Below are 137,500 nucleotides of genomic sequence, written 5' to 3' on the forward strand. Positions count from 1 at the left end.
GGTCACACAGTGAGAGCGAGTCAGTGGGAGCCCGCACCCCAGCTCTGTGGCTCCCCTGTCTACTGCTGCCAGCCTCTGTGAGCACTCAGGTCCGGGCCTGGGGGGAAGGCGGTGGGTTGGGACTCCCGTGAGGACCTGAGCTGCAGAGGTGGCCCTGGCGGGCAGAGGGAGGGGCTGCAGATGCTCTGGGGGAGCTTCACTCGCAGGGGAGGCGGCTCTGGGCTGGCCAGAGAGCAGTCGTCCCTAGATGGCTGGTGGGAGGTGGGGGGTCCCAGCCGAACTTCTTTGCCTTCTGCAGGGGAAGGGGGAGTAGCTTTGCAGGGGAAGGGCGATCTGGGTCCCAGGAGAGGTCTGGAGGTGGCTTTGTGCCATGCCGTGGAGAATGGGGGTCCTTGGGGACACAGCAGACACCTTTCCTTCAGAGAACTCGGACCTGCTCAGGAAGCTGGAGCTCTCAGCCCTGCCCCAGGGGTCGCTGGAGCTCTCAGGCTGGAGGTGTGGCCTCTGCTTCGCTTGCCTCACTCCCCAGACCCTGGTCGGGCCCCTTCTCTGCCATCCCTCAGCTGGTCCTGGGACGTGGAGAGGGCGGAGCCGGTGGGCCGTTCAGCTGGTGGGGTAGATGTGAGCACCGAGGCCCCACATGTGTTGTGCACAGAGCTCTGACCGCCTGGGCCCCCGTGGGCTGGGGTCTGGCCAGCTGGGTCTGGGGGCTCCTGGGGCCTCCGTCTTCGTCTCCTTTCAGAGCCTTCCCGTGGAGGAGCAGTGGGCTTGAGGAAGGAAGCTGGCCTCCGCTGACCGTGGCCGTGTGCTGGCCCTTGGGGCCCAGGGCTGACCCTTGAGGACAGAGGTCCTGAGCACTGAGGCTCTGGGGAGAGGGCACCGCAGGTCTGACAGAGGAAGGAGGCAGAGGGCAGACAGGCGTTCCAGGGCCGAGCGCTCTGACCTGTGCAGGAAAGGGGTGCGGCGACTCAGAGACGGCGTCTGAAGGTGGAGGGCGTGGGGGCAGAGGAGGGCAGAGCAGGTGCCCAGGGGCCGCTTTCCTGAGACGCTTGCTTGCCTGGCTCAGACCTCGATGGAGGGGAGCCACGGTGGGCCCACGAGCAGGAGAGTGGCCTGGGTGAAGCCCGCGTCCAGGGATGAGTCTGGTGACCGGAGACAGCGCAGGCGGGCGATGGCAGGTGCCCCGTGGCGCGTGCAGGCCGGGGCCCACCCTTCCCTGCCTGTGGACCCGACTTCCCCTCCCGTGGGTGTATGCTTTTAAGAAAGTCATTAAAAATGCACGAAGAGCATTTTGTTGGTTGTGGCCGTAAGCACGATGGTGGGATTTTGCGTCTTCCCTCCGGCACGGTCATTTTAAGGTCAGGGGGATCTATCCCCCCGCAGAACGCTCTTCTAACGGCCTTGGGAGGATGTTCACGGGTGTCGTGACTTGGTCGGACGTGAGGTACAGAAAGTGTATTTTGTGCTTTGCTGTCGTCTGCGATGCCTTCCAGCCGCCAGCCCGGGGTCTGCTCAGAGGGTTCGGGGACAAGTGACAGGGCCCCGCCCGCTGCGCTGACGTGGTCGCAGCAGGCCCAGACGTCACGTGTGGAAAAGGGCCTGGAAGGACGGGCGCGAGAGCATCACCAGCTTTCTCTCCGCGACGGGATCATAAGATGATTTCTTCCTTCTCTATGTCTGAGTGTTTCCCACATTGTCAACGAGGAGTTTGTGGGACTCTCAAAACTGCAGAGAACGGCTTCTCCTGATGGGGGAGGCTGTCCACGGAGCTCGGCCGAGTCACGCACGTGGGGAGCCAGGTGTGGGACACCTGTGGACAACACAGACGTCCCTTCCGCTGTGGGGCCCAAGTCTCAGAGGCAGACCCCGCGGGGCTTAGGGATCGACTGTGTGGGGATGAGGGGGGCCGCAGGCTGGGGGCAAAGTGGTGCCTTGGCTGAGGCGGGGTTGGGGCGGGGGTGGTCCGGGGCATCCAGAGCTGACGCGGGGGAGGAGCTAGGAGAGGGCCCAGCGGGTGTCTGCACGCTGACTGTCCTCAGACAGAGAGGACAGCCTCACGTGAGCAGCTGCCCTGGGACGGCGGGAGGAGGGGAGGCCAGGCCCCGTGTGCCCTGGGTCCGTGCGTTGTGGTGCACGAAGCGGGGGAGACCTCTGCCCACCCCCAGCTCCGGGAGGGGGCCCACGGCAGCCCCCCACGGCCTCCCAGCGTCCACGGCAGTGATGGGGAGCCTGCTCACGTGTCTTCTCTTTCTCTGCAGGAGACGGGAACGCCCCGTGCACTTCCAGCGCCCTCCAGGAGAAGCAGCGTGAGTTAAGCCTGACCCCCAGCAGGCTTGTCTCCCCCCCACCCTGGGTGGGTCCAGCCTCCATGGGCCTGGGGCCCCTCCCTGCCCTGGGAGCTGAGCTTGGGGTCCCGAGTTCCCATCTGGGCCAGAGGCTGAGCCCGACAGAGTAGATGGGACCCCACAAAGCCTCGTGTGTGTGTGCCTGTGGGCAGAAAGGACGGGAATGGGGCGTAGATCCTTCGAGCCTTTGAGAAGTCCTTCAGGTGAAACGCTGACGTGGTGCTGGGGTCAGAGTCAAGGCTGTTCCCACTCATGACCCTTCCAGTCTGTGGCCCCCATCGGAGGCCACGAGTGCAGAGCCCACCCCCAAGTCCTCCTTGACTTTCACATCCGTCTGATGGGGCTTCTCCAGCTTTCCCGCAGGGCCCGAGCCAGGGACACTTGGCACAGATGTCCGCGGGTGACACTGTGATCTGAGGACATCCTCCCTGGACACTCGGGTGGACCCAGTGGGCCATGTCAGCCACATGTCCGCTGCTGACACTCTTGAGTTTCTCCGGAGGCTGGGGTCAGGGAGGGTCAAGGTGCAGATTGGGGCTCAGAACCCCTTCTTCTCTCCCCTGCTGTTTGGATCCATGGTTGTAACTTTGGGGGCTCAGCCCACGCTGCCCACCCGCCCCCCAGGCTGGCCCACCCCTCAGCTGCAGGAGGGTGTCTGTGTTCCCGCGTCCTGGGGCCGGTGGGGAGGAGGTGTTCTGCACCCAGGGGCAGGTGTGGAGGAGGCCCGTCAGGGGCCGGGAGGCCTGGGCTCCTCTGTCAGGGGCACCCCCAAAGCTCAGGCCGTGAGTGCGCGGGGCTCAGCATGAGCGGGACGGCGTCAGAACGTGCACCCAGCTTTCAGCCTAGAGAGGTGCTGAGTGATACCCAGAGAGATCGGTACCTTCACATCTCCCCAGAGGAAGGGCCCCAAGGAAGCACCAGGTTTGGAGCGCAGGGGGTGCACGCGCGGCCCGGAGTGGACAGACCGTGGGGGGTGCATGGCACGGACCCCAGCTAGTGTTTTCCACGAGAAAGGTGGCAGTGGGTTAGGAACAGCTACTCTGAGAAATGTGGGGGTGTCTGCAGTCCGTCCTGGGGGGATTCAGGGCAGGGGAGGGTTGGCCTGCGTGTGAAGGAGGTGGTTCAACCCCGAGATTGGGTGTTTGCGGGTGGAGGGCTCCTTCCCCTCTGAGAATTAGCCCCAGGAGGGGCGTCTCTCCCTGCCAGTCTGGCCCCCTGAGATGTCAGACCTCCGGTCCCTCGGGGGTGTGGCCACGTTCCTCAGCACAGGAGGGAGGACCCGCCTCAGGGGGAACCCCGCGGGCTGACTCCACGTCTGCCGCGGCTGGACCGAGCTGTAAAACCGTGTGTTTAAGTGGAGGCAAAGTCTCTGATTTGTTTTTAAACCGTGGTTGTCGATTTTATTCTGAGTTCTGCGCTGACGGCTGTCCTGCAAGTCTGCTCCTCCCGGATCTTCTTACTCAGAGAGGACGAGCGGGCACGTGGGCGCGGGGCCGGTGGGCTGAGTCTAGCGCCAGCTTTTGGACAGTGAGAATGACAGCATAGAGCGCCTTCGCGGGCGTGTGGCCGGTTGGCGGTGCTGCTGTTCACCCGCTGTGCCGTGCGGTCCACGGAGCTTGGCGTTCGGGCAGTCTTGCGGCAGTGGGGTGACGGTGGTCGTCCGTGGTGGTCTGTTCACGGTGATCCAGGATCGGCAGAGTGAGAGTCCGTGACTCTGTGACGTGCTTTACCGTCCGTGGGGTTCTTCCCGTCCACCGCCTTCTCGAGTGTTCCTACTCGGTTTTTGAAACCGCGCTGGAAACGAAGTGGGGGCTGGTATGAGTTGCCCCAGATCAGGACTCAGAACGTCCTGGGGCTGGTGCCGTGGCCTCTGAGCTGTGAGGGAGCTGGGCCTGGGTTTGAAGGCCTGTTCCTTCATTCCGTGCTGTGCCGCCCGGGCACGCTCCCTAACATCTCTGAGCCTCCGTTTACTCCGTTGTGGAGAGATGACCATAACGCCTACTTCCCAGAGTTGCTGAGGGGCCGAGGGGCTGCACCTCGCAGGCGGGACGTAGTCATGGTTCCTGCATGTGGTTGGCTTTCCCATGAGCCTGGCCACTGTCACACCTGGTGCAGGCGTGGGGATGAATCTCGGGACTGCACGCCGCTCTGTCTTTTTGGGGCTCTGCAGGCCCTGCGGCCGCTCAGCTGTCCCTGCACAGAGGTGTGTCCCCCTGGGCCGGCTCCCCGTGAAGGCGTGAGGTCGCAGGGTGGCTGATGTGGTGCCTTCCCTCCTCGGGGGCTGTGCCCACCGTCGTCCGCAGCTGCACAGATGGCCTGGCAGCCCACTGCCTCTGCCTGGGCCCGATCGTTCTGTTTGGGGAACCTAGGGAGCCCGGGGGCAGAGGACAGAGGGCCCGGGACGCGTGCGTGTGGAGCCCGCAGAGCCCCGTTAGCACAGACGCTGTAGCGCTCTCTGGTTTTCCGTCGCTGTCTGTGCACCCTGGTCTCCTCTGTCTGCCGTGTTCTCCTGCTCCAAATACCCATGGCTTCCGGGACGTCCCGCTTGACCTGGCGCTGGGCGCAGGGAACCCGCGACTCGTCTGCTCCCCCAGCCTCGCTCTGTTCCACCGTCCAAAGTGAACGGCACCATTTCCACAAACTCAAGCCAGAAACCAAATGTTGCTTGACTTCTGCCTCTCTCCCAGACCTGCGGGCCTCCATGCCGGCCTCCACGCTGGCCTCCCTGCCTCCCAGCCCCCCCATGGCACCCCTTCCTCCAGAGCCCCGGACCGAGGCAGACCTCCCGTCATCCTCTCCAGCGTGACCTCACAGCCACCCTTCCCACCGGCCCACCCCGTCCCTCCCACTCCCATTCCTGGAAGGAGCGCACAGGCGCTCCACGGCTTCCTCGGGAACTCGCTGGGAAATTGGAGCGTCCGTCCGTCCCTGTGGGGGGGGGTTGCAGGCGGCGCGGGGGGACCCTGAACTTTCTCGTCCCTGGACCAAGACCTGACCACAGTGCACGCTGAGTGCCAGTCCTCGTTCCATTCTGACCCACGGTCTCCGTCCCGATGTCCCCACTGAGCCTCTGCCCTGGCCTCCAGCAGAGCCCCGACTTGTCGCGGTCTGCGTCCTGACTGAGCCTGGCTCTGTGGTCTCATCACCTGTGGCACCTGTGTGGCCATCCGAAAGGGACAGAGAAGGTATGGCCACTCAGCACCACCTACCCCCACTGTGTGTGGGGCCTGACCTCACATCCCACTGCCTGTGGCTAGTGACCAGACGAGCCGCTCAGATGCCCGGGGGCCACCACCAAGGGCTTCCCCTCCGGTGTGCTTGCAGCCAGCCTCCCCTCAGCCTCCCAGAGTGGTGTCCAGAGACCCCTGCCCGCAGCTGGCCTCCCCCCAGCCCCCCCCAGGCGTGGTCCCTGGAGCCCCCTGCCCGCAGCCGCCCTCCCCCCAGCCCCCCAGAGCGGTGTCCAGAGCCCCCTGCCCGCAGCCGCCCTCCCCCCAGCCCCCACCCCCGACGCAGTCCCTGGAGCCCCCTGCCCGCAGCCGGCCTCCCCACTCCACCCGGTAACTGGTGTCTTTTCCTGGCCCGTGTGGGCAGCGTGCTGAGCACAGCTGCAGACGTGCTATATTTAGCCGGCTTTAATGAGCTTGGGTGGCAGACGGCCGCCTGGGGAGCATTCCTCTTGCGTGTGTGCGCGTCTGTGCTCGACGTGGCCTGTGTGCGTGCCGACGTGTGTGTGCATCAGTGTGCGTGTGAACGCACCGGTGCACGCCTTCACACGAGGATGCGTGTGTCCCCGTGAGCCCGTGTGCCGTCTGTGCCTTGCCGGGGACGTCCTCGGCTTCTGACAGTGAAGGGGTCTAAAGCGGGAACAAAATACTTGTTCGCTCGTTTTTTTGAAAAATATTTCACGGGCATCTTGTAGATGCCAGCACCTGGACGGCCTCCAGGGATACACGGAGCATAAACAAACCCAGACCCAGCCCTGAAGGACCTCACGGCCCCGGGGGATGGAGTTGTCAGGTCAAGTAAACACGGAGCCCGGAGTGTGAGGACTAGTCCTGGAGGAGAGCACGGTGCTGTTGGGAGGAGGAGAGCAAGGACGGGCGCCCCCGGGGACAGGACCGCTGAGGTTTCAGGAGGAAATATTTAGACACAGCAGCATGAAGAAGAGTTGGGGCTTGGGGGAGCAGAACGTGCAAAGGCCCTGTGGTGAGAGGGAGGTTTGAAAACCATCCTGCAGCCTAGTGCTTGAGCCCAGAGGGGAGGTGTGCGGAGGGGAGACCAGAGGACAGGCCAGTGAGGGACCAGGGCACAGGGTTTCTGTGAAGCAGATAGAATCTAGCGTGTGATTTCATCAGGGTTCCAGCGAGGGAGGGAGGTCTGTGCAGACGCGAGGCTGGAGGAGGGTCTGGTGAAAGGACTGCATTCTCAGGTTTGGAGCAACCTGGGGGCACGGACAGGCCTGGGCGCCTCCCAGCCCTGCAGGTAGCGGCCTGAGTGCTCCACTCCACGGTGCCAGCACATGGGGTCCCCAGCCCGGGGGTCCCGTGGGTCCCGCTCCGCGGCCCCAGCCCGGGGGTCCCCTGGGTCCCACTCCGCAGTCATAGCCCGGGGGTCCCATGGGTCCCGCTCCGCAGCCCCAGCCCGGCGGCCCAGGCCCTCTGGGCACCCCAGCAGTGAGGGCACCCGCATTGGTCTCAGCCTGGGGTGGGGGCCGGGGCCTCTTCAGCCCAAGAGACTGTTCACTCAAATCCTTTTCTCCTGGGAACAAAAGAGCTTCTGGAAACAAAACCCAGGAAGCGCTGCCACACTCCCCAGAGGCAAAGAAGCCCAGGCAGGGAGAAAATAGAATCTAGTATCTCTGAAAAGAAGTCTGCCTGCTACACGGGCATTGAGAAAATTCTCATTTTAATCTAACTTCTGAGTAGGCAGCGCCAGCCGATGGTCTGAATTCTGAAAGGACGGAGGTGACGCGCACGTCTCCTCCCGTCCCGCGCCTCCCCCCGCCCCCAGCCCCTCGCAAGAAGGGCCGGTGCTGACTGGAGACGTTCCCTGCACACACGAACGTCTCCATAAATACCCGCTTCTGTGTATTTTTGTGCACGCCGCACACAGATGGGAGCACACGGCACGTTCCCTTCTGCCCCTGCTCGTCGCGGGCGATCGTGTGTCAGGATTGTCCTAGCATCTCAATGCGTTTGGAGGCGTGTCGGCCTCGGAAAGGGTGTCGTGTCTCACTGTGGCCGTAATCAGCTAACTGGTCCCCCGCGGATGGGCACAGGTTGCTTTCTGTCTTTGTAGCATGACCGTGCGGCTGAGGCTAACGTCCTGTGTGCGCCTGTCTGCACGAGGGCTCCATCCCGGGGCGTCGAGGGCGTTTGGTGTGCCTGCCTTGGTCTCCTGCCGTGAAGGGGGAGGGGCTGCTTCCCCACACCCTGGGCGGCACGGTAATGCTAATCGGGGAGGTGAGAAAAAGGCCTTTTGGAGTCATTTCGATGGGCAGCCCCCGACCCCCGGTTTGGGGTTCGGAGGCTGGGCACCTGTTCCTGTGCATAAAAGCCATGCCCTGTCCTTTCTCTGGAAGTGGCGGGGTGAGCGTGTGGGCGTGCGCGGGTGGGAGCGAGCTGCTGTCTTCCTCCGTCTCGGTGCCCGTTTCCCAGCAGGGCCAATGGGCTCGATGCGGTTCCTCCCCCTTCCCTCCCCCAGGCTTGCTTTGCAGGGTGGGCTGTGGTGTGCAGGCATTGGGAAGAGTGGAGGCCTTGCCTTCGCAGGGAGAGGCTTCGGGTGGGTGAGTACACCCGGCCGGGACCTGGGTCCGTGTCCCAGCCCCTCACTCCCACACCTCCCAGTGCCCGCGTCCTTGGATGAACGTAGGGAAGCTTGAGAGGCTGGCGGAGGGCGGGAAGCTCAGGGCACATCTGATGGAGCGACCCCCACGCTCACCTGCGGTGGTCAGGCCTCCGTGGGGACAGCGCCTCTGTGGGGGGCTGACCAGCCCAGCGGCGCTTGGGCCTCCTTAGCAGGTAAATGCAGGCCGAGGGGTTGGGCCCTGACCTTGAAAGGGTTAAGTTGTCACGGCAGGGGACTCAGGGTCCATCTGGCCGCCTGCCGGGGGGTCCTGCCCAGTGTCCACCTGCTCAGGGTCCACTTACACAACATGCTCATACAGCCCCCCTCCAGGCCAGCATGGGTCCCTCCAGGACGGTTGTGAACCCTCCAGAAACCGTCCCATCTCGTGGGCCGGGCTCAGCCCTCTGTCCCGTGACCCAAATGCAGCTCCCCAGGATCTGCAGGCCCCGGCGTCCCCTCGAGCCTGCTTTTCCCTGGGCTGGGACCCCCTTCCCGTAGCTTTCCTGCCTGGTTACTGAGCTCCACCCGAGCCCCCAGAGCGGCCTGAGCTGTAGGAACGCGCCCTCCTCCATCTGCGCTGAAGGCCGCGGAGGCTGTGGAGCTGGCCCCCTGCCTGGCTGAGGCCCGTGTCATGTGACTCCGGGGCCCTTGAGGTCCTCGCGCTCCCGGACAAACGTTTGGGCCCCAGCCGGTGGAGCAGGAGGCCTCAGCAGTGTCCAGCGTCGTGTTTCACGGTTACTGTTTCCCCGGCAGGCCGTCCCCTCCTTACCACGGCCGCGGGTCCCCTGGCCAGACCGCCAGCTCTGATGTGTGTGTCCTGTGTGTGTTTGGTAAGGTAGGGGCTGCGGCTGGCTTCAAGTGTTCTTGCCGTAAGTGTGACACGTGCTCGCACTCATTGATAGCTTTACACTAAAGGAAATCTGGGCTTACTCACCGGAGAAAAATGGGAAAAGAGCGCAGAGTTCAGAAAATAATGCCCCATTGTCCCACTGTCCAAACAAAACCACGCTGACGGGGGCGCTCGTCCTCATCCCTGACTCTTCCCATGCCTGTCCCCCGCGTGTGTGTCTCTGCGCGTTCACTCGCGGGCTCAGGGCCGCAGAGCCTCCCGCTTGCCGGGGAACGTGGCTCTCGTTCCTCGCGGACACTCCCGGTCCACGTCCCGCGTCCCGCTCCAGCAGGTAGCAGAGCCACACGGGGCTCATCCCCAGATTTATGCCCATGCTTGTGCTAACGTGTGTGCACAGAGGATGGTGTCCCTCTCAGGGCGTTCCATGCGGTTGCAAGCCGGGCCCCGCGCAGGTGGGGGACTGTAGGGGCTGATGGGATGAAGTGTGTGTCCCCGCGGCTGGCGGCAGGAGAGACGGACACGGTGGACGTGTGACGGGTGACGCTTTGCCTGGCGTGCGAAGCGCGTGGGTGCTGACCTTGGCTTCTGTCTCAAGAGCAGTGTGGCACTTGGGTAATTAGAAGGGTGATCACAATTTGTGCCTTTCCAAGGTTGTGATTAAGCAAATATAGCCTCCCCTCTCCAGCTGGCAGGAGGAGCCATGGGGAGCTGGGTGGGCCAGCAGGGGTGCTGGGGGCGGATGCTGCGGTCACAAGACACGGTCACAGAAGCAGCCGTGGGCTCACCCCACCCCAAACCTGGGCACTGCAGGGACGCCGCCTGAATAGGGCCACGCCGGCAGAAACAAAGACGTAGGGAGGAACAGGCATCCCGCCCATGAGGTCCTGGGCTCTGCACCTCCCGGGACCCCGCCAGCCGCTCCTGTCACCAGAGGCTCTGGGGAAGCCTGTGGAAGGGGGGGATGGAGAAGGCCCAGGCCAGGCCCAGAACTCACCATGGTTCCCTGACCTGAGCGCCCCAGGGGACTTCTAGGAGAGGCACCTGCCAGTAGATGACGCTTCCCTGGACGGGATTTCTCCCAGGGCTGATGAGCACGGAGACGTCTCACAGGCTGCGTGTACCCTGGGATCTGTACCTGCAGTGAGTTTTCACAAAAACGCCAGGCTAGACCCTGGCCGCTGAGGCTCCCTGCTCTCGGGGGACCCCCAGTCTGATGCGGAAATGGACAGGTAACCTCGCAGCATGAGCCAGGCCCCGCTGAGCATGGTGTGAGATGACCCTCACTGCCTAAGTAGATCTGAGAGGGTTTCCCAGAGGCTGGGACAGTGGAGAAGGGTTTTGAGGTACAGATAGGAGTTTGCTGGTGGGCCCAGGGAGGAAAGCCTTACCGGCAGAGGGCCCCGCCTGAGCCGAGGCGGGGAGGAGTGAAGCTGCTGGGTCTGGTGGGCAAACCAGAGCCAATGTCCTCAGTTACCCTGGTGGAAATGTCTAGTTCTCAGAAGAGCAGAGCCCTGTTAGCCCGCCCTCGAGGGGCAGGATCTAGGTCGGCTGGAAGGCCTCCTCTCTCCTTCCCCCAGAGCCAAATCTCTCTGGCTTTTGTGCGCCGAAAGGAAGCCAGACTCTTCCCCTTGGCCGGGAAGGCGCGGGGGTGCTGAGGGCCCTGCCAGGCCCGTCCCCGCCGAGCCAGGAGCTGCCTCAGCACCGTCTGTGGCCAGGACGCGGCATCCGTTCGCGGCCCAGGGTGTGGCGTGGGCCCAAGGCAGCTGGCCGCCGGCCAATCAAGGACGCGGGTGCCTGCGGCCTGTGTGGTCAGCACGGGGCAGGATGCAGCCCCAGCTCGCCGAGGGCACGGTGCCTGGGAGACGGCGGGACCCTCACGTCTTCCCTGCGGCTTATTTATAGGCTTGCGGTGGTGACTGGTCGTGAGCGCGGCACTGAAGCCCGTAATCACACTGGAAGCGGGCACCCGGCCCAGCAAGGCTGCGGGGAGGCCGCCGGGGCTCGGGGCAGGACTCGGGGGCAGGGCTGCATGTGCAGAGGCAGCCACGTCCCTGCCAGTCTCAGGCCTCGGCTCAGGGCCCCCTGGGCCTCCCAGATTGTCCTCCTGATGCATGACCGACGCAGACAGAGACGTGGTGTGTTTTCGGCCCCACTGTGAGCGCCGTGTCCCCAGTGAGAACCCGAGCCCTGCTCACACAGCCGCTAGGAGCAGGACTTGGACTCGGGCACTCTGGCTCCAAATCGGGTCTGTCCCTGCCTTGAAGTCGTGTCTCCTGGTCCCCGCCGGCCCTGGAGCTGCCCACGAGGCCACAGGCACCACGGAGCGTGGCTGCTTTGCTGTAGGAGGAGGGCCGTGCTGGGCAGACTCCCCTTCGCGGTTTGCGTGCACATTCCCTCTCCTGAGGACGGGGACCGTGGTGTCGCCCCCCCGGGGAGCTGCGAGGCCCAGGGGGACGGTCCACCGCCGGGCATCGTCCTCTGGAGAGTGTGGGCTTGCGTGCAGGCTAACTTGCCTTCACTTGGGGTGGGGCCTGGGGCACATGACCCAGGAGGTGTGAGCCTCGGTTGTCTCATCTGCAAATGGGGCTAACGCCCAGAGAACCAACGCTACGGTTGTGGGGACAGGTGACAGCGCCTGGGACACACTAAGTACTCAGCAGAAACCAGGCCAGCTCCCCGTGGATCCCGAGGTCTGGGCCCAGGGTCCGCAGGACGTCCCGGAGAAGAGTCGAGCAGCTGGAAGGTGCTGGAGGAAGCGCGCGGGCCGAGCCAGGCCTCCCTCCCACCGGGGTCGTCCCCCTCCACCTCCAGGCCAACCATCTCCCTCCTGTGAGGGCGGCAGACCGGGGCCGCGTCCGTAGGGACTGAAGAGTTCAGAAATGCACTTGCCTGCCGAGGAAAGTTTCTTGTTTGGTGTTCTTGGCCGAGCACCGCGGGGCCAGGGGCGGCTGGGAGATCTGACCCAGACCCTCGGTCGGGCTCCCACCCTCCCCTGCTGCAGGCTCGCCCGCAGAGCCCCCAGAAGGATCCTCCCCACGGGACTTCTGGCAGGTGCGGCAGGTGCGGCAGGCTCTGGTGGGGGGGGGGTGCAAAGAAACAAAGGGCCGTCCCGGTGCCCAACTGGCTGCTCTAGGAGGTGAGTGAGTTCCCCATCATCGAGGGCACACAAGTGGTTCGTAGTCTAGCCGTGTGGTTCCGCTGTGGGGAGAAAGGAGAGGAAGCAAGGTCAGTGTGGCGGGCGGCACCGGGCGCGCGGTGAGGGGGCCTGTCTTCGCCCCAGGCTCCGGTGCAGTGACGATCGGGAATCGGATCACACAGACTTCTCCGTAAGGGCCGAGAGCAAACATTCTTGCTTTGCGGGCTGTGATGACTCTGTGGCAACGACGTGTCTCTGACTCTGACAGACTCCAGCTCTGTTCCAATAAAACTTTATTTACAAAAACAGCTGGTGGGCCAGATGTGGTCTGCGGCTGCTGCTTGCGGGTCCCTGCGGCAGTGGGATGAGGGCTCGGGCTGAAACCCCAGACGAGGAGGGGCAGCTGAGGGCGGCGAGGACAGCCTTTTTGTGGGGGCGGCCTCACCCCAGAGCTCCCCGGTGATGAGGAGTGTGGGCCCAGGTGCCGCCGTGCCTCTCAGGGGGTCCGCCTGCCCCGGGCCCCCCACTTCAAGGCCAACCTGTTGCCCCGAAGGCTTCAAGCACATGTTTTCAAACTACTTAAAACAGGGCTCCAGTTTCCGGACGGGTGCTCAGCCCACATTTGCCTCCATAGCTGGAAGCGGAAGTCAGCAGATGACATTTCTGCAGTTGCTCTTGTCTCTGGCGGAGAAAAGCAGGACAGTCTCCCCGGCCCCAGGGACAGCGCGTGCGGCGGCCTGCCCCTGCTGGCCTCCCTTCCCTGGGGAGGATGGAGGTTTCTGGTCCTGTTGATCCAGAGGCGGGGGCTGGACGCTGTCCCTCCAGCTGGAGCCCAGGGAATGGCCAGGGCCCCGATGAGGGAGGCCCGCAGGTGCTGAGTCCCCTGTTCCCCCACAGGAGAACTGTATCGGGTTTCCTTGAGAAGACAGAGGTTCCCAGCCCAGGGAAGCATCGAGATCCACGAGGACAGTGAGGTGGGCTGGGCTTCTGGGGGTGTCTGGGCCCACCTCTGGTCGGGATCTCTGGCAGAGCCCCAGGCTGGTAGGCCCTTGACTTCCTCATCCTTGGACTTGCTGTGGGACCCTGGGCAGGTGCTTGTCCTTCTCTGGGCTGCTGCTCCCATATGAACAAGAAGGCTCTCTTAGGACCCTTCCTGACAATGGGGGGCTTGGCCTCCTGGCAGCCTGTGTGCCTCTCTCCGAGTGCACAGGAGTCCCGCCACACTGGGAGCCGAGACGGGCCAGCCACGCTGTGTGTGCCGTGCTGGGTCTCTGCCTCCTGTCTCTATCCCGACTGATGTCTTTCTCAGGAAGGCTGCCCGCAGCGCTCCTGCAAGACGCACGTGCTCCTGCTGGTGCTGCATGGGGGGAACATCCTGGACACGGGCGTGGGGGACCCGTCCTGCAAGGCGGCCGACATCCACACCTTCAGCTCTGTGCTGGAGAAGGTCACGCGGGCCCACTTCCCGGCGGCCCTGGGCCACATCCTCATCAAGTTCGTGCCCTGCCCCGCCGTCTGCTCCGACGCCTTCTCGCTTGTCTCTAAGTGAGTCTCTGAGTCCCTTTCTGCCCTTTCGGGCTGGCGGGGGCGGGTGGGGATGACGTGGAGGGGCTGCCCTGCCTGGGGTACCTCCCTGGGACGTCAGTTCCTGACCGACCGTGAGCACAGTGCTGGGAAGCGGTCAGTGAGAGTCCGGAGCCGCGAGCACCCGTGCAGCACGTCCTCCTCTCCCCAGAGAGAGCGTCCCATGTGCTGGTGCCCCAGCCACAGCGAGGGGTTAGCTGTCCCTCACTTCATCCTCATGGGGGACGGCGCTCTCTTGTGGACGCGGGCTGGGGAGAGGATGTCCCGACTCCCGGCAGAGAACCCGGCTGGAGGGGAAGACGCAGCACGCTCACGGGGCCTTGGTTCTTCATCTAAACCTGCCCCTGGTCCCTCAGGGGAGAGCAGGGCATGCGGGGCTCACTCTCTTCCCTCTGAGACACAGGAAGGTCTCCTCTGCCTTCAGGACCCGGAGCAGACTCTTCTCTGACCGTCTGTGGTCACAGGACAGCCAGGGCAGGTCTCCAGCCAAGCGGGAAGGAGGGACGGGATGATTCAGTAGTTCCCCAACCTGACATGATTTTTGTTAAATGCGGGACTTCGGGGCTCACCCCTGGGGTCCCCGGTCGGGAGGGGAGGAGCCCTGGAATCTGCATCTGTCATGGCTGCCCTGGGCACCTGCTCGGTGGTGGGACTTGGGAAGCAGGCTCTCCCCTGCTCCAGCCGTCAGGAGTTACTATGCTCCTCTGTAATCAATCTCAGGACCCCAGCCCCCTCGCCCGCAAGACATCTGACCTCCAGAACTGGGTCAGCCAGCCCCGGCCCCGATCACCAGAAAGATGGATAGCCTGGCCACTCGACGGGCGGGTGGGGGACTGCATCTCTCCCCCGGGCAGCTCCTTGCCGGGCCATCCATCACGCCAGTCACTGCCGGGAGGGAGCTCTTGCTCGGCTAATTAAAATCTCTCCGGCTGCAATTGAGGCCTGTTTCCTCTAATTTGTGTTCTTTGGAGATGAGGAATGGCTGTGAGGCCAGCCTTGCACACCACGAGGGCTCTGCCACCTGCTCAGGAAACCCTGAGCCCTGTCGCCTGTCCTGGTTTCTGTCAGGTCCCCAGTGGAATCAGCACTGGGCCCTCGTCAGCCTGAGCTTGGAGCGTGGGCAGAGGGCTGGTCCCTCCCGGCCAGCAGGGCCTGATGCCCCAGGGGACAGAGGCAAGCCACGTGGGGGTGTGGGCTGGGGCAGGCGCTGCGAGCTGGTCCCAGAGGGGTGTGAGCCACCCACAGTGGGAGGGACTTGCTGGTGGGGAAGCAGGGAGATGAGGGGGCTGGACTGTCCCCGTGAAGATACTGTAGGGCAGGCTCTCTTAGTCCCTTCTGGGATCACACCTTTCCACAAAGCCCACGAAGGCTCTGACCCTCTCCCGAGAAGGACGGACACAAGGTCATGCGTGCTGCTGTGTGCCCTTCTCTAAGCGGTGGCTGACATGGGACCCCACGCCTGGAAGGCTCTTTCTCCTCCTTTCTTGCGTCCCTAAAGCCTTCCTTGAGACCTAGTCCAAACTCCGCCTCCTCCAGGAAGTCTGCTCTTGATATGTCCCCACCCTGAGCCACACCAGGTGGCTTCCTCCACGATCGGGGTGTCGCTTGGGGCCCAGCAGAAGAGGGCAGGGAAGGCAGCTGTCCCAGGAGACCCCAGGCCCACATCCCAGGCTGGCGTGGGCACAGACGCACAGGGAGTCAGCGGAGTGCCACCCCCCCCCCAAGCCCCCCGCCTGCACCCTGTTTCCTCTGGCTCTTGCCCGGCAACCCCTATGTAGAGCCCCGAGCAGGGGCCTAACTGCAGCCAGCTTGCGCCTGCGCTCTTTTCTGCCCGGCACACAGCCCCAGACCTGCCCCTGCCTGAGCCCGGTTGGGCTTCCCTTGACCCTGTCTGCAGCCTGAACCCCTACAGCCACGATGAGGGCTGCCTCGGCAACAGCCAGGACCACGTCCCTCTGGCCGCCCTACCGCTGCTGGCCATCTCCTCCCCGCGCTACCAGGATGCGGTGGCTACCGTCATCGAGAGGGCCAACCAGGTCTACGCGGAGTTCCTCAAGTCCCCTGATGGGATTGGCTTCAGTGGGCAGGTAGGAGGGCCTCCCCAACAGGCCCTGACCTGGCCTGACCCTGGCCTGACTGCTGTCTGTCCTCAGGCTGACCTGACCCCTGACCCTAGCCTGTTGTCCTTAGGCTAGTTCTGACACAAATCTGACCCCTGACACTCTAGCCTGAACTGCTGTCTGTCCTCAGGCTGACCCTGGCTCAGGTCTGACCCCTGACCCTAGCCTGACTGCTGTCTGTCCTCAGGCCGACCCTGACCCGAGTCTGACCCCTGACCCTAACCTGACTGCTCTGTCCTCAGGCCAACCCTGACCTGAGTCTGACCCCTGACCCCTGACCCTAGCCTGACTGCTCTGTCCTCAGGCTGACCCTGGCCCGAGTCTGACCCCTGACATCCTAGCCTGAGTGCTGTTGTCAGACCGGCCATGACCGCAGAGTGAACACCTGTCCCCCACTGGGGCTGTCTCCGTGTCTCACTGGGACGGGTTCCGTACTCTCCCGTGGACAGGCGCCTGATGCTCTGCTGGATATGGGGGTGCGGGGTCAGTGGTGGGCAGGCCTTCAGTCCCAGCTCTGTCTTCTCCAGGTGTGCCTCATTGGGGACTGTGTGGGGGGCCTCCTGGCCTTTGACGCCATCTGCTACAGTGCGGGGCCCTCGGGTGACAGCCCAGGCAGCAGCAGCCGGAAGGGGAGCATCAGCAGCACGCAGGTGCGGGCAGACGGTGGGGATAGGGGCGGGGATCTATCCCTGGGAGCCCCCCAGCCCCGGGGCAGCAGGGGCCTCTCCTGGGGGAGGTGACGCCAGCCCTTCACATTTATCCGTGGTAGCTAGCTTATGCAGTGTGGCTTCACGATCCTACAAGAGTGGGGCTCATTGAGGGCTGGGTCCTGGACGGCTGTCCCGAGTCCCAGGGGGTCGCCCGTGCCTGAAATCCCACCATCGCCGCCGTGTGGCTCCTGCGGAAGAATGCCGCCCTCACATCTCAGGAGAGGGGTTCACGGTGCCCCGGGGAGGAGGCGGGGCTCCGGAGTCTCCGGTGGCTGCAGTGCCCTCCTGTCCTCTGCGTGGCCCCAAAGGACACCCCCGTTGTGGTGGACGAGGCGTGCAGTCTGGCCGGCAGCAAGCGTCTGAGCAAAAGCAGCATTGACGTCTCCAGCGTGCCCGAGGATGACGAGCCCCAGAGGCCGTTGCCGCGGAAACAGAGCGACTCCTCTACCTACGACTGTGAGGCCATCACCCAGCACCACGCCTTCCTGTCGAGGTAAGCGCTCCTGCTAGCGCGGGGTCTGCTAGACCCTGGCTCAGAGTCTCCTGGGAGGCTGTGACCGGTTGTGGGTCCCAGGCCCTTCCAGGGGGCGCGTGGATGAGCACGGAAGTGCTGGGACCCCGGCCACTCTGCGTGGGCCCTGAGCCCTGTCCTTGATCTGCCCCGACTGGCAGAGACCAGGACAACCTGTCCCCCCTCCCCGGGCCTCGCTGCGCCTTCTTTCTGCCAAAGGGCCGTCGCTGCCTCTCTGCTTCGCCGATGGTTTTGAGAGCGTGGTCCAAGAGAGGATGTGGCTGTGTTTTGGGAGCTACCCCGGGAGTGTGTTATTAGTTCCCAGATGGGGCAGCAGAGGCCCCCGTAGGCCAGGAAGCTTCCTGGGGTTGTGCGGCCCCGCTGCCAAAGCGCTGGGGCCAGCGTCCCGGCCCCCAGGCCCCTGGCTGGTGCGTCCTGCCCGGAGTTCAGTGAGCCGCCTGCACGTTTGTTGAGGACACAGGCCGGTGTTACCCAGGAAGGGATGCCCCCGCCCTCTGTCCCCCCTTCCTGCTTCCTTTCTCACGCCGGTGACAAGTACCGTGAGCTCCTCACAAGCTCTGCAAAACAGATCCGCTCTGAGCACGTCCGAGTATTTCCTTTCTGTGTATCCCATTTTCAGGCTTCCCATATGGTTTTACTTAAAAAAAAAACCCTCATATTGTGATCTTTCCTGATTTTTTCCCTATGCGATAAATAGTTGGTGAATAGTCTCTACAAGGAATATTTTATTGAGTGAATGGCCACCTCACTTCATCCCAGGACTTGGATGCTTGGCTTTTCCCAGTTCTCTGAAGTTATGGATGGCGCGCGGGTGGACGTCTCTGTGCGTGAGCGGTTCGTGCACGCGGGCTGTTTCACTCCGGTGCGCTCCTGGAGGGAGTCCGCTAGGTCAGAGGCTCTGCATATTCAAATCTGAGGACCTAGAGCCGCTCTGACAGCTACCCGTCAAGTCAGGGCTGCAAGGTGAAAGTGGGACATTTCTGGCTCATCCTTGAACAATCCTTTATGAAGGCCCCAGATGTGGAGAATGAGGGAGGCTTTCGGGGGCCGGTTCGACACCGCCAGCTCTTCTCTGTGGCGTAGGGCCGATGGCTGTTCGTCTAGCAGTGGGGTAGCCGGTGTGTTAGGGACGGCGCTGGGTACCACCTGCAGGCCGCCCAGCGCCAGGCCGTCCTCACCGTTAGAGGCTTGCGGTGCGAGAGGCGGGAGCCCCGGCGTTCAGTCCCAGCTCCCGGATGCTCGCTCCGAGGGCGCCCCAGTCGCCCACACTATTCCCATTGTTAGTTCTTGAAATTCCCTTTGAAGTGCGCCCTGAGGATTCTGGATGAATTTGCATTCAGTTAATCGACTCATAGACCGGGGATCCCACTGGACAGTCTTAAATGCTGAGCTGTGCTTCAAGGTCGGCTGGGAGGTCGGGGAGGCCCCGGGTCTGCGGCCTGTCCTCGCAGCCGCTCTGGGTCCGTGACTGAACGTCAGCCTGGGCTCTGAGGAGCCGCGGCGCCTGGGGCTGAACTGCTTGGAATTCGGCCTTTTTTTCTCTGCCTCCTGTGCGTGCTGGAGGGGAGGAAGGCGTCTGCACCATGTCCGCAGGCGGGCCTGACCTCACTGGCGGGTGTGTGTCTGGGCCAGGCCTCTCCGGAGCCGTGCAGGAGCTCGCAGGGCGGCCCCACAGAGCCTGCACCGTGCGGGGGCCTCCCCGCGCGAGGGCTGCCTGGGTGCTCCTAGGTTCTCAGCCCCGCTGAGAAGATGCGGTTTTACTGGATGGCGGCCCTGCCTGTTTGTCCAAGAAACACCTGCTTGCCGGGGACAGCGGCAGAGCTGACTAGATGGGAGGGGGGCTGCATGGCCCCAACGTCTGAAACACTTACCATCTGCCCTTCAGAGGAAAAGCAGGCCCGCCGACCCCTGCCCTCGCCAAACGCCCTTGGTGGCCCGCACGGTGGCGGTCAGCGCTGAGCCCTATCGCGGCGACGGAGGGCTGGGCTGTCCCCGCTCAGCCTGCACGCTTCCCTGACGGCCCTCCCGGCTCTTTCTCCCTGGGGCAGCATCCACTCCAGTGTGCTGAAGGACGAGGCCGAGCCCCCTGCGGCCGGGGGGTCCCAGCCGCCCGAGGCCAGCCTGGGTCGCTTGGACTTCGACGTGTCCGACTTCTTCCTCTTCGGCTCGCCCCTGGGCCTGGTCCTGGCCATGCGGAGGACGGTGCTGCCCGGGCTGGACGGTGGGTGGCTTGGGCTGGGGCCTGAGAGGCCTTGTGTCTCTGGAGCCACGCGTCAGGCCCTCCAGCTGGGGGAGAGGGGTGGGGGGCAGGGAGAGGTGGGTGATGGGGTTGGGGGACATGGGGGGGCAGTTTCCCCAGATACGCCAGCGCTGGCGGATCTCACGTCCCCGTTCAGAGAAGCTGTGTCAGCCCTCCTGCCGCCCTCCTTCCCCAGCGCCCAGGCAGACAGGCCTGCTGCAGCCAGGTCCCCCGTACTGAGCCCGCATGTGCCCAGGCCCACCTCCGTGCCCCTCCACACAGTGCCCGCAGCCCTGGACGCCTGCCCCCACTGCTCCAAGCTACATGCCGCAGTGATCTGCCCCAGCCGGTGGTTCCGCAATGATTCTGAGGGTGCAAGGGGCTGGGGCACCTCAAGGGTCCACACGTCGGGGCCTCTCGAGCCCCGTTCGCACCAGCGCTGACCCACACGACGCGATGGGGCGGATAAGAAGGGAGGAGCTCTGCCCCAAGCAGGCTGGGGAGTGAGGCAGAATCCCATGGCTGCCCTCGGCATTGCCAAGGAAACGTGGGGCTCCCTGGACACCAGACCTGCCAGTCCCCTGAGCCAGGTGGACAGGGTGCCTCAGTGGAGACACCTGCTGGTCGGTGGGAGAAGTGTTCTGCCGGCTCTGGGCAGCCGGAGCCCCGTTACCGTCCAGCCTGGGGACTGGGCTGCTGGGGAAGGGGCGGCTGACCCAGCGTGATGGACCCCGAGTCCGCCTTGCAGGTCAGGTCAGCTGCGTGAAAGCTGGACGGATTTGCGGGAGTCTGACTAGGGGAGATAGCGGAGGGAGGGGCTGCGTGAGCAAGGGCACAGGGAGAGAGGGACACCGCAGGCCTGGGTGCGGAGCTGCGGGCGAGCGCCGGGCTGCAGTGCTGGGCGCCTGCGGTGCCGCTGCTGGGGTGAGGCGGGCGGGCTGGCAAGGCCTTGAATGCTGAACGCAATGTAACGGCTTTGCTGCTGTGGTGGCGGGGAGCCACGGCAGCTTTTTGAGCAGAGTGGTAGGCGGCCCACAGCTGCACTCGAGGGAGCAGGAACTAGAAAGGGCCCCCCTGCCCCCTCTCACCCCCAGGCTTCCAGGTGCGCCCCGCCTGCGGCCAGGTGTACAGCTTCTTCCACTGCGCGGACCCCTCGGCTTCACGGCTTGAGCCCCTGCTGGAGCCCACGTTCCACCTGGTGCCGCCCGTCAGCGTGCCCCGCTACCAGAGGTTCCCGCTGGGCGACGGACAGTCGCTCCTCCTGGGTAGGCTCTCGGGGGTGCGAGAGTGCGCTGCGCCCGACGCTGGGCCCCGCCAGGTTAGCTGAAGGAGGGGCTGGTCCCCGCGGAGCAGGGTCTGTGAGCTCTAGCCGAGAGGAGGCCAGGGAAGCAGCCGCCTCCCTGCCTTCCCAGCAGCCCACCTGCGTGCGCACCTGCTCTGCGGGAGGCGACTGGGGGCTCCGAGCTCTGCCCCCGGACGGTTCCTGTGGCCGGCCGTACGGTGCTCGAGCCGCCAGACCTGACTACGAGTCCAGGGGTCCACACTGGGTGCTGACGCTGGAGGGGCATGGCAGGGAGTGTCCCAACCCTGTGGGCATCATGGAAGGGGGGACCTTGGACCATGGCATTGGGACAGGTGGGGAAGAGCTGGAGGATGGGGGTCCGGGGGAACTTTGCAGGGGGAGCAAGGGCAGGGGGTTTGGGGGAGGGCAAGTGGCCTCCGGGGCTCGACTGGGGTGAGCCAGGCATGGACAGTCAGGGCTAGGAGACCAGAACCTCGGCTCCGTATCCCAGTCGAGGAAGTCTGGCCAGAGCCTGTTCAGAGCCCGGGCCAGATTGGTTGGAGGGGCCCGTGCCATGGTTTCTTCAGGATTAGAAACCAGCCCCGCCCCCCAATTTTTAACAGAAACTGAATTCCCAAAGCCCTACTTTGTCAGGAGCTTCCTCAGACAGAAATGGCTCTGAAACGTCACCCCACGCACCCCGAAGTGCATTGCCCTGCCCCGGGAGAGCACCTTAGCCCCCAGGCTGGAGTGCCATTCCTGTCCAGGCTCGGCCACAGTCTTCTGTGGCTCGGGGAGGAGTCTGTACGAGAGCACGTGGCTATGGGCCCCCCCGCGACCTCAGTCTCCCATCGATGCCCTTGGCAGCTGCCTGGTCCCTGCACAACCCGCCCCTTAGAGCGGGAACCCAGCCGGGCCCGGGGGTGCAGGAGGCCCGTCGGGGGCCCCCAGAGGGTGGGGGGGCAGGCTGGCACCCCCGAGGGCCTGGCCTCCCACCCCACATGGGGCGGGCACAGTGTGGGCAGCCCTGGGACACACAACCTCGCCCTGACTGTGACGTTCCCCTACAGCCCATGCTCTGCACACCCACAGCTCCCTCTTCCTGGAGGGCAGCTCGCAGGACAGCCCACCGCCTCCCGACGCCCCCGCCTCGTCCCCGCAGGCCCAGCACCCAGGACGGAGGGTGAGCCAGGACAGCTCCCACAGCGAGAGCTCGGGGTCCTCGGACAGCCTGGCACCCGTGGGCGCCTCCCACGGTGAGTGAGGGTCCTCGGGGCCCTGCCTGGTTGGGGGAGCGGGGCCTTCCCTGGGGTGGCTGCTGAGGGCCGGCGAGGAGCCCTGAAGGAAGTCCAGACTGAGCTCCGAGCTCTGGCCCTGGACAGGCCCTGTGGACCCAGCCATGACCTTGCCAGGCCTAGACCGACCTCAACCCCAGCCTGAGCCCTAACCCCACGTTCCGTCTTCCCACTGGGAATCCCTGCATCCCGGGGATGAGACTGGACATCTCCTTGGGGCTGGCCCCCACTCCTGGGGACCCGTGTGTGGCCCCCATCCTGGGGCAGGCAGGTGAGGGGGCTGCTGGCTGCAGGAAGCTGGGGGCTCCGTGCGAGCTGGGTGCTTAGCCCCACACGGCCCCGCTGTCTTCACCTCGCTGTCGGGCCCACAGTCACGGCCAGGTGGTGGGGCACCAAGCGCATCGACTACGCCCTGTACTGCCCAGACGTCCTCACGGCCTTCCCCACGGTGGCCCTGCCTCACCTCTTCCACGCCAGCTACTGGGAGTCCACGGATGTGGTGGCCTTCATCTTGAGACAGGTACGGCTCGCCTTCCTGGAGGGCCCGTCCTTGTGCATGGGGAGAGGCCCACCTTGCAGGCCACCCTCGGGGGGTGTCGCAAGGTCAGACGGTAGGTCTCATGAAGATCACTGGCTTCTGCTCAACGCTGTGGAACTTTCTAGAAGATGAAAGGGAAAGTACCTAGGAGAACGTCCCCATCTTCCAACCTGGAGCCAACTGATAAAAGCCTGTTCTCTGAGGGCCTCGGTGTCCTCAGAGAGGCCGGGGACTTGGGGGGGCCTGGGAGGAAGGAGGCTGGTGGGGTCAGAGGACGGATCACGTGCATCCTCGGGGGCCGAGGGCAGGAGATGGGTTCTGTTCTGTGTCCCCCGAGAAGCCACGGCAGGGTTCAGGCGAGGGAGGGCGGGCAGCTGACTGTATTTTTGGAAGCGAGTCCCGTGTTCCGTTGTGAGGCCAGCCTGGGAACCCACTTTGGGATGGCAGTTAGGTACTGGTGCGGGGCTCACCAACCAGAAAGTTCTCTGAGCCCAGTCCCGGGTTTTCATGGAGGCTTCATTACATAACATGACTCATCAGATCATTGGCTGCTGCTGATTGATTCAATCTCCAGCCGTCATCCGTCCCCAGAGGTCAGGGGGCGGGACTGACGGTTCTCCTGGCCTCCAGCCCCCCTTAGGTGGGGTCCAAATGCCACCTCATACACAAGAGGCCCCTTTAGGTCTCTCGGCGTTTAGGAAATTGCAAGGCTTTTTAGGAGCTCTGCGCGGGAAACGGACAAAGACCAGATCTGTAGTCATGCCCCCCAGATGCTGAGGGAGTGACTGTAGGCAGAGAACCTCTGGGGGGGAGCCAGGGACCCAGAGCATGGAGGACCAGACCCTGCAGGACGGACAGAAGCGGAAGAGGGAGTGAGCCTCTGAGCTGGGCAGGGCGCATCAGGGGCCTCGTGGAGAATGGCCGCTGGGGGGCCTGGGGCGAGGCTGCCAGGAGTGGGTGCAAGGGAGGAGGTGGGTGGGTGCGGAGCCTCGCGCGGGCTGTTTTGTGGGGCGTGGCTGTGGGGGACCATGGAGAGTGCCACGGTCTGAGGCACGGAGTCCATCCTCGGGACGGGTGCTGGAGCAGCGTATGTGAGTGCTAGAGGGCCCGCCCGGCGGGGAGGCACCAAGCAGGGGCGTGGGGTGGGGAGTGCGGTGGGGGCAATGCCCCGAGTGGGCAGGAGGGGCCGGCCTCGGGTGAGGACTGCCTGCCCTGACTGTGGGGCCGAGGAGGGGTACAGAGCAGGCACCGCGAGGTTCGGCACGGCGGGCGGAGACTGAGATCCGACAGCCCCCAGCTCTGGCCCCAGCTGCCGGGTCCTGGGCCTCCCGGCCCCCCCGAGGGTCCCAGGCTGGGGGGGGCGAGGCCTGGCCGGCCACAGGCTGGTGGGCCTGACAGCCTGGGCAGAGGCAGCGGGCGGCCAGGCTGACCTGGAGCCCTGCTCCGCTCTTCACCAGGTGATGCGTTACGAGAGCGTGACGGTCAAGGAGAGCGCGGGCCTGGATCCCGCGGCGCTGAGCCCTGCCAACCCCCGTGAGAAGTGGCTCCGTAAGAGGACCCAGGTCAAGCTGCGGGTGCGTGCTCCTGGCGCGGCGTACGGGTGTGGACGGTGGCCGCTGGGAGTGGGCTGCCGCGGGCACGGGGGCTGCGGCGGGGCTGGGGAAGCGGGGACCCGGGGACCTGGCTCCAGGGGAGCACCAGGGGTGGGCTTCAGGGCACTGGGGAGGCGGGGCACAGCCAGGCGTGGAGCAGCGCTGGAGGTCCGGCCTCTGTACATGTGGACGTGAGGCGGAGTCCTGCCACGACCGTGGGGCTCCCCGTCTGCTTTCCCACTGCGCGTGGCCTGCTGTGGAATTTGCCACGATGGAGTGAGAGGAGAAAGATGGAGGAAAGGACTCTCAGCGCAGGCCCGCGGGCTTCCCCGAACACGAGCCCCCTGCAAGGTGTTGCAGTATGAGTAGGAGTTTGGGAGGCATGAATGCATGTACTGACTCAGCCAACAAGTGTGGATGTGGCCCCTGTGCCCTCTGCTGGGGGGAGCGTGGGGCTCAGTGACGCAGCCCCTGCCCTGGCGGCCCCTCTAGTCTGGTGGGAACACCGGCCATGGACCCTGAGAACAGTCCGGGGCAGAGGCGATCACGCTCCATGAATCAGCTCTGTGTCTGCAAACACGTTTTGAGCTGTAACCACGTTTTACACCACGTGTAGACGTGCACGGCTCAGTGCATCTCAGCGTGGTCACCGATGTGTGCAAACGTCACTGCAGTCCATTCTCGAGCATGGTCATGGCCTCAGGAGGAGACCCCTCGCTCGTGCCCCTCATCCCACCGCCACCCCCAGCTCCGCTGTCTGTAGATTCGGCCGTCGGGGGCTGACCGTGGACGGGTCACACAGCGTGTTGTCTTCCACGTCTGGCTTCTCTCGCGGGGCGTCCCGTTTCCAGGGTGCACCCGTGTCTGCGCGGGTGGCCATACTTCCTTCCTGGTGGCCGGGCGGTCTCGCCTCGCAGGGACACACGCGTGTACCTGTTCACCAGCTGCCGGGCGTTCTGTGTGAACGATGCCACGGGCTTTTGTGTGCACACGTGTTCTCGCTGTCTGGGGTATAGACCCAGCAGGGGAAGGGCCGCTCGGAGCGGAAGCTCCGGTCTGTCTGTCCTCCAGCTGGAGGAGCTGGCCAGCTTCTCCAAGGCACCTACACTGTGCTACACCCCGCGGGGGGCAGGCAGTGGCGAGGGGTCCCGGCCGTGTTGGCTCTGTGTTGCCCCACGACGGACGGGGCGGGCATCTTCTCGTGCGTTTATTTGTATGAGTCAACTTCCCCCCCGAATGTTCCTGTAGGGGGGCCTGTGGTGCTCCCCGACCCTGTCCAGGTCAGGGTCCCTGCCTGCTTCCTCCCCGCGTGCCCAGCTCCCAGCTCAAGGACCCATGCCCATGAGGGGTCTGCAGCTGAATGCTGGAATTGCATGCAGACACCGGGGGAGTTGAGAGGAGTCCGCGGGGTGCTTTCTGGGCGAGGCTGGGCCCGCCCGCGGGGATGGTGGGCTGGCACGTGGGGGCACGCAGAGTCAGGGCGCCAGGGTGAGCCAAGGCCCAGAGGCAGCGCCACGGGCTGGACAGGGAGCAGCGGGACGCGTACTGGAAGGTCACGCGGGCTCGGCTCAGGATCCGATGTCATCCGCGGGTGCCACGAGTCCACGGTGCTTTCCATAGAGGAGGTGGCGGGGCTTGTGTTTGACACGGAGCCCCAGCAGGTGTGGGGAGAGCTCTGTGAGGGGAGGGTCACCGGCTTGAGGGATTCGGGTCTGGGAGCGAGGCTGGGGGAGGTGGGCGGTCGGGGAGGCCTCCCAGCTGCAGGATGAATGGAACCCAGAAGTGGAAGGACGGGGACATCAGGACAGTTACAGACGAAATGACCTGATGTCCAGACTGCTCTGGAGTGTGGGGGTGGGGGCCCGGAGCAGCTGTGCTGGGTGTGGGGCACACGCGGTCTCATTACGCAGCTCCCTCTGCTCCGGTACGTCCCCCTCTCCCAGTAAGAAGAGAGGGATGGTAAATGGCTGTGGGATGTGAGCCGGGATGGGGAAGGGAGCCCCGGAGGCGTCCGGCAGCGTCCAGCCAGGACACGGGAAGGAGGACAGTCAGGGGACCGGCCGCTCCCTCGGGGAGTGCAGGACGGTCAGGAGCAGAGCGTGCTTGTCTGTCCTTGGAGACAGTGTTGGGCTCCACCGGTCTGTGTTTCTCGCGGATCCCGTGGGAACGCGGCTCAGAAGGTCCACCTGAGAAGGCCCTGGGTCATGGCTCAGGATGTGGCAAGGACACGTCCCTCCGGCCGTCCTAAGGACGGTGTCAGGAAGAAGCAAGCTCGGGCTGAACCCATTTGTGTCCTTTCAGAACGTGACCGCGAACCACCGGGCCAACGATGTGATCGCGGCCGAAGACGGCCCCCAGGTCCTGGTGGGGCGCTTCATGTACGGGCCCCTCGACATGGTGGCCCTGACCGGGGAGAAGGTACGGGGTCCGCGCCGTCCCTCGCGGGCTGCACGTGGCAGGAGGGGCGAGGGCTGGGGGGGCAGGCCCAGCGGTGGGAGCCAAGAGCAGGTCACCGAGATGAGCGGGACGGGGGGGGGGGCGGGGAGGCGAGACCTCGGTGCGTCTAAGAGGCAGGCGGGGCGCCGGGCGGAGAGCTCCCTGGCCTGGCCCCTCAGCTGCACCGGCAGCCCCCCGCCTTCAGGGAGTCCCCCGCCCCCTGCCGCGTGCAGGTGGACATCCTGGTGATGGCAGAGCCGTCGTCGGGCCGCTGGGTGCACCTGGACACGGAGATCACCACCAGCAGCGGCCGGATCACGTACAGCGTGCCGCGGCCCCGGCGCCTGGGGGTTGGCGTCTACCCCGTAAAGATGGTTGTCAGGTGAGGCGCCGGCGCGTGCTCGCGGCCCGGCCAGCCGGGCTGTCCTCAAGGCGGGGCCCTCGGGTGCTTCCCCCGCCGGCCCGTCCCCGCCTGGCTGCAGGCTGACCTCCGGCCTGAGGCTAACCCTGACTGGGATGCACAGCTGACCGTAGGCAGGTGTCTTTTAGGGGCGACCAGACCTTCGCGATGAGTTACCTTACGGTGCTGCCCCGGGGCACGGAGTGCGTGGTCTTCAGCATCGATGGGTCCTTCGCCGCCAGCGTGTCCATCATGGGAAGTGACCCCAAGGTCCGGCCGGGGGCAGTGGACGTTGTCCGGTGAGTGCTTCCTCCCTGCGAGGGGGTGTCCTTCCTTCCTTTGGGGGCAGGAGCCCCCAGCCCAGGGAGATGGCCACGTGTTCTCTGCGCTGGGAGCCGGGACGTCCTGGTCTCGGTGACTCAGCGTCCCCAGGAAACGCCCTGCCTCTCCGTGGACCCCAGCTCCCTGCTCCCTCCCTGGGTCCACCGACTCTCTGCAGTGAATCGGGCCTGGTCTCCTGACCTCTGATCCCGGTCAGGATATAATCGGTGTATTTGGATTGCCTCTGACTGCGAGAAATCCCTCCACATTTAGCAGCCAAAAATAGTTTATCATTCTATATCTCGTGGTTCTGTGGGTTGCCCGGGCTCAGCTGGGATGTTGTCACGTGTCCCCGTGACTCGTAGCCCATGGCCATCTGGGCGGGGGGTCGTCTGCAGGCCCCCTGGGCTGGGGCTCGATGTGGCTTCTGTACTCACGTGAGCTCTTCTGTCCCCGTGGCTGCTCCCCGTGGCTAGTCTCCTGGACACCCGGGGGAAGCTGCAAGCCTTCTTATGACCCAGCCTTGGGCGTCGCAGTGACCTTTCCACTGCATTCATGGGTCGTAAGTAGTGGCGGGATCCGCCCTGACTCACAGGGAAAGGACCACGTGAAGGTGTGGTTGTGGGACACGTGGCTCACTGGGGGCCACCTTTTGAGACCAGCGAATGCACAGTGCTAAGTGGGAGATGGGGGCTCTTACAGCTGATTGGGGAAAGCAGGGCAGGCTTCCTGAGAGAGGTGGCGTTAGACATAGCCTCGAGGATGGATGGATGGTTGTTCTCAATCCACGCCGTTGCACAAAGATTCGCGAACGTAGAAAAGCAGGAAGAAGAAAATGCACACCTGATTCTGATCGGCCAGAAAGACGATGCCGGATGACGAGGACAGGGAAGACCAGACTCGGGTGGGGAGCAGGCAGGACGGGGTGAGGGCAGCTGCACTCTGGAGGTCAGGTTAGGACGGGGCAGGAGGTGTGGCTGCAAACAGCCTGCAGAGAGGTTTTACCCGTAGAGAAGCAAGAGAGGTGCCACTTTCTCCCCTCCCTGCCCCACTCCACCTCTGCCTCCCTCCCTCCCAGTCCTGTGGGGAAAACAGGTCACGGACATGAGAAACTGTAACCCAGAACTGCAAGCGAGCAGAACCCCGAGAGCAGGACGGAGCCCGGGCACTGCCTGCAGGCAATAGCAGCGGTCGCTGTGGGGAGAGCAGACCAGCCTGGGCCCAGCTGCCATCTTGCAGCCCGGGTGACGTCAACAGAGAACACTCTCCCACTGGGCTGATTCTGCTCGGGAAGCTGGGAAGGCTTTCTGGAGGAGGGGACCCTGAAAGACGGGGGCCATGGGCACGGGAGGACAGGACACGAGGCTGTCCAGGGGAGGGGTCCGCAGCACAAGGCTTGTGGGCAGCAGAGCTGCTGTGTGTGTGGCTGGGGGGATGGACAGTTCAGGGCAGAGCGTTGGGGCCACAGGTGCACAGGGGAGGGAGACCTCAGGACACAGGCAGCCAGGGTGGCTTCAGCCAACGGAGCAGCGGTGGGGTTAGATCTGTGATTTACAGAAGTCGCCGTGGAAACCGCACTGAGGGTAACAAGGGAACCGAGCCCTCTCGCCAGCACGGGCGCCAGGCGTGTCTGGGATCTGTGGCCGTCGGCTGTAGGACAGCCCTATGTGGCAGTTTGCCCCGTGCCCCCACTGTACAGACAGACGGGCACTGGAGGCCTGGGGGCTGCACGGGCTGGGTTGGAGTTGGGGGTGCTGTGAGCAAGGACAGAGAAGCTAGCTGAGAGGGTGGGTGGGTCAGATCCTGCCGGTGGGAGGAGGGGCGCTCCGGGCTGGGACAGGAAGGAGGGGGACACGGGGATGGCTGAGAGGCCCCTGGGAGAAGGGGACAGGAGCAGAGGGGGCAGCAGCGGGGTCAGTTTGGTCGTGGGCATGCGATGTCTGCAGACCATCTGGGACGTGTCCTGGGCTCCCGGGGCTCAGCCCAAGTGTGGTTGTGGAGTCCTTCCCCTTGGTTCTCCCGGGGGCTCCTCAGGAGGGCTGTGGGGGTGCTGGGGACTGCAGGCCACGGGGTGCGGGCTGGTGGGGGGCTGGCGGGAGGCTGGGGGCGGGGGGCCGGGGTCTGCGGGCTGGCGGCCGGGGGCCGGGGGAGGCTCATGGGGCAGGGGCGGGTGGGGAGCGCGGCGCAGCCCCGGTGCCGGACCCGGCCGTGCTGTGTGTTCGCAGGCACTGGCAGGACCTGGGCTACCTGATCCTGTACATCACGGGCCGGCCGGACATGCAGAAGCAGCGGGTGGTGTCCTGGCTGTCGCAGCACAACTTCCCGCAGGGCATGGTGTTCTTCTCGGACGGACTGGTGCACGACCCGCTGCGGCAGAAGGCCATCTTCCTCCGCAACCTCGTGCGGGAGGTGAGTCCCCGCAGCCGGGAAGGGGGGACATCAGCCCGCAGGCCCTGCCGCACGCTCCTCCCCTCTGCCCTCTGCCCGGAGCCCGCGGCTGGGCGCGGAGCGCGTCCGAGCGTCTCGCGGGGAGCCGCACGGCAGCGCGAGGTGGGTGCCGTCCGCAGGGACCCACGAGGACGGCAAGGCTCACTGAGGCCCCGTGACTCGCCCACCCATTTCCTCCTTTATCTCCTGCCCCCAAAGCCTGAGCTCTGTCTCTGCCTCTGGTCATTCATTCAGTGGACACCAAAGCGGCCACTCTGCTCCGTCCGGGTCCTGCTTCGGGACACCATGTGGTCCTCACCTCCAGGAGCGATGACCTGGGGCTGTCCTCGCAGTGGGTCCCAGGCCCCAGCACAGCGTCCCCTGGGGGCTCCCTAGACAGCTGGATCCTGCCTCCCCCTGCTGCATCAGATGTGGCGGACGGGGCCCCGCGATCTGTGTTCTGGGTTCTGTACTTTGAGAACCACTGATGCAGAGCGGGCCTAGGGGCTCAGGGCAGCCCACAGCCTTTTTGCGTATGACCCGGACCTAAGAGTGGTTTTTGTGGTTTTATATGGTTGGGGGACAATCAAAAGTAGGATAATGGTTCATGATGTGACGGAGGTAGAAAGCCCAGATTTTTGTGCCCGTAAACATCGTTACATTGGAACATGGCCACGTCATTTGCTTACGTGGCATTAACAGTGGGCGTAAGCATCAGAGCCTACAAGACCTATTATCTGGGTTTTCACGACAAAGTCTGCCAGTCCCTGATCCAGAGGAAGAAGACAGGTAAACTGGTAGCTTCCTGGTCCGTGACCAGTACAGGCCTCTGGGCAAGCACAGAAGGACGAATGTGGCTTTGCCCGGGGAGGGCAGAGAAGGCTTCTAGGAGGTGGCCCTTTCTGAGTGGAGCCCCGACGCGTCAGTGTGAGTTTGCCAAAGAAACAGCATGTGCAAAGGCACTGAGGTAGCCAAGAGCCTGGGCCGTTCTCAGAGTAGCAGGCGTCCCAGAGGCTTGTGTGTATAGGGTCAGGCCCTGGGCAAACAGGACCAGAGGCCTGGAGGTCAGCAGGGACCTGGAGGTCGGCAGGGGCCTGGAGGTCGGCAGGGGCCTGGAGGTCGGCAGGCCTTGAAAAGCTTGCAAACCAGGCCAACCATAAACTCCGCTGAGGGGAATGGGGAGCCGTGGAAAAGTCAGAAGCCTGGTTGTGGCAGTGACTGATGGGGGTTGGAGAAAGATCCCTGTGCCTCAGACAAATGAGGGGCGGGGAGGCCAAGCAAGGGTGAGGCAGACCAGAATCCAGGCGGCGGCCGTGGGGATGGAGAGAAAGGCAGGACAGTCAGGGGCTTGGGCGGTGGGGGCGTCAGTTCCCAGTGGTGGTTGGGTGGGGGTGCCCTTGCTGCCGGGGAAGTGGCGATGTGAGCACGGTGTGAGCAGGGGCGGGACAAGGAGGGGCGCCCCGCCCACTGCACTACAGGCCCTCAGGGGCTGAGGAAGCCCCTCGCTGGTTCACAGCTGGGCCGCAGTCATCCCCAGGGCCATGCGGCCGAGGGCGGGAGGTAGGACTTGGGCAGAGTTTTTCTGGGGGCAGCAGGAAGAAGATGCAGGACCAGAGCACCGCGGTCCTCTGGCCCCTAGAGGGAAGGTGGACCGCGGAGCAGTTCCTGGGGGCGGAGTGTGGAGAAGGACGAGGGGCCCTGAGGGCTGAAGCTGTGGGGATGGCGAGGGAAGGAGCAGGGGCAGCATGGGATTGTGGACCTTCTGAGTCCAGAGGGGCCGTTCTGGGTTCAGTCCTGGAGGCCACTGTCCTTGAAGAAGGCAGGGTGGAGGCCGAGGTGGTCGGTGGGCTGTCCCCAGCCGTGGAGGGACCAGCAGGGAGTCCCAGTGAGCAGCAGGAGTGGGAGTGTCTCGGGGGTGGCCATGTGAACACCACAGTCTGGGGTGTTGTGGACGGCACAGTGTTGGGGGTCGGGGCCAGACAGTCCCGTAGCGCCCTGCCCAGTGGGGTCAGCAAGTGCTAATGGTCCCCACTCCCCAGGCAGAGCCCGGGGGCGGGGGAAGCTGGCCTGGGGTGCAGGGCGGGGAGGGTCGGGAGGCTCCTGCAGGGGTGCTTCCTGATGCAGGGTGAGGCCGGCCGTCCCTCCACCCGCGGCCCTGTGTTTCAGTGTTTCATCAGAATCAGTGCGGCCTACGGCTCCACGAAGGACATCTCTGTGTACAGCGTGCTGGGGCTGCCGCCCTCCCAGATCTTCATCGTGGGCCGGCCCGCCAAGAAGTACCAAACCCACTGCCAGGTGGGCGGGGCTGGAGGCCCTGGGAGGGGGCGGGGGGGGGTGGCTGGGCAGGGGCTGGGGGCCGCGGGAGGGGGCTGGGCCCTTCATTCTTTGGTCCGCTGGGGCCTTCATTCCGCCAGCGCTAGTGGGTACGTGCCCCGAGCGGCCCCATGTGGGGCGCAGGGGAGGGCTCTAATGGACTCGGATGTCACGTCATTCAGTCTGGGCGGGGGGCGCAGAGAGGGAAACACAGAGGCCTGATGCATGGCAGGGAGCGTGGGGTCGTGGCCCCCCGGCGAGGAGCAGCTCAGATGGGGCAAGGTTGGTTTTCGGGAATTTGAAGGAATTGTCCAGGAAAGTCTTAAGGTTGAAGGAGCGTTGACGGCAGACGGCAGCAGAGGTCAGGGGGTGACAGAGCAGGAACCCCAGCTTGTCTGAGTGTGTGGGGCAGGGGGCCGGCAGCCACAGCGCCTGGCTCACGGCCTGTGTCCCCCACGTGGTGGGGGTGAGCTTGTGGTTCACAGTGGTCCCCAGGCTGCAGGTGGAAGGCCCATCTGGGGAAGGGGACGGTCAGGGCAGGCACAGAAGGCGAAGCAGCCGAGAGACACTTTGGAGGCGGGACGGCTTGGAGTCCCTAGTGAACAGGTCAGACGTGGGGGCTAAGGAGAGGGAGAGCCACAGATGGCGCCCGGTTTCTGGGGCACAGGTGACCCGGCAGGTGCTGCCGTCACAGGGACTGCGACCATGTTGGAGAAGGAGGGGACTGAAGGGAAGGTGATGAGCCTCCTGGAGTGTGGGGTATGACAGTGACCAGCAGGTGCAGGCCAGAGATGGGGCCCCCCCAGAATGGGACCCGGGCCAGAGACAGTGCCCCCTGCAGACTGTGAACCAGACCAGAGATGGTGCCCCCCAGAGTGGGACCCGGGCCAGAGATGGTGCCCCCTGCAGACTGTGAACCGGACCAGAGATGGGGCCCCCCCAGAGTGGGACCCGGGGCAGAGACGGTGTCCCCCCCCAGAGTGGGACCCAGGCCAGAGGCCATGTCCGCCCCCCAGAGTGGGACCCCGGGCCAGAGACGGTGTCCGCCCCTCAGAGTGGGACCCGGGGCAGAGATGGTGCCTCCCAGAGTGGGACCCGGGCCAGAGATGGTGTTCCCCCCCCAGAGTGGGACCCAGGCCAGAGGCCATGTCCGCCCCCCAGAGTGGGACCCCGGGCCAGAGACGGTGTCCGCCCCTCAGAGTGGGACCCGGGGCAGAGACGGTGCCTCCCAGAGTGGGACCCGGGCCAGAGATGGTGTTCCCCCCCCAGAGTGGGACCCGGGGCAGAGACGGTGTCCCGCCCCCAGAGTGGGACCCGAGCCAGAGGTAATGTCTGCCCCCCAGAGTGGGACCTGGGCCAGAGACAGTGTTCCCCGCCCTCCCAGAGTGGGACCCGAGCCAGAGATGGTGCCCCCCAGAGTGGGACCCGGGCCAGAGACAGTGTCTCCCCCCAGAGTGGGACCCGGGCCAGAGACGGTGCCCCCTACAGACTGTGAACCAGACCGGAGATGGTGCCCCCCAGAGTGGGACCAGGGCCAGAGACCCCAGATTATGAACCAGGTCAGAGACGGTGCCCCCCCCTCTCCCAGAGTGGGGCCCGGGCCAGGGCTTCTCAGGCTCTGATGCACACACTTGTCCTGGGGGCTCGCTCACACCCACAGGCCCGGCTGGGGCTGGAGCTTCTGCCGGTTCGGGTCCAGGTCCGGCAGCCGCTGCTGGTCCAGAGCCCACCCTGTGGGGAGCCGGGGTCTGAGGACCCAGCGGGGGGTGGGCAAGAAGGCCGCTGTGGGGCCAGGACCTGACGGAATTCCGTGGGTAGGGCTGGGTGATGGGACAGACTTGCGTCTGGGGGACGCAGCAGCGAGCTTCGAGGACGGGCCTGCCCCAGGTCAGGAATGCAGAGCTCTGGTGAGCCCGTGGTGCCGAGGGAGGGAGGCGCTCAGAGGCTCAAGGCGGGCGGTGAGCTCCCCGGTCCGCGAGGCCCTGCGAGGGCGGGGAGGGCGACGCTGACGTGGCAGCACGCGACCCTCCCCGCCGACGCCTGTCCCGCCCCCCGCAGTTCCTGAGCGAGGGCTACGCGGTGCACCTGGCGGCGCTGGAGGCCGGCCACCGCGCGCGCCCCAAGAAGAACAGCTCGCGCATGATCCTGCGCAAAGGCAGCTTCGGCCTGCACGCTCAGCCCGAGTTCCTGAGGAAGCGGAGCCACCTGCGCCGGACCATGTCGGTGCAGCAGCCCGACCCGCCCGCCAACCCCAAGCCCGAGCGGGCGCAGAGCCAGCCCGAGTCCGACAAGGACCACGAGCGGCCCCTGGCCGCGCTCAGCTGGGCGCGCGGGCCCCCCAAGTTCGAGTCGGTGCCCTGAGGGCTGGGCTGAGCGCAGAGCAGGGGGGCCCTGCCGGCTGCCTGCGGGCCGGGAGGGGCTGCATCGCCCCGAGACAGGCCTTTTCCTGCTTTTTCCCTCCCGTGTCTGTCCAGCAGTGTCCGACCAGAGCGGGGAGGGACCCCCGGGCCGCGAGGGGGGAGACCCAGGGTCTCGGTGCAGCCGCGGCTGCCTCCCTGTGCGGTGCCCGTGACCGCAAGCCCGGGTGTGGGCTGGTGTGTGTGTGATCCTGGGGAGCGGCCCTGCCCGGAGTCGACCATCCGGCTGGGTTCCCGAGGCTTCGGAGGGGCCGGGCAGGCCCGCAGGGGAGAAGCCCCCAGACCAGGGACCAGCGGCCGCTCGCAGGCACAGCTTCCTGGCTGCCTGCTGGAGGGGCGAGTGGCATTTGCACCGCCCTCCCTGCGGCATCCCGGGTCACCTCCTGGGTTTTCTGCAGCCAAGTGGCCACTTCCTGGGAGTGAGAGGTTATCCCCTGGGTCCTCCTGTGTTAGCAGTGTCTGTCTACGGCCCTGGGGTGGGGGCGGGGTCTGGTGCTGACGGTCTGTCCTCCTGCGGCTGTCCATTGTCCCCGTCTTGTCCTCGGTGTTGTCACCATTCTCCCGTGGCCCATGAGGACAGTCATTCCTCTCCCGGGGTCCTGCCTGGCACCCTCCCCTGTGAGGCTGAGGCCTTGGGTTCTGGCCCCGCTGGGCTGGCTGCGAGCCCTGGAGCCCAATGCTGGCCCTCTCTGGGCTTTGCCTTCCTTATGGGATTGGATGGGTCTCCCTGCTGAGATTGGTGCGGGTTTCTGACTCCTGGGCTGTCTTGCACTAGGACCCCCCAGAGAGCCCAGGTGCGCACCTTGCACCGGGCACCCCACCAGTTCACAGGAATCCCCTGTGGGGAGGGAGGGGGATGGGAAGGTGGGAAGGGGTCCCCGTTCCACGGGGCGGTTTGCTTTGCACTGATGCCCAAACCATGTGTCCCAGGAACAGGGACATCACCCCAAGGGGCACTGATCTGGCTCACCCTCCCCAGCTCTGCTCAGACTGATTCTCCCTCTTGGCTCCTGGAGGGCGCAGAGCTGAGATTTGGCATTCTGGGGGTTCATGTGATTTTGGCTCAAACTGTTGTATTCTCTTCCCTTCCGCCTGCCATTCCGCATGGTTTGGTGCCCTTACCCTCCTCCCGGCTCATCCCCTGAGGTTGAGGGGGCTTGGCTCCCGGGGCGGGGGGAGCTCAGAGCCTGCCCCAGCCCTCCTGCTGCGAGCCCCTGGTGGGGGGCCCGGGTCTCCTGCACCCCGCTGCTGTCTGGCCGGGCCCACTCCCATCCCCGTGGGCTGCCGTGGCCTGCTTCTGGGTCCCTTCTGGCCGTCCCCGAGGCTGGCTCCGCTCCTCCAGGCAGGGCTGTGTCCTGGCCGGGCTGCCCCGGAGCCCAGACATCTGTAGCCGCAGCAGGCACCTGCGTGGGCCCCGTGTCGCTTCCGCTCAGCGTCTACCTCTTGCCGCTCCCGCGTGGCCAGCGTTCTCCCCGACAGCGGCTGCTGGCGGGAGCAGCTGGCAGCGCCCTGCGAATTGCCTGGCAAAGTGGGCGCCCTGCCGGGGCTGGAGGGGTCCAGGCTCCCAGCCCCGACCCCGCGCTCTCCAGGACGCGAGTCTTCTCCCGCGTGGCTGGCTCGCGCGCCCCACCTCCAGGGCTGTCTGCACCTGAGCCAGAGCCTCGGGCAGGCCCGCTGGGCAGCTCCGTCTCTGACCCTGCCTCCCGTGGGCTCGCACGGGCCACCCCTCCTTCCACATTCCGTCCGTGGGGCACTCCGTGAGGCACCAGCGCGTGGGGCATAGCCGCTTCCACCCTTTGCAGAATCTGCCCTGGCCGGAGCGCGGGCAGATGGTCTGACTCTCTGACGCTGCACCGTGTCCCTTCTGCAGAAGCTACTGACAAAGGTGATAAAGTCCTTAGTGGGAGTTCCTTCTTCCCGAGTTAGGCTCCCTCTGCCCTGCGAACCCCAGGCTGGAAGCCAGAGAGACAGAGACAGAGACAGCGCCAGGACCCTGCCGGGGAACCTGTGACCCGTGAGCAGGGTTCCGTGGCCTGGGGTCTGCAGCTGGGATGGGGGGCCCAGCAGGAGGCCACCCCCCTTCCTGTCTGGCGCTGGGAGGACTCAGACCCGCGCTGCTGAAAGTGCATAGCGGGGCGCGGTGAGCGGGTCCTCGGGGAGCCCCACCGGGGTCTGCAGCAGGAGGCTCCTCGGCTTTCCCCGCGACTCTGCAAGCACCACGCGCTCCCTGTGCCAGCGGCGTGTTCCGTTGTGTCTGTCCACTCCAGTCCGAGAAGAAGCACCCAGAGGTGCTCTTCTCGGTGGGGGGGGGGGGCTGCCTCTCCCCCCGGGCAGTGCCGTGACCCCAGTCTGGCTGTTTTCTAGAGAATCCTTCCAGTTCCCGGTGTGCCTGCTCCCCGAGGGGCTGGGAACCCCTCGTCCTGCCTGACCAAAGCTCCTCGTCTCTTGTGTGGCATGTTTGTTCCAATCCAGGGCTGTCCTGGCCCGAGCGCTGCCTGCCGCCTTCCTCCGCACTCGCCCTGTTGCGGGCTGGGGTGCACCCCTGGCCGGCGCCCGCTCTCCTGGCATCATGGGTTTCCTTGGGAAGATCTCGCGCCTCCTCCTTTAGGCTCCACAAAACACATGTTTTAAAAAGTAGCGTCTTTTCTTGCGTGTGGCTGACAGGCCCTCCTGTCCGGGTGCTGGGCGCGGCCCAGACGTTGCTGGGGCGTGGGCCGTCTGAAGGACGGGAGGCTGGATCTCAGGGTCTTGAGACGGTCCTTTCACCGCCTTGGAGCCCAGAGTCTGTGCCCCCGAGTGTCCTGCAGGCAAAACGAGGTTCCAATTTTTAAAAGAAAGCCGGCACCAAGCTGGTGGTAGTGGGTCCGAGGGTGGCGCTGGTTCTGCTTGGGCGCCCCCACCCAGCCTCCAAGCCGCCCTGCCCGTGGGGAGGAGCCTCGCGGCTTGACCCCGCCTTAAATAACCAATTTCCCCCGAATCCCGGGGTTTGGGTGCCAAGTGCTCTGGAAACCTATTCTCTGGCTCAGCTGAAAGAAACCAACCCCTCTCCTTCCCCTCCGTCTGGGTCGGGGGAACTTTCTTAAAGGTCACAGCTAGGGGAACATCCCCCAGGAGCAGCGAGGCCTGGCCCAGCGACGGGAAACCACCAGGGTGGCCGGGAGGGACCGGAGTCCGAGCCCACCCTCGCTGGGACGAGGAGCGGCAGGTGACACCGAGGGGCAGGACGGGAGGCAGCCCGCGTACGGGGACCTCCACCCCGGGACCCCACCGTCCTTTCCTGTTCGTTGACTCCGTGGCGGCCGCTTGTCTGACTTGTCCGTGGTCTGGCTGTTCCTAAATGTGTGACTGAGTCTTACCCGTGGTGGTTGGTTCTGTGGTGAAGAAAGGTTTACCCCACTCCTCGTGGCTGCTTAGCACACGGTCCGTTAGAGAAGAAAATGTGAAATACCATGTTTCTAACACGACACGCACAGCATCGCGGAGTTAAAAGATTTTTACAACTGGTCTTGATTTTGATGTGAGCTGGTTTTTAACTCTCGAATGTTGTCACTTAAATAAAAACCTTCTTTGCCTTTGAAGGTGTTCTTGGTTCCAAGCTGAGGGAGCGTTCCTGTTTCTCGTGTTCCCCCGAGCCGGGAGCTGGCCGCTTGGCCCGGAGAGGACGAGGGGAGCCCAGCCCTGCTGCCCCGAGTGGGGCGTGTGTGTGTGTGTGTGTGTGTGTGTGTGTGTGTGTGTTGACACAGAGAACAGGTGTCACACTCAGAAGCAGAGTGTTTATTATGAAAAAGCAGTGTTCTCTCCAGGGAAGTCACATGCTGGTTTCTTTGTAATAAAATGACAAAGCGGGTTTCTTAAATAATTTACCGAGGGCAGAAATCGCCACGGAACCGTGCTACCCCTCCCCGCACACCCACGGCGCCCTGTGCTGAGGATAGATAGGGATCTGTGGGCCCAGGGTCTCGGGGCTCTGGGGGGGCTGCGGGGACAGGAGCTGGGGTCCCTGGAGCCTGGGCACTGGGCCGCCCAGGGGCTGCCTCCTCGCAGGTCCCCCTCCTGGGTGCATGGCCCAGAGCTCCCCAGTTCCTCTGCTCCCTGGGCTTCCCATTGTAGACGCAGCCACAAAGCTCAAGTGTAGGGTGAGTTCCCAAGCCCAAGAGGGGAGAGAGTGAACAGCTGCCCCAGCCTTTCTCCCCGAGGGACTGTTGGGCTGGGTGGGGTGGGGGCGGTCAAGGGCAGAATCAGCTGTGGCTGGAGCAGGAGCAGAGGCCCCCAGGCAGCGGGATGGCGCATCCCGGTGGGAGGGGCGTGGTGGTCAGACGTGGCTGGCTTCCTGCACCACAAGCTCCCTTCCTGCCCCTCACTGTGTTCAGAGCAGGGAAGTGGGGGCACCACGGTCTTCCCCCCAGAACCAGGAGCGGGAAGGTGGCCGGTATGCTCGGCTAGTGACGGGGTCGGTGAGGTCAGCGGCTCCCGCTTCGGCAGGTGGGAGGACTCGCACGCTCCTTGCTCTGCTGGGCCCGTCAGCTCTGCGGGTTTTTCCAGAAAAGACTCCATGCGAGGAGGAGGAGGAGGAGGAGGGGAGCCCAGGGAGATGCTTGGGAGGAAGGCATTACCTGGAGGCACCGTCCTCAGTCTCGGATGAGAGAAACGGTCATGTCGCTGCTAGAGGTGGGAGGGCGGGAGGGATAGATGCCGTTGGTGCTGTGGGCTCGGAGGGCCCTCCCGCCACGTACTCAGAGCTGGCCGGGCCCCACCCAGGAGCCCATCGTGGCCACTGTATGCATGGGGGACCGGCCCCAAGTTAGGGCAGCTGCAGACCCAAGGCTTGCCTCCAGGAGGGGTTCTGAGCAGACAGACCAGAAACTGTATAGCAGCCATGGAGCTCTTCCCAATTCCGAGGGCAGGCAGGTGTAGGGGAGCCATGGGGAGTGTTGGCGGAAGGGCAGGTCTTTCAGGAACCAGGTGTCTGGCCTGGGGGTGGGGGTGGGTCCCAGGTGATGGACAAATGTGGCACCTGGGACCTACGTGTTTTGTCCCCCTCATGTTGCAGATGAGCAGAGGGAGGCCCAGAGAGGGGCAGGGGCAGGCCAGGGTCACACAGCAGGTCAGAGCCAGAGTCAGAGGCCTGCCTGCAAAGCTGACCCCCAGAAACATCAGCTCACCTCTCCTCCACCACGATGGCGTCGTCTAGCTCTTGGGACGGCCGCTGGAGATGCTGAAGTCTTGCTCCCACCGGCTCTAGGTCACTGTCAGACTCACTGAAAGAAGGAACAGCCGCCCCCATGACTCGTGGAAACCTGTAACCAGCCCTTCCCAAGCAGCACTGGGCCGGGTGTACAGCTGGAAGATGCCCGGGGCCTGGGAACCCCTTGTCCCAGACTCTTCCCTCCTCCCAGCAAGTGACATCAGTGCAGCCTGGAGCACCTGGCAGAGATAGAAGCCTCAAGGCCCAGAAGGTCAAGGGCAGGTGACCTTGCAGGCGGGTCAGCCCCAATGTTGCCCCCTTGGAACCTGAGCCTTGGCTTCCAAACTTGCTTTGGATGCGGGAGGCTCACATCTTTGACAGATAGGGAAACTGAGGCCCTGGAGGACCTCCCAGGCCCCCACCAGCTGGGGCAGAGCTGAGCCAGAACACGGCTGCTGGCAGCTCAGGGTGCCCCTGGCAGCCATGGGCAGGGGAGGGGGGCAAGCTCACATTGGGGGTGCCAGGCTCTGCTCCTCTTACCTGGGGGAGCAGAGGGGCTCTGTCGAGGAGTAGGGGCTCCGGAGGGCAGCCTCCCTCCTGGACCGCCGCAGTGGGTGGGCGCGTGGGCCCATGTGGGCCGAGAGCCGGCGACCATCCCTCTCCCATGGGTCCAGGGCCGCGTAGGCAGGGGCAGTTGCAGACAGCCGGGCGCTCTTCTGGCTCAGGCCGCGAGGTGGGGGGCTACCGCCCTTCTGTGCCCCCCTCCTCCTCCTCCTGGCTTTCACCTGGGTTTCCACCAGCCACTTGGTGCCACTGTGGCAGGACTCCTGGATTCTCTGTGGCAGGTGCGGGGAGAGGTGAGCACGGACAAGGCCAAGTGGCCGCTACTCCCAAGCGTCCTGGCTGTGCCTCCCGCCCCTTGGCCCCCCAGCTGGCCTGTAGATACAGGCAGCTCCGGGTCTCGGGGGGAGCAGTGTGGATGAGTCCGTGGGAACCGGGTCCACTGCAGCCGCCAGCTCCGAACTGCCCAGGGAGCGAGTGCGCTGGTCAGAGTCCGCAGTCACCCAAGTCCAAACCCTCTTCCAGGACCTGTAACGACGCTGGCTCTCCCAGCAAGGCCCAGAGAGCAGGCCTGCCCCCGCGCCCTGGACCTGCCTCTGGTCTCACACACCAGTTTATCCTCCACGCTGGTGCGGAGTCTTCTCGAGGGCTGGTTCTCAGGACACTCAGGGGCTCGGAACGGAAGCCCTCTGGGGCTCCTCACTGCCTACGGGAGCAAGCCCCAGCCCTGGGGTCTCTCATACCCGCCTGGGGGCGGCTGTGAAGGCTCTTCTCAGCCAGAATGTCTGCCTGGCTGAGCCAGAGGCCAGAGGTCAGACTACGACCCGAGTGACACATGGTGCATGGTGTGGCCGTGGGCGGACCGTCTCTTTTCCCGTCTGAGCCCTGGGGAATAAAACTGTCCTGGGGCTCCTACAGCGGAGACTGCCTTTTGGCTCAGAGACCTCTCAGCCGGGGCGGGGGCGGGGGGGGGTCTGTGGATTCAGATCCGCAGTCAGACCCCAAGGAGGTACCCACCCCCATTCTCTCCTTGTGGGGGTCTGTCCGTCCTCGCGGCTTCTGCCCCTCCTGGGTGACGCCTTCCCTCATTGTCGGGTTTGAAGACCCGTTCACCCGAAGGCCCACAGGCACGTCACACCAACACCCCACACCTGTCACCTGACACAAGTCCCTGCAGACCTACCCGCGAAGCCTCTGTGAGGCCAGGCCCCCGGCCCCTTGGAGGGAGGTGCATCCGCGTATCCCCCCCGACCACCCAGCTGAGGACCAAGTACTAACAGGACCTGCTGAAATTCCTCCCCCGGGCTCCTGGGCGGTCCTGGGAGCGTCTCAACACCTCCAGGCCCGGGACCCCTGCCTTCCTGTCCTCACTCCCTGCCCTCTGGCCACACCCAGGCTTCTCTTCCGCGACTTGCCGCCCCCCAGCTCTGGACCTGGACTCACGCTATGTCGCTTGCCTTCCAGCCTCCTCCCACTGCCCCTCTCCTGGGTGGTTCCGTGGAGTCACCTCCTCTGGAAGCCCTCCTGTGTTTGGTGTCCCCCATCACGCCCTTGCTTGCCACCCTAGCACTACCAGCTCTGTCTTGTGTCGTGGGGTCTGGTTCCAGGTGACAGTGCAGCTGTCCTCATGGGGTCTGCCTCCTCATAGGGGCCCTTGGAGGCATTGGCTGTCTGGCATCACGGAAGCCCGAGCTAAGGAACCGTTGACATCGCCGGCCTTACCTGGGACACGGCACCCAGGGCGTTCTTAGCTGAGCGAGCTGCTGCCTGGAGGCCCTGCTGCCCAGGCTCGGGGCTTTCCAGGCGTTTCCAGGAGGGCCCTGTGCTTAGGTTGAGGCTGACCGCTCTCAGGGGCAGCCTTCTCTGGAACTGTTTGCACAGGGAACCCAGGGCCCCGCCGGACGTCTCAGGATGGCCCCCGGCAGGCTGCAGCACTTCGTCCTCCAGCCGTTCCTGGTCCTGGAGTGATGTCCGGCGCATGGAGGCCCCCACGCCTGGCCACTTGGAAGCCATCTGCCTGGTCAAGAGTCTGCTCAGCCCCCCAGATCCTGGAGAGGTCAACAAGCAGGTCAGCAAGGCATACCCCCTGCCCTCCACAGGCCCCAGACACACAGGCAGGCTGGGCTGGGCGTGAAGGCCCTTGGCAGGCGAGAGTGCGGGAAGGAGGGTGCTTCCTGGAAGAGGGGTCAGCGAGGCCCACAAAGGGCGGGGAATGGAGAGGCCGCTCCGCTGTCCTGCGGTCCCCGCTGCCAATGTCTACCACAGCTGTCTTTCCGTCCAGCCTCCTTTCGGCTCTCCGCCTCCAGCGGGGAAGCAGGCAGAGTCAGGACCGGCCCTCACCGAGCCCCACTAGGCCGGTGCCCCATCCGCGGCCCTTTGGCGAACTCGCCGGGACCCAGGGCGCTCCCGCCCCGCAGACCCCCGATCTGCGTCTTGCAATCCCCAGACGGCCCCGCATGCGCGCCCGTCCAGGTCCCGTGGGAACGCAAGGGCCACCGCGTCCCCGGGCTGCACTCACCCAACAGCCCCCAGCGCCGACCGCACGCCCCGCAAGGCCGCTCCGCGCCCACCCGGCCGGTTTGAAACTCCGCGCGGATCCGCCCCCTGGCCCATCCTCGCAGCTGATTGGCTGTGTCTCCGCAGTGCGGCCGCGCCCGGGAGCCGATTGGCCCCCGCCCCCGCGGCGGGAATGCTGCCCTCCGATTGGCTGGCCGGCCTCGTCCCTCGGGCCCGGCCGCGGGCTGGGCGCAGCGGGGTGCCGCCCCTTTGTCCCCGCGGTCCGGCGCCCCGCCGAGGGGGGTGTCTCCCCGGTGCGCTCGCGACGTGCCCGCTCCCCGCGTGGGTGTCTCTGCCTCCAGCCCTTGCTCTGTGTTCCCCAAACGCGCCACCCGCCCTCGGGACCCTGGAAGATCCTGGGCAGCCAGGGCGAGGTCTCCACCCCCCCAAAGCATCCGAACAAGCTCCAAAACCCGCCCTTTGGAAAGCCTCTCCCTCTTCCCCGCGACTCCAGGGCAGCCCGCCCGCGCTCCCCTCGGCTTCCTCGCTGCGGACCTCACCGGGCCCGTGCGCCCCATCTCCGGCGGGGTCTCCATCGGCGGGGTACCCCCCCCCCCCGTAGCTCTGCTCCGGGCCGCGACAGAGCTGGGTGACCCCAGTCCTCGGGCTCAGGATCCCCGCCGCGGGGGGATGCGCGCCCCAGGTGCTGGTGTGCCTGCGGAGCCCTTCTGTGATGACCTCGACGGACGCTCAGGGCAGCCTAGGAGAAGACCAGGAGACTGAAGTCCCGCGAGGTTAGGTGGGCCCCAGTGGCCCTCAGTTAGGGGACGGCAGGATTCCTCGTGTCCTGGACGAGGGTCCCTGCGCCCACTCTTCAGATCTAGCGTGCGGGGGAGAGACGGAGGTCAATGAACCAAAGAACCAATAATCAAAGAAAAAGAGGACACAACGAAGGCGGGCCCATCCCCATTTACAGCTCAGGCCTAGGGGAGGAGAGGGTGTGTTTGCCTGTTTGTGTGTGTGGGGGGGGGTCTCCTGGCACAAACGGGCCAGCACCCCCGGTCGGCACCCAGCTCACAGACGTGTGAGACAGAAGTTTCTGGAAATGATACTGGACTCGGAGCGGTGTGCTGTGATTTTTCTGCTTTGCTGTTTCATTGTCTGACCGCAGCTCCGCCTGTCCCGCCTTCCCCGCCCTGAGGCCCAGCTGTGGCCTGGTGGGGACAGGCCTGTGGGTTGTACTTAGGGGATTCGATTCCCGCCTTTCACCAGTGACACAGGAGCGCCCGTTATTCTCCGGAAAACAAACCCGCGGGCGTGGGAGGGACTCAGTGAAGGGGAAAGAGTCTCGGCTTGGACGGGCTGGTCCCGGCTGTGTCCGGGCATCACAGGACAGCCTGCATTTGTCCAGCCCTGACTGCGGGCCAAGTGCGTTTCCTGCCTGCCCAGCCCACGAAGGAGGAGCTATTTTTACCCCCATTTCAGATGACAACACAGTTTGAGAGGGTGAGGCGTCTCTCCCTACACGGCGCGCAGAGTCAGATCTGGAACCGAAACCCTTGGGTGTCCGGCTTTCCACCCCGAATGCTCACCCTTTGATCACGGGACCTCCTCAGGGTCAGGCTTGACCGGGGGGCCCTGCCCATGTGGGGCTTTGCACCCCCTCCCTCAGAATGTCCCTGGCAGCCCAGGTGAAGGGACGGCAGTGTCCATGGCAACAAGGGGAGGAGAAAGAAAGGTTTTCTTCTGAATGAGAGGCTCTCCCTTGCGGGGAGCAAGGCAGTGAGGCCAGGCGGGGGATGGAGAAGGGGGTGTGCTGAGAGGGGCAGTGTCCTAGTGGAGGGGCGGCAGGGGCTGGGTCCCCTGAGCCTCCTCTAAGGAGACAAAGCCAGTCCCAGGTGGAGGCTTTCTGGGGTCCAGCCCCACCTGTGCCTGTGTTGGGAGAGGAGGACGGAAGAGGAGGAGGGGCCCAAGCCCTGCCCTGTCCTAGGGGGGTCCCTCTCTAACAGGAGAACTCCTGCCAGTTCCCGTGACCTCCTGGAAGAAGCAGACACCACGCTGTGCAAAATGCCACGAGTGAGGTGTGTTCCGGGTGAGGAAGGGGTGGAAGGGGCGTGGGAACCCCACGCGAGCAGGGGGTAGGGCAGGTTCCCCCTCACACGCAGTGTTTTAGTGGGAGAGCTAGGGGACAAAATGCAGGGCCCCCTGCACTTCCAACAGAGGGGCCAGCCAAGGCCGGTGTAGGGGTCCGAGCATCACCCAGTTCCAGGACCCAGGAAGCACGGTGACTGACTGAGGGCCCGCCCCCCCGCGGCAGGCAGCCCAGGACAGGGGCTGCTCCGCTGCGGGGGCAGGAGCTTGGAGCTTATCCTGAGGGCAGCAGAGAGATGGGTTTTAAGAGGGGTGGGGTTATTAGGGTTGCCTCTTCCCGAAGTCCTTTAGGTTAGTCTGGGGGCCAACCAGTGGCTGGGGGCCCGTCTGGAGGCTGTGGCCTGAGCACCTCCTTCTTCTGGCATCCACTTCAACAAGCACCCCCGAAACCCATTCCCACCCCTGCCCACCGGGGGCCCAGATCTCTCCGATCTACCCCAGCAATCCCGCCCCCGCCCCCGTGCCTCTCGACCACCGTGGATTACATCAAGAAATCAATCCTCACTGGCAGGGAAGTCTAGCCTGATGAATACGTACAAAGCCAACAGCCACGCAACCATCCTGGGGGAGGGAGGGGACAGCGCTGCCAGGACCTCGGAAGCAGCCCCCCCCCCACCCCCTGGGTCCTCCCTCCGTCTCTCCCTCCTTGGACTTTCATGGTAATCACTCTTACTTCACTTTGTACTTTCAGCATCTAAGCATCCTTCTTGCTTCCTATGCGTCGGGACCCCTCTAGGGTTGCTGTGTGGCTAGAGAAGGGGGAGCAGAGGAGAAGGACCCCAGGACCCCTGCACCCTGCATCCTTACCCCTGTCCCCAGAGAGGGCTGGATCTGAGCCTTTGGGGGTCTGAGCACCCTGGGGGGGCCTGGAGGGGCCTGACCCAGCTGCCCCAGTGTGGGTTTGGGGGCTCAGGCTTGGCCTCTGTATGCCAATGGCTCCTCGTGGGAGACATGGGGGGGGTGCTGGGTTTGGGGTCCCACCTGCTGCTCCAGGGGAGGGAGGGAGGGGAGGTGGATCTTCCCGTTTCCGTGGGGAAGATGGAGTTAGGGAGGGGTCTGCCACAGGTCAGGAAATGAGAGGTGGGGTCCGCGGCTCTCTGCGGCCCCTGATAATCCGGTGTTGCGTCCCTCTGCGGCGCCCCCTGCCCCTTCCCGCTGTCAGTCTGGGATCACGGGGAGGAAGGACCCTGGGAGCCTGAGCGCCGCAGCTTCCACTGGCCACAAGGTGGCGCCAAACACCACACCTTCAGGTCACCTGTCCTTTAGAGGCCAGAAAGGGGATCCCAGGTGCAGGGACTGAGTTCTGCTGGGGCCCAGGGATGAGGGATGAGGGATGAGACCCTCCAACGGGGAAGAGAGAGCCCCGTTCCCCACAGCCAGAACCTGGAGTGGGGGCTGGAGCGGGGCTGGGGGACCTCCTTCACTTTCCCCAAACTTGCATCTTCTCTCACCCTGTTTTAGAGCCCCCCAGGCCAGAAACCTGCTCCCCCCCCCCCGTGTCATATCCTCTTCTGTGCAGAGTTTGGGGGGAGAGGAGGAAGAAATAGGGAACAGGGAAGGTAGGGACCATAGAGACCACAGGGCCTTGGCACGGACACCAGGGGGACAGAGGGGGCTTCAGGCTCCCCTCCTGTTCCCCTTGGCTGGCCTGAGGCCTCTCTCCTGCCACACCCTGTCCCCATCTTCTCTGAGAACGTTCCGGCAGCTTTCTTTTTTCTTGGGGTGGGTGTCAGGCGGGGGCCTCATGTCACCCTGAGGAGAAGGATGAGGTGCTGCCCGGCTTACTCCTGGCTCACACCCGCCCGGGGGGCAGGGCCAATCCCCAGGTCTGGGTGTCTTCCTCCCGGGGAGATTATCTCAGCCTGAGCCCCACACCGCCCTCCGCCGGAGCCATGGATGCCGCTCTGCTCCTGAACGTGGAAGGGGTCAAGAAAACCATTCTGCATGGAGGCACAGGGGAGCTCCCAGACTTCATCACAGGGTCCCGGGTGAGTGGGCCTGGTCTCCCGGTGCCAGACGCCCCCCCGCCCCCGCAGCCTTCTGCACCCCTGCTTGCTACATGGCACTTCACACCACTTTAGGCTTTGCCAAAACAGGGCCAGGAGGGCCCTTCCCGGAATTATCAACCCCTGAGCCTCTGGGAAGCTCGGAATTGGTGCCCATTCGCTGCACGTTTTTGATATTGGCAAATTAAACTCTGGGGTGCGCTGGGGGAAGGGCTTGGGAATTTTCTGGAGCCCCAAATGTTGAGTTGAAAGGAGAGGCCCTCAGGGGTCACGGTTTTGTCCACAAATCTCTGGTGGGCTTCCCTGGATGACAGAGGGGCAGGGTCTGTGGTCTCAGATCTAGGATTTCTCTAAGCAAGGCCCCCCGGACCCGCAGAGCTGCCAGGCAGTGGGACAGGGTCCTCTGGGCAGGGTGGGTTCCCAGCCCCGGGGCCAGTGCGGGCGGCATGGGGGTAGCTGTGGGGTCTGGGCATCTGGCTGGGGTTGGGCGAGCCCAGCCCCGAGGACAGCCCCGCGAGCGACAGTGGGAAGTGTGTCTAAGACCGGGGACCCCCTCTCGCTGACCAGGTGATCTTTCACTTCCGCACCACGAAATGCGACGAGGAGCGGACGGTGATAGATGACAGCAAGCGCGTGGGCCACCCCATGCACATTATCATCGGGAACATGTTCAAGCTGGAGGTCTGGGAAGTGCTGCTGACGTCCATGCATGTTGGCGAGGTGGCCGAGTTCTGGTGTGACTCCATCGTAAGTAGGCCCACCCGGCCACGCCGCCTTTGCCTCGCGCAGGGCCGACCCCCCGCTTTGTGGGGCTGCTGCCTTTCAGCAAAGTGGGGTGAAAACGAAACCCTGCGTCCACTTCCTCTGCCACCAAGAACGTGGAGTAGAGTCACGCAAAACCACAAGCCCCCAGAGTGACAGTCGGTGTCGCGGCTGGCTGTCCGGGGGGGGGGGCACCAGGCCGTGCCTGCACTCGATTACTGGATCCTGGGGACTTTTGGCCCCTGGTCACTTTCCTGCCCTCCTCCCCGCTCCCGTGAGCCATGTAAAACTGTTTTCAAATCTGTGGCTCTCTTGGGATCGCCTCCTCGTTCTGTGGCCCAGGTAGAAATGGACCACAGAACGTTTAAACAAACATTTCTTTTTTTTTAAAGATGTTTTAAAATTTATTTTTTCAAGAGAGCAAGTGAGCACAAGCAGAAGTGTGGGGGGAGGGGTAGAGGGACAAGCAGGTTCCCCCCGAGCAAGGAGCCTGATGTGGGACTCGACCCCGGGACCCTGGGCTCATGACCTGAGCCGAAGGCAGACGCTCAACCGACTGAGCCACCCAGACGCCCTAAACTAACATTTCTTATGGAAACTTTCAAACATATACAAAAGTCGACAGAAAGTACAGAGAGGTCCCCAACGCCCACCCCCCAGGCCAGCCACCGTGGACCCCGGGCAGGCTTGCTTCATCCACCCCTGTCCCCTCCTCTTCCTCATCCCACACGCTTAAGTTGCGCTCCAGACTCCCTGTCATTACATCTGCAAATACTAAAATTTGTATCTGTAAAAAGGATATTATCCATTGCCTCCATATCATTATTATGTCTTTTTAAAACCCCAGTAATTTCTTCATGCCAGTACTCTCTGGTACTGTTCAGATTCCTCCAGTCGTCCCCTCACTTACTCTTTGTGGTTGGTTTGTTCCAGTCTGGACCCAAACAAAGTCCATGCACAGGGCTTTATGGGTTTGTGTCTCGGGGCTCTGTTCTCTTCCCTGTCTTTCCCTTGACATGAATTTGTTGAAGGAATGGATCACTTGTCCTACAGAAGTCCCCATGTTCTGATTTTGCTGGTTGCTTTGCTGTGGGATTGTTGGAAGTGTCTACCATGTTTCTCTGTCCCCATAGTTTGTAGAAATTGTGCTGTGTGCTTCCCACCGGGCAGCCCGTCTGCTGGCCTCTCTCTCTGGGAGGCGTCTTCTTACCACCATTGGCCGACGGGTTCAGATGTCGCCCGCCCGATCCCGCCATTACAAAGTCCCCCTTGGCTTTCACCTAATGGACGCACCCATGGTTCCTGGAGACCCCTCACCTCATCGGGGGCTGCTGACTTTTCGAAGGAGCGATTTGGGGGAGAGGGAGATCTGAGTTTGAGCTCTGCTCTGTCGCTTGTCTGTGTGGCCCAGGGAAGTCCTTGCTCCCTCTGGCACTCTATTCATTCATCTCTAACTACAGAAACCCCACGCTAGGGGGCTGCTGGGGGGATTACAGGACGTGGTGGCTCCTGGGACAAGCCATAGGACCAGGCAACTGGAAAGGGCTAGCAGAATTTCGGACACGAACTCCCCTGTTTTGCTGACGAGGAAGCGCAAGGGGCAGAGAAGGAAAGTGACTTGCTCTGGGTCAAACAAGTTAAGGGACAGGGTCAGGGTGGGATCCCTGGTCCCCTCACCGCTCATTCTCCGCGGCTGCCATCATAGTGGAAAGTCAGGCTGCAGTGCCGTCCTCTACCGCTAGAGGCGCCCGCCCGCCTCGTCCCTGATTTCTTGGCTCACCGGGCAAATACCAGGGGAGCGACTTTTCTTCGCCAACCAGTGTCTGTGTTGTTCTTCGTCCTCGTGCTTAGAAAGACGTTAAAGATGTTCTATTTTTAGCAAGCCAAGTCTTCAGAAAATGGGCTTCTTTGCGGCGTCAGATAGTTTAAAAGAATACCTATTGGCTTTGCTTACAGTGAGGATGCCCTGCCCGTTTTAGACCGGCACACGCCTGTCATTCAGGCCGCAAGGTTGACAAGCCTTGGCCACCAGTGAGGGCCCTGCCTCCGTAGGACACATGCTCACTAATGTGGCAGAGCTGAGTGCATGGAGGGCTGCCAATAAATCCTGGATTGGCTGATTGCTTTGTTGTCTGTCGAGTTTCCCCTAACGTGGGCACAGCTCTGTCCGTGCTGTCTGCGTCCTCTTGGCCACAGTCACAGGAGGGCACTGCCCATCTCACTAAGCACCCACCCATTGTGCGTCTGTCTGTCTGCCTGTCTATCTGCAAACATTCATGGGGCACCAGGTTTGGACTCTGCTGTGTGTTAGGAATGAAACAGACCAAGTTCTGCCCCTCAAGGAACCTCGGTTCTTGGAGGAGGAGCAAACACTCGAGCAATTTCGATGCAGGGCAGCCAGTCCCATGACGAAAGTGAGGGCAGACTGCTTCGGGGCCACAGGAGATGGGCAACTAATGCTTTAGGGTCTGGGGGGAATGTCTCCAAGATGACATTGAACTGGGTATTGAAGGATGAATAGGAGTTCGCCAGGTCTACACGTAGGGAACGGGGTGGCATCCGGGCCAGGAAGTGTGAAAAGGTTTGGCATGCTTCATTTGGTTAGCCCCTTGCCCTCCGGGGGCGTCTCTCCGTTTAAGAATCTGAGTTGTGGAAAGATGCAGGAGTCAGTGGGATGATCATGTGTCTTCAACAAAGGAGTTAGGAGGGCTTGGCTTTCCCCCAGCAGCATTGCTTGTCCCTCCCTGCAGACCCCCCTCCTGGACACTGGATCAGTCTGAAGAGCAGGGGGCTTCCTCCCTCCCTCCCCTGCCCCCACGCCAGGGAAGCAGGGCCGGTCAGGGGCTGGGAGCTTCTGCCCCACTCCCACCCTAGACAGGATGCTGGTCTCTGGGTGGGATTTTTGTGCTGGTGCCCAGGATTGTGAGGCCAAGGGTCACACACTCACATTCCAAGAGGGGCCAGGAGCTCTGGCTGACCGCACATCATCTGCCTCGTCCAAATGGGGCAGCCAGGCCTCAGCTCCAACTGGACGGTTGCCTTGGGAAGGGGCAGGCCTGGCATGGCTGGCTACTCTGAGTTTTTAAGATGAGCCAGAAATCTTCATTAGCATGCGAGCTCCCTCCATATCTGAATGTTGGTTAACTAGTTGATAACATCTCCACCAGGTGAGCGCTAAGATAAGACCAGTTTGCGAGCCGAATATGGCCCGTGGCTCACCAGTTTGCAGCCTCCGGTACAGAGACAGCCCTGCAGACAGAAGGAGACTTGTGGCCCCCTGCCTCGGTCACAGGCTCGGTCTCAGTCCCCCGGGCTGCAGGCGAGCTCCACAGAGCCCCACGTGTGGCTCTGGCTGTTCTGTGGTCCCCAGGCAGGCAAGCTGGCCCCAAGATTGGCACACAGCTGGGACTCCTATCCTCCTGGCCCCCTCCTTCCGAGGAGGTGCTGACCTGCTGGGCACAGGACTTGAGACCCTCTTCTGGCCTTCCTCCTCCTTTCTGGATTTTTTCTGGCTCCTGGCGGCACCCCCAGCCCACCATGCTGCCTGAGGCTCTGCTGGGGCGAGGGTGTGGGTATCTCATGGGACAAAGGCTTTACCTGAGGTCCTGCCCAGGCAGCCACCTGGCCCTGGGGCTTGAATGCTCACTGCACTTGCTGGGACACAGGGCCTGGGAGCCGCCTGGAGGGCCAAAGTGGTCCTCCTTCAGCCAGCTGCTCCTGGGGCCTCTCCCTGCCTTAGGTCGGCCTTGATCCCACGGGATTAACTACCATCTGGCCTTCTTTCTCACAAAGGAGGCTCAGCAGGGCATTCTAGATTAATCCTGGATGGTGGGGCTGGGAGGGCTGAACTTCATCCCCGCTCTGGTGATTTGGAGGACAAGCTGAACTGTTTCTGCCCCTTCGGTTCCCTGAGCTGCCGTGAAGGCGCCTGAGATGGGCCATTTCTGCACCCCGTCCAAGCAGAGGGGGGTTCTCAGAGACAGCTCACAGATGGGGAAGCTGAGGCCCGAGGGGCTGGTTTCCCCCATAAGGGTGGCAAGCTCTGCGCCCAGTGCAGGGTAAGGCTGGGATGAGCTGGGCCTGTTCCCGCGCCGTCTCTAACCCACAACAGCGTCACTACCACAGGTGTGGCCGAGGGGACTGGAGTCCGGGGTCCCTGCTAACCAGCAGCACCACTGGGATGCCGATCTGGCCCTCTGGCCCCTGGAGCCTGCTCTTTCCCCTACTCTCCACACTTCCCTCCCTGCAGGTCACCAACCCATGGGTTCAGGTCTCCTTGGGAGAGAAGTAGGTCAGGGCTGATCACAAGGACCAGCCAGAGGCAGCACGGCCTTGTGGTGATGGCCTGTCCTCTGGAGTCAGGCGTGAATCCTGGCTCTGTCATTTCCCAGCTGTGTGACCTTAAGCAAGTTACTTAATGTCTCTGGGCTCCAGTCTCCCCACCTATGGAATGGGGATAGATGCCTCCCTGCTTGGGGCATTTTAAGGGTGGAAGGAGCTAACAGAAGGACCTAGTAGAGCAGTTTGCCTGGAACGCAGTGCACCACAGTTATTCGTGGGGGCGTGTTGGGGGCAATCAGCAGGAACAGCCACGGGGCAGTGTGGCTGTAGCAGGACTCAGGGTGGGGGCTCCGTGGGGCCCAGCTAGCTCTGAGCACACAGGCCAGACGCCATCTGCCGTCTTTCCGCCCAGCACACAGGGGTCTACCCCATCCTGTCCCGGAGCCTGCGGCAGGTGGCGGAGGGCAAGGACCCCACAGAGTGGCACGTGCACACGTGTGGGCTGGCCAACATGTTCGCCTATCACACGCTGGGCTACGAGGACCTGGACGAGCTGCAGAAGGAGCCGCAGCCTCTGATCTTCGTGATAGAGCTGCTGCAGGTGCGCCCCGGGGCCGGAAGGGGGCAGAGGGCTGTCCCAGCCACGGGGAGCCCCACCTCGCTGGTCGCTGTGCATCCAGAGCACGAGAGGGTTCATAAACCACAGCCATGCTTGTGGGGTGGTGGGGACTCAGCTTGTGGCCAAGGATGAGGTCCAACCTGAGGGCTACATGGGGGAACAAATAAAAGAATTGTGTCAACAAAAGGGCCTTTGTGGGCCTGCTAGGACAGTTGTGCGGTTTGTACACTGCACAAGGGTCTCACCTCTAGGGTGCTCATTGTAGACCTTGCAGATCTGAACTTTTATAATGACAGTTTTCCAGCAGATGGCAATAAAGTGTCTCGTTCTGGCCAGATGAGTAGGGAGACCGTCTTCTGAATACAGGAAGTCGAGTGTTGGCAAGGGGCTGTCTACTCCTAACTTGAAGTGCTGATTTAGGGCGGGGCGCAGTCCCCGTGGAAAATGCAGACGAGGCAGGGCCCCAGCTGTGGGGTGCAGGTGCCCGGGGTCCCCGCTCGCTCACCCGCCTGTGCTCTCGGGCCAGGTCGAGGCCCCGAGCGAGTACCAGAGGGAGACATGGAGCCTGAACAAGGAGGAGAAGATGCAGGCCGTGCCCGTCCTCCACGGAGAAGGGAACCGGCTCTTCAAGCTGGGCCGCTACGACGAAGCCTCTCGCAAGTACCAGGAGGCCATCATCTGCCTGAGGAACCTGCAGACCAAGGTGGGGGGCTGCCCGCGGGGCCGGCGCCGGGCGGGGGGGGGGCAGGCGGCCCGGCTCACGGCAGGCAGGCGTGCCCCCACCGCAGGAGAAGCCCTGGGAGGTGCAGTGGTTGAAGCTGGAGAAGATGCTCAACACCCTGATTCTGAACTACTGCCAGTGCCTGCTGAAGAAGGAGGAGTACTACGAGGTGCTGGAGCACACCAGCGACATCCTGCGGCTGCATCCAGGTGCGCAGGCGCGGGGCGGGGCCGGCAGGCGGGGGGCGGGGCCGGCAGGTGAGGGCGGGGCCGGCAGCCGGAGGCGGGGCCGGCAGGCGGGGGCGGCAGCGCAGGGCGGGGCCAGCAGGCGGGGGCGGCAGGCGCGGGGCGGGGCCGGCAGGCGGGGGGCGGGGCCGGAAGGCGGGGGAGGGGCCAGCAGGCGGGGGCGGGGCCCTGCCCGAGGCGCGGTGTTCGCGCGCAGCCGCCGGGACGCGCCCGCGGCACGCACGGAGGTGCACAGTGGCTCGCGCCTCGCCGGGAGCAGGTGTTTCCGGAAGGGAGGGGCAGTCGTGCACAGAGACGCGGAGTGACCGCGGATAGGGTCCGCGGACGGGGTCGGAGAGCCTGCTTCTACTGCGCGCCGGGCGCTGGGTTCCCTGCGCTCGTCCCCTCGTTCGGTGCTCGGAGTAACCGTGGGAGTGGGTGCGGGGAGGGGGCCTGGAGGCCGCGCAATGCGGGGAGCCTCCGTAACAGAATAGGGAGTTTCGGATTTAGAATTAGCTCTGGGGCCTTGGCAGGGTCCCCCGCAAGGGAGGGAGTAGGTCCCGCTGTTGCTGTTACCATCACCATTTACAGCCGAGGAGGCGGCTTGGGGCACAGAGAGGTGAAGGATCATGGTCAAGGTTAAGAGTTTTGTCAGCTGGTGAGGCCGGGCCTCCAAGGGGAGGCCTCTGACGCTGGGCAGCTGGTGCAGTCTGATCCTCCCCTCAGGGATCGCGAAGGCCTACTACGTGCGGGCCCGGGCTCACGCGGAGGTGTGGAATGAGGCGGAGGCCAGGGCCGACCTTCAGAAAGTGCTGGAGCTGGAGCCGTCCATGGGGAAGGCGGTGCGCAGGGAGCTGAGGCTTTTGGAAAACCGCCTGGAGGAGAAGAGGGAGGAAGAGCGGCTCCGCTGCCGGAACATGCTGGGCTAGGGTGCAGAGTGGGCCTTCCCAGCCTCCCCGGCCTGGCCTGGCCTCCCCTGCTTCCCTTGGCCTCCCCTGCCTCTCCTGGCCTCCCCTGGCCTCCCCTGGCCTGGCGTGGCCTCCCCTACTTCCCCTGGCCTCCCCTGCCTCTTCTGCCTTTCCTGGCCTCCCCTGCCTCTCCTGCGTTCTCTGCCTCTCCTGGCCTCCCCTGCCTCCCCTAGCCTCCCCTGCCTCCCCTACTTCTCTTGGTCTCCTTTGCCTTCCCTGCCTCTCCTGGCCTCCCCTGCCTCCCCTGGCCTCTCCTGCCTTCCCTGCCTCTCCTGGCCTCCACTGCCTCCCCTGCCTACCCTACTTCCCCTGGCCTCCCTTGGCCTCCCCTGCCTCTCCTGGCCTCCCCTGCTTCCCCTGGCCTCCCCTGGCCTGGCATGGCCTCCCCTACTTCCCCTGGCCTCCCCTGCCTCTTCTGCCTCTCCTGGCCTCCCCTGCCTCCCCTGGCCTCTCCTGCGTTCTCTGCCTCTCCTGGCCTCCCCTGCCTCCCCTAGCCTCCCCTGCCTCCCCTATTTCCCTTGGCCTTCTTTGCCTTCCCTGCCTCTCCTGGCCTCCCCTGCCTCCCCATGCCTCTTCTGCCTTCCCTGCCTCTCCTGGCCTCCCCTGCCTCCCCTGCCTCCCCTGCCTCCCCTACTTCCCTTGGCCTCCTTTGCCTTCCCTGCCTCTCCTGGCCTCCCCTGCCTCCCCATGCCTCCCCATGCCTCTCCTGCCTTCCCTGCCTCTCCTGGCCTCCCCTGCCTCCCCATGCCTCCCCATGCCTCTCCTGCCTTCCCTGCCTCTCCTGGCCTCCCCTGCCTCCCCTAGCCTCCCCTGCCTCCCCTACTTCCCTTGGCCTCCTTTGCCTTCCCTGCCTCTCCTGGCCTCCCCTGCCTCCCCATGCCTCTCCTGCCATCCCTGCCTCTCCTGGCCTCCCCTGCCTCTCCTGGCCTCCCCTAGCCTCCCCTGCCTCCCCTACTTCCCTTGGCCTCCTTTGCCTTCCCTGCCTCTCCTGGCCTCCCCTAGCCTCCCCTGCCTCCCCTACTTCCCTTGGCATTCTTTGCCTCCCCTGCCTCTCTTTGGTTATTTTTGTAGCTTTATACACTTCCTCTAGCACATCGTCCACTCCTTCTGTGCAGGGTGACCAAAATTAAGTCTTTTGTGCTTTGTCTGAGCGCTGACTCTAAAATGAAAAAACCAATAAACAGTGTAAGTTTCCCCGCAGGCCCTGCACGACACTGTGGTCACGTTCTTTTTCTGTGGTTCCAAATCCACGGCCCCAGGGCCACCAGAATGAGGCTGTTCCTGGTGGCGGGAGTGTCCACGCACGTTGTGATGTTTTCTTCTCTCTCCTTCCCCTTGTTCGGGGCACCAGGATGCTTGGGGTCTAAGTCCTCCCACCGCGGAGGAAAGAGGGTTGTTGTTTGGCGGGTTCTGCTTGTGGCTAAGGGCCGTCCGGAGGGATGGCCAGCAAGGCCTGAGGGAGGAGGTCAGAGCAAGGGGACGCTGTGAGCTGGGGAAGCTGGAGCGGGACGGTCACCCACCTCCCGACGGCCCCGGAAGGCTGGGCAAGCAGAGAAGGCTATGGCTCAGAGGCACATGCAAAACCCGTCTAAGGACCAGGAGCTACGGCCCCAGGACTCCTGGACCCCCTGGTCCTTGGTGTTTCCTGCATGCGCCTTCCCTCTGGCTGTCCTCTTTCCCGGGGTCCGCGAGGACCTCCCCCCATCTGTGGTCCCCCCAGCAGGACTGATGCCCGAATGTGTCCCACGACCCTGCCTGGTCCCTGGTGCGCGTCTCCCCTCCCGATGCCCCAGGACCTTTGCAAGCCAGAGAGAGAAGAGGGGCAGGGCCGGACGCTGAGGGCTATGGTAGCATTAGTGCTCCAGGCGGGGATGGACCTGGGCAGCCGAGACCCCTCCCCTTGTCACGGAGTCCACAGGGGTTCCTGCGGACATGCCGTCCGGCGGATCAAGATCAGCCACATTTCCGATCGTGTCTTTCTAGGTCCGAGCTCCCCCAGCCCCACCGGCCCCCAGCCCTTCCACCTGCCTCTCTCTTTTTGTGTGTGGTGGACACAAGGGTCCCGTGCCTGTGACAGCCTCAGGCGTACTCGGCCTCTCCCCCGGAGGCCCCGCTCTCTGAGCCTCTCTGCACTTCTCCCTGGTAATGTCTGCCCTGCCAGGCACACTTCTTACCCGTGTGTGCGTGTGCGTGTGTGTGTGTGCACGAGAGAGGGGGAGAGAGAGCGGGCTCACCTCATCCTATTGTTACTACAAAGGCCGAGGGCGGGACAACAGGACACTGTTGTCAGGAACCACGGCATCTCACACCCATCTGGCTAGTGCGGGGTGGGGGAGCTGACCTGGGGCCCTGTAGCGCGCGGCTGCGCCCCCAGGCCTCTGGCCCCTGCGCTGGCTTCCCCACCCTCAGCAGCTTCGGGATGTGGCCTGCACGCCGGGGCTGGAGGCCCCTGGGTTCAAGCCGACGCCTTCCGCCTCTGCGCCCCACAGACGGCCATCGGGTGCCCGGGCCTGTCTGCGCCCTCCGGCCTCCCCCCTGCCAGCACCCTTGTGAATGCGCTGGCCTGCTGGACCATCCAGCGCAGTGTCCCTGCTCAGTGCCCTTAGCTGGGTCACACGGCAGGTCCCTCTGCCTCGACGTGACCTGTTCACGGGTTCTGGGGATTAGGCCGCGGGCATCTCTGGGGAAAGACTGTCTTCAATCACACCTGCACCAGATGGTCCAAGCGCAGGGGGCGTTGTGAGCCCCTCCCCCGCGTGGTCTGGGGGTCCTGGCCTCTTTGCCTGACCCTGCCCCCTGCGGGCTCCTGTGGAAGGTCAGGCAAAGCCTCGTCTTCTTTTTTTTTTTTTTTTTTTAAAGATTTTATTATTTATTTGACAGAGAGAGAGACAGCCAGTGAGAGAGGGAGCACAAGCAGGGGGAGTGGGAGAGGGAGAGCAGGCTCCCAGCGGAGCAGGGATCCCGATGCGGGGCTCGATCCCAGAACGCCGGGATCACGCCCTGAGCCGAAGGCAGACGCTTAACAACTGCGCCACCCAGGCGCCCCACAGCCTCGTCTTCTTGATGGCCACTGTGCGTGTGCAGAGCTCCTGGCCTAATTACAGCTTCACATCCTCGTCAGCACGAGAACCTGATGCACAAAGACTCACCCTGCCTCTCGCCACCAGTAAGGACACCGTCGGACGACGCACGGGGGCATCGGTCTCCCCAGTGGCCTGGAGGCTGGAGGCCTCTGCGGACCACGCCCATCTCAGGCCAGTGGTGCTTTCTGCCTGTTTGGGTCGGTGCTGCGCCAGCCGTGAGGACAACGCCCGCCGTGGATGGGGGCTCGGGAACATCGGCTGAACCAGAGCATTTGTTCATGGAAACCATCTCCGTTCTCACACATGCAAGGACCCTCGGAAATGGTCAGCCCAAACCCTTGCTTTGTGGATGGAGAAACTGAGGCTCACAGATGGGGAGGGGCATATCCGAGGTCACCGTGGCAGTCGTGGACAGAACCAGGGACAGGGACACTTCTCCACACTGAGCAGGGTGCCGCGGGAGGGAGGGGAGGAGGGCCCCATGCCCCGGCACAGCTGAGGGGCTGGGGGAGAGATGCTGGGGACAGGTGTCAGGTGTCCAGAAGCCGGTGTCTCTGCAGCGGCTCACACAGGTGCAGTTGGGGGTACTCCCACCGTGTTCACCCTGGTGGCCTGGAATTGGGAGGGCAGGTGGGCCAGAAGCAGAGGGTGATGAGGTCCACGTGCAGAGAAAGGGGAGGAGGCAGGAAGAGGAAGGGGAGGAGGCAGGAGGGGAGGAAGATAAGAGGGAGAAGAGAAAGAGCGGTTTTAAGATCTGTTTCTCGGCTGGGACATGGTGTACCCTCCCCCCGAGCCGACCTCATGGCCCCCTCCCTCAGGGAAGAGGGGCAGGTGTCGCACAGCCCCCCCCACCCCGCCCGCCATGGTCTGATGCAGAGCGGCCTTGAGTCCACAACCGGGGCACTGTGTCCCGCAGGGGCGCAGGCGGGAAGGGGAGGGCAGCGTGCTCCAGGCCGCATCGAACACAAGCCACAGCAATGAGTTTAAGCTTCCTGGCAGCCACGTTAAAAAGGTAAGGAAGAAATAGGTGACGTTTATGTTAACCCAATACGTCAAATTATTACTGTTTTATCGTAAGTGAGATGCTTTGTGTTTTGTTTTTGACACGGTCTCTGGAGTCATCCTGACTCCGTCAGCGTGTGGCAGCTGCTGCTGTCCGACTGCGGTGGCCTGGAATGCATACATGCCCTATCCCGCTCCGGCCCCGCGCCCCGTCCTGCTCCGGCCCCGCACATTACAATTTAGTCTGACTCCTCCTCAAGCTTCGTGTGAACGCGGTCTGACCATGTGTTCTGTTCTGTGCTCTCTCGCAGTGTTAGTGCGTAAGCCTAGCGGGTTCAAGCAGAGGTGTGCTCCTGGGGGTCTTCGCTGGCAGGCGTGGATGGCAGGGCTCAGGGAGACAGACAACAAACCAAAAGGTGCCGCCTATCATCACCATCATTCCGGTAGTGATGGAACTCTGTGAAAGGCTACCGGGTGGCCACTTACCATTGTGCGCGTTGTGCACTGCACAATCGGGGGGAGGGGGTGCCCTGTTTACCTACTTGTCATCTTAGTGTAGTTACTGCAAGTTCCCAGCAGATGGCGGGAGAGTGTCTTGAGGAAGGCTCAGCTTTTCCTAATTTGCTCTTTTGCCATATTGGCTAGTGCTGGCCCTGGGTTTCTGCTCAGGTGGCCTGGAGAAGTCATTTTCTGGGGGCAGGGCTTGCGAATGTCCACATCTGACACCGGCTAGTACCCGCTGGCCAGAGCCAAGCCGGGAGCGATGGCTGGCAGGTGATGCCTGGAACCTGGGCCCTTCTCTTACCCAGTGGAACGGCCTGGCGGCTGGGCTGGGGTGGTGCGTAAGTCAGGGCGAGGGCGTGGTCACCCCTGCAGACTGGCCCGAGAACACTGCTGGAGCCTGGGGTCCTGTCCTGAGGGCAGGGCTGCTCCTTTCCCAGCCAGGCCCAGACACCTGCTCCTTCTGGGAACGCATGCGTGGCCCTGACTCCAGCGCAGGACGCACCCGGCGCCTCTGCGACTTTCCCGCTGCGACCTCCAACCTCCGTGCTCCCTTCAGGGTCCAGTAACCACGGCCCCCCATTGTTCTGGGGCTGGTGCCGGCCCCTGGCTGGTGCAATCTGGGGGACCGGCCCCCCTTGGGTTCACTGCGTCCTGCCCGCACCTCCATCAAGTCCCCTCGAAAAACTTCCCTCAAGGTCCCCACTTTGGCAGCACTTTGGGATCCCAGCCGGACCCCAGCTGCCGTTCTGTCCCGGTTAATTCAATCTTCCCGACACCCCGTGGAGTGGGTTTTTCACCCTGTCCCCATCCCTGCCTCCTGACAGTGTTTGCAGAACTGGAGCACAGGACAGGTTAAGGGACCTGCCTGCGGCTGCCCGGCCCGGTCCCCACAGAGCTGGGGTGGGGAGCAGAACTAAGTCTCTGACCTCAGCTCTGGCCCAGGGTTATCCCTTCGGGAGGCGTTTGCCCTCTGGATGGAGACCATCCGCCGCGGTCCTCCTGACTCTGACACCGCAACCATCGGTTTGGTTGTCGGAGGAAGGCCAAGCACGGCTGTCATACATTTGCCATGGTGCACACGTGGGGTTCCCAGAGGCCAGCTCGGTGACACCTGCCCTGTGTCTGCAGGGTGACATCCAATGTCGGCAGCGAACAGAGGGCAAGTGCTCTGCCGTCCGACAGGCTTGGATTCCTCACCCGGTCTGACCAGCTGTGTGATGTCGTGCAGGTTGCTTGACCTCTCTGAGCCGCAGGCCCTCGTTTGTACAGTGGGTTATGACGTTGCTCCGTTGCTGGGTGCTTGGGAGGAGTGAGTTAGTGAATGCACAGTGCTTGCAAGGGCTGACCAGGACACGCCACTGCTCATTACGACAACTGCCACGCGGGCTGTGGGCCCGGGGTCACCTCCTCGCACACCTGGGCTGCACCCCAGCCGCCCCGACCCTCATCGTGCCTCCTGGGAGCCCATGCTCAGGCGCCTCGGTATTCTGGCTCTCAGCCTGCTCGTGGTCCTGGCAGCTCCTGCCCACGTGGGAGGAGGGATCCGTGGCCTTGGGGAGCCTGCTGCATATTTTGCGCCAGTGTGAACGGTGCGACCTTTCGCGGACGTCCCCTTTCTGTAATAAATACTGCAAACGGCCAACCCCGAGTCTTTACCTCCTTCACATGGCTTTTCGGGAGCCCTGTGGGGGAATTCGGAGCAAGAAAAGTGACCCTGATCTGGAAACTTTGTATTCATTCTGCTGACAGTTTTGCTTTTGTCTCTTAGAAATGCCTTTTCTTTTCCTGGGACTTGGCATCTCCGCCGCCCCACGGGCCGCCCTGTCCGTTCCTAGGCCCAGCATCCCCAGGCCCCACCTCTGGGCTTGCAAACGCCCCAGAGTCCAGATCGGAGGAGGGAACATCGGTGGCCGGCCGGGGGGTGGTGGGGGAGATGGGGGGAGGCTTGCAGCAGGTGGAGGCGGCAAAGAGGCCCCCCTCTGATTCGGTGACGCCATCAGCCGTCTCTCCCAACCTCCTTCCCCTCCATGCCTCGTTCTGTCTAATTTAAGAACGGCTGCCTGCCGTGGGAACCAGTTTCTCGCGGTGTGCAGAAGCCGGCCTCCCAGGAAGGCTGCTGGAGGGGGAACGGCGGTTAGCTGGGAATTTAGGGACGGGCTCTCGTGGGGCGGGCCACTTGGGTGCCTTCTTCCCCTGGCGAGGAGGCGGCCCCACGGTGCAGAGAGCAGGCGGTCTGTGCGCCTCCCGGGGGGGGAGCGTGAACGCAGCTGGGGAACGGCCGCTGAGGTGGAGGGAATCCTGTGTCCTGTTAGACGGACCCCCGTGGGCCTGAGCCCGGCCAGTGCGTGGAGGGAGTTGGAGGTTCCGTGGGCCGTTCTGGGCATGGCCTGCCGCCTTCCTACCTGCCTGCTGATGATGCTGTGTGTGACGAGGGCGCAGTCCCGCACGGAGGGTCTCGGGCCCCAGGATACTCGCTGCTCAGGGCTGTACGTGAGTTGTTTGTGGGAAGAGGCCGGGGGGCAAACAGAGGGCCGGCCGTGGTGTCGGGGACTGGAGTGCAAGCAGAACGAGGTTGCTCGGGTGGCCGGACACCACACGATAACAACGCGCTTGCAGGCCGACCCGTGGGGTCCAGTGTTCCCGCGCACTCCACGACCAGGACTGCGGTCTGTAGGGTCAAAGTCGTGCTCGAGGACACTGCTTCCCCGGCGCGAGGTCAGGCTGCGATGACGCCGGAGAGCAGGAGTCCCGTCTGTGGTCAGACGTGCGGGCCCCTGTGTAATTCGGGTGAGACCAAGTGCAGCCCTAGCATGTGGAGGGAAAGAGTCGGAAGCCAGAACCTCGATACCCTCCTCCCACTTACAAGAATCCACTCGTGTGCTCATGGGAACCAGCTAGAGTATGTTTGGCTCCCTCCTTACCTGAGGCCAGGACGCTCTTCCTCCTTGGGGCTTGGGCTCTGGACCGCGGTGCAGACCCGGTGTGGCGCTTAGGACGCCTTTCTGGAGCCTTCTGTCAAAACCTGCTTTCCCATCGCTTGCTGGCGGCTGTGACCTGGCCGAGGAGGTCCGGGGTCGTGCCCGGTGAGCCCAGCCGCCCCTCCTAGCACTCAAGCTCCCACGGAAGCAGGTGTGAGGCCCTGTGGTCAGGGCCCCGCAGCAGGTCTGGGGCAGAGCGGGGACACATGTCATTGTCCCTGGCCCCATCGTGAGCGCCCATGTCCCCGCCTGCGTGAGTCATTCCCTGAAAGGACTCAGGGCCAACGGACTCAGAGCTGGCCGCCCGGTGGTCAGCGGGCTGTCCTCGCTGGAATCGGGGGGGAGGGGGCTCGTCAGCTGCTCCCTCCCCGTGGGGACGAGAGTGGAAGTTTTGCAGGCATGCCATGGAGGGCGACAATTGATTCATGGGCTCGTGACTAAAAGCCTACGTACTACGTTCCAGGCCTCGGGCCTGAGTGTAGGGAGGTGAGGCCGGAGGCACAGGGTTCCCGACCTCACTGGATGTCAGAGTCTGCCGAGAGGCTCGCTCAGGGTCCTGCCCCGCATGGGCTTACCTGGCAGAGAGGGCGGCCTTGTGCGGAATCAGAGAGGCAAGACCACCAGGCACCCCTGAGTGCTGAGCGGCTCCATTTCAGATGCACACATGGGAGGGGGTGCAGAGCAGCTCAGCCTCAGAGGGGGGAGGGGGCGCCGGCCAGAGCAAGGGGGGGTGGGGGTGCACATGCCCTGCCCGCATTTGCAGGCAGAGCTCGAGGAGCCAGGGAAGCGAAGCGGGAGGGGTGAGGCATGCACGCATGTGTGCACATGTGCATGCCCGTGCGTGTGTATGTGTGTGTGGGGATTATTATTACCCCAGTCTGCAGATGCGATGAGGAGGCCGAGGCTCTCATCGGTGAGGGCACCCATCAGTGACGAGGACGAACGCCGTCACCGGTGCAGAGGCGCGGAGCCCCGCAGCCCACGGTCTGCCGTGCTGGGATGGCCGGTCGTGACCTCCCGCACGTGGGTGTGGAGGTGAGAGGGGGTCGGAGCACACGTGAGTGTCAGGTTTGCCTTGACTGCGCAGAGGAAGGGTCAGGCTTTGGGGGGTTCCAACGCCCCCCGCGCCTTTGCTCTCTGTGCATATACCTTTCCAGATGCTGGTCCCCATCTTGCTTTTCTTTGCTGGGCTTCTGGATGAAGAGCTGGCCTGACAGCATCTCTGTGCCAGCGGAGGCTCGAGGACCGGCCGCCGGCAACCCTCCTCTCCAGCTCCAGTCTGGTTCTGCCGCTGCCTCGGGGGCCGGGACCCCACGGCTGAGGAGGAGTGGAATCAGCTGACCCCGACGTGGGGAGATGACCCTGGGGTGTCTGGTGGGTCGTCGGAAGCACCGGGGTCCTGAGGAGTGGAAGAGGCAGGAGGGGACCAGAGAGGGGCCAGCATGCGAGGGACTCCGCCAGACGCTGCTGGCTGTGAAGGTGGAGGAAGGGGCCGCGTGCCGGGGGACGTGGATGCTTCCCAGAAGGCAGACTCACCCCTAGAACCTCCTGGAAGGAACCCAGCCTGCCAACATCTTGATTTTAGCGCCGTGAGACCCACTTTGGACGTCTGAACCCCAAGACCATGAGATAGTCAGTGTTGTGTTGTGTTAAACCACTTCATTTGTGGACATTTGTTACCGTGCAGGGAGGTCAGCAGCAGGGGCGCGGCCCGGTCAGGGCGAGGGGATTGGCCTGAGCTTCTCCCTGGTGAGCCCCTCGCAGTTTCCACGTCCTCGTAGACCAGAGACCTGGGTCTCCAAGCCCACTCTTGTCTTTCCGTTGTGCAGTTTGCTCCCACAAAATATTTTACCCCTTCAGTACGAGAGTCCCGACGTTCAAACTATTCAGGTCTGATGCCCTCGGGGGAGCCGGGGAAGTCCTGCCCACGCTGCCGAGAACGGGGTCAACGACACCAGCGAGCTCCCAAGTCCAGGACCCATTCTTTTAGGATGAAGACAGACGGCGCCCCTGTGTTCGGGAGGTCACGGGAGGTCACAGGTGGTCTGCTAGTACAACTCTCCAGCTGCCATTCCTCAACATCATGAAGTCCCAGTTCCCGGTGGCTTCGGCACAAAGACACAGAACCCGTCTACTTAAGGTCTCCGCGAACCCCACGGCATTCCGGCCGTGAGAGTCCAAGGCGCCAGCCGGGAAGAGTGGCTTCGTGCCCGCGTCCCTAGCCTCCCATCCTGCGGGCCCCCCTCTCGCAGCCCCCCACGAGGAACATAAAATGCCGAAGCAGGAACCACATTCGTCAATAAGAATGTCTTCCCGCTAAGACTGGGATTGTGCTGTAACGGGGGGGGGGGCTCTAATTAGAATTACAATAATCTGCCAGACTTGCTTCCCCCGCCCCATTGCACCGTATGAGTCCAGCTAATTTTATTATTTTTTCAATTGCCAATTTGAAAATACATCCATTCAGAAGGTGCACAATGAGTAGCTCTGGATTTTCAATTTCAGCTTCAATCTTACTTTCATGCGACATCTTTTACCGGTGGGTTTTGTTTTTTTTCCCCCTGCAACCTTTAGCAACTGCGTTAAAATCTACACGGGACAGAACCACTCATCCTGGTTTTAAGTAAAGAAAAAGTAAAATGAGTGAGTAGAGCACAAATGATTGAAAAGGACACACGACACTGGAAAACAGAGCCGGGAGAAGCAACTTCTATCCATCGTGTGTTTTTATTGCGGTGAGATCACGGGGTCACAGGTGTGTGTCTTTAAGGGAGAAAAGTGGTTTAAAATAATAAACCTGAAATCAAGATCATCTTTCCAACATAACAAGGGTCCAATTTGTAGCAGCGTTTTCTATCAGACGGTCCGGAAGCTTTTTTCCTGTGGAGCTGTCCGCTAGCTGAAACGTTATTGCCTCGGAAAAGCATGAATTACAAGGAAAAATTAGTGCGTCTTTCAGGAATGCACTTCCTGGCACGCGGCGTGTGGAAGAAAGAGCGTGTGTCCACGTAACCCTTTCAACACATATTCAAACATTCGTTCCAGAGCAACGGTGGGAACCACGCGTGAGCAGGACTAGCGGGCTGCCCGGCAAGCCTGGTGGCCGACATGCCGCGTGGCGGTGCCGTGTGGGCTGAGCCAAGGCTGCACTCCTGCGCTTCCTCCCCGGCTCTGACCACACACGGTCTGCGCGGGGGTGGGGGTGGGGGTGTGGCGGCTGCGGGAAGGGGGGGCGGCTCTCTCGGGCGGCTTCCAGCGAGTCTGACCCAGGAGAACCCCGTGCCACCGCGTCTGACTTGACACGTTCCCACCTGGAAGCCGCGCGTCTCTGCTGGGTGCCTTCTGCCCGTCTCCGCTTGCGTGGCTGCCCGTGAGCTCTCCGCTTCCTGCGTCCAAGAATACACCAGCCCTCGTTTCTTTTTTTTTTTTTTTAAGATTTTTTATTTATTTATTCGACAGAGAGAGAGACAGCCAGCGAGAAAGGGATCACAAGCAGGGGGAGTGGGAGAGGAAGAAGCAGGCTCACAGCGGAGGAGCCTGATGTGGGGCTCGATCCCATAACGCCGGGATCACGCCCTGAGCCGAAGGCAGACGCCCAACCGCTGTGCCACCCAGGCGCCCCCCAGCCCTCGTTTCTGCTCACCTGCACCCCTCCAGCTCCTCACCGCCTCCTTCGGCCACCGCCGCCGCGGTCTGCACCGCCACGGGCTCCCACCCCATGTTCCTGACCCGCCCCATGCTGGGTCCCTGCGCGTCCACCGCTGTCCCTGTTTCAACAGGCAGGTGCAGTGACTCTGCTGGATGACGGTGAGCCCATGTTGCTCCTGGACTGTGAGCTCCTTCCCGGGTTCAGCTCCCTCCAGCACACAGGCTCACTGGCGTCCTGCCCGTGCGGGGGCATCTCCACGCTGACTCTGACTCGGTTTCCCCAGATGCCCGCAGACCTCCTCCCTCACCTCCTCCAGGCCCCTCTGGCTGGAGGGGAGCCCCCATCCTCGCCCACACCCCATTCCCGCTTTACTTCCAAAGGCTGCCCTATTTCCGTTTTGTCTGATTTCCAGAGGCAATTTGCCGTCCTTGCCACTGTGTTCCTGGTGCTGGGAATGGTGCCCGGCCCACGGAAGGCACTGAGACATAGTTGTCCAAGGATGGACTGGCTCAGTGTTCTCTGCATCTACCAGAAATTCCTTCCAAACATCCGTGGGTACCGTGCAATCCCTCTTGGTGTTGGTCCCCCTGTGATTAATCAGCTTTGGATTTTCCCCCCGGTGACCTTCCTTCCGTTCCTGCCACACAGCGTCACTCGGGGACACCGCTTTGCCTGTTGCACGTTCTCTTCCGCGCCTCCTGGAGCCCGCCGTCTTTCTCTTTTTCATTTGCTCCTTCGTTCCAGGGATGGAATGTCCTCCAGTGGGTTTCTGAGAAAAGGTGCGTGGGAGACGGACGCATGGCTGAGCGTGTGTTTAGTTTCCCTTCACACTTGGCTGGTCTTGCACTGGCTGGAGAATTCGAGGCTGGGGACCAGCGTGGGAGCTTTCCGCCACTCACGCTCTCAGCGTCTCTGGCTGCTATGATGTCAGTCTCCCTGGGCTGCCGTCGAAGTGCCACCGAACGGGGACCTCGCGTGAAGTCTTCTGTCTCCCACTTCTGGAGGCAGGAACTCCAAGACCACGGCGGCTCCTTTGGGGAGCTGGGGGCAAAGGCATTCCGCGCCCGTCTCCTTGCCCTGGAGGTTTCTGGTGCCCTTGGCCTTGCTGGCTGCCATCGCCCCGACCTCTGTCCTCAGTGTTACATGACATCTCCCTGTGCGTGGCTCCGTGTCCGGTTTTTATGGGGACATCCGTTGTATTGGACTCGGGGCCCGCTCTGCTACGCTGTGACCTCATCTTAACCAGAGACGTCAGCACTGACCCCACCCCAAATCACATCGCATTCGAGGTGCCGTGGTGAGGACTTGCCTCTATGGGTGTTGGGGGAATGCGGGTCAGCCCGGCGTGCAGAGAAGCCATTTTCATTTTGGGTATGACTGCACAGGACTTCTCTCGGAAGCTTTTCGGGCCCTTCCTCACTCCTGACACTGGGAAATTGCAGGGTGATGTGCCTTGGCGGGTCTGTGACTTCCGTTCCCACGGGCTGTCAGTAAGCCCTTCTGTCTACAACACTTGTCATTTGCTTTGTCCTGTTTCGTGCCCCATCGCTCCCCTTTCCATGGGGAACTCCTATCAGTTCCGTGTTGGGCCTCGTGCACTGATATTCCAGACCTCATACTCTTGATTTCCTATTGACTGTGCCTTTTCTTGTCTTATTTTTGGGGGATATTTCTTCAACTTTATTTGCAAAATCTTCCACTCCATTTTGTACTACTGCTGTCCTATTATTAATTTCTCAGAGCTCTTGCTTATGGTGGGGTCGCTTCTGTTTTATGGAATTCTGTTCCTGTTTCGTGGGGAACGGTAACTTCTTTTATCTCCCTGAGGGTATTGACGATAAGGTTTTTGAAACCTATTTTATCAGAATTCCCTGCTTGGTCTGCTCACATTGGGGGTCGTCCCCAAGGTCTAGAGACCCTTGCTGGCCCAGCGCATTTTTAAGGTGAGACAGTGGTTGTGTCTCCGCACCTGGCCCGGGCTGCTGGCGGGCGGGGGGGGGGGGTGCGGGGGGCTTCACTGCACGATGAGCGGGCAGAGGCCTGGCCGTTCCCAGGCTCCCAGCTTCAGTGGGCTGCCCAAGCCTCCTTTGGAGATCTGTGTCTGCTGGCAAACCCTGGGCATTCGGGATGCAGACGTTCACACTTGACCCTCTGCCTGCCTGCTGGCCCTGAATTGGGGAGAGGGGGGCTCCCCTCACAGGGGTTTGGTTTGCTCCCACGGTCCAGAGACCTCCTGGGGACACCGTGAGGCAAACCCACATGCCTGTGGCTGGAACGGTCATAATTGCAGACTCTGCTGTCCTCCCCCTGCTCCTTCTCTGTCCGGTGCGTCCGTGGGGCCTGGCAGGGAGCAGAGGTCGCTCCCCATGCCGGCCCCTGTGTTACCCGCTCACTCCTGGACTGCTGTCCCTTTGCCCCTGCAGGCGCATCTCTGCTCCTGTCTGGCCCTCTCTGTGCCTCTCCGGATGGGCCAGACCAAGAGGACTGAAAAGGCCCTCTCCTCCAAGAAGCCTTCCAGGGTCCCTCTCTCCCAGCCTCAGCCCACAGACCACATTACTCTCGTAACACTTACTGCTTTTTATTTGCTCTGTGGCAGTTTGCAGCCCTGCCTGCCTCTCCTCACGCCAACCTCCTTCTGTGTGGTCCAGGCCTCGTCCCTTCTGAATCTCCAGTGCCTCCCACAGTGCCCGGCACACAGTAGGTCCACAGTGACCAGATGGCTGAGTTTGGGACCGGAACTTGTTTACCTGTGGCTTAACACCAGGTGCCCTGGGGCAGTATATTTGTCATTTTCTTTGTGAATTCATTGTTTTGTTTCAGTGATGTTTTTCCAAAAATTTGCTCCTCCCTGGTGACGGCGTGCCTCTCTGCAGAGGGGTGTGGGGCTCAGAGATCAGGCTCGCACTGCAACCAGCATCTTCCAGCCCAGCTGTCTGAGCCCCACCTTCTCACCACTGCCTGCCTCCACCAGGCAACTGTCTCCAAATCCAGCTGAGTCTTCTCTCCAGGGCCAAGCTGGTGGCCAAGAGTGGGCCCTGGGGTCAGACGCTTGTGCTACCCCGGCCCTCACCTCCCCAGGCTGCCATCCGTCATCTGCAAAGTAGGAATAATAATGCTGCTGTTGCAGGCTGTGCGGGGACCAGAGGAAGGTGTGCATAGGGAGCGACCGGCACAGTGTGTGACATATGCAACTGTTCTATTCACTAGCTACCACACCTGGTCCTCTGCAGCCGGTCGAGGGTGGGGTGCTGAGAACCACGCTTCCATAAACGTTAGCTGTGAAGATGAACCGTTAGCCACTGTGGTCGGTTCGTTCTTGTTTCTGCAGCCTGATTCCATGCCTTCTTGGTTTCACCCCTGACGGCCTAGGGTCCCCCTTTATTGACCACCCTTAACAGCCAGTGGTGGAATGAGCTCTCCGTCGCAGGAGGTGTTCAAGAAGCTACCTGATGGGTTCAGGCCCTGGATGGGAGGAGGGAGGGCGGGGCGGTCAGCCTGGGAGCCCCCAGGTCACTTACCCAGGAGAGGTTCTCACTCCTTGAAGGATAAGCCGGGTGCGACATGTGCGAGCATGCTGCCTGGCGGTTAAAACCTACGGAGTTCAATCTGGAGAGAGTTCGCCTCCTTGTTTGCTCTTTTAAGCTCGCTTGTTGCCATGGGAACGGCAAGTGATTGCAATCACCAGTGTTTGTACTGGGAACGCACACCCATCAACGCGGCTTTCGAAAAATAAGAAATACAAATCTTGACTTTGGCCTGACGCTTATGACCTTTGAGAACAGACCCCGTGAAGTCCCGCCACCTCCTCCCCTGTGCAAGGGCTCCAGTTCTTCAGAAAGTCCCACCAGCCCAGCTTCCCGCCCCCTGCTTCCTCCCACCCTCAGCCCCTCCCTCTCCCAGGATGTGCAAGGACCTGGCCTCCCTCTTGTACCACCCCCCCACGCTCGTTCTTACCACAGTATCGTGACCGCTACTCGGGAGCACGGGGATCTGGGAGTCTGTGCACCTGCCGCGTTTCCGGGCTCTGGGTGCCTCGGGGACTTGGCGGCCCCCCACCCACGCTCCCCAGGGCCAGCTCTCTCTGCTGGGCCTCAATCCAGAGGCTGCCTGAGGGGCCTCGCCCAGCCTCCCCACGGGCCTGTGCCTCCCCTCCGGGGCTCAGGAGCCACTAAGGGAATGTGAAGATGTTGGCCTAATGCCTGGAGATAATCGACTGCCGCACTTTGCTTGAGTAGGAGAGACCCCAGGGAGCTTCTGAGCCCACACCCCCGGACGCCTGAGGGTGCAGGCCACTTGACAGAGGCCACGGAAGGGAGAGCAGCCCCCAGGCCCCCCCCCAGCACCCGTGGCTGGTTTCCCGTAAACCCCTCCCCTCTGTGCCGTGCCCAGGGCACTGCATTTATAAAGCTCACCACCTGACCCTTACTGAGTGTTTGCGGTACGCACAGGCCTTGGGTCCCTCTTCTTTAGAGAAGATGCACGTTGTTATAAAGCTTTTAAAAAATGAGCTTCGTTCTGGAGATGGGTACTTAGTGGTACTGTGTTCTCGGGGCCGGAGCCACAGGCTCGGGGAGGGGATGGGCCCCCACGGATTCCAGACTCAGCCCTGGCCTCCAGGCCCTGGGGTGGCGTGGGGGACCCGCCTCGCCTCTCAGGCCCTGGCTGTGGTCTCCTGTGGGCTGGAGGGAATGGAGCTGACCTCGTCCACCTGGTGTCACCTGTGAGGGTCCCCACGAGCTCGTGGGCGTGCCTGCCTTTCCTCAGGTGTGAAGAATCCTCGAGTTCCTGTTGCAGAGTCTTAGAATCAGGCCTCCTGGCTGCAGGCAAGGCTGGCGCTCCCGGGTTCCCAGTCCAACCCCAACGCCTGCTGGAGGGATCCAAGCGTTTACGCTCATTTTGGGATGCAAATGATTCCCCTTTGACTTTGCAGTAATCCGGGGGTCTCTGGCTTGGATTAAGGAACCCATGGAGGATGAGAAACCCCAGGGTCCAGCTCTGAGGAGGGGTTGGGGTGCATTCGCCCATCTGGCCAATCCTGGGGGCCGTCTGTGTGAGGGGCCCCGTGCTGAGCTCGGGGAGTCAGGAGAAATAAACAGAATGCTCCTGCCTCGTGAGGCCCCTGCTGATGTGTCTCTACCAGCAGCGTCCCCCGCAGGGCTGTGGTTCCTGCCTTTCGGGCACCTGTCTGAAAACCAAAAGCCTTGGAAAGGGACTCGTGTCGTCTCTTAGAAACAGCTGCATTGTCTGTGTAAACAGGACCCTGGTTCCTCCCCGGCTGGAGCAGAGTCCTATGCCCACCCGTCTCCCTGGATGGAGTGTGAGCCCGCCTCACAGTAGATGCTCGGTAAGTGCTGGCTGGACAGAACTCAGTAACTCAGGTCCCAGGGGCGGCTGGCTAGCCCATCACCAGGACCCGTGCTTCCCTTCCCCCACGTGGCGGTTGCCCAGCCTGGGATGAATTTTCACCTGGGCAGGGACACAGGAAGAGACATGCAAGGGATGTGGGGCCGTTCTGCCTGAAGGGACTTAAGAAGGAGCGTTCCTCGACCCTCTCCTTACCCCCTTGGCCAGTGGGGAGCAGGGGACAAAATATAGCCCACATGCCCAATCTGGTCCTGCTGTGTGTTTTTATAAATAAAGTTTTATTGGAACACAGCCATTGCCGGCTGCTTGTAGGTCAAGTTGACTGGACCGTGGCCACGCCCAGTGGTCTCAGGGTTGGTGTGTGCATGCTTTCCTGCTACGGTGGCAGAGCTGAGAAGTTGTGACAGAGGCATTCTGACCCACAGAACCTAAAATATTTGCAGAAGAAGTGGGCGAGGCCTGCCTCGGGGTGGGACAGGGGGTGGTGGGAACTGGGTCCCCGAGTCTGTATGTGGAGGAAATGCGTCGCCGCCAGGAACACGCACTCTGAGGGACTCTCACGTGGGTGAGAGGAGGTCTGTCAGGGTTGGGACCGTTCCTTTTGGGGGCTCACCCGGCGGCGAGGCCTCGATCAATGGCCGAGCTGCGCGGGGACGTGCCGGGGATCCTCTCAGGGGTGTTGGGTTGCTGACGGCTTGCACACCTCTTGCTGGGTCTGCTTCCGAATGTGTGCAGACCCGGCTCCCCGAGCTCGCTGACCCAGCCCCAGGAGTTGCGTGGCCGCGGCCTCGAAAGGTGCAGGCCCGGCGCTGCTGTTCCGCGGAGGGCAGCTCTCCAGAGGGTGGGGAGGCAGCCGTGTCCCCCGCTCTCGGCGCCTCGCCAATGTGCACGTGCCCAGGGGCTGGCGAGGCAATTTGTCGTCAAAATGACTGGGTTCACTTTGGGCACATTGGAGGAAAAAAGTGATATCCTAGGGTCTAAATCTCATTAAAAAAGCAATTTTGCAATCAATTACCATGCAATTTAGCCACTAACTGTTTAATTATAAAAAAAAAAAAGGAAGACGGGGAGCAAGCCACAGTGAGTTTGTGGTTCCTGTCCTTGTATTTTCGAGCCCGGCCGAAAGAGCCTGTCTTTGGGGGGCTCCCCGGAGCCGAATGAGTGGCCGGCTGCCCAGTTACACCGCAAGTTAAACTTGCGGGAAGATGGCGGTCTGTGAACCAGACGCCCTGACGGGCACCTCGAGCCTCCAGACCCATGAGAAGTAAATCGCGGGGTCAGATCTCATCAAAGCACAGGCGGACCTCGCGCGCGTCCCTTCCCCGTTCTGCGGGCTCTTCCGTTGACCCAGCTCATCTCCGGCGCTATCGCGGGAAAACCACACAAAGTGTCGATGCCGCCGGCTCGCCCTTCCGCGGCGCCTGCTGTGTGCCAGGCACTGTGTTTGCCTTTGCGGCTGTCGTCTCACGGAACCCTCGCAGACAATCCCGTCAGGCCGCGGTTCTCGTGTGTTGTTTCCACGGGGGCTGGTGCTGGCTGTGACCCAGCAAGACGCAGGCCTTGGCCTCTCTGACGTCACAGAGGGTGATTTTCACCCCTGACGATCCTCCCCAGAGGATTCTTCCCCGCAGGGAAGCCGGCAGGCGGGGTGCGGGGTGGCTGCACCACGTCCAGCCCTCTGCAGACCCACAGGGAGAAGCCAAGCAGCCGTCGCCCGCGGCTCTGCCTGTCCTGATGTGTCCTGGGACCCACGTGTCTGTGGGTGAGGCCCACAGGGTGGCCACGGCTTCAAGATCTCAGGCGGGACCTGGGCCTGGTTCGTCCCTGCCAGCCTGGGGAGTGTCTCCGACCTGCTGGTCCAGCCCTGACCGCTCGGCTTCTGCTCGATCTAATACCCAATCAGCCTGGCTCTGGGCCCCACTGCACAGACAGGACACACCATTATGTATTGATCTCCTTCCGAAGATGTGTGGCCTTCGGACAGTGCGGCCCATCTGTGGCCCGAGTAAACGCTGTCTGAGCAGGAAGGGGGCTCGATTCGGGGGAAGTCAGGGGAGCCTGGCTCCTGGGGGAGCAGGGGAGGGCGCCGGAGTGCCAGGGGGGTGCGGAGGGAACCCAGCACGGCCCCTGGGAGATTCACAGGCCAAGGGGACCCCAAAACGTGCATTCAGCCTTGACCGGTCAGTGAAGTGAGTCGGATTCTGCGTGTGGACTCGTCCACCTGCGTGTCCCTCCTCCGTCAATGCAATCTCTGGCAGACTCCCCCCGTGATTAAGTTTCACGGTGCTTTGCCAGATGGCATCTTCTCCCACTTTCCCTGCCCTCCAGGGACCGTCTGAAATACAGGCCAAGCACTCTTACCTCCGAATTATATTAAGGAGTTTAATTAACAGAAATGACTCCATAACCCATAGATCACAGTCTGAGTTGCGTGGCATGCAGACACACACGGACTCCGGCTGCCTCCCTTTGCCCCCGGGGACCCGGCCACGTCATCCACAGCCATCAAATCAAGCCGTGACCTTCCCTCATTTCTCAGGAAAAGCTCCGAGGTGGGGGGGGGCATAGACGTAAAAATTCAATCTTGAGGTGTGCACCTGCCCCAGCCCCCCAGCCCCCCAGCCCCGTCCCGAGGCCCTGAATTTGCCCGTCTCTCAAGCCCAGCAGAAGCTTGTTCTCAGGGTGAGCTCTGGATTTTGGAGCTGGGAGTTGGCCACTTTCATGTGCTCAGGACGGAGTCACGAGCCACACAGGTATGCTGGGAGGCCTGGACAGCCCCCTCCCAAAGACTTCCCCCATTGACGTGGGTGGGAAACACGGAGCCACCAGCTCAGTGATCCGCTGGGATCTGCACCTGCTTCTCTTATCACCCCCCCCCAGCACCTGTTCTGTTTTGCTTCCTTGGGTCTCCCTGGGGGTCCTCGCGGGTGGTGCTTTGTGGCTTCCCATGGCATGCATTTCGGGTCATGGCAGCCCCCGGTCTGAGGTCCCGATGGGCGGCCCCACTCCCGAGGGGGCCCCTCAAACTTCAGGGTGTGGTTTTCCTGTGCCGAAGATGCTGGGACGCCTCTTTGTCCTGCACAGTTCTCGACAAATGATCCCCTGTCCTGCTGGCCTTCGAACGTCCAGCCAGACATCCCTGCAGGGAACTCGTTCACGGTACGTGACCCTGGCACATCTGTCCTTGCTGGCTCAGTGCTTCCTCTACACAGAACAGTCCGGGAACGAAACCAGGGTACAGACTGTGGGAATTTTGTGTCTCCTTTGGTTCTGCACGTGACCAGCAGTCGTTCACCACGCTGGATGGAAACGGTGCTCGTCATATCGGCGTCACCGATGGAACACGCCTGTGGGATTCTGCAGCCACGCGCAAAGGGTTGACGGCTTCATGCCGTCGGCAGGCACAAGCGTGCCCGAGCGTTTCCACAGTGATTCCTGAAACACATGCTGTGTTACTAGGAGTCGCTTTTCCTCCATTCTTACCTTACGTTACGGTTACTGAGTGATTTTGAGGTTGGGTTGGGGCTGTTTTCTGTGCTTTTGTTTTAAGGGTCGTGAAGTCTGCGGGGGTTGGTTAGGGCCGCAAAGTCCCGCCAACGGTGTACATCCCTGTGGCACGTGGCTTGGCCACTCCTTGTGTTCGTGCCCTGGCGGAGTCCACTTCCGCTCGCCTCCTCGAGCATGGGCTGGCCTTACGACTATCTTCGATCCACAGAGGACGGCAGGACGGATGGTGTATGACGTCCGAGGCTGGCCTCCAGATGCCCTGGCTTCTGGTTTGACAACGCTCGTGGAATGCCACGCAGAGACCACCGGGCCGGGCAGCTGACAGCCAGACCAGCTGCCCACGCGTGTGAGCAGAGCCACGTTGGGTCCCCCGGTGCCGCCAATCCGCCAGCTCGCACGGGCTCGGGACGGAGTCGACCCACAGACTCAGAAGGAATGACAGAGAGCTGTGCATTCAGCCACTGTGTTCTGGGGCAGTTTGTGCTCTACCAGTAATTAACGGGTACAGGGGCCTTACAAAATATTTGATTTAAATTAGGGGTTTAGAACCGCTGGCTCATCGCGGGGGCTCCTGACGCACACTGGACAGAGCACCACGCGTCCCGTCTCCAAGGTGCAGATTGGCGGGTGGGGCTTATAAAGTCTGGGTCCAGCGAGGAGGACGGGGACCTACTGCCGACGGGACACTCAGGACGGACACGCAGGGTGGGGCGGGGCCGCCTTCAGTCTGAGCCGACTCAGGTCAGACGGGGCACCAGAGCCTGGCGGCCTGCAGTTGCGGAGGGAACGGCAAAGACCACCAAACTCCAGAAGAAGGGGAAGCAAGTCCAACAAAGCTTTGATTTTTCCTTATCGCTACCTTTGTTCTCTTTGAAAAGAAATAGAAAGAACATGGATCATAAAATACACATACTTTGGGGCAGTTTCCCAGTTCTGGCCGTGGCGGAATGGTTTATATCATTATATCAAACATACTTGCCTCCAGGTGCCAGGGGCGAACCCCGGACATCGTGGGTGGTAACGGCCGGAGACACTGCAGCGCTCTGCAGAACGCATAGATTAGTGGAGGGTGTCCGGCCCTCGGGAGAGATGCTCATGTCTACGGCTTTCCCCAGCGGCAAGCCCCAGGACCCCCGGATGACCTGGCTGGGACGGAGGCAGAGGTCCTCGCTCTCACTGGCCCAGCGTCCCGGGCTTCCGGAGTGCACAGAGGCTGGAGGGGAAGGTGCCAGAGAGGAGCCCCGCTGGCATACACTCCCCTCGAGGCTTGGCTGACGGTTGACGCACCTGTCAGGACACATCTGGGAGCCGCCCCCCCCAAAGAAACAGTGACAAGCCCAAAGGAGCTGAACACAGATTTTTAGGGCGACAGAGTTTGGGGTTGGAGTGCTATTAGGTTAGGAAGGCTTGGCGGACTCCGGGCCTTTCCACTGGAATCCCAGGCGGGTCGTGGCCCCGGGGACCGGAGCTCATGTCCCAGGATGAAATGGTGACCCGCTGTGGTTTCCCGAACCATCTCCTTGGCCACGGACACGAAGCATCCTTCGGCGTACTCCTGGGTCATCCGGGTATCTCCTTTTGGGATTGTTTAAGAACTTTTGGCCATTTAAACATTCGTGGTCGTGTTCTGATTGAGTTTGCAGAGTGCCCTTATATACTCTGGGTACAAGTCCTTCATCAGATAGTGGGACCACGGGTCGCGTATAGGGACCCCACGAATCTCTGTGCCCCTTGCCTTTTCGTTTTGTTAATGGTGCCTTTGGAAACAGAGAACGTTTTCATTTTGATGCAGACCAATTCATTGTGTGTGTTTTCTTTGATGGGTTGTTCTTTTTGTGTCTGCGGAAGGAATCTCTATCTGCCCCAAGGTCGCTGGGCCACAGCTTCAAACAGAGGAGATCTGTCCCTCCTCCCTCCCTCCCTCCCTCCCCCTCTTCCCCTGGCTGGCCGCAGGTCACCGCAGGTGTGGGATTTAAATCACTGCGTCAGGGAAGTCGCCAGCCAGGACCCCGATCTCAGACGGTGGGGCATGCGGCAGAAACGAATGCCTGTTGTGTTTGCGCCGTGAACGTCTCGAGGCTCCGTCCGTGACTCACCCTGCCCGGAACGCCCACGTTTCCAGCTGTGCAGACACTGCGCTGTGCTCGGGAATCCCGGAGCCCGTGCTTCCCTGGGGCCGCCAGCCAGCACTGCGTCCACCCCGCTCCCCAACGTCCCCGTTCACCTTCTCGCCGAACAGACCTGACGAGGAGCTTCGAGGAGGCTGTGCGGGTGGCTCCACGGAAGGGCGAAGGCGTGATGTGGGAACAGCGCCGAGCTGAGGGAGCTGGGGGGAATCAGGCGAGTGCCTGGGGCAGAGCGTGCGAGGTGTCCAGCCAGCCAGCCGCCTCCTCCGGCTCCTCCTCGCGCAGTGTTTAACGGCCAAGTAGGATGTTGTTAGCTCTGGGTATGTAATAGACACCTCTCTCAGAGTAAGGAAGCTCCTTCAGAGTTTAGTTTTCCTATAACCGTAGTAACGTTGCATTGCGTCCCACACTCTATCGAAATCATGTGATTTTTCTCCTTCCTACGACAAGCGTTGCAAATGACACCGATTTTTTTCTCCTCTATGTTAATTTAGAAAATTTCACTGACTTTTCCAGATTTTTTCAACTGGACTTTTTCAAACGTTTTCCCAATGTTAAATTAATGTTGCGTTCTCGTGATAAACGTCGTTCGGTCAGGATGCGTTATAACTTTACATACCACTGTTCACTTCGTTAATGGTTGGAAACACATTTTTATCTCTCTAATCGTAAGGGTTACTGGTTCGTAATTTTCTTTTTTTTTTTTTAAAGATTTTATTTATTTATTCAACAGAGATAGAGACAGCCAGCGAGAGAGGGAACACAAGCAGGGGGAGAGGGAGAGGAAGAAGCAGGCTCCCAGCGGAGGAGCCTGATGTGGGGCTCGATCACAGAACGCCGGGATCACGCCCTGAGCCGAAGGCAGACGCTTAACCGCTGTGCCACCCAGGCGCCCCTGGTTCGTAATTTTCTTTTCTTACAATATCTTTGTCAGCTTTTGGTACCAGAAGTACTCTGGCTTCACTCAAGGTTTTGGGAAATGATTCCTTCTCCTTGATTTTCTGAAAGACGTTAATACCGGTACTATTCCTTCTTTAAATGTTTGATAAAATTCATTGGTAAATCCATCTGGACTTGGAGTTTTTTTTGTGGGAAAGTTTTTGAGTTGTTTTAAAAACTATTTTATATATCGGGTTATTTAGATTTGTGCTTTCGCATTATGCTAGTTTTGGCGAGTTTATCGTTTTCGGAGTTTGTCTACTCACCTAGGTTGCCAACATCTTGCTGTCAGGTTGTTGATGATATTCTCTATTCTTCTTTAAATCTTTTATTTAAACTAGCCAATGTATACATCACTAGTGTCAGATGTGTTCAGTAATTTGTCAGCTGTGTGTAACGCCCAGTGCTCATCACATCACGTGCCCTCCTCGACGCCCGTCCCCAGTTACCCCATCCCCCCACCCGCCTCCCCTCCAGCAGCCCTCGGTTTGTTTTTATTTTTCTTTTAAGAGATCTAGAATTTGCAGTGAAATCCCCTCTTTAGTTTCTGATATTGGTAATGTGTGTTTTCTCTCCTTTTTTCTTGATTAATCTCCTCAGAGAGGCTATCAATTTTATTCTTTCCAAAGAGACAACTTTGACTCTGCAGATTTTCATTAGTTTGCCCAATTTTTATATCCTTGATTTTTCTCTCTTCTTGTTGTTTCCTGTCTCCTGCTTACACTGAGTTTTATTTGCTTTTCTTTTCTGCATCTATAGGTGGAAGCTGAGATCATTGATTTCGTGCCTTTTTTATTAATACAGGCATCTAAAGCTCCAGCTTTTCTTTTAGCCCCATGTGTTAGCTGTCGCCTACAATTTTTGACGTTTTGCTTTCATTATCAGTTTGAAATATTTCGCAATTTCCTTTGTTATTTTCTTCACTGATCTATGGGTTAAGTGTTTTGCTTAATTTCCTGATATTTGGCGATTTCCAAGATGGCTTACTGCTATTACTTTTAAACTTAATTCCATTATAATAGAGAATATAACTTGCATGATTTCCATCTTTTAAATGTTTTGAGACATGCTTTATGGCCATGCGTACGGCCTGACCTGGTGAACACTCCTTGTGCTCCTGAGAAGAATGTGAATTCTGCTGTTTGATGGGGTGACCTCTCGATGTTCGTCAGGTCAAGCTGGTGGATGGTATTGTTCAAATCTTCTATATTCTTGCAAATAGGAGGAGAGCGAGGATGCTGTAGGAGGACGCGCCCTGTGTTGCAGGGGGTGGGGCTGGCAATGAGGATTTACTTTGGGGGGATGAAGCTTTGGCGTAACCTTCTTAGTCGGGACCCACGTAGCTCACACACAGAGTCTGTCTAAGCCAGCAGATAAAGATCGCTAGATTTAAGTCAGCTCCTTGCTAAGGGCCTCTGATGTGTCTATGCTATCTCTGGGGAGCTTGAGGAGAGAGGGCAAGCTTTCATCAGGAGACAGGATATTGCCGGTGATTAAGTGTGCCTCGTGCCCCCTTTCGTGATAACTGCGCATGCCCAGTGAGACAGGGTCTGCTCTGGTGTCCTGGATGAGGCACCTGGCTGCCTTGGCACTGAAATGCTCAGTGGGCAGTTCCTGCAGACACCAAGCCGGCACGGTCCTTTTGAATGCTCAGCTCCAAGCCTCAGGGCTCCTGTCCTATATGACTGTGGGAGCCCAGCCGCGGTTAAACCACACGTGGCAGAATCTGGAGTTACCAAAACCAAGCATTCATTGTTCAGATGGGGAGCCGAAGCCCAGAAGGTGACAGGGGACTGACCAAGGTCACGCCATGAGTGGTGCCACGCAGGATGGAAGGGCCAGCTCTCCTGCCCCCTCTCCACGGCTCGGCGCTTTGGTCCCCAGGCTGGAACCCGAGACAGCCCACCACGCCTTATGCTCCCCGGTGTGCAAACCAGAGGGTCAAGATGAAGAGTTTCCTTCTGGCTTCTCCTTTCAGGAGACCTTGCTCCCCAGGATCCCTGTCAGGACAGGTGTGTGGGGAGAAGAGCACGGCCTTGGCCCGTCTTGCTCTCTCCTGGTGGCGCGGGAGCCTCCATGAAGTGTTTGCTCCCGGGACTGATCTGTTCAGTTTGTGACCAGGGCACAGGGACAGGCGGTCCAGGGATTAGCGGCTTCATAGCCCCAAGCCATTGGGCAGGTGAGGGGGAGGGGAAAGCCCCTGGTGGGAGCGGGTAATTGTTTGCACTTGTTGCAAAGTGTTTGCAAACCGTCAGGTGTCAGCGGTGAGCGTGCGTCGTGCGTGCTCCGGGGATTTATTTGGCGGATTTCTCCGTCTGTGGGGAGTGCTGTTGCTGTGAGGGCCTGATGGTTTGTTTTTTCTGCTTAAGCAAAACATAAATTATCTGGCCCATTAATATCCGGGCGCTTTAATCCATTATTAGAGGAGAAAAGTAAAAATCCTGCGCCAAGATGAATGTACGCTGTCACGGTGATTAATAACGTGCAGCCCCGGCGTCTCCATCACTCTGTTGTTGCCCCAGCCAGGAGAGGCAGGAGGGAGCAGGTGGGAATCGGCAGAGCTGCAACCCAGAGCCTCGTCCTCGGCCCCTTCCCCCGTCTCCCCACCTCCAGAGCCCTCACCAGCTCCCTAGCTCCGTATAAAAGCCAAGCTTCCGGCATTCGGTGAATTCCCTGCCAGCACACCTACTGTGTGCCAGGCCTTGTCCTGAGGGCGAGGCTGGAGCGGGGGGGGGGGCGGGGGGGTCTGTGCTCTCAGAGGATTTTCTGTGCTTTCGGGGAGAGGAGTCAGGCGTTGGACTGAGGGGCCAGACTGCAAGGACTGTCAGAGCAGAAGGGAGATGTGGACATGCTGGGAAGCCTTCCTGGAGAAGGCGGGCTGCCGCAGGTCCTTGGGACGTGAGATGCGTGGTAAGCACCATCAAAGATCTGATTCTCAAGCGCTACTCTGGCGGGCTCCATCTCACAGCCCTGGAGGTGGGTTTTGTGATCCCCCGTCGCAGACTGGAAAACTGGGCCCCAGTGGTGGAGCCCCGGCCGGCATCACACAGTGGGGGACTTGGGGTGGGGTCCCAACCCTGTGCTTCCTCCGCTGTTCCCAGGAGGAGGGGGTGGAGCCGAGGGGCAGAGAAGCTGGGCACGGGTGGGCTGTGGGCGTGTGGGCTGGGTGGTATGCTTGGCCGTGCTGGCCGGAGCCCTGAAACAGATGGCCTCCCACCCTGGACCTTAGCAGGCAACACTGTGTCCCCTGGTGCTGGGACCGTGTCCTCCGCGTAGGGGAAGAAAGTGCCCATTGGCTCCTCCCTCCACTGTCTGTAGTGGGATAACCGCTCCCACCCCCCTTTCTGCCCTGGCTCTGCCCTGTGCTGCTCTGCGTTTCTGATCTGAGAACTTCTGTTCATCCCTCCAGGCTCGCCCCAAAGATGCCTCCTTGGCAGGGGCTGCTGGGGGCAGAAGGGGTCACTGTCCCAGTCCAGGATGGGCTTCATCGTTCCAGGCCGCCCCGGACCCCATCTGTTCTTCCCAGCTTGTTGGTGGGGACATTGCCGCCAGTCCCAGGGGGCAGTGGGCCAGGATGGGAGCAGGCCTGACCCACACACGGGGGCAGCAGGGCGCGGTGGCACGGCAGACTGGTGGCTGTGGCTGGTCCCACCGGCGGCATTTTGTCCGACAGTCCGGCAGGGCCGTGCTGCGCTGTGTACCCATTTGGTGCCAGGCTCCAGGCGGGGCATTCAGGACCCAGGCGAGTGAGACAGACATGGCCCTGTGGTCCAGCACAGAGACAGATGTCAGCAGGGACAGGCTGCCCTGCCCGGGACTCCGTGGGAGCTGTGTCTGAGCAGGACAGCTGGGAGCAGGTGCTGGCCAGCCCAGGGTCCATCTTGAGCCCCCGTGATGCCCACAGAGATGAGACAGAGATGATGAGCACCTCAGGCAGGTGTCGGGGGAAAGGAGCCACCACCGGTCTCCCACGAGCCAGGCCCCTGATGCGTGGGAGGCCAGCCTGGGGAGCCGCTGCTGAGCCTGTCAGCGAGCTCAAGGCATTTCAGCCCCCATCTTCCTGTTGTGATGGAGCAGCACGGTTTCTGGGGGGCTGGTCCTGCCCGAGGCTGTGGGTGCCGCTCCCACCGGCCTCAGAGGCTCCCTGGTGGTCAGTTGCTCCAGGGGGAGGAGGTCTCAGGGACTCTGCTCGTGACCTGTCCGAGGGCCTTCTGCACAGAGAGGCCAACTCTGTTTATTACAGGTACTTTGCACATCACGTGTTTTTAAACTTTCCAGGTGAGCTCATGGTACATGCTGCTAAGATCTGCACGGACTGCGGCAAACACCTGGGACTCTCGCCTCTGGCAGGGCCAGTTTGGCGGGCTGGGAACGTGTTGGAACAGGGCCACGGCAAAGCCCCCCAGCCACATGTCAGGGCTGGTGACAAGACCCTGGCCTCTGGGATGGAGAGGAGTCGCTTCCCTGTGGGCAGGTAGAGGGGATCCTCGGAGGACTTCCAGCTGGGCCAAGGGGAAGGAGACACGTCAGAGACCCCGTAGCCAGGACTCTGCCCGGTGGCTGGGCTGAGCCCACGTGGGGGCTGAGGTGTCCAGGGCAGATCCCTGGGTGCGGGGTGCACAGAGAACCTCTGAGCTGTAGGTAGGCCCCATCTTAGGGACTTTGCTTGTAATCTAGGGGATTTGTGATTTTCCCCCAGTGTTTAAATTTCTACTTTTTCAATTATAGAAGGAGTACACGCCTATGACAGCAAATACTGACATTTCAGAAGCGTATAAAGAAGTGGAAACTGGGACCCGTTATTCTACAACTGTTAGAATTTCAGTGCTTCCTTCGCAATCCCCCCCTGCAGATATTTTTGCATTCGCGAGTGCAAGTCGCGTATACAATTTTATATCCCTGTTTTATGGCACCAGAACATCCCTTACCTCCCTCCACGTCACTGATGGTCTGAGCGACTTTCTCTGCAGTTGTGTGCACTCAGGACACACGCTCACGGCCCGACGTCCCCGCTCCGTGGCTCCGCGCTCTCAGACCAAGGGGTCTCATCCTTGCTGCGTGTCGCCATCACTGGGGAGGCTCTAAGAAATCCTGGGGTCCAGGCATTGCTGGCTTGGGAAGAAGGCAGAACGATTCGAGGATTTGAGGGTTTCCGGAGGCCAGGGGAAGAGGCTCCCTCCAGCGGTTCCCAGATCTCCTGGCACGTGGTGCCAGGGTTCCGATGGAGGGTGGCCTCATCCTCCCCTGGTCCTCTCTCCCCTTCCCGCCCTTCCTTCTGTCCTTGCCTCTCGGGATCAGAAAACACCCATTGGATTTTCATTTGCTTACACAGTAATGTTCATTTTCCTTTTATTTATAACAGGAAAACCTGAAAATTGTTGCAAGAGCACCAGGAGCTAGTCAGCGCGGACCCCCAACCCCATCTACTGTGAGTCGTGAGTATTATTTATACTTTGCTGTACCTATTTATATATTTGCCACATACACATGATATGTACGTAATGTAATGTATATTAAGAAATCTACATTTTATAGACTGCTTTTTTCCCACTTAGTGAATGATGCCGCCAGTCCCAGGGGGCAGTGGGCATTTTCATTGCTCCAAGAGTTCTCTGAAAAGATGATTTCTCATGGCTCATACGTTCCATTGTATAGATGGAATATTAGGTGTTCAATTGACTAATATGCATTTGGATAATTTTTTCCGATTTTTTAGTTTTAAAATAAGTCCTCGATGACCATACTCGAGCGTAAATTTTTCTGCGTATCTCTGGTTTTTTCCCTACGTACATATTGCTGTGAGTGGGATTTTTTTGAAGATTTTGATTATCATATGGAGCTGTTCTATGGCAATGTGATATATATGTACATATTCATATAAAATGCCAAAAAATATTGTGTTCCGTAAAATCATGCAGTAAAAATGACATAACTTACAGGAAAAAATATGTTTAAGGCAGATCCCTGAAAATTATGTTCTGTTGTAACCACACCACTAACAAAAGTAATCATCTTAATAAAAATGCTATTTAAAAATTAAATTTCTAACAAAGAGAGCAAGAACTGCTTGCTGGAAAGGGGCGTGGGGACGGCTGGAGATGAAGGGCTGATGGAGGGAGAGGATGTCGGAGTGCAGACAGTGCCTCCCGGGCAGAGGACAGCCAGACGCAGCCCAGGGGTGCTCCCGCTGGCAGGCCTCTCGGGGGTCCCCTGCTCAGCTGTGCTCCCCACCTTCAGGCTCAGCTGATGGCAGTGTGAACACGGCCCGGAAAGAAGAGCATGCGAACGGATGTGACCCCTGGGCTCCATCAACGTTTCTGCCACCACACACGCCCTCATTCCCGTCACAGAGCAGGACATACAGACTGCTTTGCAAACCTGCAGGCCAGCGCGTTGGCTCACGGATCCTTTGACTGTCCACACATTTGCATCCTTAACTGGCCTCTTCCCAACACAGAAAACTTTGCCAATTTGATAGATATGGGATCTCAGTTTTCAATATGCAGGGTTTTTTGTTTTTCTTTTCTTTTTTTTTCCCAGGGAAATGGCTATTTATTCATGTGTCCCTTAGCCAATTCTGTGTCCTGTGTGAACTGCTGGGGCCTGGGTGTTGCCCATTCTTCCACTGGGGCGTTCATGGTATTCTTTATATATGGAGGCTATTAATCCTTTCTCTGTCATAATGAGGTCAGATACTCTCTTAGCTTGTCATTTGCTTTTCGGTTTGGTCTAGGATTTTTTTTTTTAAAGATTTTTAAAAATTTATTTATTTGAGAGAGAGAAAGAGCATGAGTGGGGGAAGAGAGAGAAGCAGACTCCCCACTGAGCAGGGAGCCCAACTCAGGGCTCCATCCCAGGACCCGGGGATCATGACCTGAGCTGACGGCAGACGCTCAACCGACTGAGCCCCCCTGGTTTAGGATTCTTCTAAGGCACAGAAGTTTGAACGTTGTCATCGCGTCTGTACTATTTCCTCCACGGCTTTGTGCTTGGAAAATCCTCCCTGCCTGGCAGCAAATAGTGATATCCTTCTCCAGATTTTTAAGTTTCTTTTTTTTTTTACTTTTAATTTTAAAAATTAGTCTAGAACTTATTTTAACAAATATTGTGATGAGATGATCTAATAATTCATTTCCCCCCATACTGCAGGTCCCTCAATATTTAACACATTGTATGTATTCCTGCAAGCCGCTGCTACAAGAAAGAGTATTTCCTGTCATTATTATAAACCAGGCTTATTTAAGGGGGGGCGTGTCCTGTCTCATTGATCTGTTTGCTGGTATTTCTCCTGGTTTCTTTATACTGTGAGTTTATATACTTTACATACGTTAGTATCTTACGTACAAACCCCCGTTGCTCTTTCACCCAAAGCTTTCTTAGCCGAAACTTTGTCCTGTTTCTGCTTCTCCTAAGTTTATCCGTTGGGAATGTTCATTAGGGTTGTATTAACCCAAGAACCGGCAAGCTTTTTCTGTAATGGGTCGAATACTGAATATTCTAGGCGTTGTGGGACTCGGTGCTCTATATGCCCTCCTCCTCCTCTCTCTTTTCTTTTCCTCCCTCCGTCCCTCCCCTCCCTTCCCTCCTCTTCTTCCACAAACGTAACATATAAAAACCATTCTTAATTCAAGGCCTGTGGGAAAGCAGCCCGTGGGCTGGGTTTGGCCTGCAGGCTGTCATTCGCGTGCCCGTGTGGGTTTCCTGGGGCTGAAGCAAAGGCCCACACACGGACAGACAACACGTAGCAGTTTATCGTCCCACAGCTCTGGACGCTCAGGATCCAAAGTTAAGGTCTGGCAGGACTACCTCCCTCTCAAATCCGCAAAGGGAGCTCTTCCCTGTTTCTCCTGGCGTCTGGAGCTGCTGGCTGTGGCTGGTGTGTTTGGCGGCGGCGGCCGCGGCTCTCCAGTCTCTGCCCCGGCCGGGCTTCTCCCCGTGTCTCTGACTTCTTACAAGGACCCCAGGCTTACTGGATGACGGTCCCGCCTGACTTCAGTATGACCTCACCTTGATTAATTCCATCTGCAAGTCCCTATTTCCAAATAAGGTCCTGTTCTCAGGCACGGTGGGTGAGGGCTTCACCACATCGTTTTGGGTGGGATGCAATTCAACCCATGACACCGATGAATACGTTTGAGGAGAACACAAATCGAAGGGAACGGCAGAAGAAATCTTTACGCTATTTAACATTTCCACCCAACAGCATCGTATGTATTCTCTGTTAATTAATGTTGTAACATCAAACCATTCTTGCAAACCTGGTTAATCCATGTTCATTCGTCAGAGTAATTTTCTATTTGTCCTGCCACTGCCTCCATAGCCATTTGCATCTGCATTCCCCAACAAGCTCGGTCTTCAGTTTTCTTTCCGTTGTCGCTTTGCTAAGTGTGATGGAGACCATGCTTCCTCCGTAGAAGGGGCAGCTCGGCTTTCTGTGTTTGTCAGCACGTGGGAGTGGGAGCACTTGCATAGCACAGGAGTTAACGAATGTGTGAGTAAAGGGTCCGGTGCCCTTTTGGGGGGGAAGATAATGTCTGGACCCTGCATTTCCCCTGTGGCTGCTGCTCCCTTCCTCCAAGTATGCAGGTCAGATCTGCATCCTTAGAACACCGGCCCCAGCGCTCTTGGAATGAATGTCCTCCTGCGTGCCTGGACGCACAGAGGGGCGCGGGGCCTGGGACCCTGAACTCAGGGAAGGGACAGGGATGAAGCTGACGGGCTGTGATGTGGGCATTTCCCTCTGCACTGTGTCTGCTGCTGCACCTGTCAGGAGCTCACCTGCGGGGCGCCAACCCAGATGCATCTACGCACACGCCGTGAGCGTGCGGTGATCCGAGGAAGTGTGTGTGGGCACACGAGTGTCCTCCTTGGCCAACGGGTGCTGCCTCCAGCAATCGCTGAGACAACAACGTGGGGCTAAGTAAGGGCTGTGACACCAGCCGCCCTCTCGGCCTTCACCAAACCCACCATCAGGGCTGGCGCACCAAGGGCTTGTGGTGTCCACGCCCCCCGCGGGGCACCGAGCACCCGTCGCCGCTGGTGCCCCAGGCGATGCTGTGCGGACCCTCCGTCAGCGCAGCAGACTCGGCCCCTCTTTGGAGCTGCCGTAATCCCATATGTTCCCCCATATGCCTGAACCTTTCTGCAATTCTTCCATCTGTTTCTGGGAAATGTGGAGGAATTTAATGATCTTTTCTGGGGTTATTAAACCGACAGCTGTTGTCATTAATAGAGGACATTCTTTACTGCAGCGTGCGAACGCTAGTCGTAACTCCGGCCTGTCACACGCGCTCACTAATGACTCGCACTCGTCTCAAGACCGGGGTGGTGGGTGCGGACGGCTCCGACGCCAGCCTTGACGAACCTCCATCTTCAGAGCGTGAAACGTCCTCGCTTCTGTTTTGTTCTCTGGGCAGCTTTTGAGGCAAAATGTATAATTGGCAAAAAACAAAAAAAACAAAATCCAATCCGCCAGCCGCTGGCTTTCTTTGAAAATGAAGGAGCTTGAGTGCTAAAAGGGAAAGATTACATTCTACCGTGTGTTTCAAATTACAGCTCATTTTCTGGGAGGATGTTAGAGGCAGAGAGAAACCAGCTTTAATCGTTTAAATTGGGGGTTACCTGCATGGTCACACACTGGGACCTTGGAGGCTGGGCTGTGCACGCTCGAGGAGCCACAGGGAGGGGACCCCTGACCTGGCCTCCACCTGCCCCTTGGACAAAGCCGGTTTCCTGGCCGACAGCCTTGGGGATTGATCTTTGGGGTTCGGCTGGCCTGGGAAAGCCCAGTAGTGGAAGGATGGGTTTTTTTTTTCTCAGCAGATAAGACTCTGAGATGTAGCAAGAGGTTGACGCTGTGGGCAGGGGTGAGGAATCCGGGACAGCAGGGCCGGGGAGAGCCGGTGGCTGCCTACAAGTCGGCCAGGTGCTCCAGGCGGGGTTCTGGCAGGGCTGGGCAGACAGAACCACGTTCAGGGCCCATTGCTGAGAAGCCGGGGGCCAAATGGCCAGTGATTAGAGCAGGAACCAAGACGGCCACCTGTTCAGACGTGGTGGTGCTTGGCTGAGGGTCTGGGCTCCAGGGACTCCTCCCTGCACCTGCCATCCACACCCAGTGAGAGCCCCTGCGGTGGTGGTGGTGGTAGGGTTGCCTGGCGGTTTGCTCTGGGTCCTGGGTCAGGCCAATGGGGAAGACCTGGGGTCGAGGAGGGAGGGCCTGCCGGGTTGGGAGTGAGCCTGCTCCAGGGACTGTTGCCTTAGGGAGTGGGCATCAAAAGGCACAGCACAAACCGAGTGTGCCCAGTGGTCGGGGATCAGGGAGCAGAGAGGCGGAGGTGGGAGGGGACAGCTGCCACCAGGGTCCCTTGTTCTTTTCCAGTGACAGTGTTCAAAAACAGGAATGGAGTATGTGCCCATGTTTTGCTACGCCTGTGGAATATTGAGGAGCCCACTCCCTGCCCTCAAAGCACTTATGGTCTGGTGGTGGGCCGGGACAGACTCTCAAACCACATGGGTGTGGAGGAGGGGCACAAGTTCCTGTCTGGGCACGGGACAGGGAAGGCTTCCTGGAGGAGGCAGCATCTCAGTTGGGTGCGTGCGAGAAGACAAGCAGGGCTCAGCCTGTCTGCAGTGGGTGGGGGTTCCCAGCAGGAAGGGTAGCAGCGTGAGGGCCCGCAGCGAGCCAGATGTGGGCTGGGGTGCTGGGTGGGGGCTGGGAGAAGCCAGACTGGAGGCTAAAGGGGGAGGTGGGTGTAGGGGGAGTTTGGTCCCGGCTATGCTTTATGACTACTGAGCCTCTGCTGACGTGGGCTGCAGGGTACGGCTGTGTTGGTAACTGTGCTTTTCCTACTGGCCTTCATGCTGCCCTTCACGCCAGTTAGAATATGAAATCTGGCAACACGTGGGATGTGAGTGTTTGCTTATGACCTGGCCGCTCTGCTGAGAGCTTTAATCCCTCCATGTGGTGCCTCGGTATCCTCTTGTGGGAGAGGAAGAAGGCAAAGCCCTCTCCCGTAAGGTTGTGCTGGTGGCCATCAGGCGCTCTCCAGGACCCGTCATCTGGGGGCAGCTTCTCTGCACAAGGGTCTGTCCCGCGATATTACTCAGCTCGTGCTCTCCTAGAACGGGGACCCACTGTGACGGCCGTGTCTCCCCTCGGGCTTCCAGCTCCTGCAGCTTTGTTCTGTTTATTTGTGCTGGGTGGAGGCTGGGCGTGTTTTGGGTGCGTGCAAGGAGCCCGTCGCATGTCCCTTTGCAGGCTCTGAGCTGCCCATGGGGTAGCAGTGCCTCCGAAAAAACTCACACAGATTTCACGTGAAGAAGTCACCTGAGGTTGGAGGGCTTGGAGACTGCGATCTTGGCAGAAAAAAATCTAACGCCAAATAAAATATTTCTCAAACCCAAGCAATGGTGGGATCTCTTTTTAAAATGAAAATATTCCAAAGAACTCTGCCCCACTTCTGTTGACTCAAGTAATTCTCATTATAATGTCACTTGAATATGTACCAGCACGAAAGCTGGAGTAAAATTCTGTTTATGGCTCTCATTTCACTCTAAAAGCAAAACAAATGGACAAATTACAGAATGGCAAACTATGAAATCAATAAAATTCAAATTAACAGCATTAATTTAATGGGATGCCGTTTTACCAGACTTAAATCACTGCCCTCCCGGTGAGCCTGGGCTCCTCCCTCCTGTCCCCGCTCGCTCCCAGAAAGCTGGCTGTGGCTCCCCAGCCCCAGTGCCTCCCTGCAGAGCACGCCTCTCTGTCCTGTTCTTCTTAGCCCGCCACAGTTAGCAGAAAAATCCAGGGCGATCCCTGGAAGCTGGAAAGCTGTGGCTTTTAATTTTTTATTTTTTAAAGATTTTATTTGGCAGACAGAGAGAGAGAGGGAGCATGAGCACGGGGAGGGCCAGAGGGAGAAGCAGACTCCCGGCTGAGCAAGGAGCCCGATGCAGGACTCGATCCCAGGACCCTTAGATCAAGACCCGAGCCGAAGGCAGATGCTTAACTGACTGAGCCACCCAGGTGCTCCAAGCTGTATTGTTTTTTTTTTCTTCTGAGATCTTATTTTTTTTTAAGTCATCTCTATGTCCAACATGGGGCTCAAACTCACAACCGGGAGATCGAGAGTCACATGGTCTTCTGACTGAGCCAGCCAGGCGGTCCTGGAAAGTTGTATATTTAAGCCTCACCCCCAACACACACGCGCGTGCGCGCACACACACACCCCCCCCCACACACCCACACATACATGTGAGCCCTCCCTGTGCAACTCTTCCAACTTTCCTTGTGTTGGAAATTTTCATGATAAAATGTTAGAACACATGAGAATAGGAAGGAGGTAAACCTGAACACAGAACGTCTGAGTTCTGCATTCCAGGGGGAGGAGAAAGGTAGCGTCTAGGGTGCTGGGGGGTGCTGGTGACAGCGCTTTGGAGGAAAAGCAGCAGGGGCAGGCTGGGGAGTGCTGGCTGGGGTCGTGCGTTTTCAAGTCGCTTGTCAGGGACGCGTGCGGTGGCGAGGGAGCTGACCGTGTGGGCACCTGGCATTCCAGCAGAGGGGACGGTACCTGCGGGGGCCCCAGGGCAGGTGTGCAGCATGGAGACCCAACAAGGGGCCCCGTTGAGATGGGAGCTTCGAGCCGAATACAGAGACAATCAGACTTATGTTTGAGGAGCGAACTGCGGCCACCCTGTTGAGGGCAGAGTGAAGGTGGGAGACAGAGGTCGGGGGGACCCCGAGGCCATGCGAAAGGGCCAGGGGCCACGTGGCTAGGCCCTGGCCCAGGGTGGTAGCCACAGAGACGCGCAGAGGTGGCGGACTCTTGGCACATTTCCAAGGAGCACTGACAGGATTTTCTCGTAGGGTGGAGGTGAGGAGGGAGAGGAGTCGTTGTCAAGGTGATGCCAGGGTGGAGGTGAGGCTGTGTGGGTTGAGTGACCGGCAGAACGGAGGTCCTGTTTCCTGAGATGGGGAGATGGGAGCAGGAGCGAAAGTCCTGGTCTGGAGGAGGGGTACCACTGATGTTCAGGGGCCGCGGGGGAGGGACAGCGTGTGTGTGTGTCGGGGGGGTCCACAGCCACACGTTGGGCCGCAGAGGAAGACACAGGACCAGCCTGGCCTGCCGAATCCTGGCTGTCCTCGTCTCCAAGGACGTGGCCTGGCTCTTGGGCTAGGTTTTGGAGGCGACCTCTGCTGGCAGTGTCCCTCCCACGCGCCCACGGAGGGCAGTGAGTGTCCCGTCAGTGACACAAAGAGTACCTGCCCAGAGGTTTGCTGCTCTCACCAACAGGCTTGGGGCATTCCCTGTGCTCCCCTCCCCCAAAGGCATGGCCAGGTTCTAACGTCTGGGGGTGGGACCTTCGAGGGTGACCCACCGTTCTAGGTATCCAGGGACGGTCCTGTCCTGGTTTTAACAGGGAGACCCTCACGTCTTGGGAAACTCCCCAGGCCCAGGTAGATAGGGAGGGTTGGTCACCCAACCCTCTGTCCACCTTCCGGGCATCGCTCAAGATCTGGTTTATGCACTGGTTCCCCCATGTCCTTCCAGCACTCTGCACAACCACGTCGAAGGATTCGTGACCTTTGAAAGACTGGTTCAGGAGGAGTGACCGCTCCCCTATAGAACATCTCCTTCCTAGCTACACTGGCTCCTTGCTCTCGGGGGAGGGGGAGGAAGGAGAGGAGGCTCAAACTCCGTGCCCCCGAGTGCGTGCACCAGCGTGTGAGCCAGCCTCCAGGTGCGGCGGCACGTGGCTCCCGCTGCCCTGGGCTCTGACCTCCCTCGTGGCCACAGGGATCTGGCGCCATTGAACCTGGAAGCAGACAGTGTGTGTCTGGCTGTGGAGAAGGACCACAGGGACCCAGGGATCCCCGATGAGGCCTGCTGAATTTATAATGCTCCTCTCCCTGACGGGGCCAGGCTTCTCTGCTCAAATCAGACCCAGGGTGTTCCATGAAAAAGAGAAATAGAATATTGATTGCTCAAGTTGGGTGATAACTAAAATCCAATAATATACCTTGTTAATTTAGTGCAGAAGAGAGAAAAAAAAAGACCACACTGTAAATGTAGGTTCCAGGAGACAGAGGAAGAAATTACATCGTAACACACGTGAGGATGCTAATTTGATACATTCCCGCTATAAATACCGCAGCAGCACATCAGCCCGGAATGAGCAATGGCTTTGCCCCAGCGTACTGGACTCAACCCCTTCTGCTTTCTCCTTGATTGGAGACTTTGAATGAAGAACAGAAATATGACCAGAAGGACCGTTTTTTTTTTGTTGTTTTTTTTTTTAAACCGTAGTATAAAAGCACGACTTCTCAATGCACATGAAAACACGAAACACAGTCTATAATTATCTGTATTTAGGAGACGTGCCATGGATTGCTCTCTGTCCTGTGGTGCTTCTGGAAATAGCAGCTGAGGAAAAATTAGATCTTTAGTTTGTTGGCATGGAGGAGATCGGACGGGTAGTTGCGATCGGTCCCTGAACCATCTCTGAAGTTGCTGGCTTTCTGGGTCACTGCGCGAGGTGCGTAGAAGCGCGGTGGGGCTGCCCCGGCTTCTCCGAACCCGCCACTCCTCTCTCAAGGAAACTGCACATTTGCAACCCATCTGCTGATTGAAGAGACTTAAGTCTGAGGCCTGCAGTGCTCTCCCCTTTCAAGGTGACAGTAATTGAAGCATGGAGCCACGCAATTCTGACATTTATAATTCGGCTGTGGAAAAGGTCAGCTTCCTCGTGGATGGGCAGGGGAGCCAGCGGGAGAGGAGCACGGAGATGTCACATGATGTGTTTGATATTTTCAGGGATGCTTTGATTAATAACGGCTCCAATTTGCAATATATAATTATAACCCCCTACTCTCCACCGTATGGAGTGACTGGCTCTAAAGAAAGCAAGGCATGGTTTCCCCCGAGGAATGGAGGTTCTGAATGGAGGCCCACGAGAACTTGCTGGGAACTGACTGCGGGAGGGACAAACCATCTTCCCCGCTGGGTGCAGCCTGGTGCTGGGGGGGCCTGGAGGCCAGACCATGGAGGGCCTGGAGGGCCATACCCAAGAGGGGACTTTTATCTGGGGGGTGTGGATGAGTTGTGAGCAGGGGGAATGTGGCTGGTTTTGATCCTTTGAGTGTCCCTGCCGGCTGCCAGGGCTGCATGGGGTGGGTGGGAGTTGTGGGGATGCAGGTGGGGACCCCCACCCAGGAGAGGCCGTGAGTGCAGGCTGGCATGAAGGGAGGAGGGCGGATGCAGGGGGAGTTCCCAGGAGCCACACCGGGGGATAACACCCTAGTGTGGGAGATTTGAGGCTGGCACAGGGGCTTCCAGCTGCCCCAATGACCCTCAGAGGTTCTGGTCGGGGGCATCTGCTTAGACGTTCTTGCGGAGAGATGGAGTCAGAGCTGTGCCCCCCCCTGCCAGGTCCCTTCAGGTCACGGACAGGCCTGGCGCTCCCTCTGGGCATCAGGTCCCAAGCGAGAGAACATGCCCAGGGCTCAGGTGTGGAAGCAATTCCAGACATCAGCCGCCCTCAGTGCAGGGGAGAACATGAGGTCATAGTGGTGGGGAGGGAAACCACCTGCTGTCACAGCAGGACCTCCTGTGACACTGTGTGCCCAAGGTCACCAGTGGGGGTCAGGCCCAGAGGTCAACATCCGGCCCGCATGCAGCTTGGTCTGGGGCTGGGGCTGTGCGCCACGGAGGCGGCTGTGTGAGAACTGCAAATACCGGACTACTTCCTCCAGGACGGTCTGACGTGGTAGAGGCTGAGCCACCGCGTCCCCACTTCATGCTGCAGCTGTGTCACTAGAGTGTCAAATTCCCAGGAGGGGAGAGGGAATGCGATCGGCCCAGCTTCGGTCACCCCGAGGGAGGTATCGCCCTCCATTCGTCAATCACTGGTGGCTGGTGGGAGAGTGGGGGTCTCTTCAGGCCAAAGGGACTCCGCCACCACGTGTGGGGTAACTCCCAGGGAAGGGGGCACCGCCGTGAGCCAGGCAGCCCTTCTGTGCGTGTTTTTGGAAGCACTAGGACACCCTCCCCGGGCTCCCCTGGTGTTTCTTTTTTTTTTTTTTTTTAAAGATTTTATTTATTTACGTGACAGAGAGACAGCCAGCGAGAGAGGGAACAGAGCAGGCGAGTGAGAGAGGAAGAAGCGGGCTCCCAGCAGAGGAGCCCGATGTGGGACTCCATCCCGGAACGCCGGGATCACGCCCTGAGCCGAAGGCAGACGCTTAACGACTGCACTACCCAGGCGCCCCAACCCCTAGTGTTTCTGAGCCTAAACCAGCCCTTACGTCCTTGGAGTCTTTGCCCTGGAGCCAACAGCCTGGGTTCGTAGAGGTGCTGATTTTCCAGGGGACACTTCTTCCTTCTGTGGAGAGGCCAGTGCCCAGCATGCAGACACGCCCACAGGCCCCAGATGTTCAGCTCTGCGGTGGATAGCAGGGGTTTTAGGGCGTCTGCCACAGCCACAGTCTGGATCAAGGGACCGCGTGGGGGACCACCTGACCCCGCCACGGAGGCCCCGGCTGGGGGGCCCAGAGCGGTTCCGACCTCGGGGTGGTGGGTCCGTGGCTGGCGGTGGTGGCTGAGCTGTTAGCGCATCAGCAGTCACAGAGACAAACCGGGTCAGTCAGGTCTTTCCCCAGAAATTTCGATTCCAGCTACAGGGGGATTCACCAGCAGTACAGAGCAGAGGTTGGAGGAAGAGGGTCAGAGCGGCCCGTCCTCCCCTCTGCAGCTGCGGCGTGGAGTTGGCCGTGCTTCAGTGTCCTGTCGGTTCTTAGCTTCTCGGGCCCTTTGGGCTGCAGCCCAGCATGAGGCCCGTTCTCCCTGGGGCCGTACGTGTGCGACACCGTCCACCTTGTTGCCACACGGGCCCTCTGCTCAGGGTGGCAGGAGGAGGCTGGGGCGGTGTGGGGAATGAAGCTCCTGCTTATCTTTCTGCTCCCAACCCGGACGTGGTAGAAAACGCATCACCACGCACAACAGCCGTGGAAAGCACAAAGCAGTCTCTTGGAGCGGACACGATTTAAAGAAATCCAGAAGACGGAAGGCCAACGGAGCAGAATCCAAGCCAGCAACAGCGTCTGGGGCGCCAAACTGAGGATGGGCCGACGGGCCGGGAGAGAGCTGGGGCAGCGGTCCTCGTGAACCACGGCAGTGGTGGGGCAGGTGGCTGTCCGGCCCTTGCTCCTTCCCTGTCTCCAGGCTGTCTGAACTGTGGAGGCAGCCTCATGGGATTTGTGTCCCCTTAGTGCCCGCGGCTCTTGGTATGAATGAAGAGATGGACCAGACTGGAGGGGTAGGCAGTAAAGCTACGTTTACTGAGCAAGCGGATAAAGCTCCGGGGCAGGGGGGAGAGGTCCTGAGAGGCTTGCCCTGTGAACTTCTAAGTGTAGGGTTTTTCTAAGCTCTTTTGAGGAACTAGCTTAAGCATCCTGAGGTTGGGCCCCTGTGCTGGGCGCCAGCGTACAAGGAGCCGTGTGCTCCGAGCTCAGAGGGAAAACAACTGAAAGCGACACTCTCCTACGTTGCCTCAAATGCCCCGGAGGATAAAGTTTCAGGTGGGCAAGAACTCGGAACACTTACTTCTCATAATCCATCTGCCCGGGATCACCGTCCTTTTTCCCCTCCAAGAACAGCGCTCGAAAGTTATTATGCTGTTGGAAGAGCAACCGGTGCTTCGACAGGATTAAAATCAGCAGTGTTTTAACTGACTCACGACCGGTGAGTCAGTGACTGCACAGCGAGGAGATCTCTCTCCCCAGTTCAAATCAGAGGAAGTCATGCTGGGTGAATCTCTCTTTTGTCGTTTGGATTATGTGGATTCGAGTCATACTTCTTTTTCTTTTTTCTTTTTTGTCTTTTAATTTTTTAAGAAAACCTTAAGCACAGCGGACACACGATGTTATCCAGTGTCAGGTGTACGATGCAGTGATTGGACGCGTCTACACATCGCGCTCTGTTCGCCACCCGTGTGGCTGCCGTCTGCCACCATATCACATTATTACAACACCACTGATTACTCCCCACGCTGAACCTTTCATCCCTGTGACTCATTTGTTCCATCACTGGAAGCCTGGGCCTCCCACTCCCCTCCACCCATTCTGCCTGCCCCCCACCCTTCTCATAATCCATCTGAAAGCATGAATAGAGAATGAAAGATGAATCAGAGAAGAGGTGGTCTGCAAAACACCAGTACGCATTCAAGATAAATTACGTCTGATTGCTAAAAATAAGGAAGATCTAGAATTAGAATCCCAGAGGACAGGAGTGTGGGAGGGACACGGAAGGGGTGGGGAGGGGAAGAAGGAAGCAAAGGATATTCAGAGTTTCGTTCTGTTCGAGGGAAAGATGTAGAGACTGATTCCTTCCAGATGTTGACAGGTGATGTAGGTTTAAGAACAGACACGGAGTATTTAAGGGTATTCTCTGGAACGATGAAAAAAGAGTATCAGAAAGGGAAACGTGAGAGAAGGAAAATACAATATAGATAGTTGGCCCATTCGCTGACAGGGAGGAAGGAGGGTGTGGCTGGAGGAAGAAAAAACAACAGAGTAAATAGGAAGCACAAAATAAAATAATAATAAAAAAATAATAAAACAGAAGAGTCAGTCCAAAGTAACTATAACTGAAGTACACCTACTGAGATAGCTCTCAGGTTAGGTTTAGAAGTCTGTCGCTCTGCTATTTCCCAGAAGCACATCTGGAACGGGAATCACACCGGGATGGGGAAGACGGAGGTTACGAGCTACACTGAGCCAGGACTAACGACAGAAAAGCAGGCGTTACCCTGCTGACGTTCGATAACGTATTTCAAGATAGAAAGTGTTAAAGAGGGACGACTGGCATTGACAGAAGGGCCAATCGACTGACAAGACACAGCCGTCATGAGCCTCCAGTCACCTAATACTGTAGCTTCCAAATACGGTGCTGCAAGATCTGATGGGTGAAAGAACGGGAAGAGGTGATCTATAAACAGCAAGGAGCTCTTTATCTCTGAGATCAATAGCTCAATAGACCCAAGACATAGAAGATAAGTATAGAGAAGATTTTAATGACATAATCGTTAGGTAATCATACACACGTCCGCAAATATATATATACACTCCAAGTTTTAGTTAATAGATGATACACGTTATCTTCAAGCACACTTGAAACAAATGTTCACCCGCACTGGTATGGAGTCGGTCATAGCGGAAATCTCAGCAAACTGTAGTAAGTAGATATTACACAGCCCGGACTTCTGCCTGTCCGGTAAGGCACACGGCGTACGGTGACCACCCCTCCCTCTGAAACAGTGCTGGGTAAAATATAATTTTTTCCCCCTTAATGCACTAATAAATTGGAAAGAAAGGAACAAGGAGGTCAAAAACTCAGTGAAGACAGGCACCCCACCTAGTCTTTGGATTTTTGCCCCAAGGGCATTTGCTGAATTTGAAATTTGAATTGGAGTAACAGGCAAAGACCCAGGCCAGGTGGGGAGTCTACTAGGAACCCCTCATTCTCATTATTAGGGAACCAAAAATAACCCTCGATTCTCACTGGAAGGAAAACCACCTACCTTTAAATTTGGTACTGAGCGGAGGAGGAAAAAATTTTCCTTGGGCATTAATGAACACAAATTGGCTCTGTTGACTGGGAAGCCTTGGCGGGCGGGACACGAGAGTTGGCATTTTTAACAAGTGTCCTCTGCAGCTCTGAGGAGCGTGGTCCTCAGGCTGCCCGAGCTGGGGATGCTGCACATTCCAACCACCTGGAGAGCTTTTCAACGTGTCAGTGCTTAGGCCACACGGCAGGCCAGTGAAATCTGAGCGTCTGCTGCTGGAATTCAGGCGTCCGTATTCTTCAGAAGGTCTTCAGGAGGTTCTAATAGGCAACCAAAGTGGAGAACCATTGTCCTCTAAACTCTGCGGTCACTAGGGGTGAGAGCTAGAGACTTCTGGGCACGTATGCTAGGGAAGCACTCCCACACCTACCCATCCCCGTTTGTCCGTCCATCCATCCATTCATCCACTCATCCACCCTTCTATCCATCCACTATCTACCCACCCATCCATCCTTCTTCCCATCCTTCCTTCCTTCCTTCTACTCACTCATCCATCCATCTACCCATCCATGACTTATCCGTCCTGTCAACACGTATTTATTGAGCCTACTTGACCTAGTCTCTGTTCTAGGCACTGGAGATACAGAGGTAAACAAAATGGGCAAAAGTCCCTGGTCTTAAGCAGCTTTTGTATTTGAACAGGGTAAGACAGATGTGTAAGCAAAGTGCTGCGTGGGGATGTGCAGTGCAGTGTGGAAAAACTGGAAAGAACCACAGTGCCTCACAGGAGGGATTACTGAACTACAGTCTCCCATGCAGCAATCCGGCACCTGCAGAAGCAGACGGGATAGAGCGGGATGACTCCCAGCCCCAAGGCTCCCCGGCAACGTATCCTCAGGCAAGTCACTCGAAGACTCTGATGCTACGTCTCGTCATCTGTAAAGTGGGGACAGTAATATTACATTCCTCAAGAGATTATTTATTTACTTGCTTTTTTATGCATACACGCACACACATACCTACATGCCTCACACACGCATACAGACACACACACACACACGAGACAGAGCATCAGAAAGCTTAGTGGAGATCATGGCAGAGAGGGCACCCTAACAGATGCTAGTGCTATTGTTTTCGCGGCTCTTACTGTTTCGATGGCTGACATGACAGCTGCAGGGTTATAGTTCAAAAGTACCAGGTTTAGAAGCAGAAAACTTGAGTTCTGTTCCTAATGATACCACTTACTCTGCATACGATCTGGTGGCAAGGAACATTTAGGAAAGGTGTCAATTAGAATCTCATTATTTCAGCTGTCACGGTTAATAATTTGTTCCTTTCCATCAAGAGGCTGTGCTTGGATGACTTATGTTCCTCAGCGCTCTCTAAAGAAAATGAAGGTGTTTGGGTCTCCTAAAGCGTACCCACATGTATTTTTACTGCTGGTCATAACAGGGATCTAGTTTCACCAAGAATGCAGAAGGGCACAGGAGTGCCAATTTGTGAGCCTAACAATATTGTTCCTAGCTGGGGAATTTAGAAACCTAATTCAACTCCTCTCATAAAGGTCTTTAATAAAATTCAAACCAATGAAAACATACAAAACCAGAGAGAATGGAGCAACGAACCTGTATGTACCCATCACTCGTCTTCAACAGTACTCAATGCAAGAGCAGTATCTCAGAAGGATTTCTAAGTGACCTGAATGTAGTGGGTATGGTGTCTCATGAGCTTGGTAAGTCCTGCGATCCAGACCCCCCACCCCAGTATCAGGCACAAACCCCAGCCAGATGCTGAAGAAGACACGAGAAACCGACTTCTGTGCGGAGCAGCCGATCACCTGCAGAGAAGGCCTGTCTCCCAGGACCAGAGGGTCCAGGCTTGATGAAAGAAACAGAATTGTAGGTCCTGTTTAGCGAGCTCCCATTCTGAGCTAGACGCAGGGCTAAATACTTAACAACCTAACACATTGTGCTATTTATTCTCCAAAAACCCTACAAGGTAGGTGCTTTTCGTATTTACAGACTAGAAAAGGGACCTCTCTAAACTGAGGGTCAAATTGCTGGCAAGTGACTCAGACCAGATTTGGACGTGACTCTGACACCAGTGCCGAGTGCTTTCAATGTCTCTGTTTTACTGTCTGAAGAGGTCCCAGGCACCAGGAAGGGAGAGAGTGGACGGGCTCTGATGGGGGCACTGCCATCACCTGCCCACAGGCGGGTTTGGGAAGATTAAGACTTGGCTCTGTGACCACTGAGAACCACTTGGTAGTGTGGCACACACTTGGCCCAGGCCATCTGAGCTGGGGTCGGATACTGTGGTTTGTTACCTTGAGGGCTCTGATGGGGGGTGCTTTTCTGGGCCACGGCAGGCTCTCTCCTCTGTGACTTCGCATTCAGCCCAGCTCTGGTGCTGGCCTCCCCAACACTGCCAACGTCCCCACTTACTTTAACTGCAAAATCTGAAACTAGACCCAATATTTCAATAAAAGCCTCATTTAAGTTAGGCACTGTGGGAGGATTAATACCATGTTTAAAGACCGAATTAATTATTGAGTGAGTGGCGGGGTCCATACATAACGATTTCACCATTGTCCTTATTAATGGGTTTCCTCCCCAGGAATTGGAACTGCTGTTCACTTTGGTTACCCTGCAGCAGCTCCTGGAATTTCAGAGACGGGCTCGTTATTTTTGCATATTTCATGCTTCATTTTCTACCGAAAACGCTCCGCATTAGCTAATTGCGGATGTGCTGTTCGGGTCACGGCTGCCCTGTGTGAACCCTGCACGGGAGTGATGGCTCCTGCCTCCTCCGGGCCGCAGGGGGACGCGGTGGGGGGCAGGCAGCTTGCGCACATCGAGCAGCGAGGCGGGGGAGGCTGCTGCTTTGCTCCAGGTGACAGGTGCGGACCCAGCGGTGCCGACCCAGGTGCGCGGAGGTGAGGTCCGGGGACACACGGAGCCCCACCCCGTCCCCGCCCACCGCACCTGCCCCGCGCTCCCGCCGCGGCCCACTCACCTGGCACAGCGTGTGCACACGGGCGTCCACGAGGCTGGCCCGAAGCAGCTCCCTCAGTGCTCCGGAGGGTTGCTGTTCCCTGGGGCCCCGCACAGTGTCTGCCGACCGCACTCGCGTCCCCGACACGTGTGCAACCTTCGACTGCCGGACACAGCTTTGCGCGACCACGCGTCCAAGCGGGCTGAACATGTGACCCGAGCCGGCCAATCCGAGTATTCCGTGCACGGTACCACACAGACTTGTGGGAGACACGTGACCCGAGTCGGCCAATCGGAGTATTCCAAGCCTCATACCTCAGTGACTGGGCAGACAGGGACACGTGACCAAGCTGGCCAATCCCAAAATTCCATGCCAGGAACCTCAGGGACTGGCCAGAGACACGTGACCGGAGCCTGCCAATCCGAGTATTCCGTGCCAGGTGTCTCAGGGACAGGCCAGAGACACGTGACCTGAGCCGGCCAATCTGAGTGTTTTGTGTCAGGTACCTCAGGGACTGGACAGACATGGACGCTTGACCTGAGTTGGGCCTGTGAGAGGCCTGTCTGGGGTTTTTGTGGGAACACTGGAAACGGTGGTCCTTTCTTTTCTCCGTGTGTCTTTCGTCTTTGGGGAGGACCTGAGCCTGGTGCTGGCGGTGTCCCAGGACGGCCCCGGGGCGGCCAGGCCTCCAGCGTGGGCACACCCGGACCTGCGGTTCCTGTTTCAGGAGGTTGGTCTGGGCCGCGCCGCTCTGCCCCGGGTTTTCGACGCTTGGCCTGGTGGGAGTCCCGGTCCGGGCTTGGGGCCCAGTTCCCGCGGGAGGGGGTCCCGGCCCTGGTGGGGGGCCCAGTTCCGGCGGCAGGTCCCCGGTCCCGGAGGGGAGCCTGGTCCCGGCATGGGAGGGTCCCGGTCCCCGCGCGGGGGGGGGCAGCCCTGGCGTGGGGGGGTGTCCCAGTTCCGGCGGCGGGTCCCCTCCGGACGAGGGGGGGTCCCGGTTCCGGCAGGGGGTCTCTGTCCCAGCAGGGGTCCCGGTCCCGGCGGGGGGGGGGGGAGGTCCTGGTTCCGGTGGGGGTCCCCGGTCCCGGCAGGGGTTGGCCCCCCCCTGCGGATGACCCGGGCAGCCCTCCGTCGCCGCTCTGGCCGTCATCTGCGGGGGCGCCACCACATGGGCAGCAGAACTGGGGTCTGAGCGGGGATGGCCATCCTGTGTGGCGTCTCCGTGGCTAGGCGTCCGCGTGCGGGAGTGGCCGGGCTGGCGTTGCAGACCTCGGAGCTCTGCGAGGAGGCTTTGATGGTGTTCTGGTGAGCCGTGTGTCACCCACTGGGTGGGACATTGGGTAACTGAGGCCATCCTAAGGACAGTCAGGGGAGCCTCCGTGAGCGAGAGACAGGAGAACAGTGGCTGCAGGAGGAAAAGAGATCGTCCTGCCAAGTCCTGCGAGAAGCTTCCAGGAGGAGCCAGCACCAGGCCCACAGGTGGGCCTGCCCAGTGGGGTGGGGACAGCAGGGTGGAGGGCTTCAGCGGAGCACTGTGTAGGCCAGGAGGTCAGAAGGGAGGGGCAGCCAGGATGGCCTTGGAGAGGGGACCGAGGCCTGGTGTCCCTCAGGTGGTGTCTGTCATAATCATCAGTAGCACCCCTTGTCAGTGTCCAGGATGTCCCTGTTAGGATGATATGTATTGTGGGGCCACTCTGCCTGTGGGCCCTGTAGGATTTTGGTGTTTGCTCCCAGTGAAATGGAGCTGGAACTGAAGGAGGGGTAGGAAGAGGATTCCAGGCTGACTGAAGAGCTTGTGCAAAGGTCCTAGAGGTGGGAGAGGAGGGCAAAATCAGATCCGGGTATGGAAGGACGTCTCTGGCACACCAGGACGTGGGAGGGGCCAGCACAGGTGTGGGGAAGACTGGCCTGATCCAGGTGAGGAATGGTGCTCACTTGTGCATGGCTTGCTGAGCACAGCACCTTCAGCCAGAACTGCACTTGTCTGGCCAGCGTTGCTGCTTTTGTTCCCCAAGAGCCCCAGCGTCCCCGGCCACAGAGATGTGGGTCCCAGTCTGCGGTTCTGATCAGAATCGTTGTCCAGATACCTGGCAGGTACATCTCCTCTAGAAGTTCCTGCAGCTGTTGGTACCAGGCTTCCTGCAGTAGAAACTGTGGGTAACACCCCTCTGGTGGGACGCGTCACCAGAGCGACGTCTCCACGCAGCTTCTCCTCCTGGAGAGTTGAACTAAAAACCTCCTAATAAATGGGGGGTTAACTTGTCTTCCTTCGTGCTGGTGCCAGATTTCACAACAGCCACACTGTAAATTTGTACAGTCTCACACCCTCAGCGGGAAGCGACGAGGGGAAAGTGGTTTTGACAAAGGCATACGAATGAATTGATCTGGATGCATGTGAGCCGTTGATGTGCAGTGAGTGGCATGCGTTCCAGGGACCCAGCGATGGTCTCCTGTCTGGGGGGGGGGGGCACAGCTGCGCTGCTCATACTCGCAGACCCGTTCCCATTCCGTCACTCAGACTCCACGTTTCTTGCTACCCTGGGCATGTTTCTGCCCCTGCCGTGGGTGGGGGTGTGGGGAGCCTGCCACGCTCCCTCCTGGGTTCCCAGCAGAGACACTGGAATGTGTTCCAGATACACGTGGGTGGGGTTGAGATGTGGGACTCGGCGTGGACTGAGGGTCTGCTTATCTGGGATGTCAGGCATAGTCCAGACAGTACGCATGTTGCCAGAGGGTGTAGCCTTCAGACAAGGAAACAGCATCCTTCATTGGGGGTCACAGAGGGGCAGCAGCCCAGCTTGGGGCAAGGCCAGGCAATGGCCGCCAGCCTGGTGGAGCAGTGAAAACCTGTCCTCAGGTGTGTCATCTCCCAGGTCCTGCCTGTCTAGACTACTCCCACATTGTGGGCCTCAGACTGTCCCCACTGCTGCCTTCTTTAAGGGCTGGGACAGCAAAGTCCATCGTTGACCTGCCTGCCTCTCCAGCCTCGCTCTTCCACCTTTGGTCACATCGGCACCCGCTCTTTCTGGGGTCTGTGCCCACCTTGCAAGTCAGGGGTTGTGCTGCATCCACTCTTACTCTCTGCTTCTCTGAGCCAGTCTGTTTGCAGGTGTGCAGGTGTGAGCACAGATACTGTGCACGAGTCACGGGGCAGGTACGTGAGTGCAGGCCTTTTCCCAAAGACCTTGGGCGCTCTTCCATTTCTGTGGCCGTTATGATGCTGAGTGTCTCTTAGGATCCATTCTCCCCAGTCTCAAGCACTAGCTGGGCATGTGGCCCCCAGGCTAGAAACCACATTTCCCAGCCCTACTGTGGCTGGGTAAGCCAGGAGCCCCAGGACTAGATTTGGGCCAGTAGGGCATACGTGGAGGTCCTGTGTGCCCTTCTAGGCCCTGACCTTAAAGGCAGAGCAGCAGACACTGGCCGCTAAGCTGGCAGCTCCATGTTGAGAACAGCAGCAATGGCCACCCTGCCTTGGTCCCTGACGGCCTTGGAGGGTGGGGCGGTTCATCCTTCGTAGATTCCTGCTGCCTTTGTGAGAGGACACATTATTTTATTTAAGCCACTGCATCTCTGAGTCTTTTAGCTAACACCCCAAACTTGCCCGGCCTGTGTGTCGCGGAGCCTCTAGCCTCCCTTTGGGGCTGTCCTTGTATCCGATCTTCATGGTGGCCCCTGGAGGGGGGCTTGTGGCAGCCACCACCCTTTGCAGATAAGGAAATGGAGGCCCTGAGAAAACTGGGTTTTGTCCAAGGTCACAGATGCAGAGAGGAGACAATGACCCAGGTCCCTCACCTCCCAGTGCAGCACTCGTTCACTGTGCCAGGCTGTTGCCTGTAACACTCTGAATCAAGACCATAATGTTGTTATTAAAATATTTACTTGCATGAAAAATTTCTATTACCTGAAACTCATGTATTATAGATGGAATCAGTAGCTTAGGAGGAAATAAACAAGAAGAATCACTTTAATAACAAAAGCTATGCAGATAAATTCCTCATTTCAGCAAGCTCTTGGCGGTCCCAAATAAATATATCATTTTTATCAGGCAAGTGCTCTAGAAACAGCGTCTTCAGGAAATATGTCAAAATAATCTCTCTGGCTGTGCTGCTTTCTGGAGGAAAGAAATACGATAGTGGCTTCGGCACAGGCTGTCAGAATGGAGGGTAATAGGGGGCTGGACAGGCTGGTCTCCAGGCTTCTTTCTAGCCTGCAGGGCACAGCTGAGGGGTGTGGGCCGCACTCTTACCTCTTGGCTGCGTGACATTAGCCGAGTTGCTGGCCCTCTCTGAGCTTCCGCTGGCCAACACCTAGAGCTGTCTGGGTATGGAAATTTCTTGTCAAGCACAGAGCACTGCTCACAAATAACGTGGGACCTCATTGAATGCTGTTACTACTACTACTATTCGTGTCACGGTTGGGGTGTAAGGGGAGGACCAGAGAGTGGGGCCTGATAGCCGCTGGCTGAGGAGTGCACGTGCACATGTGTGTGCCCGTGTGCACACACTCACACATCCCTATCTGTGCCCCTCTCCTGGAAATGCACCACCATTGCCCAGCCCTCCGTGGTCCAACCCCAGAGCCCTCCCAGCCCCTTGCTCCCCCTTCAAGAAGAGTCAGTCCCCACCGAGCCGTGAAGCATCTATATCCTGTTTCTCAGTCCCTGTACCCCTCTTGTCTCCACCCTCACTGTTACAGCCTTAGATCAGAGCACCATTGCTTCTGACATCTGCTCCAGTGTCTCCACATTTGCTACTAGTCTGAGCTTCCCCCGAGATGAAAGCTGTCCTTCTGCTCGAAAACCTCCTGCTGCCTGGAGGAAGAAGTCTGGATTCCTCACCTGACATGCAGAGCCCCCATACCTCTCCAGCTCAGCAACCCTGACACGTCCTGTCTTCTGTGCTCCCACACCTGCTTGCACTCTGGTCTGTCTGCAGTGGCCTCTCCTTTCTCTGGGGTATTGGCTCACCCTGCAGCGTCCAGATCGAGTGTGTCCTTCTGGATGTCATGGACAGAGCAACAGCTCTCTCTGCTGTGTCACTCTCATAGAGTCTTGTCCGTACTTCTGTGGCTCCTCACAGGCCCTGCGAGGCATGGTTACCCACCTGTTGGTCCCACAGTCTGAGGCAGGAGAGGAAGAAGGGCACAGAGCCTGCAGCCCTGCTGGCTAGTGAAACATGGGCTCTGACCAACCGGGCCAGCACCTCCACTTGGAGTTCCAAGTGGACATGCAGAGGGAGGAATTTGGGGAACGGACTTGGAGATGCCCCTCCTCACCAGTGGTCTCATATTTCAAGCCCCAGGCAGGAAACAAACTTTCCCTTTTCTCCTGCCTTGCAATACCCTCCTCCTTATCCACCTGATTTAGCTAGAGCCCATCCTCATAGCGATCCCCATTCCTACAGAGCTCTTAGGGTCTCTATCAGGAAAGGAGGGAAAAGATTTCTCTGTCTAGAGCTCCTTTGTTCTGGTAGGCTCCTGGCATTTCGGAGGGTATAACCTCTGACGATTAGCTGAGAACTTATCCTTTGCATATTGCCCCCTGCATAACATCTGTGTGGTGTGTGTGTGCACATGCAAGAGGGCAGACAGGCGTGCGCACACACATGCATTTGTGTGTGTGCACACATGCATCTGTGAGCACATGCGCGTGGACTTGCATGTGTTGGAGTGTGCAGTTAGTCATTTTAGCCAGGGGCCCAGGCAGTCACGAACAGAGCTGATTTCTCTTGGTAATGCCAGTGCATCTTGAAAACCAGCCTGCTGGTCACTGCTTGCCACTCACGCCCTCGACAGAGAGGGAGTTGGCAGTTGACTTTAGTTACTCTATGGGATGTGCCCAGCAGAACCGTCCCAGCACGATGCCTGTGCTATGTGTAATACACCAGTAATTAACCTTGTAAACTCACTTTTTGAACAGCCCTCATCTATATTTTAAATTAATTAGGGGATCCACAAGGGACTGACTCTGAAGAAGATAATTACGCCTCTTCGTGGGGTTACAGGGAGCTTCGCGAGTCAAGAAGCATCTTATTTTCCCCGGAAAATTAAACCAGCGCGCCATTATCACATCGTTTCTAAATGAATAAAGGACTGGATCTTAACATCATGGTTTCATTTCGGCAAGAAAGAGAGACACACTGACAAGCTGTTTTGTCACATGCTTGTTTGAGCAGAACATTTTGAGAAATGTCTCTGGGTCCATTTGGGAAGAGGAGCTGCCGGGTAGGAAAAATGTCTGAGATGACCAAATGTGACAAGGCTATTTGCCAAGTAATCACCCCATGCCCGAGCCTGGGGAAGAAGCAAATGCATTTCCATTTTTTGCTCTTGAGCCAGAGGGGCCTTGCTCAGGTGGGGAACCAGAGTATGTCTGGTGAAAAATCATGACAATTCTGCCCGGCCGCTGATGCGAGTGAACACAGTGATATGAAATCAGCCGATTGTGCCCCAGAAAATTGTCCCCCTCTGTAACAGGCTTCTCAGGACAACCTTTCAGCACATCCACCTTCTGTCGTCCCAGGAGCCCCCCGCCCCCGACTCAGTGGCACCCTCGCAGCCTCTGCTGTCCCTGGCCAGAGCTGCTTGGCCCACAAAGGCACAGTTGACTTGAGCCAGGCCAGTCCGTTCTCGCCACCAGAAGCCAGGAGCCTTGGCTCACTTGGTGAACAGAATGCCAGTGACCGGCCCCTCCTCCCTGGAAAAGAAGGAGGAGAAGCAGAAAGTTGGAGCCAGCTTCTGAAGCTGGACATTTCTGGGTTCCAGTCCTGGCTCTGAGTCTTGGGTCTGATCCCAGTCTCATAGCCTTGAGTGTGTGACTTTACCTCTCTGACTTCGGTTTCCTCACCTGGAAAATGGAAATTTGGTAAAGAGGGAGAAAAGCGTTATTTAGAACAACTGTCATAAAGACTGTCTTGCTAGTTGTGAAGTTTCTAGGGTGAGTGGACCTTGGCTACCAAATATTGATGGGGCCTTAGGTTTTAAAACAGAGTCTTGAGGATGTGGCTGGACATTTGCAGACCAAGAGGGAGGGAATCACTTCCTTCTGCATAATGAGGTAGAGCTCTAGAGTTTCCAGAAGGAGCGGGCTCGGGGGAGGAGGCTTCTTGTGGGTATGTGGGGAGGAATTCCAAACCCAGGGCAATCTAGGCGTCTCCAGTGCTGTTCTAATGGAACCCAGAACCCAGAGACCAGCGGCCTCTGCACAAGGATGGCATGCAAATTTGGGAAGCATTCCAAATTAAAAAAAAAACAACTTTATTTACAGAAGCAAATGGGTTGCCAACTCGTGCTTTAGGTCAAAGGGCATTCTTTTTATCCTTGTTGTTTTGAGATTTCCCCAGGAGCTGTTGATGTTCTCGTTTTCACCAAAACTGTCTTGAAGGCGTGGTGAACTTTTCAGTACTGAAAGTTGTGTCCTCTGGATCTGATAAATTCCCTAGTTTTCTTAGGCATTTTCTCCCCCCACCTTGTAGGAGCCCCACGAGTTATCTCATATCTGGTGGGCCTCCCAGACTTTTACTTGGCCTCTCCCTTTTTTTTTTTTTTTTCTCCCTCTCATCTACTCTGTCTCTTTTTGTTATATTTTTGGGCTATTGGATTTGACTTTTTTAAAACAGTCTTTTTACATCTTTTAAAAATACTTTCGGCCATCTATTTTTAATCTCTAGGAGCTCCTTCATGTCCTCTGATGTTTAAATTTTGTAGAGTCACTTTATTTAATAATAGATGCAATGTATTCTGGTTTCTTCCTGAAGATATTAATTAGGGTTGTGGGTGGTGGTTTTTCTTTTTTTTTTTTTTATAATGATTTTTTATTATATTATGTTAGTCACCATACAGTACATCCCCGGTTTCCGATGTAAGGCTCGATGATTCATTAGCTGTGTATAACACCCAGTGCACCATGCAATATGTGCCCTCCTTACTACCCATCACCGGCCTATCCCGTTCCCCCACCCCCCTCCCCTCTGTAGCCCTCAGTTTGTTTCTCATAGTCCATAGTCTCTCATGTTTCATTCCCCCTTCTGATTACCCCCCCTTTCTTTATCCCTTTCTTCCCCTACTGATCATTCTAGTTCTTATGTTCCATAGATGAGAGAAATCATATGATAGTTGGGTGGTGGTTTTTCATCTCCTGTTTTTAGAATCATTTTAATCCCTTATGGGTCAGCTTTTTTCTTTCATAGTTTGATTCCTTCTCTTTTATGTTACAGGGGTTTTCCCCCCTTAAGTACCTGGTGTTCTGGTCGGCAATTACATTTAGATAATTTGTATTTGTATTTAGAATAAGCCACACGCAGGTGCATAGGTGCTCCATGAGTATGAGGGGGCCTGTTCAATCGTGGAATTGGCTTTAAACTGGTCACAAGGAGTTGTCTTTAGGGCAGGGGGACCCCTGAGCCCCAGATGAGGAGGTCTGTTTTCTGGGATGGGGTGGCTTTTGGTTTAGGTACAGATTTTGGGGCATGCCATCTTGCGAGAGGTAGAGCTTAATTCCACTTCCCTTGAGTAAGCACTGGGCTTAGTGACTTTATTCTCACGAGTAGAATGTGGCAAACATGACCGTGTGCGACTCCCACTATTAGGACCAAGAGGCACTGAGGTTTCCTCCTGCGCTCGCTGCTGGGGGAGGTCAGCTGCCATGTCGTGGAGACACTCTGGCAGCCGTCAGAGAGTCCAGGTGCTGAGGGAGCCATCCTGGACGCAGACCGTCCGGCCCCAGGCAAGCCTTCAGATGGCGCAGCTCTGGGTCATATCTTCACTGCACCCTGAGGAGAGACCCGAGCGGAACCACCCAGCTAAGCTCCTCTGGAATTCCTGACCTGTAGAAGCTGAGAGAGAACACGTGTGTGTTATCGTGACTGGCTCAGCTTTGGGGTCACTTGTGCAGCAGTAGGTAAGTAATACGTAGGCTGTGGATCTTCCTCGAGATCGACTGTCTGATGTTTTACCTGGATAGATGGAGCTGGCTGCTCAGCTTTGGTCTGACAGTGGGGTCACATATTCTGTGCATAATTGACTCAACCACCCTGCTTTCAGCTCTGTATGTCAGTTCTGTTTCTGTGTGAAATTCCTGAGTCCCACCCACAGGGCTGCGGAGGGCTGCATCTATCTCCACGTGTAACCTCGGGAACGGCATCCTCCACACTGCCTCCCCCATCGCCCCACGTCCACCTGCCTCCAGAGATTGACTTGCTCCCCTGCTCTGTGGACGGCTCTCCTCCCGGGATCTTTGTTGATGTGCGTTTGTACCTGGCACAGGTCGTTCACGGTCACTGTGGTCGGGTCTTGGGTGAGAAAGGAAGTTAATGCCCATGATTAATCAACAGTTTTTGATCCCACCTTTCTAGAAGAGTCAAAGGTCTACAAGTGGAAGTGATGAGGAAGATCTCTGCAAATTTGAAATGATAAAGCTTCTGGCTAGTTTTCACAGCATGGAGAGCTGATAAACACGGCATGAGTCATGTACGCTTTCATTGCTCACCCCAAGTTCACAGTAAAAGGGTTTGTCCCGATGACTCCAGAGCCTCAGGAAGCTCATGACTGTGAGGCCTGGTTTGCTTTTGCTGAGCCTTCTGTTTCATACAAGCCAGGCGTGTCTGCTGTTTCCATGTGACAAAACCTTTGATGAAGGCTGGGAGTCTTAATGAACCAATAATTAGTTTTAAGAACTCAAGTCGACACAAAAGTACCACTAATGCCTTTTTAATTGCTTTTGCTCTCACGTTGTAGCAAACGTGTACCTCGTGTCTCATGGAATCCCAGTAACGCCGGCACTCGGGGACCCAGAGGCCCCAGGCTTAGATGGGGATGCTTCAGGGCAAGTACCCCAGACTTGGACTGGTCCTCCCGCTAGCCCTCAGCCACACACGGGCAGTCTGATCCACAGACTCAGGAGATACTTACAAAAATGGGTCTTCCAGACCAGAGGTCTAAAAAGCCAAGGACACAAAAGATCCAGAACTTTCAAGGAGCAGACTTGGGGGAGGAAGCTGGGAGGGTGGACACAATGAGGGAGAACTAGGGGTATCTTCCTTACTCCTCACCCGAAAAAACTCTGTATCTCAGTCTCCACACTTGGCTGTTAGCTGTGTGGAGGGAAGCTCGTTCTCTAGTCTTCAGCTTCCGTGTGAAGGTTCTATCCTTGGTGTGGGTGATACAGTCGGTGAACAGCAATCAGATAAAAACTGAAGCAGTTCTACATTTGATAAGCACGTAAAGTGAACAGGTTAGGCACTGCGGCAGAGAAACCAGGGAAACTTTGCTGGGGACACGGTTGGGAATCTGAAAATAGCTCGAGAAGGGATCAGAATTCATTCTCAGAAGTGGGGTTATGGTAGGGGGACTTTCACCGTTGATACTTCTAAATTGTCTCAGTGTTTCTTTCATGAATGTTACTTTTGTCATAAAAATTTAAAGGATATGTCTATTTCAGGGGAAAAAGAAGGATCTGGTTCCAGAACCTCATGTTTATATTTTCTTGTGCTGATTCATTGAGTCAGCAGACATTTCTCGTGGGTGGGCTCTGCACCCACCCAGGGCTGGACTGTGAACTAGGAGACGGGAAGAGCCAGGCTCTGGCCTCGCGGGCCTTACAGGCCAGAGGAGGGCCCCGCAGATGCCCTGCAAAGCGTGGCTGCTTAGTAACTGTTGGTTGGATGGATGAATAGACTGCATTATGCACAACAATGCTGCAACTGAGCCGGCTTGTCCGCTTGTCCTGCGGTCCCTCTTCCCGGGTGCGCGCAGCCAGCTGTGGGCACCTGGAGGACAAAGGCTTTTGTCGGGTTAATCAGCTCTGTGTCCTCAGCATCTGGAACAGCGCCTGGCACACAGTAGAGACTCGGTAGACACGTGTCTACGGTCGGTCGTTGTAGGTTATACACGGTCTGGAGAACAGGCTTGTCGTCACGCAGCCGTGCTTCAAGTCTTCATGTCTTCCCCTCTGCAGTGGGGACCACAGGGCACATCCCATTAGGCGACACAAGCGGTAACTAGAATAAAGCCTTTCCGCACCCTGTCCTTATCTGGTACCCGGCGCGTGTAGGTAAATGATCGTGGTGGCCGTTTAGCTTGTTTTTGGCATTTCTCCTTCCAGTAAATATATGTGTGCGCTTTCCCAGTAATTTCCTTCAATAAGTGCGTGCGTGGAGGTGCTGATCAGAGAGCATGTGCACTCTAAATCGTGACAGAAGACGCACGTTGGACAGTCGGTACCACTTCCCACACCTTTTCCAAGCTGGCGGGTTCCAAGGGGTCCACATGGTCACATTATTCTGCGGCCCTCTGATCTCTGGGGAAGTTACACATCTCTCATCTGTGCGCCCCCCGTGGAAGCCTGGGCCCTGGCTCAGCACGGGAACTTAATCAGAGAAGCCAATGCGCGGCCCCAAGTAATTAAAAAGGAATCAGGCCTTCCTTGTGTCTCTCCCCAGAATATTAAAGGGGCTCTAATTCATAACTGAAAGGCTCTTCTCAGCAACTATTGCCCTTCCTCCCTCATCCTCCCCACCCCCTGCAGACAGAAGTGGCTCTAGAGTGCTGGGGGTGGATGCGTCTTTAAGTTAATAAGCTGTGTCCTTGGCACATTTTTCCTTTTCCTGTGAATTGCCAGTTCACGCCTTTGGCCCTTTCCCCCATCATGACATTTGTATTTTTCTCTTTGATTTGCACAAAGCTCTTCCATATCTGCTGGGAGCAGATGAAGTAGGGGCCTCTCTTGTGGCAGATGGGTGACAGAGCCCCGTGTCCTGGGCATGCATCCTCCACTGAAGGATGCCAGCAATTCTTGGGGCTCTGAAAGGGTCTCTGAAACCTAGAAATTGTCCTCTTTCTGACACTTCTCTGCCTCCTCCTCTCCCTGCTTCTTAGGGGAACCTTAGGGGCATCTGTGTATGGAGAGTGGTGGAGTTACCATGGAGACCTAAGCTGCATTGAATCATGCTAGTGGGTTCTGGCCAGCATCTTTTTTTAATGAAACTGACTACACCAGAACAGAAAATACCAGAATGCAGCACAAGTAGTAAAGAGTAAGTATTGTTTCAGTGAGACATGGATATATTCCTATGCTGAGTCTTGCTGTAAACGTATCTCACTTTGGGTTCTGTACAAATAATTGAAATCCAGTGAGTTAGGGCACTGGCATTGGGCTGAGGGTCTGGGGCTCCAGCTGTCTCAGTCGTGCTTGTCAGGGTGACCTGCAGTTGGCCCTCCTCTCTCTGGCCTCACAGCCATACCTGTACCCTATTTCAGTACGTCCCCCCTCCACTGACCCAGATGGGACCACAGCGGAGCTAGTCCTTCCCTGCACCTCATGCAAGCACTTCCTGCCCACACGCTGGCTTGCCGCCTACTGCTCGGGTCTCTCGCTCCCTCGCTCCAGGTCCCTGTTGCTTTGAACTTGGAGATTTTCCTGGGCTCTGCTGAGGAACCTTCCCGCCTACTTCCCAGGGGGGCCCATCATTTCCTTGTGTGCGTCATGAACCTTCTTTATGTGTGTGTGTATTCCTTCGTTCATCGTACTGACCCAGTCCCCTCCATCCATTCCGCGGAGGCTCTGCACACATCTCTCTGCTGCAGGATCTGCTGGGGACTGAATGTTTGTGTCCCCACTGGCTCGAAGCAGTGTGGTGGTATTTGAAGGCAGGACCTTTGGGAGGTGATGCGGTCATGAGGGTGGAGCCCCCATGATGGGACTAGTGCTCACTGAAAAAGACCCCAGAGAGCTCCCCCCGCCCCCCCCCGCCCCCCCACCATCAGAGGACACAGGCCAGGCACCTTGCTGGTGGACTTCCAGCCCCCGGAGCAGCGAGACGTGCATTTCTGTCATTGATAAGCCCCCAGTGCAGCGTGTTTGTTACAGCGGCCCAGGCCGGGATGAGCTCTTAGCTTCCTGTTGCTTTGGTCATCTCAGCGCAGTTCTGGGAAGACAGAGGTAAATCCTTGGGTTGAAAGTGGACACTAGACTTCTAAAAATTGAGTTAAAAGTCACATTACATGCATGGAGCACTGGGTGTTATACGCAACCAATGAATCATGGAACACTACATCAAAAACTAATGATGTGCTGTATGGTGACTAACATATCATAATAAAAAAATTAAAAAAAGAAATCTTGATTTAGAACGGCAAAAAAAAAAAAGAGTAACATTTCATAAAATTAACCATCTTAAAGTGAACGGTTCGGTGGCATTTAGTGAATTTACAGTGTTGTGCAACCATCACCTATCTCTGGTTCCAAAACATTTTCATCCGGCCAAACAGAGATCCTGGACCCATTAAACAGTTCTGCTCCTCCTTTCCCTCCCCCAGCCTCCAGCCACCACTAATCTGCTTTCTGTGTCAGGGATCTAGCTGTTACGAATATTTCATGGAAATGGAATCCTACAATGGGTGACCTCTTGTGTCCGGCTTCCTTCACTTAGCATGTTTTTGGTTTTTGTTTTTTTTTTTTTTTTTTTGAAGATTGTATTTATTTGAGAGACAATGTGTGTGTGTGTGTGAGAGAGAGAGAGAGAGAGTGTGTGAGAGAGAGCAGGGGGAGGGGCAGAGGAAGAGGGAGAGGCAGACTCCTGCTGAGCAGGGAGCCCCACTGACTCAGAGCTCCATCCCAGGACCCTGGGATCATGGCCCAACCTGAAGGCAGACGCTTAGCCACCCAGGTGCCCACAAGTTGTTATTCTTTTTTAAATTAGTGGTGGAAATGCTTAAAAAATCATGTGCAAATTTGATTTTTGCGTGTTTAAATTCAGAGGAACTTTTATATTTACTTATTCTGGTATAGTTAACATACAGTGTGATATGGGTTTCAGGAGTACAATATAGTGATTCAACACTGCCGGGCGTCACCCTGTGCTCATCACAAGTGCACTCCTGGATCCCCATCCCCTATTCCCCATCCCCCCGCCCACCTCCCCCTGGTAACCATCAGTGTGTTCTCTAGAGTTGGGAGTCTGGTTGTTGATTTGCCGCTCGCTCTCTTTCCCTTTCCTCGATTGTTTCTTTAATTCCACAGGAGTGAAATCATATGATGTTTTTCTTTCTCTGACTGACTTATTTCACTTAGCATAATACTCTCTAGCTCCATCCATGTCGTTGCAAATAACAAGAGTTCATTCTCTTTTTTTGTGGCTAAGTAGTCCGCTGTGTGTATACACACCCAGACACACATGTACACCCCACATCTTTAGCCGTTCATTAGTTGATGGACACTTGGGCTGTCCCCATAATTTGGCTATTGTTGATAGTGCTGCAGTAAGCGTAGAGGTGCATATATATTTTCAAATTAGTGTTTTCATTCTGGGGGGGGGTAAATACACAGTAGTGCAATTGCTGGGTCGCAGGGTAGTTCTGAGAAGCCTCCATACTGTGTTCCACTGTGGCTGCACCAGCTTGCATTCCCACCAGCAGTGTAAGAGGGTCCCCTTTTCTCCGCATCCTCGCCAATATCTGCTGTTTCTTGCGTTGTTGATTTCAGCCATTCTGACAGGTGTGAGGTGATATCTCATTGTGGTTTTGATTTGCATTTCCCGGATGATCAGTGATGTTGAGCATCTTTTCATGTGTCTGTTGGCCATCTGGATGTCTTCTTTGGAGAAATGTCTACTGAAGTGCTTAGTGCATTGAAAAAAATAAATTGTCTTTTAGTTGTTGAGTTGTAGGAGTTCTTTATATGGAATTGGTTTTCACTCTGTCTTGGTCTAGGTCGCTGCCCAGCTGTACAGGGGAAGGATGAGCTTACCCTGGGCTAACCTGGAGCCGAATGGCCAGACAGAACTGCGGTGAAGCCAGACGAAGGTCTGTGGAGTGTCCTCCAGCTCTCTGCCCTTGGCTGTTCTATTGAGGATCTTTATTAATTAGTCGACGGTGATTACAGCTAACGTTCGGATAACGGTAAGTGTCTGTTTATCAGCTGGGGAAGTAGGTGGGTTATTACGAAGACGTTTGCGGAGACCGATCGTCCTATACTAAACAGAACCTTAGTGACTAAGGCTCTCATGGGCTGGGGGATGTGGATGTAAACTGCCCAGCAGAGGTGGGGAGGCCCCTGACCTTCTGCAAGGCAGTGTCTTCGCTCAGGGAAAGGGGCTCCCTAGTTCAGGGGTTGTGCGTGGGAGCATCAGCGGTGGAGGGGGCTATTAAGCCCGTCTTCAGGGAGTAGAGTCAAGGAGATGTCCATGGGCATCTCGTGATGGTCTCAGGGGCTCTAGCCGTGGATGAGGGGGCCACATTGCATGGACCTGTGGGGTTCTGGGACCACTTGAATTTCCTCAAATTGATTACTTTGTAACTCCCTCTGCATTGCTTCCCAGTTGTCGTGAGAAAAACCCCAATTTTTTGTCCGTGAGCTGTGCTTATCTTTGGGGGACCAGGAAAGGGATAGCTGTGGGCACAGGCCGTGGCTCCAGCCTCAGCCGGCCAGGAGGGTGAGTGGAGTCTGAAAACACACAGCAGGTACAGAACCCTGCAGGGGAGTGTGCTCTGGTTCCTCATCACCAGAAGTCAGACTCCGAGGTGACTTAGCTGGGCTGGAACAATGGGTCAGAGCCAGGAGGAAAACCAAGGTTAGGGGATGAGCAGAAGAAATGTAGACTTCTACATTTGGGTCTGAAAACTCACATGTGCACATGCAGGACGCGGGGAACAGGTTGAAACGTCTCAAGCAAAGGGGACGCAGGGTGTGGCTGTCAGTGTGACAAGGCTGTTACAACGTAGACACAATGGGGAGGAGGGCTGTTTAGGTCAAGGGAGGCTGTGACCCCAGTCCTTTCTGGACTTGAGCTGGTCTCACGTGGAGTCACATGTCCGTCGCGCGGTGCCACCAAGTGAAGAGGTACACAGCCGTGGGCACTAGAGTTTACCGAGCCGGCCCACAGGGACAGTGAGAGCCTAGAGATCGTGTTTTGTGAGAGCTGGTTGAAGAAGCTGGGAGGCGGGGCCATGGTCTTTGGCTTCACCACGTGGAGGGCCGCCACGGAGATGGTGCACTAATTTCCTATTGCTGCTGTAACAGAGGACTGTAAATCTAGTGGCTCGTAACCACATAAACTTGTACTACCGTTTTAGAGGTCAGAGGTCACCAGGCCAAAATCAAGGTGTCGCTAGAGCCGTGTTGCTTCTGGAGGCCTCGGGGATCTTCTATCCCGTTTTTCCCAGCTTCCAGAGGCTTTCAGTGGCTTCTGGCCCTATTCCGTCTGCAGAGCACCAGCCTTAACCTTCTGACATCTGCCTGCACTTTCACATCTCCTCTCCCTGGCTTCCCTCTTCCCTTGTAAGGTCCCTTGTGATGACACTAGGCCTCCCGGATGATCCAGGATAATCTCCCCACCTCGAGGGCCTTCGTTTAATCACACCTACGGAGTCCCTTTTGCCATAGAGGCAACACTCCCAGGTTCTGGGGATGAGTTGGGGGCATCTTCGGGGGTTAGGATTCTGCCTCCCACAGATAGTGAAGTGTCTGGTTTGGTTTGGTTTTCCTCGGTGGGGTTCCAGAAGACTGAACGGGGCTAGTAGGTGCAAATCGCAGGGGAGCTGAACAGAGCTTTTCAACAGAGCTGAAGCCCTTGTGTCTCATAGTCCGGACTTTGTACAGCAAGGGGGGTGGGCTCAGAAGGAAGTGTCCTGTTCTCCTGGGGTCGCTCAAGTGCAGGATGATTTTTGCTCAGAATGCTGGGTTAGCTGGATTTCCTGCATGGGGTGGGATGTCAGACCCAATGGTAGAGATGTTCCCAGTTTTAAGACTATTACTTCTATGTAGACTGGACATATCATTTTACTTGGTTCACGATTGAGGAGATTAGACCAGGCTTGTCTCATGTGACGGGATGAGACACAAGCATGCCCAACACAGTATCGCTGTGCAGTCTGCACCCACTGCAGGCTCTGTCCAGACTCAGCAGTGCCCGGATGTCCGTTCCTCCAGGAGCCGCCCCCCGGGCCCATGACAAAGAGATGCCGGCAATAAGGAGCCCCGTTCCCTCGCTCTGGTGGTGGTGATGGGGAGCCCTCCAGATCTAATGCCCACAGTGGTGTCTTGCTCGTGAAAGCACCTGGCACCAGCCCTCTTCCTTCCCACTCCCTGCAGGGCTCCCGACAGGAAGCACCCAGTAAACCACCCGCTCTCAAACCTTGATCTCAAAATCTGCTTCTGGGGGAACCCAGACTATGATACCACGGAGGTCCTGGGGAGAAGTAAGCCCTCATGTGACAAGAAAGGGTATGAGTTAAAGTTTCCCTACAGGCAGTCCTACTGCGTCCAACCCGGAAATCCCCGCCGTGACAGCCCCACCCTCACAACAGCCCTAAAGTTGGCGGCTGTCTTTTCCAGACAGCCGTCAAGAGCTCTGCTCTGTGCTCTGTGCAGAAAAATGCCCCAAGGAATCACGCACTTGGCTTTGTGTGGTGGGAATGGAATCCTAGTAGTCACAGGGTTGTTTGGGGGGAGGGTGTGATACTCCTGATTTCTGGAGCTGGACTTAGTTTCTGACTCCAAGCGCCCAGTGAGTGACTTCGTTTCTTCCAAGGCAATTTCCTTCCCCTGTCCACTTACTGGGACTGTGGGCCCAGTCTCAGCCGCAGTTTCTCCACTGTCAGTCCCTTGCTCAGTCCCTGACTTGGGGACGCTGAGGTGTTCACAGGGTTGTTTGGGGGGAGGGTGTGATACTCCTGATTTCTGGAGCTGGACTTAGTTTCTGACTCTTTCTAACTCCAAGCGCCCAGTGAGTGACTTCGTTTCTTCCAAGGCAATTTCCTTCCCCTGTCCACTTACTGGGACTGTGGGCCCAGTCTCAGTCGCAGTTTCTCCACTGTCAGTCCCTTGCTCAGTCCCTGACTTGGGAACCCTGAGGTGTTCACACCTATCGTCTGCACCCTGGAGAACCTGGCCTCCCCAGGCCTGAGGGTCTCAACCCCAGACTCTCCTACTGCTCCTCACTCCCTCTCCCGCCCCGGTGCAGGGGCGGGCGCTCAGCTGCACTGGGCAGAGTCACCTGCTCTCTCCACCGCCCTCTCTCAGCAGCGGGGGTCTTCCCACACAGATCAGGGCGAGGATGGGTGGCTGGTGGGCCAGTGCTGCCCACATTTATCACCTTTCAATGCTCACATCCCTTGTCTCCACCTCAGAGGCCCAGAGAGAAACTGCACATCAACAGTCCCCGCAATGACCCTGGTTCTCACGCCTAAATGGGGGGGGGGTGTCTGTGTGTTTGAGGTGGGGGTAACAGACAGCAGAGCAGTGTGCCCTGTCTGAGGTCCCAGGCGTCACCCTCCCGCCCTAGGTGTCTGGAAAACAGTAGGCATGAGCAGATGGTAGTGGCTTCTCCATATCCCGTGCCCCTGAAGTGAGTCCAGTGCGGAGAGCTCAGGGTCAAAATGGCACCGGGGGAACATGCCATGGGCACCCTGTCCTGCTGTCCAGAACTGGCCTGGGGCCCTGGCTTGGGTGTCGGGGAGCAAGCCCAGCACAGAGCTCCACAGCCTCCCCCTCCGCCTTCGAAAGCACGTTGAACGTACGGTCCTCGGTTACTCCCGCACTGGGGCTGTTGGTGCATGCTCAATTTGGGGCCCGCGGCAGATGGCGAAGTGGGCTCCCCAGCGGGTCTGGAGCGTGGGCTTTGGAGAGCGCTAATGTTTCTCAGATCTCCTCAGCAGAGTGCCAACTGTGGCAACACCGTAGCTCAGGCCAGGAAATGGAAACCCGCTGCCAGGTGGTAGGCCAGGCTGCTGCTTAATTAAGGAGCCTCCCAGCTTGTGGGTGCCGGGTGTGGTTTGTAAATAGTTTGCGCACCTGCTGCGCCCACCCACGTGCTGTGGGAGTGCTCCCGTGCTTGAAGCAAGGGCTGTCCAGGCCCCCCCCCACCCCGCTGGGGGCAGGAGGAGTCTCTGTCTCTGTTGGACGTTTATAATCTGCATTCATATTTACAGTATAGCAGCCCTGTCGGCTGTTATCGAATCCACGTTACAGAGGGAGCTGGTAAGCGCTCAGAACGTGTCAAGAGACAAACCTGAATTCTGAACATCAGTTCGCCATGGGTGTAGTAATAGGGCAGTTCTGTGTACCTCGTGGATTATTGGGGAGATTCCAGAAAATTATGTGGGCAGAAATCTTCCAGTCTAGAATTTGCCCATTAGTGATGATTCAGTAAGTGTTTGAATTCCTGCCGTGATGGTTAATTCTGTATGTCAGCTTGGCTGGGGCGTGGTACCCAGCTACTTCGCCAGACATGACTCTGAATATATACGTGTGTTAGATGAGATGAAGACTTAAATCAGCAGACTGAAATGTTCATTATCCCCCACAATGTGGGTGGGCCTTACCCCATCAGTGGAAGGCCCTCGTAGGAGAGAAAGACTCCCTGCCCAGAAGGAGGAGGGAGTCTGCTCGCAGGCGGCCGTCTGGCTCCAGCTGAGACGCTCCCTTGGGCCTGTAGCCCGTGACCTCACTTGCCGCAGTCCAGACTTGCCAGCCGTCGCAGTCACATGGGCCCGTCACTTGAAATCAGTCTCTCTCTGCACAGCCTGTTGGTTCTGTTTCTCGGCGGATCCCAACTGAAACGCCGATGAGGAGGACATTTTAATAGTGTGTGGTTTAGCCAGATGAAATAGCAGGCAGTTGTCAAAGAGAACAGCTCACATCGGTGTTTTTTGATCGAGAAGGACATTTGTTCGAAGACGGTTTAGCTTCCTGAGTACATAACGACGTTTTCGATGGGCAAGAACACGAAGACATACGTGTGTGCATGCTCACGGGCACAGAGGAAGTGGGAGGGACACGGCGTGCTGCTGGCGATCGCGCTGACGGTGACTGGGGCTGCGGAGTGTTGCTGCCAGGGAGGGAGATTCGTTCCTTTCTGTGCTTCGTGATTGTGTGATTTTGACAAACGTTATTTTTGTCGTTAAAAGATAGCTAAGCAGATACGTATAATGTAAAAGATTGTTGATTTTGAACCCTCTTCCCAGCTGTGTCTGCAGGCAGTGAGGACAGTGTAGCTGAGTGTGTCTGCGGCTCACAGCACGCCCATCTGTGCCGGGGCCCCTCCTGCCTGGGGGAGTGAACTGGCGCTGCCCTGAGCCACTCCGATCACAAGGCCTCGCCAACGCAGCTCCGAATGAGTGTCCACGGCCACATGTGGTTTTAGGGGACACTCCTTTGCAATTGTGGCCCTGGTTTCTGGGCTCTTGGGGAGCTGGGTGGCCCACGGGCGCGACGGGGGAAGCCAGGGCTGAGCTCTCATTGCCAGAGGACAGCACGCAGCAGTGAGTAGCTCCCAGGTGCCAGACGCATCCTGGATGCTGAGAGGCCGGACGTGGCTTGACTGGAGGTTCCCAGGGAGGAGTGTTTTGGAAGCCGCGAGAGCCCTGCAGTCCGGTTGGCGAGGCCTGGCCACTTCAGCTTTGCCAGGGATGGTCAAACAGCTTGACCTCGCCTTCGATCCCTGCAGGGTCGGCTGATCACCACTAATGTAGGCTTGACAGACTTTGCTGAGGCAGCGCGGGTGTGCTCTCTCCACAGAGACCCATCTTCCGCCCCACGTCCAAGGCAGAAGGACATCAGAAGGAAGTGAGAATCCCTAGTATCTTCCCAGGCCTGCTGCTCTGGGGCCGTTTAATCCAGCAGAGGGTTATCTGAAAACAATTCACAGTTGCCTTGTGCAGGCAAGGCCCTACTCCAAGGTCAACATGTGAGGGAAGGCAGGACAGTCGGCAAACGGGATCCAACATACACACCGCGAAGAATGGACTCTCCGTGGAGTGCCCATCAGAACCAGCCGCGGAGCTGGTACCGGAGCCCGCATGCCTGCACCCTTTGAACCTGGTTGAGAAGCCCCGTGACAGCTGTGCGGGTGGGCGTTCGTCCCGGCACTCATGCCGCGTGCCTGAGATGCTGGTTCACATCCAGGAGGGGAACAGAGGCTGACGGTGGTCGCCACGTCAGGGTGGGCCTGGCACCCTGCAGACCCAGCTGCAGTGGTCCTAGAGAGGTGCCTCCTCTGTGTGGCACACCTCGTCCCGATCTCTTCTGTGTCTGAGGGGAGGATGACAGCTGCCATCTCCCTGCAGTGATGGCTCCTGTCCCAGAGAAGATGGGGAGACCTCGGTGGCCACTAGGAGCTGAGGGTAGCTGAGATGAAGCTCTGAACCATTGCCGACCTTGGGGATGGTCCAGCTGGGCCTCTTCTGTCCCTAAGTGTGCAGAGGGGCTGCTGGCAGGAGCCTGGGCCCGGACCTGCAGCTGATGTGGCTGGGGGTAGCAGCTGGGCACCAGGAGCCCAGGGAGGCCTGCCCCAGCTCTGTCTGTGCTTTGAGGATGCTCAGAAATGCCACCCTGCTCTCTCCCATCTGGGCCCTTCTAGAACCCCGAGGGGATGAGGCCAGAGTGGCTTTTCTGTCCCCTCCTTGTCTCCACTGTTGGGACTGTGTAAGTAAAACCAAGCAACCCTGAGAATAACTCGTCTTTCTGTCACAGCTGTAAGTTCCAGAAGGATCACACACCTGCTGTGAACATCCAGTGGACACAGAACTCTCAGAGTGCAGAGTGAGGTCCCTTCTCCCGATCCTGTGTCCCAGAGGCAGCAACAGCTAGTGGTTCAGGGCTGGGTTGTGACGGTCTCTCTGTCAGGATCTCTCCGTGTTCACGGCTCAGGCGTCGTCGTGACGGTCTCTGTCGGGATCTCTCCGTGTTCACGGCTCGGGCGTCGTCGTGACGGTCTCTGTCGGGATTTCTCTGTTAAGCCGTGAGGTTAGCGGACGGAAGGACTGCAGATCTAACTGCTGCAGGACGGGGTTGACTCCGAGTTGAGACTTCACGGCCTGACCGCTCTTTGTCTGAAGACCTTGGCCTCCTGGGCTGGTGGTTCTGAGCAGCGGCGGGAAGGCAGAGTGGCGGCAGCTTGGCGGGAGTTGTGACGGTGAAGTGCCCGCCTCGTCCCCGCACAGGGACACTGCCGGCGTGTCACTCTTCAACCAGCTGGAGGTGTCACTTGCATAGCAACTCTTTGAGCTTCCGAGCTCAGCCTGGCCTCGGGCTCCGGCACAGACTGCCGTCCGCTGGGTGCTGTCTGCCCACGACTATGCCTGTTCACACGGGTCCTCACCGTGTTGATGTGTGTAGGTGCACACGTGTGTGTGCGCCTCTGTGTGAGCGTGTGTGCGAACGCGTGTGTGGTCTACTGAGCCAGCCCCGGGGAAAAGAGCCGCTTTTTCTGTCTTTGCGTTGACGTCGCCTATGGGTTGGGTTGCATGTAAAACCAGAAGGTGAAGACATTCCAGAAGATCAAAGAGCGTGGAGAAGACTGGGCATGTGTTCTAGAACATTCCCCAGACCACACAGGGGCTCCTGGTGCTGCCTGGTGCTGCCCCCCACGCACAGACAGCAGGATGGGGCTACAGCACAGAGGAGGGCCACTTAGAGGAATGGGCTGGGGATTGTCTTCTGCACGCCAGAGCCCAGCAGAGATGGGTGGGCTTTCGGGACCTGGTGAATTCTTTATTTCTAGAGAGATGCAAGCAGCCCCCCCACCGCGCCCCCCCCCCCCCCCCCCCCCCGCCCAGGAGACCATCTTCTGTTTCCTCATGCAGGACCAAGTGGTCCTTCCTCAGCGTCCGGGTCTGGTGAGGAAGCCGTGTGCTGCCTGCACACGTGATCATGCACAGACGTGTTTGCCGCAAATATGACAGGGCCGACGGGGTACAGGGGAGTCTAAGTTCGTGTGGGGGAGCCTCCCCGAAGGATGTGTAAGATGAGCCTGCAGGATGGGCGGCAGTCAGCCAGACGAAGGGGTGTAGTATTCCAAGTGGAGGGCACAGGGCGTGTGGATCCTCGGCTGGGGACATGCGCTGCACAGCTCAGATTGGAGACCTCTTGGCCGCAGAGGAAGTGAGTGCCATCACACGGTCCCAGCACCACCCCCCTTATGGATGCTGGGCTGGCTGAGAACCTCCAAATGTTAGGGCTCCATGTAGGAGTCCTGACAGGCATGGTGGGGGCCCAGAGCACGGAGAGCCCCGGGCCATGCTGGAGCGAGGAGACCAAAGCCCCCACAGGATTGCTGTGGGTTGAGAGGAAGCCAGAGTTCTGCCCACGGGGCCTGTGGAGACGTGGTCTCCTTGTGGAGAGGCAGATCAGAGGCGGTCAGTCAGGCAGCCTCAGTCCAGTAGGACTGGTGTCCTTTCGAGATGAGGGAGTTCGGACATGGAGTGGGGGGCTGCCTGTGAAGATGAGGCAGAGATTGGGGTGAAGGATCTGCGAGCCGAGGAACACCGAATATTTCCCTCCAAGCACCGGGAGCAAGGACAGGACCAAGAAGGGTTCCTTCACTGGGGCCCCGGCCTCCCAGGCAGAGTGCTGAGGGTGTGGGGGGGACCCCAAGAGTCAGCCTAGAAAAGCAGTGTCTCCCGCTCAGAGGGGGTCTGCTGGGGCTGCTGGCCAGGGAGTATCCCGGTCCTGTGCATCCCCTGTGCCCAGAACCCAGGGGTCGTAGTATACAGCCTCCCAGAGCTAAGACTAGCAAGGCACAGGGAAACTAGGGTGAGTTGGTCCCTGTGCCTGGGAGTAGCTTTGAGGAAGCCACATCTTTGCAACCACAGAAACCCCAGGTGAGGTTCCCGGCTCGCCTGCCGAAGGGGGTGAGGTAGGCACAGCCCAGCTGCTGAGCATAAAGAGGCCGTGGCAGTGACCTCCACGGGCCACTAACCTTTCACAGACCTCACAACAGAGGCCAGTCCTAGGCTTTCCCTAATGGAGAGATCACTCGGTGTGCCCGTGCCCTCCAGAATCTGTGAGGGGCGCCCAGGGTAGGGAAGCCAAGTCTGAATGCCGAGCACCCGTGCCTGTGACCTGGTGGCAGAGGTAAGTGTCTCGGGAGGAGTCTATGCTGGGTTGTGGCACCATATGGAAGGCATGGGGGGCTTCATATGGTCATGGAGAAGGCAGTGTGATGGTGAGGCTGAGCCTGGAGCCATGGGCCACAGCTGGGACCCTGGGCAGCCTCCAGAAGCTGGAAGAGGCAAGGGGTGGGTCGGCCCAGGACCCCACAGGGCTCCTGACACCTTGATTGTGGACCTCAGAGCTGCGAGAGGGCAGGTTTATGCGTGCTCAGCCACCCAGTCTGTGGAGACCTGTTGGAGATGCCCCAGGGAACGAGTGCGCCTCCAATAACGGGGGTAAGAGAAGCCATGCCTGGGCTCCCTCTGAGCAGGGCTCCCCTTGGGGTGGGATCCCCGTGCAGGGCAGGGGCAAGGCAGGGCAGGGCAGGACAGGCTGCCAGGAGTCCTGAGCCCCCGCGTGGACAGGCTAACACAACAGCCTCTGCTCAGTTGAGAGCCTGGCTGCCTCCCCTGGGACGGGGCTTTGCCGGGCTCTGGGTTTGCGGGGTCCAGTATGCGGGCTTCTGGCCAGCGGCGGCAGGAAAGGGAGTGGAGGCAGAGGGGGAGCAGCTAGTGCTAATCTATTTCAGCGCCTATCCCAGGGGCTCCGCCTTTTCTAGCCGCAAGGTGTTTCCTTTGTCACTCTCCTTCTCAGGTGCTGGCGGAGCCCTGGGGGTGGTGGGGAGGCTGCAGCGGGTACAGACCGCCTGGGCCACACAGCTGCCAGCTCCCGCCGGGCCGGGTGCTGAGCTCAGGCAGGTGCTCTGGGAGGTGGGGCATCTGCAGGAGGTAGGGTGCGTACCTGCTTCAGGGGCCTCACCTGCAGCCCCGTTGCTTCCTTGAGACACAGTCTTGGCTTGGGTCCCTGGGAAGTAGCCTGGGCAGGCAGTGCGTGTTGTTAAGTTGTGGGGCCTCTGCCTGTGGCAGGGGAGAGGCTGAGCTGCAGTGTGGTCTTTGCAGCCCCTCCCTCAGGTCAGGGTCCCATCAGGACCCCGGAACCCCAAGGAGGCAGAGCTGGGAGCCCTGTACCCTCTGACCCCTCTTCCCACTAGGACAGAGAGGCTGGGCTGGGAGGAGGGCGAGGACACGCCAGCACCCAGCCCTCAGGCTTCCCGCAGACACATGCTCTTCCGCCTTCCTTTCCTTGGGCCTGGTTTGCTCCTCCTCCAGGCAGCCCGCTGGACTCCTTCACTCACTTAAGTCTCCTGCTCCGCACGAGGGAGTGAACTAACGGAGGAGCCAGGAGCTTTGGCGGCCAGTGTGCCCCCAAGAAGGTCACAGGGTTTGAGGCCAGACAGACCTGAATTCTGGCTCCTGTTCCATTGCCAACGATCTGCTGTGTGAGCTCAGACTGTGTGTCCTCCTGGGAGCCTCAGTTCTCCCAACTGTCAGCAATAAAAGGGGTTAAAACTGTCCCCTGTACAAGGTTGCCCTGAGATTAAATCGGAGATGTGGAAGGAGATATTACTGTCGTTACTCCTTCATGAGGGCGTACCTCGTCTGGGCGAGATGGAGAGCTCTCTGACAGTAGGTCTGGTATTCTCTCTTCTCTGCTCAGCAGAGCCCCCCAGCCTGGGGCAGGGAGCCCGGGGAGGCTCAGCAAACACACAGCAAGGGGAGTGTGTGTGTGTGTGTGTGTGTGTGTGTGTGTGTGTGTGTGTGTATTTTCCCTGACAGTTAACCCTTTTATGAGCTGTGGTAACAGGACAACTCATGTCTCTTTTAACCTTGCCTACGGCCCTATAAGCAGTTATTATGGCCCCATTTTAAGGGGAGGAAGTGGAAGCTAGAGAGGTCAGTTAACTTGTCCAGGGTCACAGAGCCAGCAAGCGGCAGAGCCAGGACTTGAAACTGAGACCATGCACCAACCATGCACCAGGAGACACCAGCCATGCACCAGGAGACACTTCGCCAGTGTTTCGCGAAGTCCTGTGCCCAAGGCTGCTGGATTCATAGTCACTGGCCGATGACCCAGCAGGTCTGCAGACATCGTGCCCCAGCCCAGGAGTGATTTGTGGTTTGGATAAGCAGTGGGTTGGAACTCTGAGTTGGTTTCCCCCTAGAAGTGTCACAGATAAGTAATAACCACCTGGAATAGCTTTGCTTTGGGTGTGTTCAGAATCTTTCCCCGGGGTTGTTCGTGATCTACTTGTGGTCTATGTCACTATCTCCATGGCGGGGTGTGGGAGGTCTCCCCCTGCCTCTCCTCCATCCCCCTTGCTGTCCTAGGAGCAGCAGGAAGGTGCTGGCCCCGCTGCCCCCTGCATTCTTGGGGGGCCCCTGCAGTGGATGCTGTGGGACATGGAAGACGAGTCCCCAGCTGCTGGAGGGTCTGCAGGCAGGGGGCTCCCCCATTGCTCCCCTTCTAGGGATTGCACCCCCGAAGAGGGCTGCCTCACCCAGGAGCCTGCCCCCTTTCTGGGGTGGTCGAATCCGTGATCAGCCCCAGGGTAAAGAGGGCCGGCCTTCTTGTCCCAGCTCCATGGAGCCGCAGGACGTGGTCCCGGCTCCAGAGCTGTGTGTGGGGTCGACAAGGCCTGTGTTTGCAGATGGCTGTGGCTCAGCTTCCCTCCCCCGCCGCACAGCTTCACTTCCCTCCCCTCCACATGGAGGTCCCCCCAGATTACTAAGAGCTGCAGGATGGCGTTCACCGAGCACAGGCCCCCGAGTGGGAGCCGGAGCGGATGTGCAGGCTGCAGGCCTGTGAGCCGGCCCCTGTCAGACCCGTCAGTGCTGGGATGATAGCTGGCTTTGTGAGGTGCCACCTGCCCGCGGTGGAATGAGGCCAAGGGTCCCGGAGCTTTGGAAGCTGCCACGTTCAGGGTTGAAGCGCCGCTTCTCAGGAGGGCCGAGTGAGCTGCCGGGCCGGCCCCAGCGACCATCTTGTTCTGGGCCCTTCTGTGCTGCAGCAGAAAGTGGGGGACAGCTTTGCCTGCCACAGGGGCAGTGGGGCTCCATCCTTCCTCAGGGCCACAGTGGTCAAAGCCTTTCGGGGGCGGTGCTCAGGGCTTGCCAGACCCAGCGGTGAGGAGCAGGAAGGTTCACCTGGGAAGCCTGTGGTGGTTCCTGACATGGCAGAGTCTTGCTAGAATGATCTGCTTGCAGATAGATGGCTGTGGAGGACAGGGGGACGTGTGGCTTCTGGCCAGCAGCTGGCAGACAGCAAGCTTCCCAGATCTGCTCGGCTGGAGGAGAGCTCTGCATGGGGTCCAGGCTGTCAGCAGCCTGACCTATCGGGTCCCGCCGTCCCCACCCAGCACACTCTTTACGGACTAAGGATTCAGACACTGTCTTTAAGAGCGGCCCATTTCAGGAGCACTAGACCTGGAGCTGTGGGCTGGCTCAGGGTGGCTACGGAACCTGGGGTGGGGCCGGGAGCAGGTGCTGGGCCGCCTCTGTCCAGAGGCTTCCCGCTTCAAATGCAGCTTCAGCGTGCCGAGACCCAGGCTCCACTGGCGGCTGTGTGATGGGGGCAGGGCAGAGATGTGAGTGTCTACCTGTCCCTTCACCTCCCATGTCACCCCGGACATGGGGGCACCTGAGAGGGCGGATCTGTGGGGAACATGCAGAGGGGGCTGTGACTCCCGATGACCTTGGGTGGCACTCCATGGTTTCAAAAGGCCTTCAATGCTTTCTCCTCTTTGACCCTGACCATGACCTCCAGGGTAAGATGAAGCACGACAGGGCAGAAAGTTCCAGAACTTACCCAAGTTTCCCTGCAAAAGGGCTTGGTCAAGGTTTAAGCTGAGATCAGCCCAGTTCAGAAACCCTTGCCCATGCTACTGCCCAGATGGGTGGTTCTCAAACAGGATAGCGCTCCCAGATTTCCTGGAGTGTGCGTGGAAACACAGGTGGCCGGGCCCGCCCCAGTCTCTGAGTCAGCTGGTCTGGGTGGGTGCTGAGAATCTGCTTTTCTGACAGGTTCCCCGGTGGTGCCGATGCTGCTGGCTGCAGACCCACTTTTGCACACCCCCAGCCCAGAAACCCTTCCCTCGGGTTCAGCCTGCGTGATGCCGCAGCTCCACGAAGTGAGCGTTCTCCTGGTGCCCGTGTCGTGGACGAGGAGGTGTGGGCACAGGGCCACACACCCCGCAGACAGTAGGCTTGGGCTTCAAGCCCAGGCAGTCCGGCTCCGGAGCCCACGCTGACCTATAGCCCCACTCTGCCTCTGGTGTGGAAACAGTACCAGCTTGGGTCTAGCAAGCCTGGGCGTGAGCCCCTGACCACCACTTACTGCTCTAAGAATGACCTTGGGGATGTCCAGTGACCTTCTGAGCCTCTGTGTTCAGGTTTCAGAAATGGGGAGGGTAGTGGCACCTACTCCATGGGGTTCTCAGGATTAGAGATGTCGACCTGAACGGGCCTGGAGGAAGGGCGGGCATACAGCAGGTGCTCGTTAAGCAGTCATTAGTGCTGTGGAGGCTGCAGAGGGGCGCAGAGACAGTCAGGTGACACTCTCCCCATCGTCCAGCTCTGGATCCGGGGCCCGCAGTGCTCCCTCTCCGACCTCCTCTCTCAGGCAGACCTGGCGCTCTCGACAGGAGCCTGGGATCCCCGTTTCCGGCCAGCCTGGGACCACGGCAGCTTTGGAAGCGAGTCACATCATGAACACGGGCAGAACAGAGGAACCCTGTGTTCTCGCTGTGGAGGGAAGTGGCACCCAATGGTCCTGCTCCCATCCCTGGGACCAGACCAGGGGCCCAAGCACGGAGCCCTAGCATGTGGGCAGCCCTGCCCCCCGCAGTTCAGGAGGGACAGGCAGATCCCAGTCCCTCTGGCAGGTGCAACATCACACGTGCCCGCCTGTTTCTGGACTCCTCTTACAGCCCACGGGGGGTTTCTTGGTCAGGTGTCGTGGCTTTTACTAAGTTGCATTACTTGGGGTGCTGGAGTATGTAGATTCTAGAATTCCATAGAACTGACTTTGAACCCCAGCCCAGGCACGTCTGAGCTGTTTCTCAGCATTTACCATGTGCTGGATGCCAGTCTAAGTGCTCTCTATAAGTGAACTCAATCTCTGGATCGCCCATACAAGGTACTCAATGTTCCTCTATTTTGGAAGTAAGGAAATGAAGCACAGAGAAGTTAAGTAACTTGCCGAAGCTCACACAGCGAGCAGAGCTGGGATTTGAACCCCAAGATACTGGCTGTGGATTTTATGATTTGGGGTTGTTGCAAGTGCCTACTGTGTTTTAACTCACTCAGTGTCACGTAAACCTTATGAAGTATGAGTCGTTCTTGTCTTCGTCTATAGATGGGAGTACTGAGTCTCAGAGACATTGGGCCTTCTCCAAGATCATCCTGCAGGCGGCATAGCCTGACTGTACAGAGCAGGAGGCCCTGCAGGCAGATTGACCAGGGTTCAGACTCCCTCACCTCCGTCACTAGCTGTGTGAGTCTGGGTGCCTGACCGAAAGCCCCTGAGCCTCAGCAAATTGGGGATAGCCATGTCTTAGAGCACTGTCCGCGGTCAATGCTGATGGTACCCATCGCTCTCTCTGAGAGCGCCTAGGCTAGAAACACTCCACTCCTTACGGTTCAGCCTGTTACAAGCCCGCAATTCCACTGCTAGCCCCGTTTTCATGGGTGAGGCGGGGAGGCCGCGTAACTTGCTTCCAGGCCCACGGCCCTGACGGCAGAGCTGGGATTAGATCCTGCACAGTCAGCCGGGCAGACGGGCTCCAGAGCCCACACTCCCGCGGCTGCATGAGACCAGGAATGCATGCACCCGAAGGGGCTGCAGGCAGAGGGTAACTTCACATTTCGCTCTGCCCGCTGATTCGTTCTCTTGAGTAACTCTCTTGTTCCGAGACGAGGTCTCCAGCAGACCCTTAGTGTCTCCGCTCACGCTTAGGGATGAGTAGCTGTTCACCCTCCCTCCCCCAGTTACTAAAAGTCTGCTGCTCTGCATTGTCAGTTTCAATCTCATGTCCAGTTCCAAACAACTTCATCTTCCTAGCCACCTTTTAGCTCAGGCGTCTCTCGGTCTGGGACAGCTGCCATGGGGAACAGTGGTCAAGGACACCCCCTCTCCACTGCTGGGGGAGTTGAGGGAGGGAGGGGAGCCCCAGGGGCCGGGGACTCGCTGTCGGGGGCTGGCGCCTTGGGGTGGGCTGCATCTAAGCTGGTCCTGTCTCTCCTGGGACGCTTTGGGGTTTCTCGGGGACTCTGATGGTGGTTCCCTGGCATGGGTGGGTGATCCCTGCTTCCCAGGTCCCCCTCAGCCCTGGGTTTCTGTGGTCCACTCTGCAGACTCTGATGAATTTCCTCACCCGAGGTGGCCTCTGACCACAGTAGACACCCCTGCTCATGCACCCCTTTAGCGGTCACGTGAGGCTTGTCTGCTATCAGTGAGGTGTCAGTCCCTGCATCCTGTGAGTTTCAGACGGCTCAGTCCACGTTTGTCTAGAAGGCTTCCTTGGGCTTATGACAAGGGAGGAAGCCCCTTTCCCCGGGAGGAGAAGAGGGAAGGCACCACAGAGCTCGAGAACACCCCATGGGACCTCGTCTCACTGTCCCAAGTCTTCTTGTCCAGACCTCCAGAGCACGTGACATTTGGGGTCATTCCTTTGCAAGTTGTCCTGAGATGGCTCAACACATCTCTGCAGAGTGTGGACACTGAGCACCCTGTTCTCAGCCTGTGACTGAGATGTGGCGTGCCAACGTGGACCCCAGTGAGTCTGCCCCCCCGTGAAGGCACACCCTGTTCCTCCCACCCAAGGACGGAGCTCACTCCTCCTGTAGCATCAGGCTGCTTTGCAGTCTGCTCTGACACACAGAATGTGCTGGAAACAACACCATGTAGTTCTGGGCTGGCCCCTGAGAGTCCATCCCACTTTCCTGGAAGCCTGCTGCCATGCTGCTGGAGGTGAGGTGCCACCTGGAAAGAGAGGCCCCCAGGGAGGACAGCGAGCTGTGCCGGCCAGCCGTCTGCCCAGCACGTGAGTGCTTCTGACCCCCGCCAAGCAGCTGAGTGCAGCTGTGCATGTCCCCACCCCGTCAGCCCGCACGCACAGGAAATGACCCGTCGTTGTGGTTTCGAACCCCCAGATTCTGGAGTGTTTGTCATGCGGCAGTGGGTGACTGGACTTGGGATGGCAGGATCCGTTGGCGCCGCGTCCCCTGGGTAGGGTGCACAGAACGTGCCCAGGCTGGAGGGAGCCGTCGGTGAATGGCTCCTATGAGACTGGTCTCGTTACTGGTATTGGATGTCGTATGACTGGGGTTCCAGCTCTGGGTTTGCCAGTTAGGCTCCGTGACTCCTTGCCTCGTGGGGCCTGAGTTTTCCCTTCTTACACGTGATTGTCACAGGGTTCGAGGAGGTCTGTGTCAGCCCCTGAAATGTCGTGGTGCTTAGTTAACACAAAGCTGTTCAATTCACTTCCTTCCCTCCTCGACCAGGGGGAGCCACAGCAGGTTTTAGAGGAAGGGGGTGCTGCCATCAAAACCACTTGTCACTGTTCAGTCTTCTGTGCGTGACCTGGCGGGTTCACAGTGTGTCCTGAGATGAGAGGCAGGGGAGGGGGTGCTGTGAGGGGAGAGTGTGAGGGGTCCTGGGCAGCCCCCCTCTGCTGGGGGCACTGGCACTGGTTAAATCTCGGAGAGCACTTTCACTACTAAACGAGTCTGCAGTCTGCTAGGGGGTGAGCGATATTTCCCCAGCTGAGCTGCGAACCTGGTGTCCTGCCTCTCTCTCTGTGCACACATTTCTGGGCCCATTACAGAAGTAGGGTTCAGGCAACTCCCCTGCACCCCATTCTCCCGGGGTGGATGTCCAGTCACCCAGAGGGCACCCAGCTTTCCAGCCCCACGCCAGATGGTTGTAACTGAGCCCCCCAGACGCAGGTGGAGGCAAGCACGCCACTCGAGTGCTCTGCAGCCACAGACCGGGGTTATTAATAAGCACAGTCGGGTGTTTGCTGGGGGGACGGGGCCACCAGTCCAGCTCCTGCTCAGCGGGGGAGTTAACCCCACCTCTCGGAGGAAGCGGCATCAACATGTCTGTGCCCAGATTGTAAAACCGTCACAGAGGCACTGAGTTTTTCTGCCCCAGTCTAGGCTTCTCCTCGTGCCGTGAAAATTCTGTGTCTCGGACGGGACTGTCGCCTCCCTGGATGCTGGACCCTGTGGCGGGGGAGTGGCCGCGCGGTGGTTGCCACGGGTTGTGAAATGGGGCTGCTTGTTGCTGCGGCGTAGCCGGGTGGGACTGCCTGCTACAGAGGCAGGAGGCAGGGCCCACCGAGATGCGGGGAGTTTGCTCTGAGGCATGAGGGGGGTGGGAGGCGGAATGGAGAAGGCTTGGTGGCTGATGGGCTGTGGGGCTGAGAGGCTGCTGTCCAGGGCACCCCTGGAGTAGCCACTGGATGGGGTGGCGCTCACCCCGAGGCGGCCGGCCATCAGGGCAGGGGTGAATAAAGGATGCCCAGAGCAGCTGGTAGAGTCTGCGTGAAGCGCGTCTGGTTGGGGGTTCCTGGGGGCACGCTGGCTTGGGTGATCTACTGCCAGAGTCCAGTACAGTCTGGAGGGCTCAGCACAATGTTCTTGGGAACTCATTCATTCGTTCATCATTCATTCATTTCTTCAGCCAGCTAGCACGTATTGGGGACCTGCTATGTGCGGGGCACTTTCCTAAGCACTGGATAGACATAAAGTGTCGAACAGAACAAAATGTAGCTGGCGCTCAGGAGCTGGAAGTCCAGTAGATGGGGAGAGGCAATAAACAGGCGACTCTGGTCTCTGCACCCCCAGGGAGGCTGTCTCTACACCCTTCTCTGCCAGGACGCCTGCTGGGACCTTCCTGGCACCACTCACAGGCTCACCTGGTGGCGAGGTGCCACGTTTGGCTGATGCGTTGAACCTCCTTCCCCACCCCCACTTGCCCTTCTCTGTGTGTCAGCCTGTCCTGTGTGGACACTGACCATCACGCGAGGACGGAGGTGTTCTCAGATCAAAGCCGCCTTGACAGGAATCCGGGAGGACCTGGTCCTTGGAAGCTGCAGTTTCCGGCAGCAGGGCCCGGGGTGTCCTGGCTGTCTGCAGGTGTGACCTTCACAGCCCCAGCGATGACTGTTCTAGCTGCTGCCACAAAATCCAATTTCAAATAATAACATTTATTAGAACATTGCAGTCTCCATCTCCAACTTCAGTGCCCTAGCTCCTTCATGCTTGCGTTGACAGCCTCTCCGTTCCCCAGGGTGGCCATAAAACAGAGTCAGGGTCCAGCTCCTTCCCAGGGGCAGTGAGTGCAGCAGAATAGAAATTCTCGTAGAAAAGAAAACTTATTTTCATTTTTATTGTGGAAAAAGGTGTACAAAATTTCTATGATACGAGACTCTTGTTATTAACCAGGAACTTTTATTATGAGGGGTTTTCTTCCCTAGCAAAGTGGAAACTGGTAAGAGTGTTTTCCGAGGTTGGGTAAAGACTAGTCAGATGGAGGTCCTGAGGTCAAGGGAACATTTGTTGCTGGAGGTCGTCACTGGCTGAGCAACGCGAGGGGCGTTCCTCCAGCCCTGTCTGAGAGCCACCCTGCGAGGTGCACGCAGCCGGTACCAGAGCCCCATCTCGGAGCCAAGAAGACCAAGCCTCGGATCCATGGCCTGCTTGGTCACCGTCCCTACACTCCCAGGCCGTCCCCTTCCTGCCTCTGCCTTGGGATGTCCAGGTGGGAAGCCAGCGTCCTCTTGCCTGTCACAGACCCTCACGAGCCCATGCACTTCCCGCCAGCCCTTCCCAGCCTCCTGAGGAAAGCCTCTTGGTCACAGTGCGAGGCTGCCCTTTCCCAGGCCCCCGAAGAGCATCTTTCCTCTGGGAGGCCCCATAGAGCAGCCCTCGTGGATGCTTTTATGGGTCATATTCTGAACATTACATCCAAATTAAATTTGTGCTGATTTAATTAGAACACATAAGCCGAGGGACTTCTTAACCGTTCTCACTACTGGGTCCTGGGTAAATGACTTCTCTCTGGACACGGCTGTCCTCACTGCCGGGTGACGAGCGGCAGGCTGGGCCCTCCCTGGTCAGCCTGTGGGCCGAGTGGTCTTGGGGTAGGAGGGCAGAACTGGAAGCCCTTGTCCCCCCCACCCCCCTGGCCCTGGCACAAACGGGAGACCGAGGGCCAGGGAAGAGGGGGCAGCACAGTGTTTGGAGCCATACAGATGGGACATCTTGGGACTTCTGTCCTGTGGGTGCCAGGGAGGGTCTGGCGAATAAGCCTCTGCTGGGTGCCACGGGGCCTAGGGGGTCAGCCTGAGCCCCGAGGGGCTGTAATAGCTATACCCCTGAGGAGCTGGACGGGGCCTCTGCCAGATGGGGTCACAGCCTCCCGAAGATGCCACATCCTCATGCCCCCAATCTGTGAATCTGTGGCCTCACCCTGCAGAAGGGACTTTGCCGGTGCGATTGAATCACAGTTCTTACCATGGGGAGATGATCCTGGATTGTTCGGACGCGCCCCAGGTCATCACGAGGATCCTCTTAAGTGGGAGGGCAGGAGGGTTTGTGTCAGAGGAGGGGTGACAAGGGAAGCAGAGGTGTGTGTGTGCCTGTGTGTGTGTGTGCCTGTACGTGTGCAGGCACTTGCATGTGTATGCGCACGTGCATGTGTGCTAATGTGTGTTTGTGTGCATGTGCGTGCACACGTGTGCTAACGTGTGTGCGCGTGTACTTGCATGTGTGTCTGCACGTGTGTGTGCCTGAGCCTGTGCTCACATGTGTGTGCATGTGCCTGTGTGCTCACATGCGTGCCAACGTGTATGTGTGCTTGCACGTGTGTGCTCGCATGTGTGTGTACTTGTGCCTGTGCTCACACGTGTGTGCACATGTGCTAACGTGTGCGTGTGTGTGCCCGTGCGTTCACGTATGTGCTCGCATGTATGCATGTGCATGTGTGAGAGATCGACCAGGAGGGAGGAAACAGGTGGAGATTCTCTGCCACTGCTTTAAAGGAGGGCCCTGCTCCCAAGGGCACAGGTGCGTCTAGACCCTGGGAGAGGCAAGAAAATGCACGTAACCAGGTCCTCCAGAAGGAGTGCAGCCAGCTGACGCCCCGAATTTAGACCTTGTGGCTCCAGAGCTGTGAGAGAATATGTTGGTGCTGCTTCTAGGCACTAAGTGTGTGATGACTTGTCTCAGCGGCCACAGGAAACCCACTGAAGGCATGACACCCCGGCTCTAGGCTTGAGAGGGAGACGGGCAGTGAGCGGTGGGTCTTGTTGCTGATGGTGACCTCAGGGTAATGGGGACAACGGTGAGGACAGTGGCCCGTCTTCAGGCTGCACGTGCGCACAGCGGATATCTTGGCAGCCGGAAGATGGGCTCAAATAGTTTTTGGGTATCCAAATCAATCAATAAGTTAAAGAATGAAAACAGCTAAAGAAAGAAATCAAGAGTATCTTTTGGCACAAAATGGAACTTGTAAAGTCTCCAAGCAAAAGTTTTCATTCAAATGCCACTGTTCGGTCTGAATATTTAAAAATATCTTTCCTCTGTGCGTATCCAGTTTCAGTCTCTTGGAATGAAAAGCAGATAACAAAATTAAACAAACAACTGCCTTCCTTGGCTGTTTGACAGCTCTGGCTCGCGGATCGTCCCAGGCAGGCCTGATGTGGTTCTTTCCCGCTTGGACAGAGTTTCCGTGAGCACTGGGGGAAATGTTCTCAGGGGCTGCCCGGGGCTGGACCCCACAGAAGCCCTTCCGTGGTCATCGCGCTCCCGCCTGCTGTGCTGCAGTCCGAGCTGCGGGAGCACCGCTCTGGCCTGTGCGTGTCTTGTGCACCGTGGTGCCTGGCGGAGCGAGTGGTGCGTCAGCCGCGCTCAGTGCGCGCTCAGGGAGCGTGCATCCCGGTGGCTTGGCCAGTGGATGCGATCGGCCACTGAGGCCCTCCTTTCCTGAGACAGGACTGTCCTCCTTGGTTGAGGCACAGACGCCGCCGGTGATCTTCTCTGGCTCCTCCAGGTGCAGAGGTTCTGCATCTCGGGAGCAGTGCAGAAGGTGGTCTTGGGCTGAGGTGAGCCAGGGCAAAAGGGCTGGAGCACCTGCCAGGTGAGCCCCCACGTGGGCCTGATTGCACATGGCTCCACAGCTCGGGGCTCAGTATTGAGCACCTCCTGCATGCCAGGCCTTGGGCTTGACAGAGCCGTTGCTCTCAAGGAGTTCCATGGCAGAGAAAAAAGCTGATCCTTGAGCAAGTCAGGCTACAGGCTACAGGACTGGCTCCGAAAGGTCTGAAGGGTCACGGAGAAGGGAGCGTTGTTACTGACACTGGGATTCTCGGGGAGGAGCTGAGTTTCCCACTCGTGCAGGAGGACAGAGGAGGAGCTGGACGCCGTGATTTTCCGGTGGCTTCGGTGCCACGGTCTGGGGCGCTCCTTTCGGCCTTTCTCGCCGTGTAGACTGGGAGTCCCTGGGGATGAGAACACCGTCTTCTGCTTCTTCTTTCCTTTCACTCCTGAGGGAACGACTCACAGGCCGAAAGGACCAAGACCAAGAACCTGGTCTTCCTCTCTGTCCTCCTTCCTGAAGGCTGGGCCCAGGCCCTGATGTCCTGGGAAGGAGGTTGCCCTTGCCTGGGGTGGGTCCTGGGGACTGTGTGCACGGTGCAGGAGGCAGAAGCCTGGCAGCACCTCATGCCTTCCCTCCCTTCCCTCCCTGTTTGAGGCCAGCATCCCCACCGCACACCCAGGACGCCCTGCAGACCATTTGGACAGGGGGGGGACTGCAGCTCCATGGAGGCTGCTCACCTCTGAGGGGCCACATCCTCGAGCCAGTGAGGCCGTGTTCTCTCTGCCACACCGTCCCGCGCAGATCTGAGCGTGCTCCTGGGGCCCAGGAGGCGTACGTAGCCCTGTCACTCTGTCTGTGCTTTGATAAGCTCCTGCACTGGGGGCTGCAGAAAGATCCATCATGTCACGGCCAACAAGAAGACGTCACCATCAGAAGGATAACTGCCCACGGTCTCCAGCCTCCTCGGACCTTCCTGGTTCTCTCTCCGTCCTGCTGCAGGAGGAGCTCAGAGACTACAAGTCATTGATTGCAGTGGGCCGGGTCGGGTCCTGGGAAGGTGGTGTCTTTATAAAGCACAGGATTGTCCTGCCCCCTGTCACGTGCAGCGTGAGCTCTAGAGCCCTCGTCCTGGTGGTGAAGATGCCTTTCTCCCAGGACCAGCCTCTTCTCCACATCCCGCGTCCCTGTGTCCCGGGGTGCTGTACGGAGTGTTGGTCACGTCCCCCAAGCTCTGTGCACTTTAGAACCGCTCCACGTTTGCACTGCTTGGAACAGCCTCATCCTTCCTGGTCAGAGCCATCCCCTCCTCCTGCAGGTGGGGCCAGGCTGTCTTAGCACTGCGTCCCATGGCACTTTGCGTATCCCGAGTGAGAACGTGTCATGTCCTGGCAGTTTACCTTGCAGCCTGTCCCTTGCTGCTCTGACTCTTCCTTGAGGACGGGGAGCATGTCACGTCTTATTCTCACGTGCTCCATCCTGGCACAGGGACATTTGACGGGTATCCCTGGGACGAAAGGCTGGCACTCGGCACCTGCTGGAGTGTTTGAGAGCACGTCTGGTAAGGAGC

The 137,500-nt window shown here is 59.2% G+C and overlaps 3 protein-coding genes and 1 long non-coding RNA gene across 7 annotated transcripts; 2 read left to right on the top strand and 2 right to left on the bottom strand.

The window, feature by feature from the left end:
• The first annotated feature begins 370 nt into the window (after positions 1-370).
• PITPNM3 (PITPNM family member 3) lies at positions 371-34,766 on the top strand. The gene is made up of 18 exons (XM_087867744.1): positions 371-495; positions 2,227-2,306; positions 13,076-13,152; positions 13,488-13,723; positions 15,660-15,849; positions 16,410-16,532; positions 16,901-17,085; positions 19,173-19,345; positions 20,458-20,628; positions 21,716-21,901; positions 22,312-22,460; positions 23,936-24,052; positions 26,372-26,488; positions 26,740-26,888; positions 27,056-27,205; positions 29,453-29,636; positions 31,821-31,949; positions 34,026-34,766. The coding sequence occupies exons 1-18, from the start codon at positions 371-373 to the stop codon at positions 34,326-34,328; spliced, it is 2,844 nt and encodes a 947-aa protein (XP_087723870.1). The 3' UTR covers positions 34,329-34,766.
• Positions 34,767-38,162: 3,396 nt separating this feature from the next.
• PIMREG (PICALM interacting mitotic regulator) lies at positions 38,163-42,708 on the bottom strand. Its single transcript, XM_045804826.2, has 6 exons — positions 42,649-42,708; positions 41,853-42,178; positions 40,110-40,405; positions 39,547-39,642; positions 38,998-39,046; positions 38,163-38,910 (listed from the first exon to the last, which is right to left on the bottom strand). Exons 2-5 carry the CDS (start codon positions 42,141-42,143, stop codon positions 39,013-39,015), a joined length of 717 nt encoding a protein of 238 aa, XP_045660782.1. The 5' UTR covers positions 42,144-42,178; positions 42,649-42,708; the 3' UTR covers positions 38,163-38,910; positions 38,998-39,012.
• Positions 42,709-46,651: 3,943 nt separating this feature from the next.
• Positions 46,652-54,662, top strand: AIPL1 (AIP like 1 HSP90 co-chaperone). Of its 4 annotated transcripts, none has more exons than XM_045804828.2 (6): positions 46,652-46,765; positions 47,351-47,530; positions 52,239-52,427; positions 52,972-53,148; positions 53,234-53,375; positions 54,117-54,662. In XM_045804828.2, exons 1-6 carry the CDS (start codon positions 46,670-46,672, stop codon positions 54,317-54,319), a joined length of 987 nt encoding a protein of 328 aa, XP_045660784.1. In that variant the 5' UTR covers positions 46,652-46,669; the 3' UTR covers positions 54,320-54,662. The 4 variants fall into 4 exon arrangements, with proteins under 4 accessions (XP_045660784.1, XP_087722808.1, XP_087722809.1 ...); XM_087866682.1 differs by having other exon boundaries at positions 47,387-47,530; XM_087866683.1 differs by having other exon boundaries at positions 46,652-46,758; positions 47,410-47,530.
• A 42,065-nt stretch (positions 54,663-96,727) lies between these two features.
• On the bottom strand, positions 96,728-100,224 carry LOC148109007 (uncharacterized). Its single transcript, XR_015726570.1, has 4 exons — positions 100,089-100,224; positions 99,400-99,537; positions 97,904-98,009; positions 96,728-97,393 (listed from the first exon to the last, which is right to left on the bottom strand). It is a non-coding gene; the product is annotated as an uncharacterized LOC148109007 (long non-coding RNA).
• Between the last annotated feature and the right edge of the window lie 37,276 nt (positions 100,225-137,500).

Source organism: Ursus americanus, chromosome 14, assembly GCF_024610735.1.
Source record: "Ursus americanus isolate L20-20 chromosome 14, mUrsAme1.1.p, whole genome shotgun sequence".
Taxonomy (NCBI): Eukaryota; Metazoa; Chordata; class Mammalia; order Carnivora; family Ursidae; genus Ursus; species Ursus americanus.

What these genes read in the sequence shown, in the direction of transcription:
- PITPNM3 (XM_087867744.1), top strand. Translation starts at nt 371, where the DNA reads ATGCCGTGGAGAATGGGGGTCCTTGGGGACACAGCAGACACCTTTCCT. An exon ending in CTGGAGCTCTCAGGCTGGAG is followed by an intron (nt 496 to 2,226) that starts GTGTGGCCTCTG and finishes GCAGTGATGGGG; the next exon opens with AGCCTGCTCACGTGTCTTCT. An exon ending in TGGCCCTGACCGGGGAGAAG is followed by an intron (nt 26,489 to 26,739) that starts GTACGGGGTCCG and finishes TGCCGCGTGCAG; the next exon opens with GTGGACATCCTGGTGATGGC.
- PIMREG (XM_045804826.2), bottom strand. Translation starts at nt 42,143, where the DNA reads ATGGCTTCCAAGTGGCCAGGCGTGGGGGCCTCCATGCGCCGGACATCA. An exon ending in GAGCCCCTCTGCTCCCCCAG is followed by an intron (nt 39,643 to 40,109) that starts GTAAGAGGAGCA and finishes TCCTTCTTTCAG; the next exon opens with TGAGTCTGACAGTGACCTAG. An exon ending in GCCATCGTGGTGGAGGAGAG is followed by an intron (nt 39,047 to 39,546) that starts GTGAGCTGATGT and finishes TCCCACCTCTAG; the next exon opens with CAGCGACATGACCGTTTCTC.
- AIPL1 (XM_045804828.2), top strand. Translation starts at nt 46,670, where the DNA reads ATGGATGCCGCTCTGCTCCTGAACGTGGAAGGGGTCAAGAAAACCATT. An exon ending in AGTTCTGGTGTGACTCCATC is followed by an intron (nt 47,531 to 52,238) that starts GTAAGTAGGCCC and finishes CTTTCCGCCCAG; the next exon opens with CACACAGGGGTCTACCCCAT. An exon ending in TCGTGATAGAGCTGCTGCAG is followed by an intron (nt 52,428 to 52,971) that starts GTGCGCCCCGGG and finishes CTCTCGGGCCAG; the next exon opens with GTCGAGGCCCCGAGCGAGTA.